Source organism: Oncorhynchus keta, chromosome 11 (assembly GCF_023373465.1).
Source record: "Oncorhynchus keta strain PuntledgeMale-10-30-2019 chromosome 11, Oket_V2, whole genome shotgun sequence".
In the NCBI taxonomy this organism is placed as follows: domain Eukaryota; kingdom Metazoa; phylum Chordata; class Actinopteri; order Salmoniformes; family Salmonidae; genus Oncorhynchus; species Oncorhynchus keta.
In genome coordinates, this window is record NC_068431.1 from 50383415 (window position 1) to 50527593 (window position 144179).

General features: G+C 43.5%; 6 protein-coding genes across 21 annotated transcripts; 4 read left to right on the forward strand and 2 right to left on the reverse strand.

Annotated features, from left to right (window-relative positions):
- Positions 1–1605: 1605 nt before the first annotated feature.
- LOC118390522 (cationic amino acid transporter 3-like) lies at positions 1606–14842 on the forward strand. The gene is made up of 12 exons (XM_035781175.2): positions 1606–1771; positions 7925–8374; positions 8532–8693; positions 8825–9008; positions 9187–9305; positions 9520–9742; positions 9891–10030; positions 10339–10441; positions 10626–10855; positions 10979–11145; positions 11244–11352; positions 11631–14842. The coding sequence occupies exons 2-12, from the start codon at positions 8008–8010 to the stop codon at positions 11777–11779; spliced, it is 1953 nt and encodes a 650-aa protein (XP_035637068.1). The 5' UTR covers positions 1606–1771; positions 7925–8007; the 3' UTR covers positions 11780–14842.
- An 8748-nt stretch (positions 14843–23590) lies between these two features.
- Positions 23591–26460, reverse strand: LOC118390525 (ras-related protein Rab-39B). Its single transcript, XM_035781179.2, has 3 exons — positions 26148–26460; positions 24933–25159; positions 23591–24622 (listed from the first exon to the last, which is right to left on the reverse strand). The coding sequence occupies exons 2-3, from the start codon at positions 25145–25147 to the stop codon at positions 24196–24198; spliced, it is 642 nt and encodes a 213-aa protein (XP_035637072.1). The 5' UTR covers positions 25148–25159; positions 26148–26460; the 3' UTR covers positions 23591–24195.
- Positions 26461–26805: 345 nt separating this feature from the next.
- Positions 26806–30168, forward strand: LOC118390526 (ras-related protein Rab-38-like). Its single transcript, XM_035781180.2, has 3 exons — positions 26806–27403; positions 27968–28236; positions 29435–30168. The coding sequence occupies exons 1-3, from the start codon at positions 27211–27213 to the stop codon at positions 29594–29596; spliced, it is 624 nt and encodes a 207-aa protein (XP_035637073.1). The 5' UTR covers positions 26806–27210; the 3' UTR covers positions 29597–30168.
- A 722-nt stretch (positions 30169–30890) lies between these two features.
- On the forward strand, positions 30891–46906 carry LOC118390524 (phosphatidylinositol-binding clathrin assembly protein-like). Of its 16 annotated transcripts, XM_052457421.1 has the most exons (20): positions 30895–31151; positions 31560–31677; positions 33544–33686; positions 33974–34049; positions 34259–34361; positions 34620–34713; positions 34837–34948; positions 35093–35199; positions 36168–36209; positions 38108–38193; positions 38604–38697; positions 38841–38974; positions 39303–39403; positions 41796–41927; positions 42061–42091; positions 42237–42375; positions 42736–42759; positions 42870–42924; positions 43239–43363; positions 43672–46906. In XM_052457421.1, exons 2-20 carry the CDS (start codon positions 31596–31598, stop codon positions 43702–43704), a joined length of 1713 nt encoding a protein of 570 aa, XP_052313381.1. In that variant the 5' UTR covers positions 30895–31151; positions 31560–31595; the 3' UTR covers positions 43705–46906. The 16 variants fall into 16 exon arrangements, with proteins under 16 accessions (XP_052313382.1, XP_052313370.1, XP_052313374.1 ...); XM_052457410.1 differs by having other exon boundaries at positions 30893–31677; positions 41811–41927; XM_052457414.1 differs by having other exon boundaries at positions 30893–31677; positions 38622–38697.
- A 208-nt stretch (positions 46907–47114) lies between these two features.
- Positions 47115–71051, reverse strand: LOC118390523 (phosphorylase b kinase regulatory subunit alpha, skeletal muscle isoform-like). The gene is made up of 32 exons (XM_035781178.2): positions 70870–71051; positions 69568–69726; positions 69171–69218; positions 68711–68879; positions 63841–63923; positions 63614–63694; positions 63238–63336; positions 62955–63101; positions 62614–62667; positions 62344–62466; positions 62127–62222; positions 61925–62032; positions 59095–59173; positions 58663–58797; positions 58353–58462; positions 58117–58261; positions 57929–58007; positions 56381–56451; positions 55652–55816; positions 55353–55429; positions 55103–55248; positions 54817–54970; positions 54428–54507; positions 54208–54286; positions 53937–54066; positions 53599–53700; positions 53321–53424; positions 53101–53145; positions 48556–48717; positions 48359–48412; positions 47976–48176; positions 47115–47722 (listed from the first exon to the last, which is right to left on the reverse strand). Exons 1-32 carry the CDS (start codon positions 70945–70947, stop codon positions 47549–47551), a joined length of 3537 nt encoding a protein of 1178 aa, XP_035637071.1. The 5' UTR covers positions 70948–71051; the 3' UTR covers positions 47115–47548.
- A 9284-nt stretch (positions 71052–80335) lies between these two features.
- On the forward strand, positions 80336–98774 carry LOC118390527 (H(+)/Cl(-) exchange transporter 5). Its single transcript, XM_052457424.1, has 13 exons — positions 80336–80475; positions 80882–81016; positions 81173–81321; positions 90698–90797; positions 90926–91113; positions 91201–91323; positions 91422–91628; positions 92106–92186; positions 92331–92873; positions 93024–93210; positions 93856–94254; positions 94956–95172; positions 96112–98774. The coding sequence occupies exons 2-13, from the start codon at positions 80890–80892 to the stop codon at positions 96200–96202; spliced, it is 2412 nt and encodes an 803-aa protein (XP_052313384.1). The 5' UTR covers positions 80336–80475; positions 80882–80889; the 3' UTR covers positions 96203–98774.
- Positions 98775–144179: the final 45405 nt, after the last annotated feature.

Below are 144179 nucleotides of genomic sequence, written 5' to 3' on the forward strand. Positions count from 1 at the left end.
AAAAAAAATGCAGACAGATCATTTTTTAGTTCGACATGATGGGATCTTTTTGGATCGGTAAAATAAATTATGCGAGAAATGGCAGTGGAAGCACCTTTTATGTGCAAATATTTCTATAATAACCATATCGAAGTAAACTTGGAGTCACGTGACTCGGGAAAAGATGCAGCTTATCAGGCTACAGATAAAATAACTTGAACTTCACAGGGTTGTGAAAGTGCACGTTAATCTTGATGCGGGGCGGCAGGGTAGCCTAGTGGTTAGAGCGTTGGACTAGTAACTGGAAGGTTGCAAGTTCAACCCCCCCGAGCTGACAAGGTACAAATCTGTCGTTCTGGACAGGCAGTTAACCCTAGGCCGTCATTGAAAATAAGAATTGGTTTTTAACTGACTTGCCAAGTTAAATAAAGGTAAAATAAAAAAATGCTCCTTTCCAATAAATATCTATCAATGCTTGACTGACGTTTGATAAATACAAATATTCTCGTTTTTAGGCTACCCATAATAATCTCATCATGTAGATTAGTCTACCTGCACTGTTTGGCTAGAGCACAAATGCCAAGGTACGTTTGCTATTTAACGCAACAATTTTCGTGACAAAACTATCCGTGGAGTTAAAAATGTGATTGAAACACATTGATCTTTAGATTATTATTTGGAACATGAGCAAAAAAATACATTTTGTGTGAACTAAATCATAATGCAGTGAAGTCCGTTTGGTGGAAACACCACCAAATATTTTCTTTAGGAATGTAGTTCATTAAAAATAGTAAAAAATAGAAATAGTAAAGTACAGATACCCCAAAAAACTACTTAAGTAGTACTTTCAAATATTTTTACTAAGGTACTTTACACCACTGGTAGACGCTGATATTGTGATGGGGAGATAATGAAAATGAGTTTGAAAAGTATTAGAGTTGACCTTTCAACTCAAAATATTACAGTAGAAAGAATAATTGTGTTTTCTTCTTTCCTATCATGGTCTGATTGGTGGGAGTAATATACCTCTCCTGTTGTGGAGTTTGCATGCCAGTGAGATTTCAGGACTGGGAAGGGCATATGTCATACCATTAGTATAGCCTCATTAAACATGTGGTCATTGCACATCTAACACTCCAGACAATGGCATTGAGTGCAGAGATGAAGAAGAACAATTTCCCCCCCTTCTATTAATCCGGTTGACAAAGCTACAGCGGATATAGTGAAAAGCCCTTGGAGCTAGCTCAGTTGCTGGAGTGAAAGATCTTGAAAGGGGAATGACATGCACTCACACGCACAACACAACGGGCTTGAAAGGGCATAATGACTGCACACCTTTCCTGGATTTGTAGTAGAATTTCTCTGAATTCTGCTTTTAAAAAACAAAGTAAAGATCAAAGTGTGGGTCTATCTCAATCATTTTCAAAAAAACTTACTCTCCCTGTTGCATTTCCTTCATTTGAACCGACGCGAAAGGAGTCGAGAAATTTATGCGTAATTGCATTTCGCCTCGTATGTTTTAAGATCAGTGCAATTGGTGGCGGGGAAGCGAATCGAGGAAGCCACTGTAGTACATTGGAGATGCACCCTGGAATACATGAATGGTTTGCGCCACCCGACATAGGCGAGGGTTGTTTATACTACGAACATCTACGTCACTGTATCCGCCCTGTTAACCAAAAAAAACGACACACAAGAACTAACGAACGCGGGTTGTTTCATCAGCGAACGTGAAGTCAACTGTATTTGGTCGTGTTGTCGAGCCTTCAAACATTCCAAAGTCAACCCAGAGGTAAAGTAACAAACACCACACATTTTTTAAATTGTACTGAAAAGTATGTGCTTACGTTTCGATGTGGTGGTCCATGTGTAGAGACTCCGTAGTCTTTTACTCGCGCTCATTCTGACGTAATCATACCCTCGTGTGTTGTCAGAAACACTTAACTTTAGCAAACTATTATAACGATATTCCCTTTTAAAACCGTACATTACTAGTTACGTATTTTAGGGGTTAGAATAGTCATTAGGCTGTTTATTTTGAAATAAGTAGATGGGTACCTAAGGTTTTCCAACAAACGTTTAGTTACCAATACCATTGCTCGCGAGGCGGTTGTTTTTAGCGGGGAACGTTAATTTAGCCAGTTAGCATATTGGCTATTAACGGTAGCTAGCTAGGTAACGTTATAATCGAAGATGTGCTGTGTAAACTACTAGTTCGTTGCAGCAACGTGGATTTATATTGTCGGGTGTAAAAACTGCCGCGTGCAATCATTCATTGTTTTACTTGCTGGCTATCAAACAAAGTCCTCGGTCAACTAGTTCAATTTACTTTGCTAGCTAACGTTAGTTAGATAATGTTATCTAGCTATAACTATCGTCAGGTAGAAATGTACACACCAGCGAACTGTAGGCATGCATGTGTGCAACCTGTAAACTTTATCTTAACAGTGGTAAAGGAACGGGTTTGTTAACTAATCACAAACAACGTTCATAATATACCAGTCTAGCTAGACAATAGACGGGTCCTTGGCTTGACTACTGCAGCTAACCGCATTATTTTTTAAACATGTTGCATCAGCTATTGCATCAGCTTGAGTACGCTAGCTAGCAGGATTTTATAGTTGCTGCTGTTAACTAGCCACAACTAGCAAAAATGTGTTACACGTCACATTCACCCTCAGGACTCCTGGTCTCTGTGTTGAAAGTTGTTCGCCCTCAGTCTCATGTCAGACGGTTGTTCATGGATCGCCAGCCCAATATGTACTCACTCTTAAGGAACAAACTTTACCGCCTTACTTAGTAATTGTTTCATGTGCAGATTGGTCGTCATGCAGAGGAACATTTTTGTTTTATTGTAAGGGGGATTGAAGGCATTTATTTGGTCACCCTAGTATTCTAAGCTGATGGATGGAAATACAAATTTGCTGGGACATTTTCTGAAATGTTCAGGGGCAAATTTGCCCCAAGCTCTGTGTAGACTGGTCATGGCAGAGGCATTGTACATTAAGGAAGAAGGAAGGGATCCTGTTGGCTCTGTTCCAGTGGCTTGAAGTTCACTCATAGCAGTAGTCCTTTTTTGACTAGAAAACGGATTGCACCATAGCGTCAAACAGCTAGACAACCATTGACTCTCTGTGATGCATGAAGTGTGCCGCCCATCACATCGCTCCAAGGGTGACCTCGCCCACTGAGGCGAGAATGCTGAAAGGGCACTCTGCACCAGCCTATTAAAGTATCCACTCCCCCAATGAACATCTGAAAAAGCATATAAAAGGGGCAAGAAACCCCATGTGTAGGTGTTAAAATAATTTCCTTGTCTGCTTAACGTTTAATATATGGTAATTGTACCCACAAATTGCATGGTGAGCCAGTTTGTCAAATGATTCCACCTGGTCATGAAGTCAGCAGTCATTAGTTGAACATAAAATGCAGGGCTGGAGTAAAGCTGTCATTATTTTGAGGCATTTTCAAATCTGGTTATGTTATACAGTGCACTCATTAATTGATATGCTTGTTACAGTGAACATTGTTGAAGATTATAGCAGTGGTGCCTGGACTTGGCAAACTGTCTTGCAAGCCTGTCGAGGACAAGTGACAGGCAGAACCACCTGTATCACTCACGTTCTCTGTCACACACTCCAGGACTACTGAGAGGTGCAAGAACGCTCTTTTTAGGAACCAGTAAAATGTGGCGTGATTTCGGCGTAGGGCATCTTTAAAATATTTGGACTCAAAACACGAGGAGACGGTGAAATAACTTATTTATTGAATAACATCTCATTAGTCTATTGCACTTTACTAAAGCACTGCAAATTACTTTACAAGAATATACATGTTTTTTTCTATTGCATGCCACCAACTGAGGAACTTAGTGGCACCCGTCTAAATAATGTCAAGGGTCTGGGTTGGATTGGATATGATTGTTATCTCTGGTATGTATTACTTTAACTGACTTGTCCGGAAGGGCCTGTACAGATCTGAACACGATAATTTTTGCTGCTGCTCTTTCTTTTCATGAGTGGGGTGTGGAACGTGTAGTTTGTTGTTGGCCAATCATAAGTCATCAAAGTGGCAATAGTCTACAGTCATAGAGCCTCCATGTGTGGCCAAAGTAAGGAGATATCTAATCAATGGAAGATGGAATGAAAAATTAAAGGAGAAGGATATGCTGAGAGCGAACAGGCTGCTACTTAATGTTTTGAATGGAGTTATTTGTAATTGTAGGATGACAGCGCACAATTTTAAAATATATATATTTTTAAACTTTGGGGGAGAATACTTTCTTGCCATAGCCCTGACTGGCTTTAAACATGCGCTTGTCTGAGGTGTCGGACTAGACAACAGTTGCTATCAGATTTGTGGTTGGTCGCTCAAAATTATGGGATGGGGCTTAGCATAGGGTACATTTTGGGGAGGTGCTACCTAAATCGCTCAAATCTCAATTTAAGATACTGACTTTATGACAAATTTAGCTATTTACACTTTGTAGTAAATTCTTACACTGTTTTTGACTATCAATGTAACATCGGTCGTTTTGAAGCAGAGAAGTAGGTTTTTGAGGTCAGCTGCCTTTTAATAAATCTAATCTTAATTGTGTGTAATTATTTGTCTAAATTTGGTCCATATCCATGTATTTCAGTGTCTATTGCTAGGTTTCCATCCAATTTGGCAACATAATTTTTATTCAAATGGTCTCAAACAAGTGCTGTGTTCCCACCAAATGGACTTATTGCAGATACAAATCAGTGGGTGATTACAGTGCACACAATATACCTTTTCACTTAAGTTTTTATGTACCGAATAAACATCTATAGTTCAATGTGTTTCCATCGCATTTTCAACTCTCGATAGTTTTGTCACAAAACTGTTGCGCCAAATAGCAAATGTGTCTACTCTGGTCTTGGCACATGTGCTCTAGCCACCAGCTTGCATTGTGGGTAGGCAAGTCTACATGATGACATCATCAGTTTGGATGAGTGAGAATGTTTTTATTTGTCAAGCATCACTTGTCAAGTCGCCAGATTCAGACCCTCAATATTTATTGGAAAGGAGCATCAAGATCACCATGCACTTTCCTGTGAACTTCCTCATAAGTTATTTAATCTCTAGCCTAATAAACTGCATGGTTTTCTAAGTCGCTCTGGGAGGACCACACACACCATATCATTGCGTGACTCTACGACCATTTCTTTCATGATTCAATTGTACAGACAAAGATCCCACCATGTCGAATGAACACATTGTACCAAAACAACATCCTATTTCAGTCATAGCTGTTGTGATTTATTATTTTATAAGGTTTGACATAACTGGATGGAAACTGCCACAAGGGAATAAAAATAAACGTGATCCTAACTACCAGTGAGCAGGAACACTAACCAATAAGGGAATCCACTCTTTCCACTTTATAGAGTATCATAAGTTAGCTAACGATGAGGGCCTAGGTCTTAACTTTTGTTTATTTCATATGCTATCATAAAGCCTAGGAAGCTTAGGACACCCTGATAACAAACTAGGCTAATCATAATACCGTATCGTGATGGCAGAGTTGAGGCTAGACAGTGAGTAAAAAAAAGAAAAGTACTTTGTGTGGAGTGAGCAACAGTCTGTAATGAGATTCAGAGCTAAGATAATCCTCTTAGTCTGTTGCAGCATGTGCTTTGGAAAAGCTCAGTGAGGCAAATAATATACAGTATCTGCGGAAGCTTCCGCTGGGTGGTTACTTGTGTGCTGGAAGTCCTAGTTAAAAGCCTTATAACATACACCTAAATCTAATCTTTATGGTATTAGTTAGCAATACCATGGCTCTCTTGTCCCCCTGCGGCAGAGGTGAGCAATATTTGGAACATCGAATCGCAATCAAATTACAGTATCGAATCTCGATACATTTCGTATCGGCAATTCCCAGCCCAAGTATTAGGCAATTAGACTAGGCCTAGTTTTTAATGCTTTTTAAGTGGTTGAAGTACTCCTACCCATTGTATACTATAGCCTACCTATTACAGTAAAGAGTCCCATTAAACCCTTTGGCCTGGAGGCTCCAACGAGCATGCCTGATTTGAGCATCCAGGTGGTAAATTAGAGGAGCTGCGTGTTGGTGTCTTCACAACCTGGTCTGAAGCTGCCGCTGTTTCACAGAGGCCAGCCACCCCTCGTGAAGACCACAAGGAAAAGATTAGCCTAGTTGGTCTAGGTGACGCAGGGTGGCCTACCTCCAGAGCTTACTGTGTGGGCAGAACAGACTAAACCTCTCAGGCGCCGCACATTAATCGCAGGCAGGGGGACTCCCAGAAGTGAACCTTTCCCAAGGCCGGAGATGATGCCTGCCCTGCCCGCCGGCCTCCTAAAACAGCTAATGCAACTCTTTAGGAGAGCAGACCCTGTATGCGGTTTCAGTCTTGCGTAACTATTCTGTTGTTCAATCATAATCCCTGGAGAGCACAGCCATGGTGTGTTTTTTTTTAATGTATTTTTTTAAACACTGGTTTAAGTTACAAGGTGGATATGCCAAGCCCATGCAGACTTCAGTAAGGAAGCCATGCAGGATGGAATATAGTTGGTTGCACCATTGTGATCCAATCACGGACGCTAGCGTAGGCTGACTGCCCGATCAAACCAGCGTTGACTATTTTCCCTGTAGACAGTTTGACAGTGACAACAATGCCTGATACATGAAAGTTATTTTTGAACAGTTTTAATTTCCTGTTACCTTCAGAGACCAGGGGATATGTTTATTTTATACTGACATTCCTCCTTTTTTTGTTCTGTGTTTGCAAATTGTTTTCTCAATAACCTTCCGGTGATTGTGCACAGTGTCCTATGGATAACAACGTAGAATGGGCCGAAAACGTTTATTATTATAGGTGTTAGAGGCTAAGCTACACCTTCAAGTCACCAACCTTTTTGTGGAGTGTTTGGTGTGCTGCTGAAGATGCAGTGTCTCAGATATCTCGAATAAGCAGTAGCCATGATGACCTTACGGTTGGTCGTCTGGTCCCTGTCCCGTTCTGTGCAACGTGCTTAATGTCAACATGGAGCTGTGTGGACAGCTGCCGCCAGTTAGACAAGGTCATGTGACCAGAGCCTCCGATGCTTATGAGGTGGTTGTGTGTGAGTGTCCCTGCAGTCTGGCACCTGCACAGATAGCGATGCTGTCTGTCCTTGAGCTGAAGGGGGCTGGGGTTTGTTGTAACTGGTGCTATCAGTATTAGTCAGCGATGCCCCTAGTGATGCCAAAACGCTACGTTGTTGTCGTTAACACGAGATTGCTGAGCAAAAGTTTTGCTTGAAATGTTGCGCTGTTGTCACTTCTTTTTTTTTTGTGGGACTTGCTAGATGTAATAGAATGTGGGATACCAATTTGAAGACTTGTTATAACACTTGAGTTGTGTTCTGCTAGTAAGTTTGCAAAAGTTGTTAAACTTTTGGTTCGGCATACATTTTTAAAGTGAAGAATCTGAGTCATTGGGAATTTCCCATGTCTTTTAAAATTGTACTCCTCCAGTAAGGTTATTAGTGAATAGCGAGGCACAGAGAGATTGGTATTCACTATCGTGTCTGCTTATCGAAGCTCTCTACCGGTCAGGTCATGTTTAGAAACATTTTTTACAAAGCACTATTGAAGGTGGAGAAATGTCATTCTGGGAAGACTCATAATAGCAGCATGCTGTTCCTTAGAAGAATGTGGTTTGCTTGTCTGGAAACCTGCAGGAGGGGAATTAAAACATTACTGGAATTACCCGAGTAGGAGGAACCAATATGAGTGTGGCACCATACAGAAATGTAACGTATCAACTTGACTAAATACGCACATGAGAGCTAATCAGTCAGTTCGATATCCCAGAGACGGTTGGTTTGCAAACAAGGGATCCGCACGAAACAAAGTAAAGCAACAACAGCTAGCTTAAACTTTCGCCTAATCTGCTTCCCTTCTGTTTGATCATAGGATCTCTCCTGCTCCGTCTTAACTCTTCGCCGCTCTGCTCAGTCAACCCCTTCAGCTTTGCAGCTCCCTCCGCAGACGCGAACATGGTAGACAAGATGGCCTCCTTTGGCCGGATCTTGTTGCGACGCAGGGTACTGGACTGCTCCGATGAGGGGAGCCGATTCGCCCGCTGCCTCTCCACACTGGACCTGGTGGCTCTGGGGGTGGGCTCTACGCTAGGGGCAGGGGTGTACGTCCTAGCTGGTGAGGTAGCCAGGGAGAAGGCTGGTCCTGCCATCGTGCTCTGCTTCCTCATCGCTGCGCTCTCCTCCATGCTGGCCGGACTCTGTTACGCCGAGTTTGGCGCCCGCGTACCCAAGACTGGTTCGGCGTACCTGTACAGCTATGTGACGGTTGGCGAGATCTGGGCTTTTATCACGGGGTGGAACCTCATCCTCTCCTATGTCCTCGGTGAGTTTGTAGATTGGAAATTGCTTCCGTTTTGAAATGCTTTTGCGTTGAGCCACAATGTTCACTGTGGTTAGTCTCTAGTCTGCCTTATCCTCTTGAGTTTGGTTGACGGTTTCCATGACGTTAACTTCTTCTTCTCCATGGTCCTTTTTTTTAGGTACAGCCAGTGTGGCCCGAGCCTGGAGCTCTAATTTCGATAGCCTGGTGGAGCAGAGGATATCAGACTTCTTCAGGTCGTCCATGGCCATGAGCGCCCCGGGGGGGGTGCTGGCTGAATACCCGGACCTGTTTGCGCTCATCCTCGTACTCTTATTAACCGGTGAGGACTTCAGTCAACTAAAATGTATAGTGCTGGGGAGGCAACACATAAGTTATAGCCTCATTGTAAAAGCTTGCATGTAATGTACATGTACCTCATGCGACTTGATGTCATACTGTTGCATCTTCCAGGGCTGCTGGCATTTGGAGTGAGTGAGTCGGCTCTGGTGAATAAGATCTTCACAGGGGTCAACCTGGTGGTGCTGGGCTTCGTCATCATCTCAGGCTTTGTGAAGGGAGACACAGTTAACTGGAACCTTACTTTGGAGGACTTTAACAACGCCAGTAACACCAACATGTCCAGTTTATCCAAAGAGTGAGTCTTCCAATACAGATTAATACCGGCTGAGATTTAGCCAGAGATTCCATTATAGGGCACTACCATTGACTAAATCATGCTTTCATGTGTCTAGCTGTGTTTTAATCTCTGCATTTTGCTTCAGAAATAAAACCATATAGTTGACGCGTCTCCATGCCGCCTCTATGTCCCTCAGGGTTGTGGATAAGACGTTTGGCACTGGTGGTTTTGCTCCTTTTGGCATCCGTGGCATTCTGTCTGGTGCTGCCACGTGTTTCTATGCCTTTGTGGGGTTTGACTGCATCGCCACTACAAGTGAGTTATTTACTGTGCTCCAAAGCTAAACATTAGATAGGACCACGTTGTTTGTTCTCAGTAGATTGAGCGCTCACTTACATGCCACTTAATCCAAATGTAGCTTTTTTTTAATATGGTGGCCAATTTTCGCTAAATAGTTGGAATGTATAGTTGGTTGTTACTCTCTCATAGTTCCAGACAAATAAATGTTGTGCCTTGCCGCGCCCCCCAGGCGAAGAGGCTAAGAACCCAACTCGCTCCATCCCTGTGGGCATTGTGGCCTCTCTGCTCATCTGTTTCTTCGCCTACTTCGGGGTGTCTGCAGCCCTCACACTCATGATGCCCTACTACCTGCTGGACACCAAGAGCCCCCTGCCAAAGGCCTTCATCCACGTAGGCTGGCCTGCTGCTCACTACATCGTGGCTGTGGGCTCCCTCTGTGCTCTCTCCACCAGGTCAGTTAGGCTGATAGACCGCACTATGGCTACTGTTCTGTAGCTCCCTTGTCTTCTACACTCCTCAGTACTTGGTGTTCTTGTCAAGCTATCAAATGCACTCCCTTTGTTATGTGTGTATATAATGTTGGTTTTGTTGTCCTCCTAGCCTGCTTGGGTCCATGTTCCCCATGCCGAGGGTTATCTACGCCATGGCAGAGGATGGGCTCCTGTTCCGTGGCCTGTCCCGCATGAACACGCGTACCAAGACGCCCCTGATGGCCACCATCGTCTCTGGCTGTGTGGCATGTGAGTTCAGCCCTCCACCCTCTGTTCATTCATCTGGTTCTGCTCTACTACCTCTGGGTTCCACTGTAGTCAACTCCTGCTGTTATGTTTTTGTTTATGTATGAAACTATGAATGTGCAGCAGGAGGGAAGCCTGTCGAAATAGACCCTTTGATCAGTGGAATGCTTTTTAAAAGTGTTTTTCTTTTCTCTTTTCTTCATTGTTTTTGAATGCCGGAATAACTAGAGTAAATAACCAACCGAGGGGATGTGGATTGTGTTTTCTATAGTATTTATGATGGTAATGCTCATTGTCCCCTCTCCCTGTAGCTCTGATGGCCTTCCTCTTTGACCTGGCTGCCCTGGTTGACCTCATGTCCATAGGGACACTGCTGGCCTACTCACTAGTGGCCATCTGTGTGCTCATCCTCAGGTGGGTGACGACTTGTACCGCTTTTTCTTTTAAATATACTATAATGCCTAACACTGCATTTTTTTTTTTGTTATTGAAATTATGATTTGTCTCCAATTATGAGATTTGCTAATGGTGTTTGACATTCTCAGTGCGATTACCTCTCATGGTCCAGGAAACTGACCTGTTCTTCCCTCCTGTCCAGGTACCAGCCGGGCACCCTGAGCTCGTCCAGTCAGAGTGAGAAGCTGGTGGAGCTGGTGGGAGGGGAGAAGGTGGCCGTGTCTGGGCGAGACAGCGGTGACGAGGACGGCCTGGATCTGGAGGACCGACCCCTCCGGGAGAAGTTCACCCCCCGCCGCCTCCTCTTCCCCAGCGGGAATCTACCCACTAAGATCTCTGGGAACATTGTCTATGCCACCACGGCCATTATCTGTGAGTGACGCCTCTTCTCTTTCTCTCTCACTTATGGCGTTGTAATGCAGTTGACCACGGGTTGTTTTCAAAGCGGCTCTTTTTAGAGAAAGCACATTTTGATTCTCTCTTCGCCCTCTCTAGCGGTGCTCATCACTGTGCTGTGTGTGGTGTTGGCGGGGAAGCTGGATGAGTTGATCGAGGTTCAGCCTGTGTGGGTCACGGTGTGTGTAGTACTGGCCTTGCTCTGTGCCCTTTGTGTCGTCATCATCTGGAGGCAACCCGAGAGCAAGGAAGCTCTCACCTTCAAGGTTAGTTTCTGGATACTTCAGTGTTTGTTCACAGCTTATAACCAATTCATAATACAACTTGTACGCATTAAAACAACTCACGTGTTTCACCCCCCCAGGTGCCCTTGTTGCCTTGGCTGCCTCTGTTCAGTGTCTTCGTCAACATCTACCTCATGATGCAGCTGGACCTGGCTACGTGGTGCCGCTTTGCTGTTTGGATGGGCATTGGTAAGTTAGATTACATTATACAGAGTAGGAAATGTTTCTAAATTCACTATCGAATCACATGTTAATCATGGAATCTGCTGTAGTGGAAACCGTCTGCCCCATGGTCAATGTAATTGCAGTACATATTCTGCTTTTCTATCGCACGTGCAATGATGCCGGGGGGCTGTTTGTTTGCAGTAACTTTGTAATATCACAAACCGACGTGGCAGATTCACAATTTTAAACATTCCCTCTTTAATTCAGTCAACTTAATTCCTCTCTCTTTCTCCTTCCCTCAGGATTTGCAATCTACTTCTGCTACGGGATCTGGCACAGCAGCGAAGCAGTCAACAGCACCCCCCGGAAATACGAGCCAGCCCTCCAGACCAAGAAGAAGCCCATCTACCTGGGGAGAGACGAGAGTGAGGCGGAGGGGATGAGCCCCTGAACGGCTAGGGGCTGGAGGAAACCCCACACGTTATACCACTGAAGGGAAGGCAGACAATTCAACTGACACTGCAATGTGTGTCTCTAGATTGGTTACCTTTCATTTTTGGGAGATCTGTCTTACACTTTATTGGACAGTTGATGAGTAATACTTTCAACACTTAAAGTTGCTATTAACATTACTAGTGATTTTTTAAAATGTATTTATTAACCGTTAGTCTCTTGCTAGTTGGTGGCCGTGCCTCCAATCGTTAGCCCCCAGGGCCTCCAGCAGCAATATGCTGTACAGGATCTGTTGGTTAGGGCCATATGTATTACTGGGTACCAGTGTGTCTGTGGGGTTTACAGTCGTGGTCAGGGCCTCCGTAGACTTGTTAACCGTGCCGAGGCCCAATGTGGGCATTTTGTTTTTGGGATGACTGTCGTAGACGAGCTGTCCTCCACCTGCCAAAGAGCAACCAATTTAACAATAGTACCTTGTGCACCTAGTTGCAGAAACGAGAATTTTTGTTGTTGGTGTCAGCTTCTTCAGTAAGCTGCATGAGATAGAAATATCACCACAGAGACCTCAAACTACATATCCTATAATGTTAAAGGCATTTATGAACAATCTGTTGCCGGTGATTCTTTCTGTCGTACATTTTGTCTTCGAACGTATGGTAAAAATAGTCAAAGTAATGATGTATGTTATCATTTTCATGGTGATGTAAGTCCCTGTGTTACTTGCCTCAGGTCCATCCAAAGAATTGACTGAGGTAAAAATCAACCTTTTGGAGGGTGATAACGCATCCCAGCACCTCTGCACTGTCTGCTGAATAATCTATAATTTCGGTATCATCATTGGGGCTGTTCTGTACTCTTGTAAACCCCTTTTATATGCATTTCTATTTATCTCTGGAGTTTTGATTGACACATTTGAGCTACCCTTTTTATATGTAAATACTTGAGTTTGAGATCTCTGCCTCGATTGCTTGAGCTGTCTACAAACGTAGATTTAACTGTCAAACAAAGAAATGACCCGCGTGATCTAGACGATGCGCTGTATTGAGTCTTTTTTTTAAACGCAGTGAATTTAATCCTGGTCAGCTATTACCACTAATATTACTTTAGTTGTAGCTTCTTGTGAACCTATTTTCACAAACATTTTTAGTTTCCATTGAAACTTGTTCTTGGCAGCTTGGCTGTCGAGTTTGCATCATTTTAGTCATCTATTTTCCTGCTCTGCCCTTCAACTGACTTTAATCGAGTAATGTGCTTTTTATAGATGTTTTGTGTTCTTTACATGTACTCTTGATTACCCCCTTGCTTTTAATGTGTTACTGTATATAGCAAAACTTGCTTCACCAAATAATTGACAGGTCTACTCGTGAATCTATTTGTTAATAGTCACTAGTTGTGGTGCTGCTTGACCAAATTACATTTAGCTTTGGAGACACTGGTTCAAGAACATGAGTATGACCAGCAAAAACTGGTCTCTAAATTTGAACTTTATTTGCTCATCTCCAAAGACCCTGGAGATGGCGAGGATAATTGATAAATATGGTATTGTAGTACAGTAATAACTGTAGATAATCACTGTAGATGTACAGTGTGTATAGCTGTATTTTTATTAGTAGAATGCTGTATATTATACAAATGGATATGTTTTATAGTTGTGCTTCTTGGCATTACTTTTAACATCATTTCTTGAGGGTTTGTTAGACATCTCCAAAAGAAACCGTTTCCTAAAAATGCCTACCACCTCAAAGATCCCAATGGCTGGTAAACCAAGACACAGGTTTTATCTTCGGTTTTATATAATGTAAATACACTGCATGACCAAAAGTATGTGGACACCTGCTCGTCAATCATCTCTGTCCACAATCATGGGCATTAATATGTAGATGGCCCCCCACCCCCCTCCTTTGCTGATATAAAAGCCTCTACTCTTCTGGGAAGGGTTTCCACCAGATGTTAGAACATAGCTGTGGGGATTTGCTTCTATTCAGCCATGAGCATTAGTGAGATCAGGCACTGATGTTTGGCAATTAGGCCTTGCTCGCAGTTGGCGTTCCAATTCATCCCAAAGGTGTTCGATGGGGTTTAGGGCAGGCCTCTTTGCAGGCCAGTCAAGTTCTTCCACACCGATCTCGACAAACCATTTCTGTATGGAACTCGCTTTATGCACGGGTGCATTGTCATGCTGAAACAGGAAAGGGCCTTCCCCAAACTTGCCACAGTTGGACGCACAGAACCGTCTAGTGTCATTGTATTCTGTAGCATTGATTTCCCTTCACTGGAACTAAGGGGCCTGGCCCAAACCAGAAAAAATGCCCCCGACCAGTATTCCTCATCCACCAAACTTTACAGTTGGCACTATGCATTCAGGCAGGTAGCCTTCTCCTGGCGTCCAGATTTGTTTGTCGGACTGCCAGATGGTGACGGGTGATTCATCACTCCAGAGAACGCTTTTCTACTGCTCTAGGGTCCAATGGTGGCGAGCTTTACACCGCTCCAGCTGACGCATGGCATTGTGCGTGGTGATCTTAGGCTTTTGTGCGGCTGCTCGGGAATTGAAATCTATTTCATAATGCTCCTGACAGTTACTGTGCTGACGTTGCTTTCAGAGGCAGTTTGTAACCCTGTAGTGAGTGCAATCGAGAACAGACTATTTTTACGGGCTTCAGCACTCACCGGTCCCGTTCTATAAGCTTTTGTTGCCTACCACTTCACGGCTGAGGTGTTCCTGTAGATGATTCCACTTCACAATAACAACACTTACAGTGGACCGGGGCAGCTCTAATGGCAGAAATTTGACAAACTGACTTGTTGGACAGGTGGCATCCTATTACGGTGCCATGTTGAAAGTCACTGAGCTCTTCAGTAAGGCCATTCTACTGCCAATCTTTTGTCCATAGAGAGTGCATGGCTGTGTGCTTGATGTTATACACCTGTCAGCATGGGAGTGGCTATAATAGACAAAGCCACTATTTTTGAAGGGGTGTCCACATACTTTTGTGTAATTGCCTGTACAAATGAGCTGTATTTTCATTGTTCTTTTCTAAATAAAATGGTTAATTATCAATTCTATGCCTTTTTGATTCTCAAGAATAAATGGAATTGTTTTAGAAAATTAATAATCCTATCAAGCGGGGGAGGGAATACATCCATAAAACGAATTGCCCTCATCTACAGATCCACAACTTTTGAATGTTGCATGTACAGGTAACTTCCAGAAGAGTTTCAATGTGCCATGAAGGGAAACAATGTACATGTACATTGTTTTTAAACATTTATTGATGGTCCCTAAATAGCCCCATTGAGATATCAAAAGTGAAACCAAATGTACCATGGTCAGTGCTTCAAATGAATGATTACTTGGGTGCTGCCAGATGTGGGCAGGATTGAAATAACCCACGGAAAATGTACGTACCCTTCCTTCTGTTACATACCCTTATTTCGTAATAATCTTGCAAATTACGTTTTGAAAGAGACTGACTTTGACTCAAGTTATCCTATTTCCACTTCGTAGTCAATTTTGACACTAGAATAACCAGAATAAACTCCTATAGATGCCACAGGCCATTTTCAAACTTTTTTTTTTTTGTTCAGTCGCTCTTAATTTGGTTCATGTGATGAATATGATGTGTTCAGATTCTCCTGGCCTTGGTCTGTGCCCTTTTGTGTCATCTGGAGGCAACCGGAAAGCAAGGAAGCTCTCACCTCCAGGGTTTGTTTCTGAATACTTATTGAAGGTGTAAACAACAGGTGCAGTGTTTATTCATTGGTTTTCAACCTTGTCACAGTTTTTTATAATTCAGCTAGATATGCAGTAAAATGATGACTTGTTTTCTCTCTCCTTTCTAGGTGCCCCCTGCTGCCTTGGCTTCCTCTGTTTAGTGTCTTTGTCAAAATCTACCTTATGACGCAGCCAGTGGTGTAAAGTACTTAAGTTAAAATACTTTAAAGTGAAAACAGCAGCTACTCGGCCTCCGACCACAAGGCACTACAGAGGGTAATGTTTACAGCCCAGTGCATCACTGGGGCCGAGCTTCCTGCCATCCAGAACTAGGCGGTGTCAGAGGAAGGCCCTACAAATTGTCAGACTCCAGCCACCCTAATCAGACTGTTCTCTGCTAATAATGTACTTTTTACTCCATACAGTTTCCCTGACACCCAAAAGTACTTGTTACATTCTGAATGCTTAGCAGGACAAAAATATCCCTGGTCATCCCAACTGCCTCTGATCTGGCGGACACACCAAACACATTCTTCATTTGAAAATGTCTGAGTTTTGGAGCGTGCCCCTGGCTATCCGTAAATTTAATAACTTGAAAATGGTGCGGTCTGGTTTGCTTAAATCAAGAGATCTGAATACTTTCCAAAGGTACTGTAAAAGTATAAATAATTTCTAATTCCTTATACTTTTACAGTACCTTTGGAAAGTATTCAGACCTCTTGATTCCCCCCCACACACATTTTGATATGTTATAGCTGTATTCTAAAATGTATTAAATATTTTTTCCTCAGAAATCTATACACACTACCCCATAATGACAAAGCGAGGGAAAAAAGGGTTTTATACATTTTTGTGAATTTATTCAACTTAAAAAAACAGAAACCGTATTTAAGTATTCAGACCCTTTGCTATGAGACTCGAAATTGAGCTCAGGTGCATCCTGTTTCCATGGATTATCCTTGAGTTGTTTCTACAACTTGATTGGAGTCCACTGGTGGTAAATTCAAATGATTGGACATGATTTGGAAAGGCATACACCTGTCTATTTAAGGTCCCACAGTTGTCAGAGCAAAAAGCAAGCTATGAGGTCGACGGAATTGTCCGTAGAGCTCCGAGACAGGATTGTGTCAAGGCACAGATGTGGGGAAGGGTACCAGAAGGACAACCATCTCTGTAGCACTCTGCACCAAACAGGCATTTATGGTAGAGTGGCCAGACAGATGCCACTCCTCAGTAAAAGGCAAATGACAGCTTGCTTGGAGTTTGCCAAAAGAAACCTAGACTCTCAGACCATGAGAAACAAGATTCTCTGGTCTGATGAAACCAAGATTGAACTCTTTATCATGAATGCCAAGTGTCATGTCTGGAGGAAACCTGGCACCATCTCTACGGTGAAGCATGGTGGTGGCAGAATCATGCTGTGGGGATGTTTTTCAGTGGCAGGGACTGGGAGACTAGTCAGGATTGAGGGAAAGATGAACAGAGCAATATGCAGAGAGATCCTTGATGAAAACCTGCTCCAGAGCACTGAGGACCTCAGACTGGGGCGAAGGTTTTACCTTCCAACATGACAACGACCCTAAGCACACAGCCATGACAACGCAGCAGTGGCTTCGGGAAAGTCTGAATGTCCTTGAGTAGCCCAGCCAGAGCCCGGACTTGAACCCAATCTAACATCCTTGGAGAGATCTGAAAATACCTGTGCAGCGATCCTCCCCATCCAACCTTACAGAGCTTGAGAGGATCTGCAGAGAACAATTGGAGAAACTCCCCAAATAGGTGTACCAAGCTTGTAGTGTCATACCCAAGAAGACTCAAGGCTGTAATCGCTGCCAACGGTGCTTCAACAAAGTGCTGTGTAAAGGGTCTGAATACTTGTGTAAATTTAATATTTCCCATGTTTATTCTTAATACATTTGCAAAAATGTATTAAACTGTTTTTGCTTTTTCATTATGGGGTATTGTGTAGAGTGATCTATTTAAAAAAAAAAATCAATTTCAGAATAAGGCTGTGATAAAATATGGAAAAAGTCAAGGGGTCTGAATACTTTTCCCGAACACACTGTACTTTTGATACCTAATTATATTTTAGCAATTACATTTACTTTTGACACTTAAGTATATCTAAAACCACTTTTTCTATTAGACCTTTACTCAAGTAGTATTTTACTGGGTGACTCACTTTTACTTGAGTAATTTTCCATCTTTAATTTTACAATTGGGTACTTTTTCCACCGCTGAATGCAGCTGGACATGGCTACATGGTGCTGTTTCGCTGTGTGCATGGGCGATGATGATTAAGATTACATTATATACACATTCAATAGGAATTCTTTCTAGATCCACAGTAGAATCCCGTGTTTTTGTCACCCTGTATTTGAACCATATGTGTCTTTAACTTTTAATGTTGCGCCTTGTGATTGTTACCGTCTAACCATTTACAAGGCCAACTCTTTCGTGTGTGCTGCCCTCTTGTGTTTGTACATGGCATTGCAGCATTACACTAATGGAGACTACAAACGGATGTTTTCGTATCAAGTGTTCACAATTTAATAGGGAGTTAGTTCATAGTATCTTTGTGGTACAAATAGATACATCACCGACATTACATTAATTTAGTCTCCATGTGTCTGACCTGCTTGTATATCCAGCTTCACTTATGGAATATCAAATTCTTTCAACTGCTTGTTGACTAAACAGTATGTTTTTTCCAGGCTGGGGGAATATCTAAGTCATTGGGGTTATAAGTGTGCATGCAGAGGTAACTAACACTGAACACATGTATTTTGGATGGGCATCATAGAGCATTGGTAATATTGACCGTGCCTTTGCTGAGATTAAATGTTTATTCCTTACAAGCATGAGACATCAAACCTGCCCCTTCTATGCACCCCAAACCTATACAACGCTAAAGGAACATGGCTTTATGTTTGTTTCAAATAACATTTACAAGTCACATGAAATGAATTGGAAATCCATCTTTGCTTTGACTAGAGATATATGTCGCCATTTCAAACGGCCACATGACGTTGTGCAGGTAAACTGCGTCATCCAGAGCCTCCGGTGTCTAGCAGAGATCATGAACTACGGAGAGCTGTCTGTCTGAATGTTCTCTCGACATAACCCTATATTACAGTCAGTCAGTGGTTTAGAAAGAAACACAACGGTTGTTTGGCGCCAGTGCTGTGATTGTAAAATGAGCAGCTGATCTGGTACCTGGCTTAAGCAGAGAATGGAGACAGGAGTCCATTCAACAACAGACTGCAATGTCTCTGGCACATGTAGGCTCAATAAGCATGTAGGGTATTTAGGTTCCGGATGACAATATGAAGGTTGCGGACGTTCATTTCTCATATATCTCCTTTCATATGATACATGAGTACGACTTCAGTGAAAGTGGGGGAAACCAAAACTCTCTTAATACCCGGAACAGAGCAACACCCATTTCAAAGCCTTCTCCCTTTCCACTCCAGTTACTGTATGATACATCCTACAAATATTGAAACATATGGCATTTTCTCCCCATATTGTGAGAAAGTAAAACTGGAATTCTATCACGCCAATATTACCCTTCATGTTCTAGAAATAAATACACCCAGTACACCCTGGCTATTTACAATATGCTATATCAGAAATCCATTAAGACACTTGTAATTCTTTGGAAAATCAAATGTAAAATGGGTGAAATGCAACTATACACGTGCGGCAATGAACAACCCTCTTGTTCAACACATTGTGAGGGTTTGTAGGACAGTAAAAATGAATGAATGCATGTTGTAGCGTTCCTTTAGAGCAAATGGTTAGTTTCTCGGTGCATAGATACTTTGAACCCAGGAGGCTCCTGATTATTGCTCTCAGACATGGTCTGCTTGCAGAAATATGGACATGGGGGGCCCTTGAAGCAAAGGGTTGTATAGCTTACCGAAAAGTTTTAATAAGGTGGGTGGAAACTGGCATTGAGGAAGAAAACTGCTTAAGAGGTACTAAGGGTTGAGGTTGGAAGTCTTAATGGTTAGATAAAGCACATGGCTGAGTCTAATACATTGTAAAAATAAATTTAAAAAAAAGGTGGGAAGATGCTGTTGTTCTGCAGTGCATTTACTGATTGGAATGATAACAAATTACACTTTGGTTCATTCAACCTATTCTATAAAATTTCCCTGAAATCAAATAACAGATTTGACAATCAAAAAAATTCTTGAATAAAAGTTCTAAATTGCTTTCAACACCTCGTGAGCGAGCGCATGTGCATTGAATAGCGGTGGGGCAATGTAGCGGCGGCAGCCTATCAAAAGCGCTGGAGGTATAGCTTATTGGGGGGCGTGGCTTTCAGTTAGTTATTTTTGCCCACCTGTGAGAGTAAATGCCGTTCCTGTTAATGTGGTCTATTGTATCTGTTATTCAAACTCAAACTTGTACACTGACAGCATCTGTAATGATACTTACATGAGTGCATATGGTACTAAAGAGCCTGTTAAGGTTTCTATGTTAAGGTAGCTAATTCTTGGTTATGATATTGTGGCTACTAAATGTATAAAGAATATGTTTGGAAACATTATTTCAAGTTATCGAACCAACTTAATTTCTTGATTTACAGGGAATTGATTTCATTGGATTTGGATAGGTAATTAAAAATTAAATTAAAAAGTGAACTTGGAACAATATGAAACAAATTGGTTACAATTTACATGAAATATGAGTTTGTATTTGTTATTTATTAGGTTTAACCGAAAGGGGGAAAGTAAGTTGAGTAAAAAAAAAAATACATTGCAACTTCAAATATAGGTTTGGTAATAATGAAATAAAACTGTCGTCATTGAATCATATACAGTCGTATGAAAACGTTTGGGCACCCCTCTGAGGCTGCATAATAATTTACTCTGTCGTCACAGAAAATGCTCACAGTGGCATGCCATTCATTTTCTAATAAAAGCTGAGTACTGGGGTATTGTCCAGACAAAGATTTTTAGTGTAGCAATAATGTGGGCACCCTTGTCATTCTGTTGATTTGAATATCTGTAACTACTTAGCACTGATTAATTGGAACACACCATTGGTTTGGTGAGCTCATTAAGCCTTGAATTTCATAGACAAGTGCATCCAATCATGAGAAAAGGTATTTAAGTTGGCCAATTGCAAGTTGTTGTTCTCTTTGACTCTCCTCTGAAGAGTGGCAACATGGGGGCCTCAAAACAACTCTCAAATGACCTGAAAACAAAGATTGTTCAACATTATGGTTTAGAGGAAGGCAACAAAAAAAAAGCTATCGCAGAGATTTAAGCTGTCAGTGTCCACTGTGAGGAACATAGTGAGGTGAGGAAATGGAAGAACACAGGCACAGTTCTTGTTCAGGCCAGAAGTGGCAGGCCAAGTAAAATATCAGAGAGGCGGAGGCGAAGGATGGTGAGAACGGTCAAAAACATCCCACAGACCACCTCCAAAGACCTACAACATCATCTTGCTGCAGATGGTGTCACTGAGCATCGTTCAACAATTCAGCGCACTTTGCACAAGGAGAAGCTGTATGGGAGAGTGATGCGGAACAAGCCTTTTCTGCACACACGCCACAAACAGAGTCTCGTGAGGTATGCAAACGCACATTTGGACAAGCCAGCTTCCTTTTGGAATAAGGTGCTGTGGACTGATGAAACAAAGATTGATTTATTTGGTCATAACAAGGGACGTTATGCATGGCGGCAAACGAACACAGCGTTCCAAGAAAAACACTTGCCACCCACAGTAAAAAATTTGGTGGTGGTTCCATCATGCTGTGGGGCTGTGTGGCCAGTGCCGGTACTGGGAATCTTGTTAAAGTTGAGGGTCGCATGGATTCCACTCTGCTAAATGGCATATATATATACGGCCCGTTAGGCTTTTAATCCGGCCCGCCGAACTTGTCCAAATTATAGTAAAAACCTCCTTTTTTTCCCCTTTCCCTGCAATATATATATATATATTCCACTCAATATCAGCAGATTGTTGGGAATAATATTGAAGAATCAGTCACAAAGTTGAAGTTACGCCGGGACTGGATATTTCAACAAGACAACGACCCAAAACACTACTCAAAATCTACCAGGGCATTTATGCAGAGGAACAAGTACAATGTTCTGGAATGGCCATCCCAGTCCCCAGACCTGAATATCATTGAGAATCTGTGGGATGATTTGAAGCGGGCTGTCCATGCTCGGCAACCATCAAACATAACTGAACTGGAGATGTTTTGTAAGGAGGAATGGTCCATAATACCTTCATCCAGAACCCATACACTCATTATAGGCTATGGGAAGCGTCTAGAGGCTGTTATTTTAGAAAAAGGAGGCTCTACTAATATGAATGGGATTTTTCTATTGGGGTGCCCAGATTTATGCACCTGTCTAATTTTGTTTTGATGCATATTGCACGTTTTCTGTTAATCCAATAAACCTCATTTCACTACTGAAATATTACTGTGTCCATCAGTTATTTGATAGATCAAAATGAAATTGCTGATCCTAACACCCAATTATTTATAAATGGAAATTGTCAGGGGTGCCCAAACTTTTTCATACGACTGTATTTGGTTTCAACAAATGTGTTGTTTTTCAATTGAGAAACCCTAACTTAGTTACTTGTAACCAATTGGAATAAAAAAAAATGTAGTTTTTTTTTTTTTTTTTTTTTTTTTTACAGTGTAGGGCGGGAAGAAATATCGGACATGTTGCGTTATGCAGAATGTTGCTTATAATCGTGTTAAAACTACAAGCATACGACCATACGGTATGGAGGTCTTAAGACACTAAAGGCAAACAACCCTAGTGCAGCCGACCCCATTTAAAGCTTCAGTGTTCATCAGGAGGCATATGGGTAGATGTCAATGTTTAAGGGTTGCGCGTACAGTTTAAGCCAACCGAGTACATAAAATGGCTTTCTCATGAGACACATTCTCTGTAATGATTATGATCGATGGACAGGGTAGCTAAAAGGGGTGATATGTTGTACATCGACCTTCTGTCACCAACTGTGCATTTAATATGAGCAACGAGGACGCAAACCGCAATAAAAACATTGATGTTAGGCATTTCACAGTGCATACCCACACTCAACCGTACAAATTCCCTGTGGATACTCATATAGAAACACAGTTGGCAACTGAATCGGCACACATAAACTTTGGTTCCATCTTATCTATGATCAAAGGGATGATGGCAATGATGTGTTCTCAAGTTGTTCATTTGTCTGGTGGTGCCATCGGTCTCACAAACTAAAGCAGAGGAGGCATTGCACACTGCAGTGTGCCATTCCCCGCATGCTCACGCAGTGCTAATACAACATATGTGAATTGGATCTTTCCATAGAGAGGGTTTAAAGAGAAGAGCTAGATTTGGTGTCCCCTTGTATTGCACACACCAGCCAGAAACAGACTGGAGAGGTTAGGTGTCCTCCCCGAAAGTTGTGTGAGCGCTCCAGACTCCAGGACAGACTTGTAAAAGTTTGCGGTGTGTTCCACCCGTAAGGGCATAACTACAGAGAGGAAAATCTCACCATAAAGCAGGGCATTTCTTTTCTTTCAAGTGCATCTAACAGGTAAGACAGAGGCGAGGAAGGTTACTTTGGCAATTGGGTCGTTTCACCATTTCGGTGCCTTTTGAGAAGTGTAACTTGGTACATTTTTAGAGGGGGGTTCACCTAATTTTAACATTCTGTCATAATGTGACAGCACATGTTCAACTTCATAAAAAAAAATAGTTTTCCCATTACTATAGCAATGGCCTATTAAGTGCCAAATAGGGTTGACCATAACAGGGTTGACCATAACAGGGTTGATGATTTCATCTGAAATGAAAGGGGCAATGGAAGCTTGTTGTGTGCACAGGGATTGGCAATTGAATGCGAGCTTCACTACGACCCTGCCTCCAAAAAAAAAAATATATATATATTTCTAGCCTGTCTATCTATGTGACAGGGTTGATGTACCTTCCACTTTAAGGAATACCAATCCTTCTCCCCTTAAAAGATTTAGATGCACTATTGTAAAGTGCTGTTCCACTGGATGTCATAAGGCTCTGAAGCGTCTGTGTGCCTGTGCCATTAAACCCTACAACTCTCACCCGCTCAGTTTTCCACCACAAAACACCAGAAAATGGCCCAAAATTGTAGAACCAGCTCACCTGCTTTTACTCTATGATTTCACTATTAGGATGTTCAATGTTTCTTTAAAAGAAATATATATATTAAAAGGAATAGCTTCACCAGGAGTTCAGTTGACCTTAAAATGAGGGACGGACATAAACACTAATCACATGAAATGAATAATAATCTTCAGAAATAACTTTGGCAAAGTAACAAAAAAAAGGTTACTTTGAGAAATGTCGGGATTAAGTGGGTTAAAATCCTCCTAGAAGAGACACGGGGTTGAGAGAAGGACATGTCAAAATGCAACAAGCTATTCAAATTCAATATTGGGGCACAATTTCTACTTAGAAATATCCAAGGGACACAAAAGGCACTCTTTTCATGGAACGACCCAAATCGCTTTGTCCATTTTTGCTCCAGTGGTAGACTAGAGCTGATATGGCCTTCCAGTATTCAGGATAGGAGTGAGAGAGCCAAATAAATGCCAGGTGATAAGACAGGGAGCTAATGGGTCATAATGTTACAGGAATACATGAGCTGAGCTGAGGGGAGGGGGGGTAAAGCCGACTAGACAGACAGGACATTCAGCAGAGGCACCGGCGGTCACTCTTGGTGACCTCTTCTGAGGAGTGCACCACATTTGGCACAAAGCCACTCTTCACCCCCTCCCAACCCTCCTGGATGTTGATGTCACCGCTCTTCACGAGCTCAAAGATGTCCTGCGTTAGCTCAGTGAAGGCCTTTTCCACGTTGATGGCGTCGCGAGCCGATGTCTCCACATAGCGCATGCCATAGGCACCTGCCAGCTTCTCAGCCTCCTGCTGGCTCACCTGCCTCTGGGACTCCAGGTCACACTTGTGACCCACCAACAGGAAGACGATACTGTGAGGTTGGACATGACTGCGGGCCTCCTCCAGCCACTCATGCACATTCTGGAAGGAGCGACGGTTGGTGATGTCAAACAGCAGTAGCCCACCAACAGAGTTGCGGTAGTAGGCCCTGGTAATAGACCTAGAGAGGGTTGAGGGGGTTAAGCAAAGAAGAGAGAGAGAATTGAAAGAAATTGTAAATATACTTATTGAGAAGTGGGGGAATGTAAAAACAAAGGATGTGTCAGGGAAGTGGTGAGGTTCAAACATCAAGACAAGGAAAGGCTCCGAGATGAATAATACAGAGATCAAAATACTATATTGTTATAACAATAATATTGACAGATGACTATCAACAACAACAACAAAAAAACGTGATTTATTGAAAGAGAAATGATTTCGTCTTTACAATGGAAGATTTTAAAAAGTAAAATACAATCTAAAAACGTAACCTGAATCGCTCTTGTCCAGCAGTGTCCCAGATTTGAAGTTTAATGCGTTTCCCTGGCTCTATCTCCACTAGCCTTGAGAAGAAGTCTACACCGACTGTGGGGTCGGACACCTGCGCAAAGCGTCCCTCGGTGAATCGCCGGATCAGGCACGACTTTCCTACTGTCGAGTCTCCAATGACGATGAGTCGAAACTGGTACAGCCATATTGCTTCCATATCTCACAGAATCTATGGCACAAAAAAAAACGAATAGTAAATGGCCTATAATCAAGTAGACTAGCTTAAATCTAGACTCCTTCGTATCTACAGTACATTCATTAATGATCGCCTATATACCCATTGATTCTTGAATAATATCACTTAAACAGTATATTTCTCATGAGCTTAGTTCAACTGGTGTAAGCTTCCACTGGGCACAGACGTCAATTCAACGTATATTCGTTGAAATGACGTGGAAACAACATTGATTCACCAATGTGTGTCCAGTGGGTTGTTTTACTCCAATGTTTTGTTTGACTCCAATTTTTGTATACATTGTTTACAAAGTGTTATCCTTATCGGCCTATTTCTTTAATGTAGTTCTGTGATGGGCCTGACAATTTTTTCGCGGCCTATTCGTGATGATGTGTGCGCAACATCCAAAATCGACATGAGTGGTGCTAAGAACTATTAAATGTAGAATTTCAATAGCCTACTGCGGACGGACTAATTGCGTATTCTTGAAAAACAGTAGTCTGCCTGCCCTAGCCTACATTACAAGGAGGGAGAGGCCGCTCCTCTTTCCAGTGTAAATGCACAGACAGCTCTTGCAAAAGAACACTTGTGTATTCAGCTCCCATAGAAACACCGTTGGTTCTTAACTCGTATATTCAGCTCTCATAGAAACACCTTTGGTGCAAAGCCAATCAAGTGCAATAACATAGATGTTTTAATTACAAACTAAATTAAAAGGGCAGTTATGCACATTTTTATAGACAAACAATAGGCTACATATTGAATACTCATTTCACCCGTGTCAAAATTTGGAAACGAGTTCGGTCTGGGCTACATAAGTCTGACATTTTACAATAAGCCATCTTAATTTAAAACACATTCAACTGATCTTCTTTCCGTCCTTCATAGATTGAGTTACAACGATCTTCTCTATGGCAATGCCATATTAATCCATAATAAACACAACATCGGCATGTAGGTCTACAAACTTATGTTAAATTACCTTGTTGGATGGGCGATCAACGCCTGGCAATAGCAAACCCCATGATCTTGAGAAATATTTTCTCTCGAAGATGATCTCTAAAACAGTGATCCCAGGCGGCCTAGTCAAACACCAAGGAGTAATCCGCAAATAGGCCTTGTCCTAGGCTATCATTTTATTTCATTCTACACTGAGATTTGTTACTATACTGCCGAGTTTCATGTGAAATAGGCTAATGGCCGTCTTTAAAACTTGTCGATGGTTTCATTTTATGGTAATTTCATGTTTAAAGATGGAGAGATATTTTTTGAAAATCCGCTGATGAAATGGCAGTAACAACAGCATCACATAGCGCGACTCATCCCTCATCAGCACCATTACCGTAAGAACCCAGACAGCAACGCAGCAAAAATGTCTCCGCAATTACGCGCTGCTCTCAATAGAGGGTGCTACACCGGGTGCTATAAAGGGACATTTAAATGTAGGTATTTTTTTCGTAGATTAGATTCGGGTTATCTTTGTGGGCTACTGTGTAACCTACTGTCCCCAAATGATTAAATAGCTTGTGCGCAAATCCTGCTCTGAAGTAGACCTACAGTAGGCTATTGCAGGGTAGAACATAATGGGTGTGGCTGAGTCTTGGCAGCTTTCAAATGTTTTGGTATCATGACATCATGTAGCAAACTGGTCTTGAAGCGACTGGAGGGAGAGAAACTCATTGCTGGGGTGTTAGAGCTATGGAGTAGACTTTCTTTTGAGGAGAAAGTTGGCCTATGCTGAAAATATTATAAGATTAAAAGTTAACATTTCGTGTTGGCTACGGTGGATGGAATCAAATTGGATTACATCATTTGCTTGACTTCATCCTTTGGATATGAAGGCATAATTCCGTATGGGTGCACGGTGACATAAGCCTACAGTCAACATTCAATGTTCTATATGGAAACACTTGAAAGAATGTAGGCTGTAGTTGGAACGGAATTAGTATTAAATCATAATCTGTCTTTTAGAAAGCCATCCTCACTGGCAAATAGTGAATCCTGTGGTGGTGCGTTTTGAATGGGCTGTTGTACAAAGTCAGACCATGCCGCATGAGCATTTGTTCAAAGTTCTCGTTATAGGCGACCTTGGGGTCGGGAAAACGTCAATCATCAAGCGTTATGTCCATCAGATCTTTTCTCAACATTATCGCGCAACTATTGGTGTCGATTTTGCGCTCAAAGTTCTGCACTGGGACAGTGACAAAGTTATACGACTACAGCTTTGGGATATTGCCGGTATGTCTTAACCAGTCCATTTGACTTTGATATTTTACTTTGATATTTGACGTTATATATCCATTCATTGTAATACCAGTGGTTTGGACGATTCGTCAGACTTTATTCATGTTTAGCATTTTGGGTAAAATCACATTGATGTTTTCAACAACTCAACAGGCTTATCAATGAATTAACACACTTTTATGAGACTTATATTTGGTTTTATCCATAGATAGCCAATGTTACATTAATCATCCTAATGAATAGTGTATAGTATTTCTCCCTATGGTATTTTATGTGCACTGTGGAGGAATGTTGTCTTGTGTTGGGCTCAGCTGGTGTCATGCTCATATTAGAGAGTCACATGAGCACTGCAGTTATTGCCAGAAGTCTCTCTCTCTCTCTCTCTCTCTCTCTCTCTCTCTCTCTGTAATATGAAAAACCTGACCAGTTTTTGGATTGTGCCAAGTCATAATGCAATATAATTAGATAGTTAAATACACATCGTTCAAGTATAGATAGACCAGTGCTGTGTGTCTCTGACTCTGATGTGTGCTGTTCTTGTATTTGTTTGTCCCACAGGACAAGAACGCTATGGAAATATGACTCGTGTGTATTATCGGGAGGCCGTGGGAGCTCTGGTGGTGTTCGACGTGACCCGCGCCTCCACATTTGATGCCGTGCTCAAGTGGAAGGACGATCTGGACTCTAAGGTCACCCTGAGTCATGGCAAACCTGTCCCGGCTGTGCTGCTGGCCAACAAGTCCGATCAAGTCTGCTCCCAGCAGCCCAGACTGGACACATTCTGCCGGGAAAATGGATTTGTGGGATGGTTTGAGACCTCAGCCAAGGTGAGGAAGAAAGATGCTGAAGCTACTGTACTGTAGTCATAGCTTCTCCCAACTGACACATGTGGGCTGCTTCATGGCTGGCTAGAGAGTCTAGGGTTGCCCTAAAAGACATCATGTCTGATCACTTGGAGTGTGTGTGCGCATGTGACAGAGAAGCATCACAATCTCAATGATTCTAAATACATTCCACTGACTCCTGCTGGGTATTTTTTTGGCTGCTAACATTTGACAGTCGTGCCCCTATGGAAGATCACTATGTAGTATGGTATCTCTCATTTTTGGGGCTCCCGAGTGTCGCAGCAGTCTAGGGCACTGCATCTCAGTGCAAGAGGTGTCACTACAGTCCCTGGTTTGAATCCAGGTTGCATCATATCCGGCCGTGACTGGGCGGTGCACAATTGGCCCAGCGTCGTCTGGGTTTGGCAGGGGTAGGCCGTGATTGTAAATAAGAACTTGTTCCTAACTGACTTGCCTAGTTAAATAAAGGTTAAATAATTTAAAAAACAAATGAAATTATAAAGAGCATACGTTTAACAACAGCCTTTGATTGTCAGCTTGGGTTACTTTAAAGTGTTCAATGAAATGCAATCACACTCGGCTGAATAATACATGAGATCAGTTGGAATGAAATGTTAGCATACCCTAGAGTATAAGGACTAATTAGCCGAGGGGAATGTGAACAGGAACGTGTGAAATGGTCCAGAAGGCTGTGAAAGGTGTGTTCCCTTCTCACAGACTGAACCTGAGAGGAAGGGGACACTCACAGCCACTCTCTAATGAGTTACTCAGTTGGGTGTGAAGGCTGATTGGGTGAATATGTCACTGGGGCCTACCCAACTGGTAGCTTACATTCATTTATTTTTTATTATTTTACCTTTATTTATTTAGGCAAGTCAGGTAAGAACAAATGCTCATTTTCAATGACAACCTAGGAACAGGGGCAGAACGACAGATTTGTAACTTGTCAGCTCGGGGGTTTGTACTTGCAACCTTCCGCTTACTATTCCAACGCTCTAACCACTAGGCTACCCTGCCACCCCATAATAATAATAGAAGATTAGCAACATCCTTCTGCCTGAGGTAAGAGGATTTTGAATCCTGAGCCGATCTGGCCAGGGAATACTTCCCATCTGAGATCATTCTAAGATCTATTTGTCATTTAGCTGTACATGATTGTGTCTTCTGTTTCATCTTGTAGGAGAGCACCAACATTGAAGCGGCAACGAGATGTCTGGTTGAACATATCCTGGCCAATGAAGAGAGTACAGTCTTGGATTCAGACCCAGATGTGCAGGTTCTGCCTGGGTTCAACAGCAGTGTTAAAGAAAGAGTTCGCTGTGGATCATGTAACAAATTCTGACCCATCAAAGAGAATGGAGAAAGAGGAAGATCTTCAAGGGTCTGTACGTGTCTCTCTGTAGTCTGTCGGACCGGTCCAATTAAAGAACATCTTCAAAAGAAGCTGAGAGGGGCCATGGGAGAAAATATGTTATGAGAGAGATGTGGTGTATTTCTCTATGTGGATTTATGATCATGTTTGTGTGAGAAATTGTAAAATAATAATATAATGAGTGGAACATGTATCTTTTCACAAGAAATACATTGTTGTAACTTCTTGGTGTGAACCACCTCTCTACATTGTGAAAGCAGGGCTCCAACTCATTTCAGTCCCCCTCAGACAACAAAATGACAAAGCTGAGAATATCAGCAACGAGATGACACACATTATGACGTCTACGGTTGTATAACCAAGGATGTATGACTGTGTGATATAAAGATGTCGTTTGATCGACATCAGTCTGATACAAAAGGTTTTTTTTCTGTTTACAGGAGAGGGACAACACTGCCACAGTGCCTTGGTGTACCTATAATGTACATGCAGTGTAGGCCTATAGCTTTAACTTCATTAAAATGGCTTTGATGTGGGGTTCAGCAGAGTTGTCTTGTACATTTTTGTAGCCTATTTTGACCATGTCAGTTGTCCAACATAGCATGTTAATGCAACATTGTTACTATGTCATTATATTATTCCTACAAAGGTATAAAAGGATAGCATTGATGTCAGTTTTCCTCTCATCCTAATCTGCATCCTCCACCATGAGTTGATCCCAGGACCAGGCTGGACCAGAAAGGGGGGAGAACCAGTGAATTTCAAACCTTTTCATACAGTCGGTAGCCTATAAAAAGGCATATACATCCTGTACAGCATTTGTAAAATGGAGGAAGACATCTCAATGCCAAATCTGACTCATATTAGGGATTTTATCTCACTTGCAGGCCGAGTATAGTCACATTTGGGACAATATGCCTAAACATTACATGTACTGTATGTCCTACATTCCTATAGAGAGCTGCAGGAAACTAAGAAGCTGGTGCTTTGTGAAAGGTTGTTGTTATAGTCCAATGACAATGGTATTAACATCAATAGCATACTAACCCAGGGGGTTGTCTTCAGATGTGTCTGGATCTGATTGGACAGTACTGCAGAGTCGGACAGATTCCATCCACTTCAAATCAAGAAGCAGCTGTCTCATATTCAGTTGCGGTGTTCTGCTTTAAGATGCCCTCCCCGGACCCTTTCTGTGTTGCCCAATCAACCCCTTTCTAAGTCACCTGATTCATAGGCTACACTGCCATTTTACACATGAAGTTTAAGTGAAAAAAATAATGAATAATCGACTACCTAACAAAAAAAAAACATTTGTAAAAAGATTAAATGCATTCAGAATAAACCATATGGAGCACGTCAATTAAAGGACATGGAAAAACGAGGAGTCACTGCTACAAGAACTCGACACGAACAGAGGGGAGCTTGAGAGAAAATACATTCATATGCTATTTTGTAACGTCTTCAAAATTAGTCTAGCCCCAATCATAACCAGAGAGAACGTCGCGTGATCACCGGCCGAGGATTGGTAGGCTAACTAATCAATGATTGTCTCTCTCCTGATGCTCAATTGTATTCATGCAGGCTACTGTTGCGGCTGTACACTCTAACCGGAATCACCATTGGAAAGCTATTACGCGGATATATTGTAGCATCTCGACCTCCGAACGAATCATTCTGAGCTGATATTGGTGTGGGTCGTTTGGTTTAGGTTTTTGTATTTGTATTTGTGAGGACAATTGGATTGCCATTTCCTTGACTGAATGTAGCCGTCAATTTTATTTGGCCGCCGTATGAATTCTCCCATCGGATTCGCGTCAGTGTACGTTTTTGTTTTCAGACGGGCAGTTTGTTTAGAGGGCACCCTCTCTATCATAACTGAAGACGATTTGATTTCTGATTCCCCAATCACTGCTTTTGGAATATGTCTGGACAGTCTATCACGGATCGGATCGCTGCGGCTCAGCACAGCATGACCGGATCCGCTATAAGCAAAGCCGTCTGCAAGGCCACGACGCATGAAGTCAGCGGACCCAAGAAGAAACACCTTGACTGTAGGTTAAGTACACCACCAGTGCACCGCCGTTGCTACATATTAGCGGCAAAGGCATTGGTTACATTGGATATTCAAGACGACCTTTATTTGTCGTTATGTACATCATGTTTGGTATGGCCAAGGGTTTATCGAAATGATTCTATTCGGCTATGAATAATTGCGCATCATAGGCTTCAACAGCTCAGTAGTCAATCATTATCATACAGTGTCATTACCCTACGGTAGTCGATCGTGTTGTAGCCTGAACACGATGAGACAAATATATTATTATTACTGAGTGTCATACAAGAAAATCAATCAATCAAATGTATTTATAAAGCCCTTTTTACATCAGCAGATGTCAGAAAGTGCTGTACAGAGAGAGACTCATCCTAAAACCCCAAACAGCAAGCAAATCAGATGCAAATGCCCACATAGCCTACTACACTTTGTTCATCATTGTATGCAGTAATACTTTTGTAAATGTCCCTTTTTACAGGCTATGAAAATGTTAATGGCAGTGTAGGTTTAAAGAAGCACAATTGGAGTCAGTCTACCTATTGCAAACCATTTCTTAATTTCCTACTGAGTTCTAGATTAAAATGTGTCTAATTTAGGATTAATACCTTTTAGTATATTGTGGTGTATGTAGCCTTTGAGTTTTCTCAGCCACTTCAGTTTGTGATGAGCTGGTGTCCATGGGTCATTCATATTTATTCAGTGGCAGCAGTGTCATAGACCATCTTGAGCTCAACGTGTGTGTTGATCTGTGTGAGGGAATGTGGAACTGGAGCAATTCTTGGGTTGAAAGTGTATTCTCCAAGTTTAACTACTGATGGTTAGGTGGCTTTATACCCAAATGATGACATGACACAGTCAACATTGTGCCCAAGTCAATCAATTAAGATCAATCAGTCTGGTTCTGGGCTGCAACAAATGCCATAGACCCAGAGGAATGTTTTAATTGTACAATTCTTTGCCCAACCTTTATCCAAAGTAATCCAATTGTGAACATTTTAGTCACCTTAGAGTCACGCAGAGTGGAATGACATAAGCTAAAATCTTGTAGTCATATAAAACTGCCATTTCTCTGAGTGGCATTTGGGAAGACTTTCAAATGTGATTTAAAAATGTGGTACCCGACTGCAATTTAGTTATTTAAAGAGTGTAATTCCACTGGATTATCCCGGACGCCTTGATATTCCGCTTATGTTTCCTTTTATGTTCCTTTTAAGGTTTAGCATAAGCTTACACTCCTCCTACAGTGACATGTCTTGAAGGACTGACGACACAATCATATGAGGTTAATTTTGTTTGACTGTCTTATTTACAATCAGATTTCCAATTTGAAATGTTAATTGCAGGCTTAGTCGCTGTAATTTAAGGCATAATAAATTAGAGTTAATTCACTAGTAAAAGAATGTCTCTCTTTGAAGGGTGTGAGGGGGCCGAGCAGAGATTCCAACTGCTGCTAGGAATTTTCAGCATGACAATATGTTTTCACTAACACTTGTATTCAGCCTCGACACGCCAGCTTTGCCCTTGTGTGGGTGCAAGCAAGCTGGGTAGTGCTAGGTATCAGCAGCCTATCCAGCAGGGGGGGTCCTAGCTCATCGACGTCGCAGAGTGTTTGCATGAAGTTCAGCTTCCCCGACTCTGGTCCCAACCCTGTTCACGTCTGTCGCCCAGCAGGCTCGCGTCGTCAAAATGGGCCTCCGCCCACTTCGCTTCCATTGGGAATGAATGGTTTCCCGTAGTTTCATCGCCCACGTCGTCTTCAGTGAAGAGGGAACTGTGTGCGAGTTGATCAGCCTCAGTGTAGAGTACAGCACTTCTTAAGCACTGTCACATTTTCTCCAATGTCACCATTCTGTGTCGTCGGCAGACCTGATCCACTGCACCAACGAGCTGAACGTGAGTGTGCCCCACCTGGCTGACACGTTGTTTGAGAGGACGGCCAACAACAGCTGGGTGGTGGTGTTCAAGGCCCTCGTCACCACGCACCACCTCATGATGTACGGCAACGAGGTGAGTCACCCGCTGACAGACTGGCTTCACTGTTAAAAGTGGTCCTCTTGTCGCTCAGCTAGCAGAGCATGGCGCTCGTAGCGCCAGAACAGTGGGTTCAATTCACGGGACCACCCGTACAAAGAAAATGTATGCACGCACGACTGTAAATCACTTTGGATAAAATAATCTGTTAAATGGGTTGCAGTGTATTATTAGATGTTATTCACTGATTTTAATCTTTCTTCTTACTGTTTATGACCACGCTGCCTCTCTCTCTCTCTCTCTCTCTCTCTTTGTTTCACCAGCGATTAATCCAGTATCTGGCGTCCAGAAACACACTTTTTAACCTGAACAACTTCTTGGATAAGGGAGCATTACAAGGTACTGTTGGGAACTTGTCCGTGGGAAGCAATTCCACGCCACACTGTACATAAGTCACAGGTACAAAACAACCTATAGAAACGTGCAATGCATGAACAAAAAATGCCCCAGTTCAAACCGTCGTTCTGAATGCGTTGCAGAGGTTTGGCTCTGTAAGCCACCAGCTAGAACTTACACGCATAGTAATACAAGTGCTCCCTCTCTGCTAGGTTATGACATGTCAACGTTCATCAGACGCTACAGCAGGTATCTGAATGAGAAGGCCATGTCCTACAGGCTGGTGGCTGTGGACTTCACCAAGATGAAGAGAGGGTAAGATGTCCTGTTTGTGGCTAGTGTGGAACACCTCCCCTGTGTCACACTAAGATCAAGCTACATCAGTGGAGGCGGGTCTTAAATAGAGTCACGGTAACTCCGCTCAACTGGCCAACTCATTTCAGCAGACACTTTGGAAATGGTGTGCCTTTTATATTGAGTTTCAGCATGATTGACACGGGAGATGCTTTATCTGTTCGTGTTTTGTCCGTTGCTTGCCCTGTTAAAGCGGTCCTCCGTGCCTCTTGTCGACAGGGTCGACGGTGTGATGCGCACCATGACGGTTGAGAAGCTGATCAAGACTCTACCGATTATTCAGAATCAGCTGGATGCACTGCTGGATTTTCAGGTAGGCTGCAGGGGTCCATGGTTTTGGCGTTGGTGGTCCTTAAATGAACACGGGCAACGTGATGACCGTGAGCTGTCTGCATGAACTCTCAATGTGTGGTCTCTCGATCTGTTGTTTTCCCAGGCTAACTCTAACGAACTGACCAATGGCGTCATCAACAGCGCCTTCATGCTGCTCTTCAAAGACTCCATCCGCCTCTTTGCCGCGTACAATGAAGGAGTCATCAACATGCTGGGTAAGTACACTCTATATCTGTTAGATAACTATGGTGCCATTATGCTGTTTCTAAGTGTATGCTATATACAATAAATAGCCCAAGTCTTTTTTTTTTTTCTTTTTTTCAGTTAACCTATCTTCTTTTTTTTTTTGTACCCTAAAGAGAAATATTTTGATATGAAGAAGAACCAATGCAAAGACGCCCTGGAGATTTATAAGACGTTTCTGAACAGAATGACCAAGCTGTCAGAGTTTCTCAAAGTTGCAGAGGTAATGTTTTCCCTTTTCCACTTGTTTTGAGGAAAGGAAGGTGTCAGATAGATCCAGCAAGAAGGTGGGGCTCTTCTCCCGGACCTCTGCTCCTCTCCCCCTTTCTCTCTCTCGCTCTCTGTTGCCGTGTGGTGGAGGCTAATGCTGGTCATGAATGCAGAGGTTAGCCTATTAGTGAGCCTGAAAAGCTCAAGGTGAAGGCCCCTCCATGTGCTGCCTGCTCTGATGCCTGCGTTGCATGTCTTAGCAAGAGGTTCCCCCCTTACTCTTTCCTTCCCTTTCTCTCTTTTCTAATGATGAATGTCTGCTGTTATCCACGTAAAGTACTACTCGCAATTCACAAGGCCCTATTGCAAAGATAATCCGTATCTCTCTGTAGTTTTCTCATTTCTCGTGCATTCTTTTATTGAAAGGCGTTCTTGCTGTCTTTACTGATTTGGTAACTATTTGGAGGAAGGTTTGGGGTGATGGGGGTGTGTTTCTATCCAAAAACGGACTAACGTTGACTTTAAGGGCCCATTTCATTTACTCGTCTAACAATGTGTTTGTCATTTGTTCCCCAGCCTTTTTGTTGTTGTTGTTCAAAGTCAACATTAGTTGTGTGTTGCTGTTGTTTTGGATGTTTCTCACCTTGCAGTCACATGAGTATTACAGCCCAATGTACCCGGCACACCTGTCAGTGGCATTTCAGTGTGTAAACATTCATTTCAAACCCAAGTCTTCAGATCCTGTGCGTGAGTACGTATGTGTGTGAGTACGTGTGTGGGCATGCCAATTCCCCTGCCTGTTGTCTTTTTGTTGTTTTGTTTCTAGTCACTGCATGGAGTAATGGATTCTTTGGTTTGATTCTTCTTTCTCCCTCCTCCACACACCTCCCCCTCCCCCTTTTGTTATTCTGTGGTTGTGTTTGTTTGTTTATTATGTTTGGTTTTTGTTTGCCCCCCTCCTTTTTTTTTTTTGTGACACAGCAAGTTGGAATTGATCAGGGTGACATCCCCGATCTCACACAGGTCAGTGGTGCATTTCATCTCAATATCTCCCATGTAGCTCCATTCTGAACGCTCCCATTCCCTACTCACCCTACAGGCTTCCAACCGCCCCCTCCTTTTCTACCTGATTTTACCTCCCTCTCTCTGAGCTCTAGGGTAGAGAGGGCCTACTTCCAAAAAATGGGTTCCTAATATGTGAACCTTTGATTCTGCTGCCCCATATTTAGTTTCCTCATTTTGGAGATTGTGCAAAACACCGTTTTATGTCTTTCGGCAGATTTTTAGGTAGACCGATCCTTTATGTCTTTACTTAGACTTGAGTCTTTTGTATAGTTGAGTCGCTTGTGTAGTTGAATCGCAGTTTTCGAAAGTTAACCCACAAAAAAACATTTTTTTTGTTTGTTTGATTTTGAAATGGCGCTGAAGTCAGGCACCTCTTCAGCCTCTGTCCTAACGAATATGGGCGTATGGTGCTTGTGTCAGGCCCATATAAGCCTTTTGTACGTTAAGGGATGACATCTCTTGATAGAGTTCAAGCTCTTGATTTCTCTCGCAGTTTAACTTTGCGTTGCTTCAAAATGAACACTATTTGTATCTCTTTTTTTCCCCGGAAAAGATGTCCCATCAAAATAGCTGTGGGGAGAGCAGTGAATGGTTTCTACCAAATAGGTTTCTGCAAATATTACTTGAATGGTATACATAATGCAATCCTAAGCACTTGCGTAACATCTGACGTGATGCTACAAACACTGGTTGAAGCTTTCTTCAATGACACTAATGGTGTTTCCCTCCACAATAAACACGAACAAATGTTTCTGTCAATTATGTCATGTTTGCAGTGCTTATGAAGATCTTCTGTATCCCTGTTCAACTAAATAGTAACCCATGTCTTTACTGAGCTGTAGATTTTTTTTTCTTTCTGCTTATTTGAAACTTTTTAGTATATTCTAGATTTCTCAGAAGAAGGATATCCAGAATTCTCATTATTCTCTCTTATTCCCCCCAAAATAAGTATATGGAAATTCTTATTTTTGCAAGTTACTGCACGTGTTAAGATTGCATTCTGTAATGAAACGCAAATGTTGTGTTGAAACATGGGTATCACGTGTGGGGAATTGAATTCACTGATCCTTGGTTTATTTAAACATCATTTTGTATGTCTTTATAAAATACAAAGTTCATTTCCCAAGTGCGTGTACCTCATTTTCATCAGACGTTTTGCCTTTCTGTGAGTTAACTCGTTTCGGCTTCCAAACCTTTTTGAACTAGACACTAAAGCTAATGACCAAATTTGACCGTCTGCTAGTAGAATTTCTACGCTAACCTGTAAAATACATTTATGAAATTTGATATTCATGAATGAATAGTTACCCAAATGATTATAGGAAATGGAATCCAGTGGTTAACTCACAATTTATGCACTGGGATGTGTGTGTGTGTGTGAGAGCATTTATACACACCTGTGAATGGGCTTCTAAGCTCCTTTCCATATGCCAACAGACGATGTGATGTGTTCTGAACCCCACAGGAGCCGACACACTGTACAAGTAACCTCCCAGGCCTGTGTACTTGCTTGCATGAGAGAGGACTGATCTGTGCATGTCTGGCTTGGAGCCAAACCTAATTATACCAGATGTATTGTCTTACATAAAATACCTGCAAATATGGAGACTAGACTGAACATGAATAAAGCTTAGGACAATGTGCCACTTGGCCGCTGTGTGTGTGTGTGTGTGTGTGCGGGCGTGTGTGTCTGCGCGGGCTTGTGTCTGTGCGCTTGCGCCGGTGCCAAATGTCTGTGTGCCTGTACGCGAGTGTATGCAAATGCAGTGTGTGTGTGTGCGCACGCGTGATTGTTTTCCCAATTGTTCTACACAGTGCTATCCTCACTTGGTGCATTAATGTTTCCCCCCCTCCAGGCCCCTAGCAGCCTCCTGGAAGCTTTGGAGCAGCATTTGGCCTCTCTGGAGGGGAGGAAAATCAAGGAGCTCTCCACAGCCACCAGGTAACCAACAAACAGACACACACGCGCACACAAAGATGCTGATGTTTCAGGCTTTGTGTCTGAAAGAGGCATTTAGACTGAAGCAGGCATTTCAGAACATTTGTCACTCAGTAAAGCTTTGATGGGTATGAGGACGAATGTGCAAATGATGCTGTGCCAGTGTTCCACCCTTAGCTAGTATGTCATCTGGACTACAACGGCAATGCGGCCTCATTTATCCTGGATTTGGGAGTGTTTTAATGTGTTTGTGTCAGACCTGTCTACTATATGACAATTCCGGCACGCAAGAGTCAGAAACGTTCGGCAAAAAAAGAAAAATAATTATTCATCAGTGGTCAGTCCCAGAATGGCCTTGTGTGACAGTGAAGTGTACGTGGTGGTCACTGATAAGCGCTGTGTGGTCTCTCCAGAGCTAACACCTTGTCCAGTGCTGTGTCGTCACTGTCCAGCACTGGAATCTCCCTCAGCCGCATGGACGAGAAGGAGGACGAGAACAGGCTCAAGGTCAGACAGGGTCACTGTACAGCAACTTCTCATTACAATGTCGATGCGCTACTGTATGAATGAGTCTGAATATATATTATTTTCTCAACCCTGTTGTACTGTCACTTTTTTGCGGCTTGACTTGATGTGTTTGTCCCGGGCAGGACGAGGGAGCCAAGGTGATTGACGTGCAGACGCCGACCGTCTCTCCCAGCTCCCAGTCAGTGGGCAGTGCCAACGGCAGCAGTGGGGTCACAGACCTCTTCTCCAACTCATCTGTTGTATCCGTTACAAATAAGTAAGGCAGACCCTACGGTCTGATAATCCTTGTGCTTGAGTTAATACCTGTGGGTATATTTCACACAGGTTGTTCAGTTTGTATAATATAACCTGTATGTATCTGATTTTAAAATTGCAGGTGGTTAAATCACTTCACAGTATATTAGTTGGGTTATTAGTGGAAAGGATCTGTGAGCCACGTTAAAATGGATGGCTGAATGGCAGTATTCCAAGTGGTTGGTCCTGGCCGCTGTAACTCTCTTCCTCTCTGCCCTGTGGCCTGAAGGGGTCTGCTCTGCTATGATTTTTTTTTTTATCTCTGTCTCTCTCTGCTCTTGTTTCCCCAGCGTGCCAAATCTCACCAGTGACTTGTTCAACCTCCAGCCCACCTTCAACCCGAATATCCAGACCACACACACTGTGCCGTCTAACAACAACGCCTGGGGAGGTGAGGGACACACACACACACACACAGTATACTCTTGAAGACTAGTATTGTATTTCAAACGAAGGCAGATACATTGAGCATATTGTGATGGACAGAAATCAGTCACTGCAGGACATAAATAAGATATTAATTGATGTCAACCCCAACCTTTATTAGAAGAAATTAAATGTCCAGTTGTGTCCCAATGCAATTTTTTCTCCTCCTCTTCCCTGCTACGATACCTATCCCTGCTGGATGCCCTCTCTCTCTCTCTCTGATTGGTGAGTCAATATGGCTTGTAATCACTCTACTGGACAGCTGACAGGACTGAAATAGCATTACAATATGCCTGGGGCTAGGGTTATTGCCTGTAGCCTGATTCTCTCTCTCCCTGTGTAACCTGCAGCCTGTTTCTCTGTGACCTGAGACTGACTTTGACTCACTCTCTCTGTGTGACCCAGGGAGTGCTGAGTGATTAACCATTTTTGTTTGTTAGGGTTATTAACCAGACCTGCCAACATGCAAGCATTTAGCGTACCAACTAAGCAAATCTCTGTCCATGAGATCGGAGTGAAAAGTATGCAGAAATGAATATGGCCTGATTTAAAATAATATATATTTGAATAAAAACATAAATCCACTGAGTAAATCTAACATCCCGATTCTCGAGCTGCAACACACATGTACAGAGTTTGTGTCAACGGACATGGAGATTAATACATCCTTATTCGTCATAGCTACCCCGTGTCTGCCTCTCCTGTTTGTTGTGATGCTGAGTTTGCCGACTGTCAGCTGTAGGTAAACACATGGCCAAATCCCTTTTCGATTCCGTGTGTTGTGGAAAGGTAAACACTGATTGTTTCAAGCTAAAGTTAGCGAATGGTGGACATTCAGTGGGCTCTAAAGTGCCAGCAGTTCACTCGCATTTGCTAGTGAAAGAAAATCAATACAAATACGACAAAATACCTGGTCGCATTTGTGCGAGTGTGATATACATTTTAATTCTGCGTCCCGTTAGTTGCATTTTCCACAACATTACGAGGATAGACTAATTATGATCCACGTTACAAAATGCATTATAAAAGTATAATCAAAAATAAATTAAATGGAATCGGAAGTTTAGAAGACTGCGAGATGATGCCTACCCAATGAGTGTCCGGTATTAGCTATAGGGGCAATGCTTTTAAAAATGCACTTGCACTAGAATTACAAGTTGAATCTCCAATTTGCCGCACGCGTCTGGTACTCTAAAAAGTTACACAGGGTTGGCAGGTCTGTTAAACAACTAATTGACCGATGTCAGTACTATTACTTGAATTCCATTGAGTTGCGTTTTATTTGTGAGGCCAGTGTGCGGTTTCTCTAGAGAGAAATCAAATCATTCCCGAGAGAAATAATGTCAAGAACTACGTGCGGCGCTGGGATGAAGGGAGTTGTAGTTTTCACGAAGCAAATATTCAATTTATTTCAGCGTCAAAGTGTGGTAATTAACGACAATTGCCATAATCCATCGCGCTTGTCGTTTCCGGCTCAGACAGAGACTGATACACTTTTCCGCCTGGTAAATTAGGATTCACACAGACCGCATGAGAGAGGAACGAACACAACGACAGCGAGGAATAGAGACAGTTCGTGAAAGTATGCGTTATCTACCTTGAATAACTAGTCAAATTATTTAGTCAGACAGCTCTGCAGCATACTTAGGCAGGCTAGCCTAGCTAAATACCCCACATCCGATGATGCAACCTTAAAATCGATACATTTAGATTTTGAAATCAACAAATGACCTTCAATCAATTAAATTTTATCGTCAAAAGAAAATAAAACCAATCAAGACATTTACTCAATACAATTGTATATCTCAAATGATCTTCCTCAAACATTTGTATATCGTCCCATACAATAATCTGTACTCTTAATTTTTTGTTCCTAATTTTGGCTACCCCACTGCAGTTGGGGTCGTGACCCCTACTTTGAATACCACTGTGTTAGATGGGCTGGCTGGCTGCTACTTCCTAAACCGAGATGATGTTCTGAATAAAAAATATTAGTCATGAAAATGAAGTAATATACAGAACGGAAATATTGTATTATTTCATAGCAACTTTTCTATTGATGCCTACCCAATGTGGACATGCCAGAGACTATGGAATATTTTCAATGTTTTGGCAATTGATTGTTCACTATTTTGGGGTTTGGAATTTCCAGTAAAAAGCTCTACAATAATTTGTTATTTAATTTCCTTGATTCCTTTTTTAAATAATCAAACCGAAACTGAACCGACCTCAAAAAGCACTAATCACTCCGCATTAGCCAGACCTGACTCTCGCTCCCTGTGAGACCCGGAGCCTGACTCTCGCTCCCTGTGAGACCCGGAGCCTGACTCTCGCTCCCTGTATGTCTCTGTCCTCAGGTTTGGGGCTCCCAGGGGACCTGTTGAAGCCAGCTCAGCCCACACACATCCACAGCCCTGGGATACCACTGCAATCTGGGGGGAAGATGATGCCCACTGACCTGGACTCCTCCTTAGCCAACCTTGTTGGCAGTGAGTCTCCCCCCCCCTATTTTACATGTAGCTTTGCATATTATAACATTTTTCAGTAGTCATATGGTCATACATAGTAATGCTCTGTAACCGCATCTGAACATGTAACATATCTTAATCGCTCATATTCCAGACTTGCAGTTCGGAGGAACACCAGCCAAAAAGTGAGTATATGATATTTTAAAAGGAGCTGAGAGCACCTACAGTAATATATTTGGATGTAGCTATTCATCCGAGTATTTATGAATCCTGATCTAATCTGTCTTGCTCTAATGCTGTGGCTGTATTTGAACCCTGTTTGTCCATCAGGCCAGAGCCCCAGTGGGCCCAGCTGGTAGAGAAGAAGCCCACAGGAGGGACTCACTGGCAGTCCAAAACCATGTGCACCAGCCCCAACTGGAACCATCATGCCCCCATGGCTCCTCAACCTATGCCCATACCACAAATGGTGAGACATACACGCCTGGTCACGCTCACCAAATATAATACCGAGAACAAGCCAGCAATGCAGAAGGTAGTGTACTTTTTCCTTGTGAAATCTAGTAGCACACATTAGAAAACTCCATGATCGTCTGAAAATCACATCTTCGAAAAATGGAAGTGGTTATTGCGGCTCTTCCACAGGCGCTGGTGATTCTCATTTGCCCTCTTGTCTATTTGAATTCGTTTGCACTCTAATTATTTGTCTCTCCTCTTCTCATTTCGCGTTTCATCTGTCTCCTCTTGTAAAATTCCCACTGAATTATCCACCATCTATCCACCATCCATTCCTATCTCCATTTGCCTCGTTTCTTCAACCCTGCTGCAGAATGGAATGATCTATACTGGCTATGTAAGTACGTGACTCTCTGTAGAGAGAGTCGCTGCATTCTTCCACAAGTCCATTTCTCAGTGTGCTCTACTGGTCTTTCATTTTTCCGTTCCGCCCTCTCTCTCCGTAAGGCTCCGGCTCCAGTGGCTTTTCCTATGACGACACCTCAAGTGCCTGTTTATGGAATGGTAAGGAATGATCTGCACCCGTGGTACAGTACCCAGGTCTAACAGTCAAATCAAATTGTATTTGTCGTCACGCGTCAAATACAACAGGCGTAGTAGACCTTGCCCTGAAATGCTTACTTACACGCCCTGAAGCCCTAAACCAAGAAATAGAGTTAAGAAAACATTTACTGAAAAAACTCAAGGAAGAAATCGAATAAAACGTCAAACAATATAAAATAACAATTCCAATATAAGGTCGGGTCTAAGAGGGGGGATCTGTACACCAAGACCATTGATACCCAGTTTACATTTCATCTCTCTCTCTCTCCCTGTTGGAGATGCCTCCTCATCAGATGGGGCAGATGGGTGGAGTCCCTATGATGGCACCACAGCATATGATGTACAACCAACCTGTCCTTCGGCACACCAATCCATTCGCTCCCATGCCAGGAGCCCAGGTAATCCCACTGTCCACTCCCCAACCACTTCTGGCATGTGAATCATGAGTTAAGGCGTCAGTTCCTAAGTATGTTAATCCTAATTGTAATGCTGTCTTTGCTGCTTTATAATGTTAACTGTTTGATACTTAATTTGTCAATGCTAACTACTGTTTGTTTACCACTAGGTTCTGGAATTATTTAAGATCTTGTTACTATGAAACCTTTGGTATTACAGTACCCGTTTTTTATTTTTTATTTTACTGCGATATTTATAATCCAGTCTCGAGCCTTTTTAAAACTAGACGGATATTATTAAACCGTAACAGGCTTATTTTCCTATGCAGATGCACTTCATGTAGGACTGGGAGCATCTTACCATGACAGTAAAAGCAGAGAGACGAACCAATCCAGAACCAAATGCAACGCGAGGTGGAAGAGAGAAAGGAGCAGAAGACGGTGGTGGAGACGGACCGGTGATGTGTTGGTGTCGGTGCTCTTTCAGTGGCCTCCCTGTGGGATGGAACCTCTGTTACATTCTGCATCATGGCTGATATATAAGAGTCCCATCCAAGTCCTTTGACAAGTCCCCGCTCACATTCATTCTGTATTTGATTTGCTCATTTGAATGGGTATCGTTCCGACCTGTTTGAACCCATGCTATGACGACAGACCCCCCCATCCGTCAGTGTCAATGGACATCTCTTTCTCTGATAGTTTGCACGCACTTTAATCAAATGTGAACTTTGCCACGGGTGTACATACGCATTGTCCAATTAGGATCTCATACAAACCACTACAACACTCCTACGTCTTTTCTCCCCAATGTTCATGTCAGAGTTGCGGTAGCTACCGTTTTCATGCGTTTCAATCGATGTTCACCAAACATTTTGGAGTCTACTCCGTATTCGTTCCATTTTTTTTGTTTTTGTTTCACAACCAGTTATAGTATTGGATAAATGGCTTGGAGACACATGGTTTGTGTACGCGTGTGTGTGTGCATGTACAGTATATCTGTCAGTGTGTTCATTTGCGTTGCACTCTGATCTAAATGTACAACCGCTATTGTTGTCATGTTTTCTTCGGTTCCTGTGAAAGCCATGATCTGCGTGGCGAGGGCTGCCCACTGTACTCTTGTTTTTAAACGGTGTGCTCCATGCCAACATAGACCTACGGTGTACTCCTGTGAAAGAAGTGAAGGCGGCCCACTCATTTCATACGGAACCGTCGTAGGTCATGACACGTTCTGCCTCTGCCGTGCCACCCGTTGTTCGCTCTGCTCGGTGCTATTTGAGTTTAAATACGTGATCCATGTTCCTTTAGCTACCACAACGGAGCATGGAACTTCCCGCCATTGCGTTTCGATTCTGCTCTTTGAAACAGATACACTGTCCTTGTAACGGTCCTACCAGTCTTGCACCCCCCCCCCATGTCAATGAGTAAACGTTGGGAGAGTGTTCTTCGTGTTTCTTCTCGTATCGCTCCAGGTCGATGCCCAATGAGTTGTCGCATGTGTCATTGTTGTGTTTCTGAGTGGCAGTGTGTTTGCGGTGCAGCTCCCCACCAACCCCTGGAGAATGTTGTTGAGGAGCTCGTTTCTGAGAGACTGCTTCGCGAGACAGTGAAACTGACAATCGCTCCAGTAAGTCAGCAACTATCTGCCACGCTCCAACTCCAGCCCCAGAGAGAGCCCTAGCTTGCTGTCCTGGACAATTATTATTATTTATTTTTTTTGCCCGGAGGGCAGAGGACAAGCGAAGAGGAAAGTAGAGAAATCTGTAAATGTGATCGAGGGTCATGTCTGTCCAGAAACTCCCAGGTGTGCGTAACTGTGACAGACAGATGACATATATAGCACAAACCCTGGAGGGGGGTGAGCGTTTTACTGCACAAAACTAAAACCATTGCTGGGATGTACAGTCAAAGGGGCTGGGGGAAATCCTTGTTTTTCTATTTATTGTGTTTCTATATTTCCATGCCCTTCCCGGTGAGATAAACAGGGTAGTGTTCCTCAACGAGGCCTCCCAGCTTCTGGTCCTCCGAGGTCAGTGGGGGTCACTGAAGCCATCCAGGCCATCTGGTAGTGTCTATTTAGCCATGAGTAGTCGAGTGTCGTAACGTGTCTCAATACAAGTCGGTCGTCTGTTAGATTTGCTATAGAGCCTCTCATTCTGCTAATCATGGGCTCTGTCAAGACTACCGCATTCCGATGCCCTGTGACCGGCTTACATTTTGTAGATGTTCTTTGAAACGTAATTCTGTCTCAATGTCACCTGTGTCAATTGAATGCTTTTATGCAAGTTCACGCTGTCCCATAGACCAATTCTGACTGTTACGCTGTCCTCTGTATGTAACCTTGTATGTTTTTTGACATGTGCTCTCTCTGTAAGTGATAGCCCCATTGGGAGACGGGGGTTGTTTATTGCCGTGTCTGTGGTGCGGGTCATTGTGCTTGGCGGTGTCATGGGGTGTACGTCTGTGGTGTTTGTGTATATCTTGATGGGGTGGGGGGTGTGTGTGTTAGGTTCAACAGTATCACAACTGGTCTACCAAGAGTGTCTTCATTGTGGCAGTGGACACTGTCCTCTCCGTAACAGGAACATTTTGCACCAAAGTCATCAAGCGCAGCTTTTTCTCCGCGGTCACATTGCTGATATCCAATTTGGAGGAATTTGATTTCAGCGACAAGTCTCCTTGCATGATTAGTGTTGTCTTTTTCTATTGACTTGTGTGCCCGGTAAAGAGCATGATCATATGTGAAATTTCACTTACCGGTGTGTTTGCAAATGTTTAGGAATTTCTCCATGAGATTTTGACTTGCCTCTTTTACATTAGCGTTCATAAATGTGTGTGTCCCACCAGATATAACCGTCTTTTTTTTGTTTTTTTTTGCATTTGAAATGCAATTCAAAGCTCCTATCAAATACCTATTCAGTTACGAGACCACACATTTTGTGAAACATGAATATAAATGCTATGCATCACCTAGCTAGCTAGACATTCAGGTCTTGTAAACCCCTCCTTGTTAAAACGTTGCTATTTTCAATACATTTTGTTGAGCGCATGCTCTTTTTCCTTCCGAGTTTTTAGGATTTCTCCAAGTATGTTCAGTCTTGTCCCTCTTCCATTGGATCACATCATTCTCTGACAATATTGGTCATCTTCCTTTGCGCTTGCAGTGGAAAATCTGGCTCCCTGATCTTTTAGCCACTGAAGGATGTCAAACGTGCATTGTCACTTTTTGCCCGATGTACTCTGGCGATGTATAATGTACATTTATGCATATTTAACAATGAGCACAGTATACTTATCTGTTGGTTACTGTGTTCTACTCCATATTGCCCACCTGAACCCCCCTTTGTGATGAAACGAAGCATTGTCCAGGATGTCCTGTTTTTGGAAGTGAGGCTCCATACCTCTTTGTTGTTGAGTACATCAAATGGATTGATAACACAATACACTGTATTGTCAATGCTAAATTACATTGTTATAAACAATTGGTTTTTCTTTTTAAATGCAGAGGTTGTTGTTTTTGGAAGACAATTGAATAAAATGTCATATGTTGCTCAGGTTATGTCGTTATTCTGCAGCGGTCCTCATCGTATCCTTTTGTACCTTTCATCACTATTGGATATATACAGGTAATCACCTTGACAGCGAATATCGGCAGGTTAAAGCATCGTTCATACTCGTGAATAATTGTCAGATTGCATCATGCCAGTTGGCTATGAGAGGGCCTTGAAGCACTGTCACTCACAAAGTGTACAAGATGAAGATTGCCACTATGCTGTATTAATCAAAGATCCATACAGTACACATGTCACATCACAATAGGAAAATTATCATTTTCAAAAGCAGCACTACCACTAGTGTTGCGACAACCGCTCACTCTTGACATAGAATCACTGCACCATCTTTATGGTAAGAAATATCTACCTGCTGTAGATAACAAGTCTGGAAACCTAGCTTCATTAATTTTTCTGAGAATAATCTGCCATATCAGAGGAAGTTAGTATTTAAAATACTGGGACCCCTCACAGCGATTTGTTCATGTCAGGCACAGGCTTGCTGGGATATATCAAAATAAATTAAACTCCATGATGAAAAGATCAGGTGACTAGATAAAAATCAGCCTTTCTCAGGTTCTGAGCCCTACTACAGTATGTGTTGCTGTTAGCTAATTGGAGGGCACAGACGAATAGAAGCTCATTGGATGGCACATGCACCGCTTGGCAAGAAGTCCTGGGCGTAGGTGCACACAGCTTTGCAGAGGTAGGTCATAGTGCCGTAGCGGCCACTAGGGGCGCTGTCATACAGCAGCCTGCAGATCCCATTGGAGGGATCTTTCTCCAGAAGGGTGTCGTCAGCCCCCAGCACTTTCTGCAGAAGAGGGGAATATGGACACAATGTAAGGATGACATTGCAAAGACAATGTGCTATTTAATGTCATTTAACATGTGGTTTACAGGAAATGTAACTGAATAGTAGTAAATACATGAATAGTAAATGTAACTGAATAACAAGCACAATAAACAATGTAAAATAAACATGTTCCACTGTGAAAATCAATGCTGAAAGAACAGCGGTCTGTTTCGCCAGCAGAGGTGAGACTACCGTATGGCCACTGACTGACCTGGTCGTGGTAGAACATTTCACTGGCCATGTGGACTATCTTATCTACATGGACGACACTGCCGATGCTCTCCAGCTCCACCTCGGCCAACAGGGTGAGCACCAGTATGGCCTCCACCAGCAGCTGGCGGTACTCTGGCCGGGGCACGCGATTCAGCACAGTCTCCACGTGCACCGCAAACTTGATCTCACCGGGGGTCATCTGTGATCAACAACCCCCCCAGGGGAGGTGGATAGGAAATAGTGCATCATGTAGTGTGATATTGAACAAATCTGGTTCAGAGGTGAGCATGTGCTTGAATGAGTACAGGAAGGTGAAATTATTTAGATGAAGGAGTAACGTGAAGTTGATGTGGCTCAGCCTGGAGATCTTTTAGGGCGTACCTCTCTTGTGGTTGACGCTGGGAGAATGCACCCCACAATAGATAGACCGTCACACTGAAAGATAAAGTAGGGCAATTACATCTATGAACCAGGTAGAAACAAGTTTCACGGATGCTAATTATACATGTGCCAGCTAGAACAAAGTGTTTGGACTACTGTGCAAAGAGTACCAGCACCTGTCGCCCACAGCATCTCACCTTCTGGAGGATGGACCAGACCTTCTGGTAAAAGCCAACAGGGACTCTGTTGAGGGCTCCATCTAGACGTCTCCTACGTAACCACTGGCCATGGCGGCTGTCTCTCGCCGCCATCTTTTCTGTAGCGCTCTGCAACGACTCGATGGATGGGAGTCTGTACCGCTGGAGCACACCAGGGGAAAACAAACACTTATAGTTAAGCTTTCTCTTCCTTGTTAGATAGTATAAAACCTCTTGAGTTTATCACATAATACATATTTGTGGTGTGGTATTGTATTCCCAGAAGTTATGTACAAGTACCAGTCAAAAGTTTGGACACACCTACTCAATCAAGTTTTTAATTATATATATATATATTTTTTTGTTTTACTATTTTCTACATTGTAGAATAATTGTGAAGACATTAAAGCTATGAATTAACACATATGGAATCATGTAGTAACCTATAATATTTTTCAAAGTAACCACACTTTGCTTTGATGACAGCTTTGCACACTTTTCTCTTGATGACAGCTTTGCATTCTCTCAAGCAGCTCCATGAGGAATGCTTTTCCAACAGTTTTCAAGGGGTTCCCACATGTGCTGAGCACTTGTTGGCTGCTTTTCCTTCACTCTGCGGTCCAACTCATTCCAAACCATCTCAATTGGGTTGATGTCGGGTGATTCTGCAGGCCAGGTCATCTGATGCAGCACTCCCATCACTCACCTTCTTGTTCAAAAAGCCCTAAACACAGCCTGGAGGTGTTTAGGGCTTTTGGACTCGTCAGACCAAAGGACAGATTTCCACTGGTCTAATGTCCATTGTATTACATCATAGGTTTGATGTCCTCACTATTATTCTGCAATGTAAAAATAAAGAAAAACCCTTGAATTTTCACGACTCCCGCCGAAGTCGGCCCCTCTCCTTGTACGGGTGCGCGACGTCACCGGCTTTCTAGCCATCTCCACTCCATTTTTCATTTATCCATTTGTTTTGTCTTGTTCCCTGCACACCTGCACACTTTTCATTCCCCAATCACACAACATGTATTTATTCCTCTGGTCCCCCTCATGTCTTTGTGCGCGATTGTTTTGTGTTACGTGTCTATGTTGACGCGCTTTACTGGTATGCGTTTATTCCGTGTTCTATTTCACGAGGTATGTCATTGTGTTTATACAGTATTACTGTGACTGTTTGCGCGTTTTCACTTTTGCATTGGCTGGAGGTTTCGACGCAGTGACGTCCGTCTGTTGGTTTCTCCTGCCTCAATAAAGTGTGCGCCTGTTCACAACTCTCTGCTCTCCTACACCTGACTCCGCTCCCAGTACACACGCCATTGCCATGAATGAGAAGGTGTGTCCAAACCTTTGACTGAGAACGGAAGGATCAAATGCTTTATTATTGAAATATTTAAAAAATACAGACAGAAAAAGACAAACGGCATGATTTGAAGTACTGTACATATTCATATATACAGTAAGGTACAAAATATTGGAACCCTTGATAAAGATGAGCAAAAAACACAGAATACAATAAATAATACAAATACTGAGCTATATTGCTGGTAAAAAAAAAGGGAAATTATATTATTTTATACTAACATAATTGCTCAGAGAAAGAGATTCTGTTCAACAGGTAATTTAAAAAATGGGTCCAAATTATTGGCACCCCTGTTTTGAGTATTATAGAATGAACCCGCTTCGTGAGGATAAAGACACAAAGTATTTTTCTAAAATGTTTTATGAGATTGGAGAACACATTGGGAGGGATCTCAGACCGTTCCTCCATTTAGAATCTTTCCAGATCCTTGACGTCCTTCGACCACAAAAATCAACATTTTGCAATTGCCATCTGTCTCCGGACTTGAAGCCCATTGAAAACCTCTGGTTTACATTAAGAGAATGGAAGGGTCAAATGCTTTATTATTAAAATATAGAAAAAAATAGACAGAAAAAGACAAACAACATGATCTGAAGTTAGATGGGGCAGAGTATTACAAGCATTAGAAACATCAGGCTTCCTGTTAAGGCAAGGGCTGATTTCAAGGTTTTACTGCTAACCTACAAAGCATTACATGGGCTTGCTCCTACCCATCTTTCTGATTTGGTCCTGCCGTACATACCTACACGTACGCTACGGTCACAAGACGCAGGCCTCCTAATTGTCCCTAGAATTTCTAAGAAAACAGCTGGAGGCAGGGCTTTCTCCTATAGAGCTCCATTTCTATGGAATGGTCTGCCTACCCATGTGAGAGACGCAGACTCGGTCTCAACCTTTAAATCTTTACTGAAGACTCATCTCTTCAGTGGGTCATATGGTTGAGTGTAGTCTGGCCCAGGAGTTTGAAGGTGAACAGAAAGGCTCTGGAGCAACGAACCGCCTTTGCTGTCTCTGCCTGGCCGGTTCCCCTCTTTCCACTGGGATTCTCTGCCTCTAACCCTATTACAGGGGCTGAGTCACTGGCTTACTGGTGCTCTTTCATGCTGTCTCTATCAGGGGTGCATCACTTGAGTGGGTTGAGTAACTAACGTGATCTTCCTGTCTGGGTTGGCGCCCCCCTTGGGTTGTGCCGTGGCGGAGATCTTTGTGGGCTATACTCGGCCTTGTCTTAGGATGGTAAGTTGGTGGTTGAAGATATCCCTCTAGTGTTGTGGGGGCTGTGCTTTGGCAAAGTGGGTGGGGTTATAATCCTTCCTGTTTGGCCCTGTTGGGGCGGCAGGGTAGCCTAGTGGTTAGAGCGTTGGACTAGTAAACGGAAGGTTGCAAGTTCAAACCCCCGAGCTGACAAGGTACAAATCTGTCGTTCTGCTCCTGAACAGGCAGTTAACCCACTGTTCCTAGGCCGTCATTGAAAATAAGAATTTGTTTTTAACTGACTTGCCTAGTTAAATAAAGGTAAAATGTTTCAAAAATTAAATCATCATTGGATGTGGCCTCAGTGTCTCCTGACCTCTTCTGTCTCAGCCTCCAGTATTTATGCTGCAGTAGTTTGTGTTCGGGGGGCTAGGGTCAGTTTGTTATATCTGGAGTACTTCTCCTGTCTTATCCGGTGTCCTGTGTGAATTTAAGTATGCTCTTTCTAATTCTCTCTCTCTCGGAGGACCTGAGCCCTAGGACCATGCCTCAGGACTACCTGGCATGATGACTCCTTGCTGTCCCCAGTCCACCTGGCCGTGCTGCTGCTCCAGTTTCAACTGTTCTGCCTGCGGCTATGGAACCCTGACCTGTTCACCGGACAGGTAGCACACCTGTCGCAGACCTGCTGTTTTCAACTCTCTAGAGATAGCAGGAGCGGTAGAGATACTCTTAATGATCGGCTATGAAAAGCCAACTGACATTTATTCCTGAGGTGCTGACTTGCTGCACCCTTGACAACTACTGTGATTATTATTATTTGACCATGCTGGTCATTTATGACCATTTGAACATCCTGGCCATGTTCTGTTATAATCTCCACCCGACACAGCCAGAAGAGGACTGGCCACCCCTCATAGCCTGGTTCCTCTCTAGGTTTCGGCCTTTGTAGGGGGTTTTTCCTAGCCACCGTGTTTCTACACCTGCATTGCTTGCTGTTTGGGGTTTTAGGCTGGGTTTCTGTACAGCACTTTGAGATATCAGCTGATGTAAGAAGGGCTATATAAATACATTTGATGATCATTGGGTGTGGATACTGTCGGAAGATTAGGAATACCTAGGATAGGATAAGTAATAGTAGTAATAGTAGTAATAGTAGGATAAGTAACCCTTCTCACCCCCCTTTAAGATTTAGATGCACTATTGTAAAGTGACTATTCTACTGGATGTCATTTTGTAAGTCGCTCTGGATAAGAGCGTCTGCTAAATGACTTAAATGTAATGTAAAATGTAAATGTAAGATGTGGGTCTGAGCAAGTGTGATGTCATCAATGTATGTAAATGTTAAGTTGTCTTTTGCTTTGGCTTATGTAAAAAATTCAACCCTGTGATTTGACTCGAAGAGGGCAAGTCCATAAGTGCCGGCGAAGGATATCAAGGATCTGGAAAGATTCTGTATGGAGGAATAATCCAAGATCCCTCCCAACGTGTTCTATAATCTCATAGAACATTTTAGAAAAAGGCTCAGTGCCATCATCCTCGCAAAGTATTGAAAACAAAATCTCTTTCCCTGAGCAATTGTATTAGTATAAAATAATATATATGATTTTTTACGTACAATATAGCTCAGTATTTGCATTGTATAATTTACAGTCTTTTTTTGCGCATCTTTATAAAAGGGTGGCAATCATTTTAGACCTGGCATCTACTGCCATACCCCGTTCAAAGGCACTTAAACATTTTGTCTTGCCCATTCACCCTCTGAATGGCACACGTGCACAATTCATGGTCTCACGGCATCTACACTGATTTGAAGTGGATTGAACAGGTGACATCAGTAAGGGATGACAGCTTTCACCTGGACTCGCCTGGTCAGTCTGTCACGGAAAGAGCAGGTGTTCCTAATGTTTTGTACACTCCGTGTATATGCACACGTGTACATGTGCATGCTCAATCTCTACTTTCTGTACTCACTGACCCAAGCCACTCACCCCTGATTCAATGTTCTCGATGTCAAGGGAATGCACGGATAAGGACTGCAAAAAAACACAAGGTAAAAAAAGGCAAATCGATCAGCGGGCACATTAGTACGTCCTCAATGGTATGTCTGTATTGATTACGTAGATCACCATGCAGTTGGAGGCTGTTGGATCTCTGTCATGTTTACCGTTTCTGTATGCATTCATACATAACACAGTATAGTGTCCTCACCAGCTTCCTCACTTTACTCTGGTGTTTGCTTCCGCCCACACGCTTAGAGTTAGGCGAAATATCCTGGATGGCAATGGAGTCTGTACCTGTTGCACCCGGACGCACTGCAAATATACAGTGGGAAACGATGATCCACTTAAAATAAAGAACACCACAGACAAAATGGCTACTTGACAAAATACAAGTAGGATGAAACGGAGAAAACGTACGTGCTGGTTTTTGAGCAGCTCTCCGGTAAGCTACTAATATCAACGATGATCGAAGCCATTGTCACTCACCACTCTTCATCAGGCCAAACTCTTTCCCACTGAGAATGTGGTGCAGGAGGTTCTTTAGCTCTGAAGGGCTCATGTTCATCAGGCACTCCGTGGCCTCCTCGCCTGGAACACGCACAGAGAACACACACTTATTTCTACATGTTCCCTCCTCTGACCTTACATCTCGAAGACACACATCACCTATAAATGATAGAAATGGTTGCTTTAAAAATGTGTCCGACTGTCTGCAAACGTCTAATGCAGTGATGCCATCGTATAACATAATGGAAGGAACCATCACTAAGATCAATCTGAAGGTTGTAACATCTGACCCTAGCATTAGTGCTATGTCAGCGCACCAGAGCAGTTGAGAGACTGGGCCAGCTCAGTAGCCATGACCTGGATGATCAGTCCGATCCTGAGACGGAACATCTCACTGAAGAGTTTTGGCTGGGTGCGGATACACATTGCCAGGAACACCATAATCTCCTGCAGGGGGAACACAAACACCAGCTTACAGCACGCTGAGGCACAAATCAATACTCAACATACCGCTGGGACTAGTAGTAACCATTACATTCAGAATTATAATTTGAATATCTGAGCCACGGGCGTTCATATCGTCCTTACCTGAGTGAGAATGGCGATGGTCAGATTATTTTCACTGGCCACATCAATTAGCTTTGCCAGCTTGTCAGGGGGCATGGGGCTATGTGGATATAATGACAACATCACTCACAAAGCAGAGCTTGTTTCTGTCTTGTCTCCATTTGGTCTCTTTCTAAAAATATATGCTGAATACTGTCATGAGGGTGCCGGGTGTGTGAAGGATTGAGGACGGTGAGCTCACGCTGAAATGGTCTTCTCCCTTGGCTCAGGGGGGAGACCCACTGTCAGGTGCTTCTGGTGGGCCAGTAGATCTGAACAGGCCTGTCAACAAAGCAAAAAAAAAACACCTAAAGTTCAGAGGTCAAAAAGACATTGGAGTGGTATATCTGATCACCTGAGACGTGGCACTACCTTCCTGTCATTTAAGAACTTTGGATTTGATCAACCATGCATGTTGGCTCACCTAAATAACAGTGCATGAATCAACATGAGTAAGGAGGATAAACCGTTATGAATGGATTTGAAATGTGTCTGTGGTTCTGCGGCTAATTTCCGACACCAAGTTCAAGTGTAACCAGTCCTATCAATGGTGTGGTGTGACAGTGAGATGGGCAGTGAGTGGATAGATACCTCATCCAGCTCCTCCACTTTCTTCCGGAGCATGCCAGAGATCATGCGGACGAGGCCCCAGTGTTTCAGGTTCCCAGCCTTGTCGTACAGACTGCTCAGCAGCCGTCTAACAGTGGAGCCTTTACCGTGCAGCTTAGTGTCCCAGTCCATACCCCTGACACACACACGCACACACAGACAAACACAAAATCAGCCCTCCTCTACAAAATCTACCTAGCTAGTATGAACCAGCAAAACCAACCACTCATTGGGTATAGGGAATTTGTGGTTTAGAATGGGTCCTTACTTGTCTTTGAAGAAAATGTAAAGGATGTCGGCCTGATCCTGAAGGTTCTGGGTCTGCTTTAGCACCTGCACCAAGGACTGGTAGTCTATAGCTCCAGTCGTGTCCCTGGGCAGATTCATCTGGGCTGGAGGTGTGGCATTGGAGCCCTGAGAGAGACAGAGACACGGTGCACAACTCAGTGTTGTGTGGATACAACATCACACTGGTTAACAATCCGCAGACATGACATTCACAAGGTACAATGCCATACCCTGCCATCCACATCCACCAGGTGGAGGTTTGGCTGACGGGAGCGAAACAGTTTAGTTGGGAGGTACATGTGCACGTCTGTGGAGGGAGAGGTCAGAGGAACATTGTCATGATACCCAGATGGTGACCGTGTGTGTGTGTGTGTGTGTGTGTGTGTGTGTGTGTGTGTGTGTGTGTGTGTGTGTGTGTGTGTGTGTGTGTGTGTGTGTGGTTTATCTGAAATACATTTCAAGAAAATAACAACAAAAAAAGTCCTCCACAAAACGACAGATAGTATAGAGTAGAAGGCACGTGGCTCACTGTGGATGTCGAGCTCCCGTGCTTTGTGCACCAGTGAGACCATCTCACGGGTCTTTCTGGCCAACGCCCGGAAGCGGTTCAGACCGCCTTTATGGGAGCTGATCTTTTCGCTGTGTTTCGGTATGGACAGCAACTGGTCCAGATACTGAGCCAGGTCATCCACCTCTGAAAAGAGTGGGACACACGCGCACGCACGCACACACGCACAGGTAAATGACCTTTCAAGGAATCTATAAGCATGCTTCCAAAATGAGCGACACGTGCAGCCAGCCAGTACACTGTCAGTTAGCTGACTTGTTATCAGTCAGCTACGAAGACTCCAGTAATATACAGAAGAAATGTCAAATGTAAGAAAAAAAGGTCACAGACAACCAGGAACTCAGTTTCCTTTACGAGATGGTAGGGAGATTTTAAGATGGTTAGTTGTGTGGGAATTGACAACAGGGTAAGGAAGTAACAATCAAAACAGGCGTTGTTGTTGTATTGACAAGGGTTTACGGCAATGTGAAAATAGGTAAACCTATTTTCTTCTGACATTTTTTTTGCTAGAGATGAACTTAAGGATCTTGTGATGTTTTGCCTGAGACAAAAGTCATTTTCCTAGGCTTTACCCACTCTAGCCCATCTCCCTAACATCATTACACTATCAGGCCATGCACAGCTTCAACAGCATTGTAACCACACAGACACCGTTGTCATGGTGACCACTGTAGTCACCACCCTGCTCACCATCATCCATGAAGGACAGTTGAGAGCAACAGGAAGTATTCATGAACTTGGACAGTTTCCCTGTCTGAACCCTGCATGAGGAGGGGAAGAGCAACCAACGTCATTAGGTGTGCTTGCTGAAAGCAAGAACAACTTTGAAAATCCGACAATTACTCGTATTATTATTTGCTTTCCGCTGCCACGTGTAGTGCCAAAACTGTAAAAGCTACCAACGCCAAAACAACATTAAAGTGTGCAGGCTGACTGTCTTCAGTGTGCTTGAAAACAACTTTTTGATGCTACTTAACAGTTCACACGACAACCATATTTGCATAGCTCCCAATGGATTTCAATGTTCATTGGTTAGAATCGTAAAAATTCCGGTCATAACTGGTCTTTAACCGTTTAAGCTACAAACGCCATTCAAACCTGAAAACTAGAATAGGGTGCTTGTATTCAGCTTTGTATGTATACTTTCAGAACTATAACCATTTTACATTTGCATAACAGCTCCATAGGCTTCAATGGAACATATTTTGATTTGCAGGCGTCGTGTCCACATTTACCATTGAAGTCTATGGAGCTTTTATGCAAATGTAAAATGGCTATAGTTCCAAAAGTATACATACCGTAGTATCAACACACTTTTGACAAGCAATGTAAGTTGTGTATGTCTGCATATTTTAGAATTGGTTTCGTGTTTTTAACCATCAACCGTTCAAGAACAATGTTTAAATGTGCTGAATTAATCACAATTGATTGCTTTGTCAAAATTATTTTTATACCGATTATACTTTTTCAACTACAACCATTTTATATTAGTATAAACTCTCCATAGGCTACAATAGGATGGATTTGGATTTTCCCCCGCTCTTGAACCATTTATGCTGCATACTCCAAACCAACATATTGACCCAATTTATAAAGTATTATTGATATTATTTGTGCTTTTTAAACTATATCCATTCAACACTTGCGTAAAAGCTCCGTAGACTTCAACGGTAGATGTTAGATTCGCCACTGCTCTTGATCCGTTTCAACGACAAACACCAACCCAACGTTGAAATGTGCAGAGACCGACTCAACTTAGATTGCTCCACTACAGCTTTTTGCTTTAACTCACACTTCATAACCTATAAAGCGCGTTGCGTCGCCATTTATTTCAATGGCGGAATAAAGGCTTCAACATTCTAAACTGAAATCATGTCCACAGAACAATCAGAACGTTCAAACTATAAAACATTGTTCAGAGCTTAAGTACTCACTCTAGCCGACTATACTAGCTCACTATAACAACTCCACACTTTACCAACCACCCTAAAATAACTCACTATAACATACACATAGCCTACGAAAGCCCTATTACTACAAATCCCTACACCACTACTTTCTGCCGTCACTAACAATGTTTCACAACCATTAAATACCTCCAGACCACACAGACACACATTTCCCTTTAGGAAATGTCCTTTTCTGGTTTTGACACTGACGTTGATCATTCTAATAGGCCAGTCGGTGGAACTCAATCCCACGATCTAATTAGCCATTCTTCTATCAGGAACACCTCACCTTGCTCCGCCGTAGTAACCATCCTGCAGTTTTCTCAGAACGGCTAGTACTGCAGGGTCCAGCTCTTTCTGGTCATCAGCTGAAATAGAGTTCCAGAGAGTGGATTGCCAGGAGGACGTTACGTACGGTATACTATTTGATTAGGCTGCAGAGTCATGATGGGGCGGTGGTCAGGTCAAGTGACTTACTGAGCATATTGGATGAGATGGGGAAGGAGACCGTGGGACAGCCGGTAATTCTCCAGCGGGAAGCCAGGTAGGAAAGGTCATTGCGCAGCATCTCCAATATCATGTGGTTGTCCAACGCCAAGTAGAATTCCTGATGATCAATGAACTGGACAAAACAAGAGAGACAGGGAGATGTCCGTGTTGAGTGTAATCAACAGCTGGTAGCTAACACACAACATGACAGGGCTTCATCTCACCTGAGGGGTGAAGGAGAAGACAGTGTCACGGATGATGTAGAATTTTGATGTCCCCAGAGTGCCAATGCGTCTGTATGGTCTCCCAGTGAGGCCTAGTCTCTGGTTGCGACCTGCATGGCCAACACGATGAATCGTTTTTGGGACAATCATGGCATACATTATATTTCTAAACCTGGCGTACACATCACAGAAATGGGCTCTTAAAGCCAAGGAGTTAAATTAACATCATAAACAACAAAAGCTATTAGCACAAGCATTAGGCTGTATCTTTATCCTTTTAATTAATCTCTAGGTGTAGTGTTCAGTTCACCTAGCCTTGCATAGATGTGGCTCAACACCCTGGAGGGTTGGACTCTGATAGGATGGATGTCCTCCAAGGTATCAGCATCTATCCCTTGTTTCATCAACAGATGTTTGATGTGGTCCGTCTCAGCTAAGATGGACACTGAAAGCAAATCAGACAAGAACACTTCAATTTTGTCTAGTTTGAAGGAACCTCAAGAGCTAAAGGAGTCTCTCGTTTATTATAGTCATTTAAAACAATTAACACCAAGAGAATGCATTATTTCAATCACTGTAGTAGATTTATGAGACTCAGTTAGGCACAATCTCTTCCAAATGGCATCTTTTGTACTGCAATTTATCACAGTCACCTACTGTACACATGAATACAAATATGTGTATTCTCCTACTGAGGTCAATATCTTTTCTTCTTCCAGACTGCCTGATGTAATCATCTTACCTTGAACCACAACATCAGGTTTGGATACAGTGGAAAACCGTCTGTTCAGAGGATCAATCTCTCCTGGGGCTAAAAAACCCTAAAAAATAAGGACATGGAAATCAATTGAGAATTTGTCAGTTTCCGTTGTATACATTTATCCGAAATAACCAAATACTCTCCCTTCTGGCTATTGGGGAAAAATCCATAGTGCCATTTCAAAATGTATGTAGCAAGGTAAGCGAGCCTGAATAAAATTAACAAACTTGCAAACAAGGTAAGACATAGGACTATCCGTACCAAACTTGAACGTGTATTTCCAGGCACTAGCATTTCACCCCAATCAAAATGACATGCTCATACTCCAATATTTTACAATAAGACCTGGTTGGCGCCCCCCTTGGGTTTGTGCCGTGGGGAAGATCTTCGTGGGCTATACTCCGCCTTGTCTCAGGATGGTAAGTTGGTGGTTGAAGATATCTCTCTAGTGGTGTGGGGGCTGTGCTTTGGCAAAGTGGGTGGGCTTATATCCTGCCTGGTTGGCCCTGTCTGGGTATAGTCAGACGGCGTCACAGTGTCTCCTGACCCCTCATGTCTCAGACGCCAATAATTATGCTGCAATAGTTTGTGTCGGGGGGCTAGGGTCAGTCTTCTATCTGGAGTATTTCTCCTGTCTTATCCGGTGTCCTGTGTGAATTTAAGTGGGCTCCCTCTAATTCTCTCTCTTTCTCTCGGAGGACCTGAGCCCTTGGACCATGCCTCGGGACTACCTGGCCCGACTCCTTGAGGTCCCCAGTCCACCTGGTTGTGCTGCTGCTCCATTTACAACTGTACCCCCCCCCCCAGTGGACCAAATGCGGAATATGTACCCTTGCTGATATCATGGACAGTAATGGCTTGAGAAAATTCCAAGATTTGAAAAACACATACACATTACCAGGCAACTTCTTTTTCCTGTATTTACAATTTAGATCAGCTATGCTGGGCTATGGAGTCCCTTGGGAAACCCAACTACCGAATAGGCTTTATAAATAAATTATCAAAAAATACATTAACATTTGTTCACAGACTGTATTTAACAGCAAGGAAACATTTTACGATGAGATTGGCCCCAACTGTTCACTTTGTCCCCTAAATAAGGTAGGCACATTCCTCCATATGACGTGGGAGTGACCTGCAGTCGAATGCTTCTGGGGCAAAGTTACTAAATTAATTTTGAAGTGTATGAATATAAATATTCAATGCTTTGCATCTATTATGTTGCTTAACGATGATAGCTTCTTGAATCTCTCAGTCAATCAGAGACGATTACTGCTGGTAGGCAGCACAGCTGTGAAAAACGTTGGCTCTTAGATGGTAATCACATCACTCTCTCCCAAGTCACCAGTGGATACAGTTACTATTAGAAGCTCTAACATCAGAATTATCAACAGAGCAAATGAATGGTGCTCGTCAAGGAACAACTGAGGCCTGGACAAATATACTTGACTCTGTAAATAATCATCTCAGCTAAATCCCAACCCATACAAAGAAACAATTCACAAAGGCCAACACATAAGTACAAACAACATTCTGTATAGACACCGAGTGTACAAAACATTAAAAATACCTGCTCTTTCCATCACATAGACTGACCAGGTGAATCCAGGTGAAAGCTGTGACCCCTTATTGATGTCACTTGTTTAATCTACTTCAAATCAGTGTAGATGAAAGGGAGGAGACGGGTTAAGAAAGATTGTTAAGCCTTGAGACAATTGAGAATGTGTACCATTCACCTTCTGACTGACAAGGAATCCTAGGGAGGTGGGAAAGGGTGCGAAACATGGTTTCCGGGAGTGGGAGGTGGGGGTTGGATGGAGACACATTGGCTGGGTGGGGTTCGGGGAATGGGACACTGAATTTAGTATTAGTATCTGTATATATTTCTTAAAAACACTTTTTTCATTTTTTTTGGCAGACTACGGGTACAGGTTTTTATAAACTTTGAATTTTAAATGGACCATTAACCCCTCCAACACAAAAATAACTAAACAAATTAAACTTTGGTCTCAAAGAAAGGAAATAACCGCTGAGAGTCACAAGGGCATTACGTACAATATAACGCAACAATAATCATGTTGATCATAGTAGTTCATGGCATTAAGATTTCCATGCACTCTACATTTTGTTTGGGTACTTGTAAACACCTCATCCATTCAAGGAGAAATAATGATACATTTTCAACAATAATGAACATTCTTGACTAACCCTGTGTAGTGTAATTCAAAGGAAAGCCTTTATTAGTCTAGTCTAGTCTAGTCTAGTCTAGTCTAGTCTAGTCTAGTCTGTAGATGCTCTACAGATGGACATACTGCCAACCAACTTGACAAGCAACTGCTTGCTAAGGTTACAGTTAGGGTTGGGCTTAGAATAAGGGTTAAGGTTCAGACTAGGGTTTGGGTGAGGGTTAAGTTTAAGCTTAGAATAAGGGTTAAGGTTCGGACTAGGGTTTGGGTGAGGGTTAAGTTTAAGCTTAGAATAAGGGTTAAGGTTCAGACTAGGGTTTGGGTGAGGGTTAAGTTTAAGCTTAGAATAAGGGTTAAGGTTCAGACTAGGGTTTGGGTGAGGGTTAAGTTTAAGCATAGAATAAGGGTTAAGGTTCGGACTAGGGTTTGGGTGAGGGTTAAGTTTAAGCATAGAATAAGGGTTAAGGTTCGGACTAGGGTTTGGGTGAGGGTTAATTTTAAGCTTTACAATAAGGGTTAAGGTTATGGTTAGGGTTAGAGCTAGGGTTAGTAGATAGTCTGTAGAGCATCTACAGATGGACTATCCCAATAAAGTGTTACCGAAAGCAGTGAATAGATTGACTTACATCAGCCATCAGGTTTCCCAGTATGTACAGAGACTGTCCCCACATCAGAGGTAACTTGCCCATGGGAACTCTCTCTACAGAATGGGGATTCTCATACTCCTCGTGTACCTGTATAAAAACACACAGTACTAATTTTACCTGCTGTATATTCTAAGTGGACTCAGTTATTATGATAATGAATGTAGATGGGGGTGGCCCTCACCTTGTCTGCAGGGACACTATAGAGCTCAGGCACCAGGCTAAGGCCATCCTCCTGTTTGATCATAATAGCCTCCAGGGCATCTCTGTATTCTTGCACCTGATGACACAGGGCAAACTCTTGATCACAATAGAACCCACACACGAGACCGAATGGACGCGGTCTCCGAATGGAGCCATTACCCGCTGGCCATTGTATGTCCGCATCCCCCCTGACTGACCTGCTCAGGGCTGTTGATGAAGATCCCATCCAGAATGAGGTAAGTCCAGAAAAGTGGCCACTCACATTCAATATTCTCAAAGAGCTTCAGCTCAGATGACTCATAATATATGCGACTGGGGTCCTGGAGTTCACATGAACATGTACAGAATATATCAAAATTACACAAAGGAATCCGTTCATCAGTTGACGGTGGAATAAGGCTGTGGGGGTAGATATCTTGGCCAGTCAAAAAAAGAGGCTAAACATAAATATGCAATATCATTTTCACCTCTTTGGGGGTTTTGTGTCCATCTCTGAGGAACCTGCAGCATCCATATCTCCCCTAAGAGGAAAGATAGAGAGACAGCTAGTGACACATCGACCATATGGGCTGTGCTCTCATGCTACAGTCGTCATTACAGTGTTCTGCTCTAACAGACAGAGAATGTCGGCACACCGCACTGACCGGCCCTGTCATCACCTTCCTATTCCAATACACCACACGTTTCACCACACTCTCCTCGGCAGTTAATACCAGACTATTAAAAGGCTAATATTTAACAGAAAATGTTTAATAGATCAACTCCAAACAAGGACAGCACTGAATGTAACAGTAGAGGACAACCTCACCTGCAACTTGGAAATTATTTCCTCCTTTGTCATATTAACGATGTCAATGTCTTCCACAGCGAACGCTGGATAGGAGATAATGGACAGAACCCCGGCATCCACCTCTTTGGATGTGGAAGCTCTTGGCAACATGGAACTAAGGATAGACTGGCCATATAAAAAAGGGAGAGAGAAAGGGGAGGGAGAGAGTAATGTCTTCTTCAAAGACTTGAGAAAGTGAGTGTGAACATGTCGCTGGGAGCTTGGGCTCCTGTCCTCGCTCTATGGCCATCCTAAGGCTTACCGTGCAGCGCTGAATATCGTCAGCTAACGCATGGACTACGGATTCATGACCCCCCTTGGCGCCAAACAGATTGAGGCCATCCAGGGCCTCAAGTGCAGCCTACAGACACACATGGGAAAATAGAAGGCTGTTGTCAATATGACAATCCCTTTGTCAGTGTGCACACATTACTATGACACTTAAATAATACCCATTGGTATCACCCACAGTAAAAGGTTGCATTTATTATAAGTTGCTAGTTGATGAAAAGACGGAAGGGAAAACATAATTGACTGAGTGTTATTGGCGTCCGTGATTTGTGCTATCAACAAGCGTTCCATTAGTATAAGTCAACAGACATTGATATTCAGTACATGTGGCGTAAAAGACAACTTACTTTTGCCATGCCGATTGAGCTGACGTTGATCTCCGGAATCCCCTGGTTTGTCTTGTCCCCACGTTCCCACATGCCAAAATCCTGGGAAAATCAACACAAATCAAACTGATAAACAAGTGGATCATACTTCTAGATCAAAGACACGTGGCTACCGTAGCACTCTGCAAATACACTGAACGTCAACATCATGTCCAATTTTCTTTTTAAATATATATTTTTTTACATACTGCCACTTTATACGCAGCCTCGATGTAGAACATAAGATTCTGGATGATGTCCACCTCATCCCGAGTGTAGACGATGTGAAGGCCTGCCAATGACAGCAGACAGGATTGAAAAACAACTTTTGAATGTTTATTTTCAGTTCACATATCATTTGAAAATATGCATTCAGGTCTTAGTAATGTAATATACTTGTCAAAAACAAAATGTAGAGGGCTCTCTATGGTCAGGGCCTGACACTGTTTATGTCTATGTACTGTATATTGTATTCCAGGTTCCTGCTGAACTTACAGTGCCTTCTGAAAGTTTTCACAACCCCTTTCCCACATTTTGTTGTGTTACAAAGTGGGATTAAAATTGATTTAGTTGTCATTTTTGGTCAACCATCTACACAAAATCCTCTGTAATGTCAAAGTGGGAGAAAAAACTATAACATTTATAAATAAATAAAGCATCTATATATCTTGATTAGATAAGTATTCACCTGTAGCGATTGTTGTTGCCTTGTTGCAGACAGGATGCAAGTTTTGGAATATTTGTATTCTATACAGACTTCCTTCTTTTCACTCTGTCATTTATTGTGGAGTAGCTAGAATGTTGTTGATTCTCAGTTTTCTCATATCACAACCATTAAACTCTGTAACTGTTTTAAAATCACCATTGGCCTTGGTGAACTCCCTGAGCAGATTCCTTCCTCTCTGGAAACTGAGTTAGGAAGGACCAATAGCTTCATCTCTCAGAGCAGTCATCCCTCAGGGCCTCTATGCTGCCACTTATTGATATGTCATCTCAGTGCATCTCAGGAAAAGTGGGGGTTTTGAGATGAGTTGGCTTTCAAAAGGAACCATATAAGGAGAAGTGGGCATTTTAATTAAAAGTAGTCTTTTAACACTAGAAGCTCTGAAATTACATAACTACTAGAACCGCCATGACTAGATATTTCAATTATTATTATTTCAAATTTTCAATAATAAATAATATAATACATTGTGTATAATACAATGTGTATAATAAATACACATAATACATTGTACAATTAATTCATTTTTAATAAGTTAATGTAGCTAACGTAAGCTAGCAACAATGAAAACAAACAACATCTTGAGTGGCACCTTTTGAAACCCATACTTCTCCTTATATGGTTCTTCTCGAAACCCCCACGTTTCCTGAGAGATTACATATCAGTGGGTGGCAGCGTAGAGACCCGAAGGGTTCTGAGAGATTACATATCAGTGGGTGGCAGCGTAGAGACCCGAAGGGTTCTGAGAGATTACATATCAGTGGGTGGCAGCGTAGAGACCCGAAGGGTTCTGAGAGATTACATATCAGTGGGTGGCAGCGTAGAGACCCGAAGGGTTCTGAGAGATTACATATCAGTGGGTGGCAGCGTAGAGACCCGAAGGGTTCTGAGAGATTACATATCAGTGGGTGGCAGCGTAGAGACCCGAAGGGTTCTGAGAGATTACATATCAGTGGGTGGCAGCGTAGAGACCCGAAGGGTTCTGAGAGATTACATATCAGTGGGTGGCAGCGTAGAGACCCGAAGGGTTCTGAGAGATTACATATCAGTGGGTGGCAGCGTAGAGACCCGAAGGGTTCTGAGAGATTACATATCAGTGGGTGGCAGCGTAGAGACCCGAAGGGTTCTGAGAGATTACATATCAGTGGGTGGCAGCGTAGAGACCCGAAGGGTTCTGAGAGATGATGCTGCAGCTGGACCCCTCTCGGAAGGACGCCTGTATCTTTCTAGTGACTAGGTGTATTGATACACCGTCCAAATGAATAACTTCATCATGCTCAAAGGGACATTCAGCATCTGCTTTTTTACATTTATTTACAGAACCACCAATCATTGCCTTTCTTTGCAAGGCATTGGAAAACATCCCTGATCTTTGTGCTTGAAGCTGTGCTTGAAATTCACTACTCGATTCAGGCACCTTACAGATAATTGTATGCGTGTGGTAGAGATGGGGTGGTCATAAAAATGTCAACCACTATTATTGTTCACAGAATGAGTCCATGGAATTTATTATGTGATTTGTTAAAGGGATACTTTGGGACTTTGTCAGAGAGATGAACTTGTGGATACCATTTTTATGTCTGTGTCCAGTATGAATGAAGCTAAGAGGTAGTTTCGCAAGCTAATGCTAACTAGCGTATCTGCTAACAATAGTTTTTGGAGATTGAGAGCTTTTCAGTGTTATTTGTTGGGTCCAATCAAAATCATGCTTGACTTAGTAAGGCTTTCTCATTGCAATGTTGCAATGGGGTAGAAAATCAATACCATGCCCAGGGCAAGGTTCCCCAAAACCATTGTAGCATTGCAACCTGGTCTCAGAGCAGGAGCACGAAAATCATCTTTCGTCTATTTAGTTTCAATGGAATTAAGATGATCATAGTGCTCATAACGCTTTTGAGAAACCCAGCACAGGTCATTCACCAGTCACCTCTCTGTCCTCCAATTGTTTCCCAATCTGGCAGCAACCTGGTGGCACAAACTCCCGGTAGAAAAATGGGCTACGTTCGGAGCCACTTTGCTTATTGTGTTGATTCAAACAAGACCAAATGTCACGTTTCTACGGGAGAAACGTTGACAGGGAAAAAAATACTATCAACCTCAAGAGACACCTGAAAGCGCATCATTCCAACATATACGCTCAGGTAATAACAGATTGATAAGACTACTTAGTTAGCTTGCTGCAACCTATCAGACCACTACTTACGACAGAACTTTGATTACAATAGCTATAGTATGTCAAGGGGCAGGGCTCCAGTCTGCGATCATTTACTCCCATTTAGTTAGCTTTTGACTTGGCTGTGAGTCAAATTTCCCATTGGTCGCATTAGTGCGAGCTGAACATCCATTACATGGTGACCTCGCTCAAAACGTCCTATTTTTTTTTCAGAGGGGGGCTGCTAAAAACCATGATTTGGCAAACAGTAAACTACATTATCATCATGAGTCCTGTAATGAACGTGTCTGCCCTGGCCCTGGGCCTGTTTCGCTGCTGCTGTGATGAGCGCTCCGGGAGAGAAAAAAGGCTTCTGATTCTCGAACATTTCAAAAGCAATTGGGAGAAATCCATAGCTTTTGAAGAAACTTCTTGAATCATTTGTAATGATAATTGACAGTGGCTTACAGTCCTTACAAAAGCTCCACAGCACACGACAGCTCGAGGAGAGAATACTACAACGCGCGCAAGCTCATATTTATTTAAAGAGAAACAAATGTGAGCTAATTAGTTGTTGAGAGGAAAGGAACATGTTTGATTTAATATTGAGCTTAATGGCAACTATTTTACAACTGGGATTTGTTATATGGCTTTTAGACAGGAAATGCGCAATTGCGCATCAGCCATTGCAAGTACATATAGAGTTGCAGGGTACAACTGCATCGTTTGTTTTTAGGACATTGCATTTACTGTTAGATTAATACATGACTACTAGCAGTGGGTAATATATATTTAGTGTTAGAGATCTAGCTAATGTGTTTTGAGTTACCCCCCCCCCTCTCTCACTCCCCCTTTCTTTATGAGATATGTTATGCAGACAAATATGCTGGTAGGATAAGGCTATGTATGTTTGTGCACATGTAAGTCAGTGATGTATGCTTACTATAGGTTAATGAGGCAATACAAATGTAACGTGACTAAAAACAAAAGGGCACTTCATTGACTAAAATGGCCCACTGTTTTCGAAATGTTGACAATAACTACACTAAATCATTATTCAACTGACAAAAATGTGACTAAGACTAAACTAAATCTACAAAATGAACACTGGAACATTGACCAACAGAGCATCTTTGAATAGCCCTCTTGGTGTACACCTAATAACAACAAACAAGTGTTTTTTAAAAATGTTTTAATCTTCTGTATATAAAGTGTAATATTGGGATGTAAACCCAAACTTAAACACATTTAACTCAATATCTGACATGGGGCAGGTGTCTTCTTCAATTTGAACCAAATCCATGTGTGTGTGGTGTATACTTTTGATACCATGAAGATTTGTAAGACTACCAAAAAACACCCTGTGTGACCCTGTTTTAGCCCATTGTGACGCAGGGGGTGGACACTATTTGCCAGCTTACACTATTTGGCATGACAGGAACCTGACATTTTCAATATCTTTGGGTGCAAATCAGGGGAGAATGACTGCCCCCTGTATTGAAACCACAGAAGTTCAAGGCCGACCGTGGTACTGCAGGCATCGTTAGCCGAAAACAGGATACACAATTATAGTGAATGGAAAAATGGCAATCTTTGTGCAGTCCATTCTGTTTTTCAGAAGAAGAAACTGAAGAAACTAACACTTTAAAAGTGTGAAAATGTTATGTGATATGTAATGGTTGCTGGTTGAAAATGCAATCTACACAGGACTTTCGCATCAACAGGTTTTCCATGAGTGAAATTTTGGCTTGCCAGGTGACATCACCAGGTGGTATAAGTTAATAGACCAATAACAAAGAGCGTTCGAAACCTCTCTGCCAATAACAGCTAATTTCCAGGTTACATATCCCTCCCATTAGGCCCCAATATGTTGGTGGATTGATCCACATTGTGGTTAATGCACTGCTTTGGCGCCCTACCCCTCCCCACTCAGATCAGTCCCAGACAGTCTTGCAAAATTACTGCTTGAATTCGTTTTTGGAACTTTTTGACAATTTTAATGCGAAACTATGACAGCAAGGTACTTAATCGTTACCCAGAAACAATTTGATATTGATATTTCTTTGTTTATTTCTGCACTGGGCCTTTAAATGCAGAAAATGCCGGAGGGGGGGAGACCCCCAGACCCTGTGCTGAAATGCGTCCACGCCATTGCTAAAATCATGCCGATGCCACTGGGGCACACAGTGGAGTATGAGTTTACCTGATGCAGTCATCTGGGCCAGGAAGAGCAGGAATATGGAGGTGGCATCCACCTGCAGGTGACCCCACTCATCGTCTCCCACCACCGTGGCAGTTGTCTGGGAATCATACTTGGCGTGCAGGCAGTCAGATTTGTTCTTGCTGTATTTAAACTTCTCCACTTTGTCAATCTGAGAAAAATGGAACAACCACAAACACCAGGACTTAAGACCAGTTCATTTGAGGTCAATAAAATAAAATAAAAGCAGTTTATAATCTTAAAAGAGAAGCCACAGGTCATATTCTGTCATCTGTGTACAGTATGTTGATCTATTGACATGTTTATTTCAAACAGTGACCTTTCCTTTGATTTCCTTTGCTCGATTAGAAATGAACCACCACAGCATGCAAGCTGAAGTGTGATTAAACTCTTTCCATGACCCACATTACAACTGTGAATGGCACAATCCTTGCCTGCATACCTGCCTCATCATACACTGCAGCAGGCTCCTCATGAGTTTAACGACATTCTGTGGAGAGATAGAGGGAGAGATAGTCAGCACCCAGTCTCAACCATGACCTTCAACCTCCCCCATCAGCCAGCAGAATCAGAGTAACCTGAAACCCGTCCCAAGCGTAATGGCCTGCCCCCTGGCATTTCCATGTGGGAACAGACACACACACTGACCTACCATGGGCCGGACCAATTTAGGTCTATTTACAGCTGCTAAATCCCTATGCCAAGGACAGACGTGAAGATAATTATAGGGGTTACTGTCAGCCAGGTATTAGAATATATATACTTGCGTTACTCCCATTCAAACTTTTTTTAAACAATACTGGTTTGAGACAGACAGGTAACTGGAAGGGCCCTCCCACCTGTTCCAGCTCGTAGGCCTTCGCCTTGTCCTCATCTCGGTCAGCATTCTTGCGGTAGGCCAGGCTGAGGGCCCACACAGACAGGATGCCATAAACATTGTCCCGGACCCAGGCATGGTGGTTCTCCGGGTCCCCTGGGAGAAGCCCCGTCACCGGATCCTGGTCATAAGAGGAACATAGCATCATATTCAGTAACACTGGACATACACAGATACATGGTGATTACATACATACATACATACATACATACATACATACATACATACATACATACATACATACATACATACATAACATGAATGTTTACACACAATATCACCCATGTGTAAGCATTCACATGCAATTATAATAATAATCAAACTAATAGTAATCATTGGCATTTTATTTCTTCCTATAATTTCAATTGATTGTAAATCAAAATCCACTATCATTTACACACAATCAGCCAGTCATAGTGAATTAATTCTAACCACCGTTTATGTTGACTGATGTGACAAATTATGAATTGTTCCAACAGGCAAGCAGTGCAGTTTAAAATACAAATTAGATTTGTAAATTGTTATTTCAGTTTCTGTTTGGTAGTTAGTAATTAGGCCTAGCGGGGCCTCAGATTTCCGTCACATGGATTCTGGAGAGGTCGTGTTTTAGATCAGTGTAGAACCTCAATAAAAATTCATTTTGGAGTTGGAGTCCTTTTAAAAAGTCCCTAGAACTGAGCCTCTCATTCCGTCTACATAGAAATGATCCCAGGGAATACCCCAGACCCACTAAGCAAGGGGACTGGAATTGGTCAAACTCGCAATTTAATATACTTACAAAATCTTCTTTCCCTAAAAGCATGATGGTCATTACTTTTTTATATGAAAAGGGGAGGTTAACTTGGCCCCAGGCAATCGATCGGAGATTGACTTAAAGACAGCTCTACTCAAATACTATATATATATACATTTTTTCATTAGTCCATTGTTGATACAGTCCCAAAATGTTTTGCATGTCAGCAGTCAAGTTTTCAAGATATTGGACTTTCTAGAAGCAAAGTGTCATCGATCACATCCTCATGAGGCCAATATTTAGAAAACTTGACTGCTGTCATGCAAACACATTTTGGGACTGTATCAACAGTTGACTAATGAAAAACAAGACCAAAATATAGTTTTTTAGAGGAGTTTCCCTTTAAGTGTCAGTCATGGGATTATTATTTTTTGCTTTACATGATCTGAACATGGGTAAATAAGTAGGCTACTACACATACAGCACATCAAGGGTAACCTATTGTCATAAATAGGCCCACAGTGCACTCACCTGGTGACGTAGTATTGTTTTCGTAACCATCCGCGCATAATTGTCGAGTTTCACCCCAGAGTTACTACGGCTCCTCATGATGTTGCTTGATGTTTTGCTTGAATTTCAGCCCTCAAACCTCGCTGACATTCTCTTTAATACAGCTTGTTATGTAGTTGCACCATCGGATGAGAACATGAGAGGGAAGCAAATGTCAAAGTCTAGGAGGGTGCGTTCTGCTCACAGTATCTGTTACACTGCCCATGGCTGCTCACAGACCAGTTGGTCTGTATTTTCTGTGTGCAGTAGGCCTATACCCAGTGTACAGTTGACTAGCATCTTCTAAAGAACAACGTAACAATGTCAATAGATGGAGTTGTCATAAACTATAACATCAAGTTAAATATAAAGTTATTAATGCTAAGTTATAAAGTTTTGAAAGTGTATATATATATATATATATATATATATATATATATATATATATATATATATATATATATATATATATATATATATAAATGTATATACACAAATAAAGCTATAACCAAAAAGTCTACAAAATGTGGAAATATATATTCCATCAATATGAGCAGTCAATGTGTCACGTCTGCTCCTCCCCTCCGGCAGACAACGCCAGAGTACTAACCACCGGTCCTGGGATTCATCATTACGCACACCTGGAACTCATCATTACGCGCACCTGTGAATCATTATGATTCACACCTGGACTTCATTACCTTCATCTTTTCCTCCCCTTTATATGTCACTCTCCCAGGTTCACTTACCAGATGGTATTGTTCTTGTGTATCGGTGGTCTGCATTATGTTAGTGGCGTGTTCTTGGTTTTGTTGTTTTATTAAAACATTTCACCTGCTTCTGACTTCACTGCCGCATCATTACAGAATACCAACTAAAAATATGGAAGCAGCAGGACAACCGGACATCTCCCAGACGATCAATGAACAAGGCAACCTTCTTTGTCAACACCATGATCAACTGGGGATGGCCATGGAAGAGATTCTCCGCAGTCTACAACATCTCAACAGTGGAGGTTATTCTAGAGCCAGTCTACCCAACGAGTCAGGCCATTCAGCAACCCGCTCAGGTGGGAGCTCCCACCACCGAGAGGTCTAAGGTTGCCACGGTTATTTCTCTGCTGACTGGGCGGGCATTGGAATGGCCTACGGCCGTCTAGGACAGGGGTAGCTTGAGTCTTATGAGGGGTTCATGGCTCTGTTCTAATTGTATTTTCGATCATCCAGCGGCGGGCGGAGAGGGAGGTGAGCTTCTGCTTCAGCTCCAGCAGGGGAATCAGACGGCTGCTGAGTATGCGTTTACCTTCTGGACAGTAGCAGCTTCCGGTGGATGGAATGAGCCGGCACTCAGCACTTTATTTAGAAGAGGTCTGCGAGAGGAGGTCCAGACGGAACTGGCCTGCCGAGATGACAACCTCACACTAACCGTCTGGTTAACCTCCTCCGGGAGCGTTGGCATCTACATCGCTTCGCTCCCTCCTTTGGCGAGTGTCTGGGCTCAGAGCCTGAACTCATGGCGGTAGGGGTCACACGTCTTCCCACGGCGGAACGACGCAGCAGGGGCTCTGTCTGTACTGTGGCCAGGGAGGGCACAAGCGCCAGCGTTGTCCATTACTTCAGAATCTGGGATCCACTAGAGCAGAGGGATGGTCATGTGATGTTACATCACCTGGACCAGGAGTGAGTATTCCATCTACTGCTCTTCCTGTTCGACTCTTTTAGGTACCCATCACTCTGGCTGACTGTCCCTCATGCCCTGTGTCTACAGCTTTAGTGGATTCCGGCGCCACAGAACTTTATGGATCAGACCCTTGCCTCTCTCAATATTACTACCCACCTGCTCTCCTCTCAATCAAATGTATTTATAAAGCCCTTCTTACATCAGCTGATGTCAAAGTGCTGAACAGAAACCCAGCCTAAAACCCCAAACAGCAAGCAATGCAGATGTAAAAGCACGGTGGCTAGGAGAAACTCCCTAGAAAGTCCAGAACCTAGGAACCTAAGAAACCTAGCGAAGAACCAGGCTCTCCTTTTCCGGTTCAAGGTCTAGACTGTTGGCCTCTAGGATTCGGAACCAACACACACATCTCCCAACCACTCACCCTCACTGTGGAGCCCAATCACCTGGAAAACATCCCCTTCATCACCAGTTTACAAGATCATTCTCAGCCTACCTTGGCTTCAACGCCATAACCCTACCATCTCACGGTCGAGGATGAGAATCACCGACTGGTCACCTGAATGTCGGAAGAATTGCTTTCCTGTCCCTTGTGGTTCCACGTTGGTTGAGAGTCCTGTGGTTGTCCTCTAGCCCAACGGATCCTGCTACATCGCCGGGAAAAGGCAGGTATTCTCCAAGACCCGCGCTACCTGTCTTCCTCCTCATTGCTCCTGGGACTGTGCCATTTGACCTGTTTTCTGGTGCTACAACCGCCGCGCAAACATATCTACCCTCTGTCAGTGGCTGAGATCCAGGCTATGGAGGACTACATTCAAGAGGTGCTCCAACAGGGTTTAATCTGCAGGTCCACGTCCCCTGCGCCGGCTGGCTTCTTATTCATTGCCAAGGAGGAAGGATTACGCCCTTATTATGATTGCTGTGGACTCATTGACATCCCCACGAAGTATCGGTACCCTCTCCTGCTGGTGCCCTCAAGCAGCTCTGCGGGGCCCAGTTCTTCACCAAACTGGACCTGCGGAGTGCCTACAATCTCATTCGTATCCGGGAGGGGGATGAGAGGGATATGGCGTTCGGCACGATGTCTGGTCACTATGAGTACTTGGTTATGCCCTTTGGCTTAGCCAATGCTCCATCAGTGTTCCAGGCATTCGTCAACAAGGTGTTCAGGGACAGGCTCTGACGTCAGGTGACTGTGTCCATCGACGACATCCTGATCTTCTCAACCAACCTGGAGGATCACATCACTCCTGTTCGAGCAGTCCTGAAACGCCTCTTGTCTAACCACCTGTTCGTCAAGGCGGAGAAGTGCCAATTACATCAGAGGGCTGTCTCCTTGGGCTACCAAATCAGCCCGCAGGGAGTGAGGATGGAGGACAAGGTAGGTACGGTAAGATCATGGCCAGGCCCAACCACCAAGGGGTTACAACGGTTTCTGGGGTTTGCCAACTTTTACTGCCGCTTCATCAGGAATTTCAGTACCGTCGCTGCCCCTCTCACCTAGGTTGCTTTGCTTTCCAGCAGCCGACAAGGCCTTTCGTCTCCTCAAGGGGCGTTTCACCTCCGCCCGCCTGCTAAAACACCCGGATCCCACACTACCTTTTGTGGTTGAGGTAGACTCATCGGAGGTGGGTGTGGAGGCAGTTTTGTCAAAGACAGGGGGACACATTAAAATTTGTATCCAAGAAACTGTCCCCCGCAGAGAGGAAGTACAATGGCCATCGTGAGCTCTTGGTGGTGAAGTTGGCATCAGGAGTGTTGACACTGGCTGGAGGGTACCAAGGAACCATTTGTCATCCTCACGACCATTGGAACTTTGAGTACATACGGACAGGGAGGAGAACGAATAGGCGCCAGGCCAGGTGGGCCCTCTTCACCAGGTTCGACTTCCCGCTAACCTATCGCCCATGTTCTAAGAATATCAAAGCACCCATAATCTCCTCCTCCCGAGCCGTGAGTCCAGTGGTTTGGGACGTAGATGTGGACATCCGCCAGGCTCTAGCGGGAGCCTGCACCCCGGAATTGTCCTTCCGTGCACAGCTACGTTCCCACAGGGATAAGGGATCGGCTGCTGACCTGGGCACACAGCTGTCGTCTCTGGACATCCAGGTATTTCTTGCCCCATCCATTCCATCACTGAGAAATACTTGTGGCCCACCTTGGTGCAAGATGTTATGCGGTATGTCAACTCCTGTTCTGTGTGTGCTCAAACCAAGTCCCCCTGGAATCTCCTGCCGCTTCCCGTGCCTCAGCGACCTTGGTCCCATCTGTCATTGACTTTGTTACTGATCTTCCCCCTTCTGATGGTTTCACCACCATTCTGGTGGTTGAGTGATTCTCCAAGTCATGTAGTTTAATCCCTCTTCCTGGTTTTCCCACTGCTCTCCAGGTCACTGAGGCACTCTTCTAGCAGGTCTTACGGCATTATGGCCTTCTAGAGGACATTGTCTCAGACCGTGGCCCACAATTCACATCCCGAGTATGGCGGACCTTCTTGGAGAAGCTCGGGATCACGGTTAGCCTCATATCCATGTATCGGCCTCAGTCTAACAGGCAGGTGGCGAGGATGAATCAGGAGCTGGGGAGGTTTCTGAGGAGTCACTGTCAGGACTGGCAGGGTGAGTGGGCACGTTTCCTTCCTAGAACTCTCTACGTCACTCCACTTGGTTGACCCCCTTCAAGTGTGTTGGGTTTCCAGCCGGACCTGGACCCCGGGCCAGACCATGGCTCCTGCGGTAGATGAATGGTTCCGGTGCCCGGAGGAGGTGTGGAACAATGTGCATGTGAGATTCCAGCGCGCTGTCAATTGTAAGGAGCAGGCAGACCGTCACCGCAGTGAGACCCCTGTGTTCCATCCTGGGGATTGCGTCTGGCTCTCTACCAGGAACCTCTCACTCCGTCTGCCCTGCAAGAAACTGAGCCCCCGGTTTGTGGGTCCATTCAAGGTTCTCCGGAGGGTCAATGAGTGACATACAGGTTACAATTACCCAGTCAATACCATATCTCACCCTCTTTTCATGTCTCCCTTCTCAGGCCGGTGGTTCCTGGTCCCCTAGCTGACGCTGTCCCCCACGAACCCCCCGGACATCGAGGGGAGCCCGCTGTACTCTCAGATCCTTACTGGACTCCCAACGTTGTGGGGTGGGGGTCGGCTCCAGTATCTGGTGGACCGGGAGGGGTATGGCCCAGAAGAGCGGTGTTTGCGGTGTTTGGAGGACATTCTGGACCCCAACATCTGTGATTTCCACTTACGCCGACCGACCCGCTCCTCATCCTTGGGGTCATTCCCCTGGTCAGGGGGGGGTACTGTCACATCTGATCCTGCTCCTCCCCTCCATTGGGACGGCATAGCCAGAGTACTAACCACCGGTCCTGGGATTCACCATTGCCTTCATCTTTTCCTCCCCTTTATGTCACTCTCCCAGGTTCACTTGTGTACCTGCGTTCTGCCTTATGTTAGTGTCTTTCTTGGTTTTGTTTTATTAAAACGTTTCACCTGCTTCCAACTCACCACCCCAACACAATGAATAAACAACAAGATCAAAATTAGCAGAAGCTTTTTATTTTTGGAGCTTTTAGTTTGTCTTCTCTCGTTTAACAAGGTGGGCAGGCCGAGTACATTGACTTCTCTACACTCTCCTCCTATGAAAATATTTCACCATTGCTTTAATTTGTGAGCAAATCTTTGGTGTGCTATTTAAATTAAATAAAAGTGTATTTTGCCTCTTGATAATAGCATTTCTTGCTTACACCCTTTTCAGTTAACATACTACATATTACAAGTAAACACTATAGGATGTTATACTGTACATGGACATTTATGCAATGTTGACTGGTGATCATTGTTTCAGGCTCTTGATGTAGTATTATACAACACATACAAATGTAAGTTAAAGTGCTTTTGATGTACATGTGAGTTGACTATACCTTAAACCGAGAACCACTCCATTGACTGTTTAAATCCCTGGCCTACATTAAAACAGTTTGCACTCTAAGCTTCACCATGTCTTTGAAGTTTCCCAAAAGGTTTGAATGTATGAAGGCATTAGTAAGTCTTCTCTGATTGGGGAGAAATTTCGGGCTCCACTTCTAAGCATAGCTAATGTATAAACCAAGCCAGTTAAAAAAAAAATGAAACCTTTAACTACGCAAGTCAAGAACAAATTCTATTTTACAATGACTGCTTACCCCAGCACTGGGCCAATTGTGCTACAATTGTGATACAGCCTGGAATCGAACCAGGGTCTGTAGTGAAGCCTCTAGTGCTGAAATGCAGTGCCTTAGACCACTGCACCACTCATGAGCCCAGTAATGTCTGCAAAAACAACTTTAAACAAATATAATTAATACAGTATCAAAATGTGCATGTGCCTTGCCCATTCTCCTCCCCTGTATCCCAATTTGTGCCACCCATGTGTGAGAAACCTCAAGTACAGACCATATATTGTGTTCCCTTCAGGTTATAGAAGGAGCAGAATCTCTAAGCTATCCGTTTAGACCTCAGTCCTACCTACCTACAGGTTATGGAAAATGTTATATTTTAGTATTTCTCCAGTATGATTCTGTAAAGAGAAAGCCTTGACTTCTATGTCAAAGATAATAAAACAAAAACACTATAGTACGTACTACGGTAATGTCCACAAAAACACTGCAGTTAATACTACAGATGTATTTTCATCTATGTGTTGACTTTCTTATCCAGTCTTTGATTTCCATTAGTAGGTTACGATTTACATGCACAGCATTCTTCCTATTACTTTCAAGTAGATAATTGGAGATCACTTCAAACTGGCACATGTCCAAGATATGACGGCATGCAAGATACAACATTAGGTGTGTATTACACATCAAACGGAGATTGATGTCTGCCCTTGGTCTTTGGTCAGTTCTTTGTTCTGTATGCGAACTTAGCACATCCCACAGTCAGTACTTCGACATGGTTCTCTCTCCAACTATTATCTAACACACCTGGAGATTTTGCTCTCTTCTATCCCAATATTTTTTATAATTTTTTATTTCACCTTTATTTAACCAGTTAGGCTAGTTGAGAACAAGTTCTTATTTACAACTGTGACCTGGCCAAGATAAAGCATGGCAGTGTGAACAGACAACAACACAGAGTTACACATGGAGTAAACAATAAACAAGTCAATAACACAGTAGAAAAAAAAAAAGAAAAAAGAAAAAAAAGAGTCTATATACATTGTGTGCAAAAGGCATGAGGAGGTAGGCGAATAATTACAATTTAGCAGATTAACAATGGAGTGATACATGATCATATGGTCATGTGCAGGTAGAGATGATGATGTTGATGTGGATTCACTGTCAATGTCTTCATTTTCACTGTTAATCTATACATTTTCAGACGATGCAAGTCAGAGCAACAATCTTTTGGATCCTTTCAGCTTCTTGTGGATAGCAAAGCAGAGACCTATCTGCTGCTAAAGAAGTAACAGTAGCAGTAGTGTGTTTAAGGTTGAACCGGCATGCTGACAATGAGTCTGTAGATGCTACAAAGTCAGTCTTGGGGTTATTTGAAACCTTACCGTGTGCTTTGAAATATGAGTAGTGTTAAGAATACAATTTCTTTACATTAATTTAAACATATAAAGTAAATATCTCAAAAGCACCCTTTTTGGTTTTGCTCATTTTTAAACATTGTTTTAAACAATATACTCGACAAGTACATCACATTTCCAGAGTGGGCTCTCTGCTACTTTTGAAGTTATTTTTCATTTTATGAGCACCACCAACAGAGTGAATCAGAAAATGGATTCAAAGGGAACTTCCTCTGCTGGTGGTTGATTAATGACCTATAATGCCAAATGATATGTATATCATGGGTCATATCTTCAAATGTACCACAGAGCCCACTCTGGAAATTGTATGTACTTATAGAGTATATTGTTAAACACATGTCTAAAAATGAACAACATCAAAAATGGTACTTTTGAGATATTTACATGTATATGGTTAATTATCCCTAAATGTATGTAAAAAGAATTTGATTATTAGTATAAACACTCATATTTCAGAGCACATGGTAAGGTTTCAAATGTCACCCAGACTGGCTTCATCTACAGACTCATCATTGTAGTGTCTTAAAGAAGGTCCGGGTAAAGCCAAAATGTCACACATTTTCCAACTTTAATGAATTATTTCTCCATTTATTTAAAGGACCTTTCAATGTATTTTATTTCAGGAAGATCCAAAACATCATACATATCTTTGGGCCATCCTGGCATGGAATAACCCATGAGTCCAAATCACTTGAGTGTTCCTTTTTCTTTTGGCCCCTAATATGAAAAGTTCAATCAAAGTAGATCTTGCGTCAGCAGAATCATGCATTTAACACAAAAAAAAACACAAAAATATAAACAGCTACCACATATTGTGTTCCTAAATTTAGCTGTAAATCCCCACTGGGCACAGACGCCAATTCAACGTCTATTCCACATTGGTTCAACATAATTTCATTGAAATGACGTGGATACAACGTTGATTCAACCAGTGTGTGCCCAGTGGGACTTCACATAGCTTAATCTTTGGTGGAGCAGTGGCAGGGGAAAGAGAGATTTACGTGTTAAGAACTGGGATTATGAGTTGTGGCATGCAGCTTCCACTCATTATTCAGAATTAGTCATAAATATTCATAATAGCCCCAGGACCAGAAACAATGAAGCCTTAGGGAATAAAAATATCCACAGGGTGACTTAGAGGATGCAATTCATGACCCGTGTTGTGACATGTTTGGATGTTTTGTCATACTAATAAATAACACAATCATTTTGGGAAGTTTTTAGGTCTCCATGCACAGACTTTTATACCAGGTTTGATTATTTTTAAAAATCAAATAGAATTTCATGGGTCTCCTACATATTTTGCAGATGCTAATGCAAGTGCAGCGAAATGCTTATGTTTCTAGCTCCAACAGTGTAGTAATACCTAACAATACAACACACACAAATGCTAAAAATGTAAATCAACAAATATTATAACAAGCATGTCAGAGTCTGGAACAGAAACACATACAGGGGGTCGGCTGGTGGTGACTCCATTTTTAACAGTCTGATGGCCTGGTGACAGAAGCTGTTTTTCTGTCTCTTGGTCCCAGCTTTGATGGACCTGTACTGACTCATACCCCAGACTAATTCTGTAGACCAGCCTACATGTCAATTGACAAAATTTCGCTACACTCGCATTAACATCTGCTAACCATGTGTATGTCACCAATAACATTTTATTTGAATTGGCTATCTACCATCTTGCATTCCAGTCATTGATTGTCGTGAAAGTACTGAACTGGTGAAGGTGATTTACTTATCATATTGTTTTCACTTAATCCTATGTCCAAATATTGGTGCAGATGAAGCAGAGATGGCAAGGAAAGGTCACTAGGCTACATATGCACTGTGGACAAAGTCTGATTTATTCAACCGAGGGTACACTAGGATACTAACTCTCACCATTGTCTGTGCTGTGTTTATTTTCTAGAAAACAATGAGGTTGACAGTTTTGAGGAGTCATTGAACCTTCTACAATGCATGCTTGAAGAAATAGTGCTTGATTTCAATAATGAACCTACACCCAAATACTTAATGCTGTTAACTTTGTCATCTGCATACATGCAAATATACAGGTCTGTGTGTGACGCCCAGGGAATCATCATTGGCAATATATATATGAGTTTGGGGACTAGGCATAATGTGATCCCTGTTTGCTGTACTGGTGGGTTCAATAGTCAAATAAAATCTACTCTATTTCCATTGTGAAGGAATAATCCATCAACGATAAACTGATCAGTATTATCATCTGGGATCCGCTCTCAATGTCTGTTGTGGCAGGAAGTTGTTGGAATTCGGTTAAAATCCGATAGGATAACAACAGAGCGGAGTTATTCCAGCCAACGAAGTAATAATAACGAGTTGTTTTATTTTAGTAATATGATGTCAATAGTATGTGCTTGCACAGGAACCTCTGTGCTTACTATTGCTTTCAAGGTTTATGAGTGTGTGGCTGATGCTACCGCGCAAGTTAACTTAGCTTTAGTTAGCTGTCCAGCCACCTATCTAACGTTAGCGTTAGATAAATAGCTAGCTCGGTTCCATGCCGGTTGATGTCAGTCAGTATTTAGCTAGAAGCTAACCACAACAGCCAGTCGAACACAATAAATTAAAACAGACGGAGCTAACTAGCCAACGTTAGCTAGCTCACGTCTCACCCCCAGATGTAGCTAATTTAGCGAATGTAGTTAGGTGGAGGATTCATTTGAACTCTGCTTTTGGACCCTGACCTTATGCTGTGTGTATTCCGTTAGGATTCTCGATGGATAAAACCGGATATTGCAACGATAGCAGCACAAGTGACGAGGACATGGTGGAGATAGCAGGGGCGACGTTAGACTTTTCTAATACAGAGGATGTACCACCCTTGGACCGAGACAAATGTTCTGGTAAGACCAACGCCTGTCTGTGTTGTATTGATTTTACACACATCTTTTGTGCCAAAACAAGTCATGGGTATTGCAAATGTGTTATTTTATTTGTATTATTTCACACCAGAATATGTGACACTTTTTAAATCCTCACGTCTCTCCCTTCTCGTCCAGGGGATAACCCAGGTATGGAGGAGGTGAACGGGGTGCCTAAACTGATGGACCTGCTGGATGATCCGGTGCCAGGGGTGGGCACCTATGAGGACTTTAACACCATAGACTGGGTGCGGGAGAAGTCCAAAGACCGCGACCGCCACAGAGAGGTGACCTACAACTATTTACTTCCTTGTTCTTTTAACTCTTAACTAGGGTTGTTGCAGTGACCGTATTACAGCCACAACGGCGGTCATGAGTCATGAGTCAATTTGTAAGTCGCTCTGGATAAGAGCGTCTGCTAAATGACTTAAATGTAAATGTAATGAAGGCAGTCAAATTCCACGGTCATGGTAATTAGGCTTCTTCATGCTCTGATGCTGCTCATGGTCATTCATAGCCTACCAAACTTGGTAATTCGTAGCCTAACTACCTGGTACTCAGCACTCTATTGTCCCTCTAATCACACTGACATGAATGCAAATGTATTTGAAAATCTAATCAAAACACTCCACGAGAGTCCATGAGCTCATGTTGCGCAACATTTCAATAGACTATGCAATTGCGTGAGAAAATAGAGAGTGATGGCCTCTACTAAAAAGAGGAGGATCAGCTTTCTATAGACTAGGCCTACTATATTTATTTCTCAACTTTCCTAATATTAAGAACTTTGCTTATATTTACTACAGGGGTATAGCTTACCTGGCTGACATGAAAACAAACCACAGGGAAAAGTGTCCTCTATTTGCTATTTAAGTGCATAGATTACATTTTTTCACGCTGCCCCTGTTTCGAAGCAGGTGCATTCTAAATCATGGTCCATTCTAAATCGGAAACAAATTTCAGAAATATATTATTTATTATATGTAAATAATGTTAAATCAAGACTAGTCTAATGGGTGATAATATTAGCCTATCACTTGTGAATGATATATTATCACTTGTGAATGATGCCCAGCATAAGAAACAATGCCTTTTTTGTGTGACATTTTCGAAACATAGTCGCACACCTCATGTAGCCTAGCCCATAGGCCTATATGTTGTAATAAGGTTTGTATCACAACTAAAGTGGCCAAATAACTTCTTAAAATTAAGCACATTAATCCACTTTACAAGGGTTGTAGAGCCTAACTGGCATATTTTTTTATTTAACCTTTATTTAACCAGGTAGGCTAGTTGAAAACAAGTTCTCCTTTACAACTGCGACCTGGCCAAGATAAAAGCACAGCAGTTCGACACATACAACAACACAGAGTTACACGTGGAGTAAAAAAACATACAGGGTAAAACAATGGTTACACGGGACAGGAGGAGACAAGACAAAAACACACATCCGACTGCTACGCCATCTTGGATCAACATTGGTAACATTGATAATCAACATATATAAGCAGCGCGTGAGTTTCAAGTTTGGGCAAGATCATTTTCACCATAAAAATGCACCTTTATAATAAAAGCATTACAAGCATAATTGCATTTGCGGTCACTTTTGATAATGGTGTTTTCCGCTAATGGAACGTTCGCACTTATAGCCTACTACCATGTGCGCATTGCTGCGCTTATAATGTGAAGAAATAGCCTAATAGTTTATCAACATTTTAAGATAAACGTTCTGATCTGTTTAATTTGGGATCTATCGCATCCCACAACTGTCCCAGTCTATGTTTGGAATATTTATTTCTCGAACAGAATAGGTCAACCTTTGCACTATTGGGGATAGTAGATTGACATAGGCTAGTGCTTTTGCTGTTCGTTAGGCCTACTCGTCTTGTTGGCTGATGAAAAGTAAATGTGGACAGTTCTTCCAATATCTTCAACATGCATCTTGGAATTGGATAAGGACGCGTGCAGTTGCATCCCCGATGTGTCTGTCTTCACTTGTAGCCTGTGAGAAAGACCTGGTCATGTGATGGAGCTCGCAGCACTCAGGAAGAAGGGCACTACGGCCACTGGCTGTGAATTGCATGGATTCTTTTAGGGTGAATTAAGGACACACAAAGGGGATGCCCCTGTGAAATTCTAGGCATTATCAAGTGCTTGTCAAATTGTGACTGATGTAGTGTGCAGCTTGCGCAAAAAAAACAAAGCAGAGCTCATGCCTTTCAAGTGACCTTTTTTCAAATCATCATTAGTCACATTATGCCGTACAATGTATTCAAAATCCAAACAGCCCAACGTTTGTAGAACAACCAAAGTTACATTAATAACTCTAAATTAAGTATATAGGAATACTTATTTCTTAACGCTCAGCACAGACTAGCTGCATGTGCACACTCCCTCAAATTGTTTGAAGAAAATATTCTTTCCATTTTATTCAGCTTTGTTCAATTGTATTCTTCATACTCTAGGTAAAAAGAGCCAGCTTAATGAACAAAGTTAATAGGAAACGCCATTTTTGTTAATTTCCAAATAAAACCAGAAGGGGGCAGCAGACCTTCAGGGTGTGTATCTGCTACAGCTAGTGGGAGAGGGCTTCTGCATGGGGGATGTTTGTATAATGACTTTGAACATCCATAGTTATAAGTATATCATTACATTCAACTTGGACATTTTCAAGGGTCTTTCGCACATCAGTGGTGTCTGTATTGAATGCTGGGAGGGAAGGAACCAACTTTTTAATGAAAAAAAATAGACAAATTGGGATAGGAGTTCTGTGAGACGATCGTTACCAGAGACTATAGGCCTCAGAGGAGGATCAGGTAGTTTCTTGTGGATCTTAGGTAGGCCATAGTAAGCTGAACATACTGGGTGAGAGGTGATGAGGAAATCCCTCTCCTTTTCAGTAATCCAACCTTGGTCTAAAGCACTGTTATTAATGTAGGCATCAATTTCACTCTTTAAAACAAATAGGTAGATCAGCTTTAATAGTGCAATTATATTGTGGCTTCTAACAATGTAATTGTCTGCATCATTTCCAGTCACCCATTTATATATTTTTGTCAATAATATATATATATATAATATTAACATTTAAAAAATATATATATTTTCCTTATTATTTTCCCCTAACCCTAGCACCCCTCCCATAATTGGAGTAAACTAATGGACAACAACACTTTTAATTCCAGCTCATGGATACTATATACATTTTTACCAACTTATCAATTGACTATGACTTCCCAAATCAACCAGCAGTGCTATTTTAAGAGTTAGCTCCAAGTAAATGCACATTTTCAGCCCTTCCTGAACCTGTGACCAACATCAAGCTACATATGGGGAGTACCAAAACAAGTAATCTAATGATTGTCTCTTCACAGCAAAATCTGCAGAGCTGGGATGGTTGTATCCCCCATTTATATAACATTCTATTGTTTGCAAGAATTTTGTATAACAATTTAAAATGGAAAATAAGTTTTGAATCCAGCGTTGGTTTATGAACTGATACACAAAACATGTGCCATGGAATCGGTACATCAAAAATCTCCCAACTATTTGCGACCTGTAAATTGTTTGGTCCTTAACCTCTTAAATGTAATATAAAATGTAGATTTCTGCCAAAATAGACGAGTAACTGCCATTCATGTGTAATTTACATGATTATGACATGCCAAAACTTGGTATATTTGGAAAGAAAACATCTGGAAGATTATGAGGAAACAATCAGAAGATAGGAGTTACATAGTTCAGAATACACAAGATCAAGCACACACAAAATAACAATAAAAAAAAAATATATATATATATATTTTGAAAGTAATCTTTCATTGACAAGCTATAAGTGAATTATTGATTCCCACAGCTGGAAACGCATCAGATGGCTTCCACAACATGTGAACAACATCAGGAAAAAAATGGTATCGATAGACATACAGTTGAAGTGGGAAGTTTACATACACTTAGGTTGGAGTCATTAAAACTGTTTTTTCAACCACTCCACACATTTCTTGTTAACAAACTATATTCAGTCGGTTAGGACATCTACTTTGTGCATGATACAAGTCATTTTTCCAACAATAGTTTACAGACAGATGATTTCACTTATAATTCACTGGATCACAATTCCAGTGGGTCAGAAGTTTACATACACTAAGTTGACTGTGCCTTTAAACAGCTTGGAAAATTCCAGAAAATTATGTCATGGCTTTTTAAGCTTCCGATCAGCTAATTGACAAAATTTGAGTCAATTGGAGGTGTACCTGTGGGTGTATTTCAAGGCCTACCTTCAAACTCACTGTTTCTTTGCTTGACATCATGGGAAAATCAAAAGAAATCAGCCAAGACCTCAGAAAAAAAATTGGTAGACCTCCACAAGTCTGGTAAGTAAACTTCCCACTTCAACTGTAACAACTACAAATGGGCAGATGTTTTAGTTAGTGGTGTCAAATGTGGTCACAGGATATTTTTCAAGTGTCCCTAAACCTCTCTAAACTGGCATATGTCTCTAAATTAGATAATTCCAGTGCTATTACATATTTGCAATTCCTAAATGCTATTTGTTCAGTATAAAAACACAATTTCTACCATATCAACCTCACTCAAACATTGTGCTGGTACTATGGGGTATCCAGGGTACGTTCAAGTGTCCCTTCAACCTGTCCAAAGAGTTTGAATGTGGTAATTGCACTGTTTTTGTACACTGGATGTGCCTAAAAGTTATTGTTCACTATAAAACTCAATTTCTACAACACCAACCTCTCTCAAACATTGTGTGGGTGTCGGGGGACATACAGGGGATATCAAAGTGTTTTTTCAACCTCTACAAAGTAGCTGAACGTTTAGCCTAGGCATATCCAATGTATTGGTCCCACATACAAATGAACTGTTTACAAAAACAATACAAAAGCCACAGATATACATTAAAAGTCTTATCAAACTCAAACTTGGTTAGACACGTGTCCTTCACTTAAAAAAAAGGTGCAAAAATATAAATTAGCTGATCTATTTAAAATGGCATTCTTCTTCGTTTTAAATCCCAGGTAAAGATGATGAGGTTTCACTTTCACCGTAGCTTGTGCATGTTGTGATTAGCCTTTGAAGCAGTCCCTCACTGCCAGGAAACGCAAAGGGAACTGGCATTTCAGACAGAAAATCTGGCATTTCACCCTTCCCCTGCTGTGCTTTGTGCGATGCTTGCGGTTCTTCCTTTTGTCTTTTGGCATGTGTGTTGGGTAGTGGCGCTCAGCTGCAGACTGTGAATGTGTTGTCTTTCATTTTGTAGATTTCTTAACCATTTGTAATAGTGATGCACTGATTTTAGCGGCCTTTTAAGCATTCTAGTACAGTTAAATAGTTAACACACACATGGACACAGTGGTCTAAGGCACTGCATCTTAGTGCAAGAGGCATCACTACAGTCCCTGGTTCGAATCCAGGCTGTATCACATCTGGCCGTGATTGGGAGACCCATAGGCCGTCATTGTTAATAAGAATTTGTTCATAACTGACTTGCCTAGTTAAATAAAGGTATAATAAAAATAAATTAGTTCACCCACGACAGAGATCGGTCGATTGTTAAGGGCAATTAATTCCATTATCATGGCGTTAATGGCCTTCACCTTTGAGTTGTCTCGCTGAAATGTTCTTACTCTTTCAACTGCTCAGTCCACACAGCAGACATTGTGGGCTATGTTAGGAATGCTGTGCTGCACTTGAAGCGCAGCATTTGACGTGGCTATATAGGTGGCTGGATTATATAGGTATGCACATCGCTGTTAAACTAGACATCGGGCCGATGCCAACATCTGTTGGCGCAATTATTAGAAAATGGAAGAAGTTCAAGATGACGGTCAATCACCCTCGGTCTGGGGCTCCATGCAAGATCTCACCTCGTGGGGCATCAATGATCATGAGGAAGGTGCGGGATCAGCCCAGAACTACATGGCAGGACCTGGTCAATGACCTGAAGAGAGCTGGGACCACAGTCTCAAAGAAAACCATTAGTAACGCACTACGCCGTCATGAATTAAAATCCTGAAAGTCCATATTGCCCAGCGACAGCCCCGAAACCTGAAGGATCCGGAGAAGGTCTGGCCCACTCTCTGGAGGAGAGGGACAAAATCCCAGCTGCAGTGTGTGCAAACCTGGTCAAGAACTACAGGAAACGTATGATCTCTGTAATTGCAAACAAAGGTTTCTGTACCAAATATTAAGTTCTGCTTTTCTGATGTATCAAATACTTATGTCATGCAATAAAATGCAAATTAATTACTTAAAAATCATACAATGTGATTTTCTGGATTTTTGTTTTAGGTTCCGTCTCTCACAGTTGAAGTGTACATATGATAAAAAATTATAGACCTCCACATGCTTTGTAAGTAGGAAAACCTGCAAAATCGGCAGTGTATCAAATACTTGTTCTCCCGACTGTATGTTAATTCTTCACAAAGGGGTTTTATGCACTCTGGAAAAAGGGGCGTTCCATGACATTTGGCATAATGTCTCTGCTCACGTGGGCGTGCTCACTGACAGGTTAAGACATCATATGAAAAACAATTATCTAATTTAGAAGGCTAACATCACATTACGTCTTCTCACAAATAGTTTCATATTTAATAATTTTAACTTCCACAACATCTCGATGTGAATCTGATCACTGGGGAATATACACATTCAGAGGTAGTGATGTTGTTCCACTGTCCTTAGTTACATCACAAATTAGTAATGAATTCGACATTATTGTTCTTTAAGTACCCACGGACCCTTCCAACTGTTTGGATTACAGAAATATTGTTTCATTATTCAAACTTTTGATGTTACCGCACTGCAACATTTCTCTGTGGTAACACAGTGATTTAACTTCCATTTCTGAAAGAGTGGGAGAGAGAGTTTTCCTGCAGGTATTTACAACTGTCATAAAACTGTGGGGGTCCTGAGCTCTCTGGAGCAGGTTTCATCAATAATCTCTCTGTAAGGAGGCCTACAAACCTGACTCAGTTAAACCAGCTCTGTCAGGAGGAATGGGCCAAAATTCACCCAACTTATTGTGGGAAGCTTGTGGAAGGCTACCCGAAATGTTTGAACCAAGTTAACCAATTTAAAGGCAATGTTACCAAATACTAATTGAGTGTATGTAAACTTCTGACCCACTGGGAATGTGATGAAAGAAATAAAAGCTGAAATAAATCATTCACTCTACTATTATTCTGAAATGTCACATTCTTAAAATAAAGTTGTGATCCTAACTGACCTAGACAGGGAATTTTTACTCTGATTAAATGTCTGGAATTGTGAAAACGGAGTTTAAATGTAATTGGCTATGGTGTATGTAAACTTCCGACTTCATCTGTATATACAGCAACACCGCCCCCATAAGCATTTCTGTCTCGTCTATAGATGTTATATCCTTTTATTGCTACTGCTGTATCATCAAATGAATTATCTAAGTGAGTCTCAGAAATGGCTAATATATCTATATTATCTGATGTTAGCAAGTTTGTGATTTTATTTACCTTATTTCTAAGGCTACATATAGTAATATGGGCTATTTTCAGCCCTTTCCTGGGTGGATTATCAGAGATAGACATAATACAGAAAAGAGCAAACTAAGCAAGCTGATATAAGTGGGTGTGTGTGCGCTGCAGGGTTGAAGCTATGAACACGTTGGCTTGGCTCTCTCATCCCTTCCAGGCTTTTGGGACAATTGAGCCTGTCATAGCAGATGTAAGTAATGTCCCCACTCACTCTGGCAGCTTTCATGACTGGGATAAGTTCTTTCCTCTTCTGGCGCAGAGCTTCAGGATAGTCCTCGTTAAGGAAGATGTACCTTCCGATCATGTTCTTGGCTCTTTCTAGAACAGCTACCTTGTCCTTGAACCTCAGGAACTTGACCACTTTCGGCCTGAGCCAGTGATGGGTTTCCTGTGGGCATGCTCCACCTCAATCTTCCTGTGATCCGTCTTTAGATTCTCCGAGATCATTTCCCTCACTTTGTCCTCTGACTCCGTCCAGATCTCATGTGGAGATTCCGCAATTCCGTCCACAACAGTGTTGTTCTGCCTTGATTTTCCCTCGAGAGTCTGATTTCTCTGTCATTGTCATCATGGATTCACATACAGAACTGATGTTCTCTCGCAATGGCTTACAGATTGCAGTCATCTTCCCGTTCTCATGTTTAAACTCATCAAGCTGACCCTGGGAGAACTGCAAATTGTTCTTCAGGTCCTGAACCTCTCTGGTCAGGTCTTCTATTCTTTTATTAGTTGACTCCATCAGTATTTGGCCAAAAACCTGAAGCAATTTTGTTGTTGTAACAACTGCTGGTAGAACTCCTTTCTGTTCATTTTAAATATCCTTCACCTGTGATAGACACCATTATCCTCAGTGGTACTCCTGCTGGCTTTGGTCTTTGTCATGGTAGCAATGTAGGTTAAACTGTCACGCCTCGCAGTTCCAGACAGGGCAGATCACAGGGTAGATTGAACACAACAACAAACAGCAGGGATCTAGCCAGTCACAAGCCCAGTAAAATCCGCAGCTCCAGCCACAATGGCTAACCGCGTTACAGGCTTAGTTCAAGCCCTCAAGAAAACCCTGCTAGCTTGATAGGCAGCTAGCTAGCAACTGGGCTACTTTCTACGCCAAGCAGCTCCTCAGACCCGGCCTTGGTCGGTAGGATCACAGGACAGATAGTAGTGGTTTCAGCAACTGATGCCAACCGTGTCACGGGATCCAAACTCAAAAGGTAGCTAGCTATTAACCAAACTTTTCCAATAGATTTTCAAAACTTTCCAAAACATCAAATAGAGCTCTCCCTCGTTCTGCGTTAAACAGGAAGTGACGTGAGCACTCTGTAGTAGGGCTCCCGAGTGGCGCAGTTGTCTAAGGCACTGCATCACAGTGCTAGCTTTGCCACTAGAGATTCTGGGTTCTGTGTCGCGACCTAGAGACCCATGGGGCGGCACACAATTGGCCCAGCGTTGTCCAGGTTTGGGCAGGGTTTGGCCGGCAGGAATGTCCTTGTCCTATCGCACACTAGCGATTCCTGCTGTTGGCCGGGCGCAGTGCACGCTGACACGGTCGCCAGGTGCACGCTGACATGGTCACCAGTGTTTCCTCCGACACATTGGTGCAGCTGGCTTCCGGGTTAAGTGGGCATTGTGTCAAGAAGTGGTGCGGCTTGGTTGGGTTGTGTTTCGGGGGACGCACGGCTCTCGACCTTCGCCTCTCCCGAGGCCGTGATGAGACAAGACTGTAACTACCAATTGGATACCACGAAATTGGGGAGCAAAAAGGGTTTTTAAAAAATCACTCTGTAGTAGCACTCTGTCACATTATCTCTATCTCTGCTTTAGTCTTTGCAATGACAAGCAACATGAGAATCTAGAGAGCATTTGTTCAAAATATTGTCCTGTCTCTGCATTAAATGTCTGTCTTCTAAGACAAAAGCAGGGAGAATTGTTAATTCTAGTCCCCTGAGAGATACTCCAATAGAATGCCATAATTGTCCAGTCTCTTTCTTTACTCTTCCAATTCTCTGTTTAATTTGTCAATGTCAGTATTGGGTTCGATTGGCTCGACGAGATCTTGGAAGAGTGAATGTGAACAATGGAAAAAGGGTATACCGAATCGCACTTCAGCCCAGCTGAATATTTACGTCTTTCTCTGTAGATTACCAGTAAAAGCAAAGAGTCCACATGGGCGCTGGTGAAGAGTGTCAGTGATGCCTTCTCTGGATGGCTGCTCATGCTGCTGATCGGACTCATGTCAGGTCAGTCTAAACGGATACAGATGTTTATCATTAGACTTTTTCATTTGATTCCTTCTACTAAACCCCTCACAGCAACACCCTGGAAACCATTGACAGTGTTAGTCATTTTACCTTGTGGTCTATTCCAGGTGCTTTGGCAGGTGGGATCGACATATCAGCCCACTGGATGACAGACCTGAAGGAAGGGGTTTGTCTGAACGGGTTCTGGTTCAACCATGAGCACTGCTGTTGGACCTCCAACGAGACCACCTTCCAGGAGAGGGACAAGTGTCCCCAGTGGAAAAGCTGGGCCGAGCTCATCATTGGCACGACAGAGGTGGGTTAAAATTGTACTACTCGAGCCATTGTTTTTGTTTTACGTGATTTATTTTGGTCAGTCTTATTGTGAAATTTCTCTCTGCAGGGTCCCTTTGCGTACATTACGAACTACCTAATGTACGTGTGCTGGGCTCTACTATTCGCCTTCCTGGCTGTGACACTGGTCAGGGCCTTCGCCCCCTATGCCTGTGGCTCTGGGATCCCAGAGGTACGACTACTTTATGCCTCTTGCCTTGTTTGATATGTCTTTTGAAAGAGGACAAATGATGTGGTTCATTTACCCGTGATATTTATTTTCTCTCCCAGATCAAAACCATATTGAGTGGGTTCATCATCCGAGGGTACCTGGGGAAGTGGACCCTGATCATCAAGACCATCACCCTGGTCCTGGCTGTGTCGTCGGGGCTCAGCCTGGGGAAGGAGGGGCCCCTGGTCCACGTGGCCTGCTGCTGTGGCAACATCCTATGCCACCTGTTCACCAAGTACCGTAAGAACGAGGCCAAGCGCAGAGAGGTGAGGAACAATAGCAGTGGGCTATTCACAAACATTTGCACATTTTATATGGATGGACAGGTTAACCTTTGACAGTCTTTTTCATGGAGCTGACACAAATTCCAAAAACTAGGAACACTGATGTTGTTTTGCGTTGACACCGTGTCAAAAGAATTTGAGAGAGCCTCAAGTCAGACTCCGCACGGGAAACCCCCGTGAAATTATAAATAGCCTGTAGATGGTCTTGTGGGTTTACGATTTCAATAAACATATACCCCAGGGTGATGCTTGTTCTCCCCTGCCACAGCGAGCTAGTATGAATGGAAGTGCAGTGCCAGCAATTATCGTTCTCAATTCTGTTAGCACTGCGCCTGAGATATTTGCCGTTGATTCACAGCATTATATGAGCTGTTACTCAGCTTTGTTGCCGTGCTGTGTTATAAAGTCTTAGCGTAAGGACACACTGATCACCACCTTCTCCTTGGTTGTTTGTGTCAGGTTCTGTCTGCTGCTGCTGCCGTTGGTGTGTCTGTGGCTTTTGGTGCCCCCATAGGAGGAGTGCTCTTCAGTCTGGAAGAGGTGAGAAATGCCTTAGATTTGCATAAGAAGAAGAAGACGTGCTTTCTGATTCAAGTTGAACTACTCTTCAAGTTAAATTGAACATTCAATTCAAATGTTGACATTTGTCTATGGTAACCGTCCTGCTCCTCATGATCCTTTCAGGTGAGCTACTACTTCCCTCTGAAGACCCTGTGGCGGTCGTTCTTCGCGGCCCTGGTGGCAGCCTTCACCCTGCGCTCCATCAACCCGTTTGGCAACAGCCGCCTGGTGCTGTTCTACGTGGAGTTCCACACCCCCTGGCACCTCCTGGAGCTCATACCCTTCGTCCTCCTTGGCATCTTCGGCGGCATCTGGGGCGCCTTCTTCATCCGAGCCAACATCGCGTGGTGCCGGCGGCGTAAGACCACGTGGCTGGGCCACTACCCGGTTCTGGAGGTGCTGGTTGTCACCGCAGTCACGGCGGTGGTGGCTTTCCCTAACAGCTACACCCGCACCAGCACCAGCGAGCTCATCTCTGAGCTCTTCAACGACTGTGGCCTGCTGGACTCCTCCAAGCTGTGTAACTATGACAACGCCAACGTCACCAAGAGCAGCAACGAGCTGCCGGACCGTCCAGCTGGAGATGACGTCTACACGGCCATGTGGCAGCTGTCCCTGGCCCTTGTCTTTAAGATGCTCATCACCGTGGTTACCTTCGGCATGAAGGTATGAGAGGACCTTGTTTCTTCTACCGTAGCCTGTCTGTATGGCACAACATCTGTCTAGAGATGTCACCGCTTACTTGTATGATTTCAATGCGAGCTCTTCCATGGGATTTGAGTCTTTTCTATAAATCATGTCTTTCCGTTCCTCCAGGTTCCTTCCGGGCTGTTCATTCCTAGTATGGCGGTGGGGGCGATTGCAGGCAGGCTGCTGGGTATAGGCATGGAGCAGCTGGCCTACTACCACCATGACTGGGCGATCTTCAGGGGCTGGTGTTCTCCTGGTGCTGACTGCATCACCCCAGGCCTCTACGCCATGGTGGGGGCTGCTGCTTGCTTAGGTAAGGCTTGCTGCTTGCTTAGGTAAGGCCTGCTGATTGCTTAGGTAAGGCCTGCTGATTGCTTAGGTAAGGCCTGCTGCTTGCTTAGGTAAGGCCTGCTGCTTGCTTAGGTAAGGCCTGCTGCTTGCTTAGGTAAGGCCTGCTGCTTGCTTAGGTAAGGCCTGCTGATTGCTTAGGTAAGGCCTGCTGCTTGCTTAGGTAAGGCCTGCTGCTTGCTTAGGTAAGGCCTGCTGCTTGCTTAGGTAAGGCCTGCTGCTTGCTTAGGTAAGGCCTGCTGATTGCTTAGGTAAGGCCTGCTGATTGCTTAGGTAAGGCCTGCTGATTGCTTAGGTAAGGCCTGCTGATTGCTTAGGTAAGGCCTGCTGATTGCTTAGGTAAGGCCTGCTGATTGCTTAGGTAAGGCCTGCTGATTGCTTCGGTAAGGCCTGCTGATTGCTTAGGTAAGGCCTGCTGATTGCTTAGGTAAGGCCTGCTGATTGCTTCGGTAAGGCCTGCAAGAGTGCTGTATGTTGACACCTTGCATGTCTACGAGTGTTTTCTTCACTTGGTTTTGTCTTTACTCTGAACTCCTTTGTTCCTGGTTAAATGTCGACATGAGGCATAGCCTCGAGACTTCTGCCTCCAGCCCTCTCTCTGTGCCCACAGGTGGGGTGACCCGCATGACCGTATCCCTGGTGGTCATCATGTTCGAGCTGACCGGAGGGCTGGAGTACATCGTGCCCCTGATGGCCGCGGCCATGACCAGCAAGTGGGTGGCGGACGCCATCGGGCGCGAGGGCATCTACGAGGCGCACATCCGCCTCAACGGTTACCCCTTCCTGGAGGCCAAGGAGGAGTTTGGCCATAAGACCCTCGCCATGGACGTGATGCGGCCGCGTCGCAGTGACCCGCCGCTCTCCGTACTGACCCAGGACGGCATGACGGTAGAGGACGTGGAGACCATGATCACAGAGACCACCTACAGCGGTTTCCCCGTGGTGGTCTCCCATGAGTCCCAGCGCCTGGTGGGCTTCGTGCTGCGCAGGGACCTCACCATCTCCATAGGTATGGATGATGGGTCATCGTCCTGTGTCGTGCTAGGTGCTGGCTTTTGACCAACACGTTCATTGTCATCATAACTGAGTGTGGTTACATGGACACAATAAGGCAATTATCGTGGATAGTCAGGTGAATATGATGGTTTGATTCAAACGTTTACGTGCTTTGCAAGAAGAACGATTTCCCTAATTGTCTTGTTTGCACGGACACATTCTGAAATCAGGCTACCTGGTGGCACTGATCAATGCCGAAAAAATGGGCAAATCAAAATAAACTTTTGTTTCCACAGCGGACTTGTTATTTTTGGAAGGCATATTTGAGTCGGGGCATACAAACTTTGTGTGTTCAAACCATTTCTAAGATGCGTACATTCAGTTGTTCTGAGCTCAACTTCACTCGCACTAGAGAGGGAGGCTGGCTCAGCTGGTGCTAGCACATCCGTAGATCAAATATACCGCTGGAACGCTGATTAAGGTGTTTACATGTCCTAATATTTCAAAAGATTTGAAAAAAAAGAAAAGAAAAACGGGTGTTTTAATTTTAAGATAAGCGGAGTAAGTTGTTAACGTGACTAATGTAATCTGCCTTCTGCCGTAATCAGTTTAATATCTAATTATTACTCGTTATTATGTAAATGTTCTCAATGTCATTAGCAGTGTATTTGTCTCTGCCACTCCTCTGTAAAAACCCTCTCTCCCCTCTCTCAGATAACGCCAGACAGCGTCAGGATGGGATAGTGAGCACCTCGAGGATCTTCTTCACGGAGTACACGCCCCCTCAGCCCCCCAGCAGCCCCCCTCCTCTGAAGCTTCGAGGCATCATGGACCTTAGTCCCTTCACTGTCACAGACCACACCGCCATGGACATTGTGGTGGACATCTTCAGGAAGCTGGGCCTGCGCCAATGCCTCATCACACACAATGGGTAAAGTTGCTACTGAGAACTAGCTATGTAGCTAGGAACCACTACTTCTATACACTGCCGTTCAAAAGTCTGGGGTCACTTAGAAATGTTCTTGTTTTTGAAAGAAAAGCACATTTTTTTGGTCCTTTAAAATAACATCAAATTGATCAGAAATACAGTGCAGACATTGTTAATGTTGTAAATGACTATTGTAGCTGGAAACGGCTGCTTTTTAATGGAATATCTACATAGACGTACAGAGGCCCATGATCAGCAACCATCACTCCTGTGTTCCAATGGCACGTTGTGTCAGCTAATCCAAGTTTATAATTTTAAGACTAATTGATCATTAGAAAACCCTTTTGCAATTATGTTAGCACAGCTGAAAACTGTTGTCCTGATTAAAGAAGCAATAAAACTGGACTTCTTTAGACTAGTTGAGTATCTGGGGAATCAGCATTTGTGGGTTCGATTACAGGCTCAAAATGGCCAGAAACAAATTACTTTCTTCTGAAACTCTTCAGTCTATTCTTGTTCTGAGAAATGAAGGCTATTGCATGCGAGAAATTGCAAAGAAACTGAATATCTCGTACAACGCTATGTACTACTCATTAACCATTATGCTGATAATGGGCCTCTGTACGCCTATGTAGATATTCCATTAAAAATCAGCCGTTTCCAACTACAATAGTCATTTACAACCTTAACAATGTCTACACTGTTTTTCTGATCAATTTGATGTTATTTTAATGGTATATTTTTTTTGTGTGCTTTTCTTCAAAAAACAAGGACATTTCTAAGTGACCCCAGACTTTTGAATGGTAGTGTACATTCATGAGTAGAACTGAACAGAAACCCCAAGACAGACTAAAAAAAAGTGACAGAACTTATTTATGTAAAAGAGTTTGTATATGTTAAGAAGTCCAGACCTCTGACATTTTGTCCCTGTCTATCTTGCAGTCGTTTGCTGGGGATTATCACAAAGAAGGACATTCTGAAGCACGTGGCCCAGATAGCCAACCGGGACCCAGACTCGATCCTCTTCAACTGATGCTTCAGTACCAACTGCAGAACCTTTGGCCAGACACCACTGTGGAACCACAGCTTTTACCCAGGCCGGTCTCCAGGCCAACTCCATTGCACTATGTTCATGTCTAACTAGTGGATTTCCTCCCACTTTTGAAAGCATTGCAGTGACAACTGACCGCTTCATTAGAACTATAGAGGCAGAGAATTCATTGCACTTCAACAGCAAGCTGGCTTTCCAGGATTGACCCAAACGATGAACTGGATTTAGGAAAAAGTCTATGGCTTATTAAATGACCGTCGGTAACTGGGAGAAACATTTTTTCCCCCTTGACCGTGTAGGCAGGAGTGGTCTTCCTCGTCAGCTGTTCAGGTATAGCATGTGTCTCCTAGAGCTACCAAAAATCCTAAAGGAGCTGAGACCAAGTCTGGAATCCTGAGGTACAAGCCAAACCACTGCCATTTGAAAACTTAACCGCCATACAATCACTAAGCTAGGAGTGGAAATAATCAGCTTCAACCTATCAATCACAGTTGAAAGTGTGAAGTTACTGTCTGCCTGACATATTAATGTCGGTGTTAAAGTATTTTTCCCGGGTGTAATAGCGAAACACTTTAGCTCCAAAGAAATGTATGTTTCTTTGGCATTGTCTTTTTGTTGTTGTCATGTAATGGGTGGTGGTTTTGACACAGACCAGGAGATGACTTACAGACTAAAATAACCTTCCTCGGAAACATGCGTGCTGTGGTTATCCTCTTTGACCACAGGGAGGCACTACTGTGCGCTAACCAGCACTAACTGGCTCAGTCTCTCCAGAATTCTGCTATCGATTCTTCTTTTTTTGCTAAGTCAATTTGGCATATTATGCGATGGCTTGCACATTTGACCAATCACCGCACAATTTCCACGTGAAACAGTCTAATTATTGCGTTAAACTGACCCATCACCGCAGGGCAAACAGTGAATTTCAGCCAATCACTGCACATTTACCGCGTAATGTGGTTCAATCAAGCCACACGTCAACAAAATGCTTCCCTCATCAGCACATGCAAAATGTCAGAATTGCCGCAGCGAAGTCAAGGTTTTTGTCCTGCAAATATCACCAAAAAGCCCGGTGCAATCCAGGAGGGACTGATTACTAAACTTTATCAACTGATCAGTAACACTCAAAAGTGCAACCATGAAAATATGCATTACTCATTTTGAAGACGCACCCCTATATTTCTGAGCTTCATGACCTTTTCAGTGACGAGTATTTATTACACCGATCACTTTATCCAGCACACTACACAATCATCAAGTCAGTGATGATCAGTCTTAACAGGCAGTCTGAGGTCATGGACAAGATCAGTGTTGGTGTATTATGGAGTGATCGAGAGGAGGAAGAGGTCTCCAGTATGTCACATCTCATATCGTCTTCCTGTTATCTCCTCGTCTGTCCATGGTCTGAGAGGGGCACACGTGTCCAGTGTTCTTGTTGCGCTCACTTCCTTGTCTTCTTGCTAAAGCCCCAGGCAAGGGCTGGCGGATCTAGAGAGAGGACTGGCCTGTCAACACTAGTGAAGAACTCTGGATCTCTTTCTTTCTCCCTCTTAACTCATTCTCTTACCGTCTCACGAGACCCTCGTGTCGTACGACGTCAAAGTCCACACTAAGAATGAGCGACTGAAGTGTAGCGTACGCTCTTAAACGCGAACCGAGCTGAGGAACCTGCCCTGCGAGGAATGCTCAAATCTCACTTTTACCTTGAGCAGGTTGATGGTGGCCATTCTTAAGCTAGGTTTATGGATTCGTTGACACCCTGTTTTATCCATAAGTGTGTCTCCATTGTTGTATTACTTGTATACCGTAGTTCATTTTAACTGTAGGGTCTCATATTTCATTTTTAATGCACTTTATTTACAAATAAAGTACTTATCAGGTTTTTTGTTGGGGGGGGGGTGTAGCTAGAGTTACATTATTAAACTGTGTGTCTGTTTGTATTAGTATTTATGCTATCTGCAATGGTTTTGTATCACTACCATCTGCAATGGTTTTGTATCACTACCATCTGCAATGGTTTTGTATCACTACCATCTGCAATGGTTTTGTATCACTACCATCTGCAATGGTTTTGTATCACTACCATCTGCAATGGTTTTGTATCACTACCATCTGCAATGGTTTTGTATCACTACCATCTGCAATGGTTTTGTATCACTACCATCTGCAATGGTTTTGTATCACCACCATCTGCAATGGTTTTGTATCACTACCATCTGCAATGGTTTTGTATCACTACCATCTGCAATGGTTTTGTATCACTACCATCTGCAATGGTTTTGTATCACTACCATCTGCAATGGTTTTGTATCACTACCATCTGCAATGGTTTTGTATCACTACCATCTGCAATGGTTTTGTATCACTACCATCTGCAATGGTTTTGTATCACTACCATCTGCAATGGTTTTGTATCACTACCATCTGCAATGGTTTTGTATCACTACCATCTCATGTAAAGAGGTGCAACTGAGATTCAAAAATGTGAAAGATGAATAATTTATTCCCCCTGTCATTTCAACTTTGCTATGAATTAAAACCATGTTAACTTTCACATGAATAGATATGTGCTCTATTCATGTACAAGTACAGTACACGAGTTTGGAGTCATTCTCACTCCCAACATCATGAACCCGTTAAGTCTATCCCTGAGGGTCTAACCCGAGTATGACTCATTGCTGTCGGTGAACGGCCTGGGTGGCCTTCCATGCCCATCATGAGAAAGTGAAGATGTCTTGACAGTAAATCTTGTTTATTGTTTCAAGCAATAGTCAGATACACAGTCAAAGAAAAGTCACTTTTTTTTTACATTGCCGTCAATAACACATTTTAGGATATGAGTCTACGTAGTGTTCTACTGTCCACCTCGGGATTCTTTGTATGACTAAAGAATAGTACAACTATGGTTAACCGCGGTAATCCGTAATACCTCCACCCACAGTGAAGAGCAACACAAAAGTACCCCCCCCCCTCAGTAATTACTGCAGTTCATTTCTAAGCAGAAGAAATAGCAGAATTCTCAGTATAAAGAAGGTCTCCCAAGAGGGCCATTACCAAAATCCCTTGTAGCCTTACTGACACCCCTTAAAGATTTTGTACAAATGAAAAGATAATGGCAGGATCAACAAGAAGTTAATTGTTCCTTGTTTTTACCCCTCAAGAGCCCATTGTTTGTTTCTTATCCATAATTAACTAGAGTTATGAAACCACATCCACCACAAAAGCTTGTAATGCTATTGTCAATAGGTACATTCAACACTAAAAGAACCCTCCTGCTGAATGAATTCTTGTTTATCAGAAAGGACGAGTGGTTCCTTATGGACACCAGGGCTTTAGTTGCCTTGGGTAGCTGATAGTGCTGTATACCTCTACATTACAGTGTTTGGGGAGAATTCACACATCCTTTGTCTTTCTAATGGCCTCTTCCCTCAGTGCTGGTGATACTTATTAGTGATTGTGCTTCAGTACCAAAGTGTGATGCCAATTAGCCCACACCCCTCCATTCTAATGTAGAGTTGTTGATGCCAAGCCACCTGTGAGCCAGTTGTATAAATGGCCTGTGCACAAGTCTGTGGCTGGCTATTTCATAACCATGGATGATTTGAAGTCTGTCCACAGACTTGTCAGGAAAATGTGTAATCTATACTGAACAAAAATATAAATGTAACATGCAACAATTTCAAAGATGTCACTGAGTTACAGCTCATATGAGGAAATCAGTCAACTGAAATAAATTCATTAGGTCGTAATCTATAGATTTCACATGACTGGGAATACAGATATGCATCTGTTGGTCACAGATACCTTCGAAAAAAGGTAGGGGCGTTAATCGGAAAACCAGTCAGTATCTGGTGTGACCACCATTTGCTCCATACAGTGCAACACATCTCCTTCACATAGAGTTGATCAGGCTGTTGATTGTGACCTGTTGAATATAGTTCCACTCCTCTTCAATGGCTGTGTGAAGTTGCTGGATATCGGCGGGAACTGGAACACACTGTCGTATACGACGATCCAGAGCATCCCAAACATGTTCAATGGGTGACATGTCTGGTAAGTATGCAGGCAATGGAAGAACTGGGACATGTTCAGCTTCCAGGAATTGTGTACAGATCCTTGCGACATGGGGCCGTGCGTTATCATGCTGAAACATGAGGGCACGACAATGGGCCTCAGGATCTCATCACGGTATCTCTGTGCATTCAAATTGCCATCAATAAAATGCAATTGTGTTCATTGTCCGTGGCTTATGCCTGCCAATACCATAACCCCACCGCCACCATGGGGCACTCAGTTCACAACGTTGACATCAGCAAACCGCTCGCCCACATGTTCTGCGGTTGTGAGGCTGGTTGGACGTACTGCCAAATTCTCTAAAACAATGTTGGAGGAGGCTTATGATAGAGAAATGAACATTCAATTCTCTAGCAACAGCTTTAATGGACATTCCTGCAGTAAGCATGCCATTTGCACGCTCCCTAAAAACTCGAGACATCTGTGGCATTGTGTTGCATTTAGATCACAGTTTTATTATCCCCAGCACAAGGTGCACCTGTGTAATGATCATGCTGTTTAATCAGCTTCTTGATATGCCACACCTGTCAGGTGGATGGATTATCTTGGCAAAGGAGAAGTGCTCAATAACAGGGTTGTAAACAAGTTTGTGTGAGAAATCTGAGATAAATCAAATTTTTGTGCCTATGGAACAGTTATGATGTTTTATTTCAGCTCATGAAACATGGGACCTACGCTTTACATGTTGCCTTTATATTTTTGTTCAGTCTATGTCCATGCTTAGTGTTCTCTTGTGTGATATAACTTTTTCCCCCTCCATGGTCATTGGTCAAACCGGAACGCCCCAAAATAGCTGGATTAGTCCTCTGTGTGCACAGCTGTAGGTGACAACACAGAGACAAAGATCTCATCTCCGGTGTGCAGCTCAAAACAGGCCTCCCTGGTAGACAGAGTGGAGGACATACTCAGTGTCAGGCACCCAGCACTTGGTGCCCACCCCCTTCAGAAGCTGAATGGGCCTGGTGTATGATGTCTTGTAAACACACTGGACCAGCTGGTAGCTGGAGTTGCCCCCATGGTGGTCACCCCCTTCGTGGGTGAGGTGAGGGGTAGCGGAAGTAAACCTGGGCATACAGGTAATAGCGTCCAGACTGGGGGATACGGAGGCGTCCGTGAGACAGGGTCATGTTGTAGACATGGGTGCGGAAGCTCTGGTTTCCCCAGAACCGGACCGGGTGGAAGCAGGTTTTCCTCTAACTTTTTATTTGGGCTTTGCTCCTTCAATATTTCTATTTACTCCTCAGTCCCTGCCGGTGAGAAGCATACCCACAACATGATGTTGTGTTGTATTGGATGTGACCCCAGCCTGTAGTTTTTTTTATTTAGGCCAAAAAGTGAATTCATTTGCCCTGGTTGTTTTGCAGTGTTGCTTAACAGCCTTATTGCAAACAGAATGGAGGATGTGGAGCAGATTTGTCAAAAACACAGGCTTCATTCTTTTTGACTTGGTCATACAGGCCTGTACTGTAGAGTGAAAGCAATGTTGTCGATCCTCTGTATTTTCAAGTATTGTCATGTTATGGGTATGCTTGCAACCGGCAGGGATTGGAGTGCCAGGATAAATAGAAATATGAAAGGAGCAAAGCCCAGGTAAAATGTTAGAGGGAACCCTGCCTCAGTCTTCTGAATACCAAACCCTGGGATAGAGTTTTGTTTTTCAGTGGGACAATTGTACACATTTTAATGCCAAATATACACCAGAATGGCTTTGCAATAGCTGTTGAGTGTTCCTGAATACTCCAGTCTCATTCCTGACTTAAATCTGCTTGTCCACCAATGACTCCCAACCAAATTGACTGAGCTTGAGCAATTTTGACAAAAACTATGAATGTTCAATATAAACTCATTTTCAGGACCCTGTCTTTCAAAGTTAATTTGTAAAAATCCAAATAACTTCACAGATCTTCATTGTAAAGTATTTAAACACAGTTGCCCATGCTTGTTCAATGAACCATAAACAATTAATGAACATGCACCTGTGGAATGGTTGTTAAGACACTAACAGCTTACAGGTGGTAGACAATTAAGGTCACAGTTATGACAACTTAGGACACTAAAGAGACACTAAAGAGGCCTTTCTACTGACTCTGAAAAACACCAAAATGTTACACATGTTAGGTTTGATGAAAATAAACACAGTTGACTGTGAGAGGATGTTTCTTTTTTTGCTGAGTTTATATACAAAAGTATGTGGACACCCCTTCAAATTAGTGGATTCAGCTATTTCAGCCACACCCATTTCTGACAGGTGTATAAAATCTAGCACATTGCCATGCAGTTTCCATAGACATACAATGCATTCGGAAAGTATTCAGACCGTTTGACTTTTTCCACATTTTGTTACATTACAGCCTTATTCTAAAATTGATAATTGTTAAAAAATAAAAATCAATCAATCTACACACAATACCCCATAATGACAAAGCAAAAACAGGTTTTTAGAAATGTTTCCAAATGTACAAAATATAAAAAACTGAAATATCACATTTACATAAGTATTCAGACCCTTTACTCAGTACTTTGAAGCACCTTTGGCAGCGAATACAGCCTTGAGTCTTGGGTATGACGCTACAAGCTTGGCACACCTGTATTTGGGGGTCTCTCCAAGAGATGTTTGATCGGGTTCAAGTCAGGGCTCTAGCTGGGCCACTTATGGACATTCAGAGACTTGTCCCCAAAGCCAATCCTGCATTGTGTTGGCTGTGTGCTTACTGTAGGGTCGCTGTCCTGTTGGAAGGTGAACCTTCGCCCCTGTCAGAGGTCCTGAGCGCTCTGGAGAAGGTTTTCATCAATGATCTCTCCATATTTTCCTCCGTTCATCTTTCCCTTGATCCTGACCAGTCTCCCAGTCCCTGCCTCTGAAAAACATCCCTACGGCATGATGCTGCCACCACCATGCTTCACTGTAGGGATGGTGCCAGGTTTCCTCCATACTTGACACTTGGAAATCAGGCCAAAGAGTTCAATCTTGTTTCATCAGACCAGAGGATCTTGTTTTCAAACCGAATACTTTCCGAATACCTCTCCAAATCATGCCCAATCAATTGAATTTACCACCGGTGGACTCCAAATTGTAGAAACATCTCAAGGATGATCAATGGAAACAGGATGCACCTGAGCTCAATTTCGAGTCTCATAGCGAAGGGTCTGAATACTTATGTAAATAAGGTATTTATGTTTTTTATATTTAATACATTTGCAAAAATCTCTAAAAAACAGTTTTTGCTTTGTCATATGGGGTATTGTGTGTAGGTTGATGAAAATGAATTTCAATTCAATTTAGAATAAGGGTGTAATGTAACAATATGTGAAAAAATTCAAGGGGTCTGAGTACTTTCCGAATGCACTGTACATTGGCAGTAAAATGCCCTTACTGAAGAGCTCAGGGACTTTCAACGTGGCACCGTCATAGGATGCCATCTTTCCAACAAGTCAGTTTGTCAAATTCATGCCTTGCTAGAGCAGTTCCGGTCAACTGTAAGTGCTGTTATTGTGAAGTGGAAACATCGTGGGGCAACAACGGCTCATCCGCAAAGTGGTAGACCACACAAGCTCACAGAATGGGACCGCCAAGTGCTGAAGCGCATAGCACGTAAAAATCGTCTGTCCTCGGTTTGTCGAGATTGGTGTGGAAGAACTTCACGGGACTGCACAGAGCCCTGACCTCAACCCAATCGAACACCTTTGGCATGAATTGGGACGCCGAGTGCGAGCCAGGCCTAATCACCCAACATCAGTGCACAACCTCACTTATACTCTTGTGGCTGAATGGAAGCAAATCCTCACAGCAATGTTGCATAATCTAGTGGGAAGCCTTCCCAGAAGAGGGGAATCTGTTATAGTAGCGAAGGGGGGACCAACTCCATTTAATGCCCATGCCTGTGGAATGAGATGTTCGACGAGCAGGCGTCCATATACTTCTGGTCATGTAGTGGATGTTGCAATAAGAGTTGTTCAAAGTTGGTAGAATCTTATTCATAATGTTTCACAGCTGTAATGGCTGCCCAATGTGCTTCCACTAAATATTTACTCTGGGCTGTAAAGACATATGCAATCAAGACATCTGCGTATTACATTTTTTATTCATTTGGATTTTTTTGTATCATTTTTCTTTCACTTTGGAAATGTGGAGATAATTGTGTACATCAGTGTGAAATAAAAAAATTCTATACATTTTTTAAATTTAATTTTAAGGCAACAAAATGTGAAGACTGTGCAAGGGGTGTGGAGACTTTTACTAGCCACTGCTACATACAGTATGGTTAGATTCCTTTAACAATAGTTTCTTTAACTTTGGCTAAATGAGTGCAGCAGGGAAAGAGCAGTAAGGAGGATTGGATGGGAGAAAGAGGCAAGCAAAACTTCCAGGAAAGAAGCAAATCAGTGTCAGCTGTTCTGACGTATTCATTCACAGTGATATCAGTGCGTTCTTGGCTGTATGATCAGACAGATCGCAGGTGGTGATATATGAAAACGGCGCCTCTTGTCTTTGAGGTCTGGGGTTTATGGGAGATCATGCCGCAGTTTGAGAGAATTGGATATGGAGATAGATGAGCGATGCCACACCTTTATTTGCTCAGATGGTCTTTGTAGACGCTTAATTTTGCCAGGGTTTGGGGAGTAAACGGGTTACATGTAATCCGTTAGATGTAAGGGATTACAAAAAAAAAACTGCAACTGTAATCCGTTACGTTACGAGCAAAAAATATTGTAATCAGATTACAGATACTGTTGAAAATCGAGATGATTACTTCGAGGATTACTTTTAAATTCAGAAAGGATGTTTGCAAAAAACAATCTTTGACACCTCGCTGTTTTCTCAATGACATTCAAATCAGCATTGAAAACGCTGCAAATTTAAATTTGTCCAACGTGAGCGAGTCTGACCATAAATCAGAGACCACTATGATGACACACCAAATGTGTTTGATGGATCGTGGGAAAATAGCAGAAACTGTCTTTTGTAGGCAACTGTTCAAGGTATGTCTTCCAATGGTGCGACTGCTATCGGCCTCCAAAGATTATTCAACTTGAATAAACGCTTGGAGGTAAGGATGACAGCAGTGGTGTAGTCTACGGCAATACGGATATCACTCATTATTGATATCTACGTAGCGCATTGATGTGAATCACACTGCAGCTCTCTCATTTAGCTATTTGCGCCTTACGGATTGTGGTTGTTGTGGATGGCTGTTCACAAATCTAAATGTGTATTTGAACCCAATAAATGGTTGAATTCAAGAAGTTTAAGCTGCCTATCAATCAACCATTGTTTTTGAAACCAGTCGACAGCCAGTGAAAAATGGGCTCTTGCCACAGCTGCATAGTGCGGATCCCAGCCTATGGAATAAAAGTGGGGCTTTTATTGCTCAATCTAATTTATGCTGATAAAAAATCTATAGGCCTAATGGACACAAACTCGCACACTTTTGACCGACTTCAATTTTTGAACTTGTAAATTATATACAGATGAAGTCGGGAAGTTTACATACACCTTAGCCAAATACATTAAAACTCAGTTGTTCACAATTCCTGACATTTAATCCTAGTAAAAATTCCCTGTCTTAGGTCAGTTAGGATCACCACTTTATTTTAAGAATGTGAAATTTCAGAAACATAGTAGAGAGTGATTTATTTCAGCTTTAATTTCTTTCATCACATTCCCAGTGGGTCAGAAGTTCACATACACTGAATTAGTATTTTGTAGCATTGCCTTTAAATTGTTTAACTTGGGTCAAACGTTTCAGTCAGCATTCTACAAGCTTCCCACAATAAGTTGGGTGAATTTTGGCCCATTCCTCCTGACAGAGCTGGTGTAACTGAGTCAGGTTTGTAGGCCTCCTTGCTCGCACACGCTTTTTCTGTTCTGCCCACAGATTTTCTATAGGATTGAGGTCAGGGCTTTGTGATGACCCTATTTTGTGAAGTACACCAGTCCCTCCTGCAGCAAAGCACCCCCACAACATGATGCTGCCACCCCCGTGCTTCACGGTTGGGATGGTGTTCTTCGGCTTGCAAGCCTCCCCCTTTTTCCTCCAAACATAACGATGGTCATGATGGCTAAACAGTTATATTTTTGTTTCATCAGACCAGAGGACATTTCTCCAAAAAGTACGATCTTTGTCACCATGTGCAGTTGCAAATCGTAGTCTGGCTTTTTTATGGGGGTTTTGGAGCAGTGGCTTCTTCCTTGCTGAGCGGCCTTTCCGGTTATGTCAATATAGGACTCGTTTTAGAGTGGATATTGTCACGGCTTTCTTCCTGGGAAGGAGAGGCGGACCAAAATGCAGCGTGGTTATAGTTCATGGTTCTTTAATAAGAAAACTCAAACATGAACAAACTACAAAACAATAAACGTGAAAACCATAACAGTCCTAACTGGTGCATAAAATACAAAGACAGGAAACAACCACCCACAAAACCCAATACAAAACAGGCTACCTAAATATGGTTCCCAATCAGAGACAATGACTAACACCTGCCTCTGATTGAGAACCATATCAGGCCCAACATAGAAATAGACAAACCAGACACACAACATAGAATGCCCACCCAGCTCACATCCTGACCAACACTAAAACAAGGAAAACACAAAAGAACGATGGTCAGAACGTGACAGATACTTTTGTACCTGTTTCCTCCAGCATCTTCACAAGGTCCTTTGCTGTTGTTCTGGGATTGATTTGCACTTTTCACACCAAAGTACATTAATCTCTAGGAGACAGAACAAGTCTTCTTCCTGAGCGATATGACGGCTGCGTGATCCCATGGTGTTTATACTTGCGTACTATTGTTTGTACAGATGAACGTGGTACCTTCAGGCGTTTGGAAATTGTTCCCAAGGATGAACCAGACTTGTGGAGGTCTACAATTATTTTTCTGAGGTCTTGGCTGATTTCTTTTGATTTTCTCATGATGTCAAACAAAGTGGCACTGAGTGATGTTTTGAGGCTGTTGCTGGGCAACACGGACTTTCAACTCCCTCCAAAGATTTTCTATGGGGTTGAGATCTGGAGACTGGCTAGGCCACTCCAGGACCTTGAAATGCTTCTTACGAAACCACTCCTTCGTTGCCCGGGCGGTGTGTTTGGGATCATCGTCATGCTGAAAGACCCAGCCACGTTTCATCTTCAATGCCCTTGCTGATGGAAGGAGGTTTTCACTCAAAAGCTCACGATACATGGCCCCATTCATTCTTTCCTTTACACGGATCAGTCGTCCTGGTCCCTTTGCAGAATAACAGCCCCAAAGCATGATGTTTCCACCCCCATACTTCACAGTAGGTATGGTGTTCTTTGGATGCAACTCAGCATTCTTTGTCCTCCAAACACGACGAGTTGAGTTTTTACCAAAAAGTTATATTTTGGTTTCATCTGACCATATGACATTCTCCCAATCTTCTTCTGGATCATCCAAATGCGCTCTAGCAAACTTCAGACGGGCCTGGACATGTACTGGCTTAAGCAGGGGGACACGTCTGGCACTGTAGGATTTGAGTCCCTGGCGGCGTAGTGTGTTACTGATGGTAGGCTTTGTTACTTTGGTCCCAGCTCTATGCAGGTCATTCACTAGGTCCCCCTGTGTGGTTCTGGGATTTTTCTTGTGATCATTTTGACCCCACGGGGTGAGATCTTGCGTGGAGCCCCAGATCGAGGGAGATTATCAGTGGTCTTGTATGTCTTCCATTTCCTAATAATTGCTCCCACAGTTGTTTTCTTCAAACCAAGCTGCTTACCTATTGCAGATTTAGTCTTCCCAGCCTGGTGCAGGTTTACAATTTTGTTTCTGGTGTCCTTTGACAGCTCTTTGTTCTTGGCCATAGTGGAGTTTGGAGTGTGACTGTTTGAGGTTGTGGACAGGTGTCTTTTATACTGATAACAACTTCAAACAGGTGCCATTAATACAGGTAACGAGTGGAGGACAGAGGAGCCCCTCTGTGAGAGCCAGAAATCTTGCTTGTTTGTAGGTGACCAAATACTTATTTTCCACCATAATTTGCAAAGAAATTCATAAAAAATCCTACAATGTGATTTTCTGGATTTTTTTTCTCATTTTGTCTGTCATAGTTGAAGTGTACCTATGATGACAATTACAGGCCTCTCTCATCTTTTTAAGTGGGAGAACTTGCACAATTGGGGGCTGACTAAATACTTTTTTGCCCCACTGTATAAGTGAAATAATCTGTCTGTAAACTATTTTTGGAAAAAATGACAAAGTAGATGTCCTTTCCGACTTGCCAAAACTATAGTTTGTTATCAAGAAACTTGTGGAGTGGTTGAAAAACGAGTTTTAATGACTCCAACCTAAGTGTATGTAAACTTCCGATTTCAACTGTATATTTTTCCATTGATTCTTGAAGAATATAGCTTATAAATGCCTCATGAGCTTAGTTCAACTGTCACACTCCATGAGAACCCAAAATATAAGCTTGTTTTTCTGGAATGTTTACATTGTAAATGTAAACAAACACTATATAGCCTCATAACATGGTTAAAACAATACATTTTATATCAATAATGGTCAGTCATTGCATCCATAGATCTGTCTGTTAATCTGAGAGTGGTTACAATTCTCCAGGCCCATCCCTCAGCTTTTGACCAAAACAGAGGCGGTGCAGCCGATTTGTGTTGTTTCAACTGTGGATTTGCCCTTTATACAGCTGCATATTATCAAGATATCAAAGTGTACCCAACAAAAAGGTAAATAATAGGCCTCTAGCAATTGCAGCACATGGCATTCATTTTTTACATGTAAATAGCACTTTCAGTAGTGCTCAAAGCATGCCATTCCATGAGTGCAGCATTTATTTCTCAACTCGAATCAATGAATGCAATCAGTCCTCCATAACAACAAAATCCTAAACAACAGAGTAGGGCTGGCTAATAAGTCCTTAGTTTGGGGTTTATGCTCAGGTAAAACAATTTGTCTAATCTATACTTCAACATCTCCAAATTCTATTCTTGAAGATCAAGGGGTATAACATTTATTGGATTGACTGGAATTCTGATATTGTTTTTAATGTAAAGATATAATTTCATCGTATTATTGTCACGTTCGTCGTATACATAATGAGCGGACCAAGGTGCAGCGTGTGTAGAGTTCCACATTTATTAAAGTGAACCTTCAAAAAACAACAAAGAATAAACAAACGTGAAGTTCGTAGCACACATAGCACTAAACCAAAACAAAACAATATCCCACAAACGCAGGTGGGAAAAGGACCACACTAAGTATGATCCCCAATTGGAGGCAACGATCATCAGCTGCCTCCAATTGGGAAACATACTCACACCAACATAGAAATGAAAGACTAGAACACACCCTAGTCACGCTCTGACCTATTGCACCATAGAACCCCGAGGGCTCTCCATGGTCAGGGCATGAAAGTACCCCAAAGGTGCGGACTCCGACCGCAAAACCTGAAACTAGATGGGGAGGGTTAGGACTGGGCACCGGCGCAGAGGAAGGCTCCGGCCATGGAGCGGGACTGGACACCGTGCCCGGACTGGCCACCGGTGCAGAGAAAGGGCAGTGGAAGTCTCCGGCCATGGAGCGGCACTGGACGCCGTGCCCGGACTGGCCACCGGCGCAGAGGAAGGCTCCGGCCATGGAGCGGGACTGGACGCTGTGCCCGGACTGGCCACCGGCGCAGAGGAAGGCTCCGGCCATGGAGCGGGATTGGACGCCGTGCCTGGACTGGGCACAGGCACAGAGGAAGGCACCGGCCATGGCACCGGCGCAGGAAGCTCAGGGCCTTTGACCATCGCTGGATGCTCCGGACCGTGAACCGTAGCTGGAAGCTCCGGATCGTGGACCATCGCTGGAAGCTCCGGACCGTGGACCATCGCTGAAAGCTCCGGACCGTGGACCATCGCTGGAAGCTCCGGACCGTGGACCATCGCTGGAAGCTCCGGACCGTGGACCATCGCTGGAAGCTCCGGACCGTGGACCATCGCTGGAAGCTCCGGACCGTGGACCATCGCTGGAAGCTCCGGACCGTGGACCGTCGCTGGAAGCTCCGGACCGTGAACTGTCGCTGGAAGCTACGGACTGAACTGTCGCTGGAGGCTCCGGACTGTACACACGCACTGTTCGGACGAGTGCGGGGAACCGGCACATGATGTACCGGGCTGGGCAGACGCACTGGAGGCCTGGTGCGTGGAGCCGGCACAGGTGACTCCGGACTGATGACACGCTCTTCAGGGCGAGTGCGGGGAGCCGGCACAGGACGTACCGAGCTGGGGAGGCGCACTGGAGGCCTGGTGCGTGGAGCCGGCACAGGTGACACTGGACTGATGACACGCTCTTCAGGGCGAGTGCGGGGAGCCAGCACAGGACGTACCGGGCTGGGGAGGCACACTGGAGGCCTGGTGCGTGGAGCCGGCACAGGTGGCACTGGACTGATGACACACTCTTCAGGGCGAGTGCAGGGAGCCGGCACAGGATGTACCAGGCTGGGGAAGCGCACTGGTGCGTGGAGCCGGCACAGGTGGGACTGGACTGATGACACGCTCTTCAGGGCGAGTACGAGGAACTGGCACAGGATGTACCGGGCTGGGGAGGCACACTGGAGGCCTGGTGTGTGGAGCCAGCACAGGTTTCACCGGACTGATGACACACTCTTCAGGACAAGTGCAAGGAACCGGCACATGACGTACTGGGCTGGGAAGACACTCTTCAGGGCGAATGCGCTGCTGAGTACACCTAACCATCATCTCTCTACAATCTCCATCCTCAAACAACTCCATCGACTCCCTGACAGTCTCTGGTTCTCTCCTCGGCTCGACCGACAGCCCCTTGTCCCCCCCCCCCAAAAAAAATCTTGGGTTTTCTGTGGCCGCGGAAATGCGGTCACTCTCCATCTCCACCCCTGAGGTAGAAATGCGGTATCCTAAGAAAGAGTTGGACTGCTGGAAGAACAGGCATTTCTCAGCCTTGACATACAGGTCATGCTCCAACAGTCGACCAAGCACCTTGCGCACCAAGGCAGGTGAAGTGGAGGACCGAATGTACCTCTGACGCAGAGATTTCGGAGACACATGTCTCCATAGCCGCCGTCTCCGCCTGTGACGGGATACAAGTGACTCCTGGGAAGTGCAGCGTCTACCTGGAGGTTTATCGCACAATCCCCCCGACGATGGGGTGGTAATTGAGTCGCCTTCTTCTTGGAGAAGGCGAGAGCCAATGCGGAGCCAATGCGGAAAACACACGGTGGAGACCTGGTCTAGACTTTCCACCATAGTAGCACTAACGGAAACCCCTAAACACCTCCCCTAGCACTCTCATGACCACCCCGTGAGAGCTCTCCGTTGCCACGAAACAGTGGGGTCATAACAGGCTAACCAGGGTAGGCCTAGCACCACGGGAAATGCAGGAGAGTCAATGAGGAAGAGACTGATTCTCTCCCTGTGACCCCCCTGCGTCACCATGCCCAGGAGAGCAGTTGCCTCCCTAATTAACCCTGACCCTATTAGTCGACTGTCTAAGGCGTGAACTGGGAAGGGCTTAGCCACTGGATCAATGGGGATCCCTAAACTATGGGCAAATGATCTGTCTATGAAATTCCCAGCCGCGCCTGAATTGATGAGCAACTTATGCTGGGAATGCAGGGAACACTCAGGAAAGTTAACTTGCAAGACCAGGTGGGCAACAGAGGGCCCTGGATGAGAATGGTGCAGGCTCACCTGGGGTGACGCCAGAGTGCCCTGCCTGCTGCCTCGACCCCCAGAGGAACCAATCCGACACTGATCGGCAGTGTGCCCTCTGCGGCCACAGATGATGCACGTGAAGGACCCTCCTCCAGCCTCCCTGAGCGCAGTACCTCCCAGCTCCATAGGCCCCGGAGAGGTGGTGCTAGGAGATGGAACCGACAGAACTACGTCTAAAAGGTCCGCGGGTGGCAAGCAGGTTGTCCAGCCGGATGGACAGGTCCACCAGCTGATCAAACGTGAGGATTGTGCCCCTGCAGGCCAACTCCCGATGGACATCCTCACGCAGGCTGCAGTGATAGTGGTCGATCAGGGCCCTGTCGTTCCATCCCGCTCCTGCGGCCAGGGTCCGAAAGTCCAAGGCGAAGTCCTGGGCGCTCCTCATCCCCTGCCTCAGGTGGAATAGACGTTCACCCGCCGCTCTACTCTCGAGCGGGTGGTCGAAGACTGCCGCATCTCCTTCTACCCACACAGCGTTGGCCCACTCCAGGGCTTTCCCCGAGAAGCACGAGACAAGGGCGGACACCCTCTCACGTCTTGAAGGAGCCGGGTAGACGGTAGTCAGATACAGTTCCAGCTGCAGCAGGAACCCCTGGCAGTGTGTTTTTCCGTCCCATCAAACTCCCCGGGAAGGGCGAGACGAATCCCACGGGGACCGGGTACAGGAGAGGCGAGTAGTGGAGACCCCTGTTGTGCTGGGGAGGGCGCTGGAGGGACTCCCTGTCTCTCCCAGTGGGCCATTGTTTGGACGACGCAGTCCATGATGGCGCCCAAAGTACACAAACAGTACAATAAACAAAACACACAGGTAAAACACATACCCGGCGCAAACCAGCCTGATGCGAACCACACGTATCAAACAAACAATTCCACACACAGACATGGGGGAACAGAGGGTAAAATACGTTTAGTCAGATGAGGGAATGTGAACCAGGTGTGCGGAAAACCAAGACAAAATAAATGGAAAATGAAAGGTGGAGCGGCGATAGCTAGAAGACCGGCGACGTCGACCGCCGAACATCGCCAGAACAAGGAGAAGGACCGACTTCGGAGGAAGTTGTGACAGATTAGTAGTGAATTACAAGCTCAATTGTGTAAATGTTTAGGCCGTTCTCCATGGGTGCAATCGAAACAACAACACACCATTCCCTGCCCCCTTGCCGACACCTCCTCACATAACCTTGCTGACTCTAAACTTGTCAGCTTTCGTAACTTTGTACAATTGTTAGACAGACCTAGTTTTATTAGTCTTGAGTTGCAGTGGCCTAAAAATCCAACTTTCCATCTCAACTAGTATTTGCCTGGTGAGTGGTGATTCATAGAATAAGTAAAAGACTCAATCACTGCTACCCATTACCAGTTTCATTGTCATGACCAATGTCTGTGGTTAACTTCAAGTTTCAAGTTTTAATGTCACGTGCGCAAGTACAGTGAAATGCCTTTCGTGCAAGACCTAACAGTTCAGTAATCAATATCAACGTAATAGAATGTATTTCTCAGGGATGTGGTTAGTTTCTTCGACCGTATGGTCGTATTTGTGACTCACAGGGTCTTTGCTAACAGGCTTTGTAGTCATTGTAACAAACCCGGGACTGGAGCCAAACCATGGGATCCCATGCCAGACTACAGAGAGAAAAGAATCTGACCAATGACACTGATCAAACCTGACCAGCCTTAGTCTACTTTGATTATCACAGTCATTCATCTCCATGCAGTAACAAAGTCTTCAGTGTATGCTGATACTTTATGCAGGCATAATTCACGTTTAATCAGCAGGTAAAATCTAAATGGTTATTAAGTCAATTGGAGAAGTATGCTGCAAATTATATTTCTGATCAAGGGGTGAAGAATAATGTAAGACTTTGTATTCAGGACATACATTTCATTTTTTGCACCGATATTCCATATCTGCTTTTAATTTTAATTTAAAAAAAAGAAGTTTTTGTTGTTGTTGCCATTAGAAATAGGTGCCCTTAATTGTGAGGCATTGGAAAACCTCCCTGGTCTTTGTGTTTGAATCTGTGTTTGAAATTCACTGTTGGACCAAGGGAACTTACTTACTTGTAAGTTAATCTGTAAGACAATTTTATGTGGGGTACAGAGATGAGGTAGTTGTTCAAAAATCATGTTAAATACTATGATTGCAAACAAAGTGAGTTCATGCTGACTCTATGGGGGAGGGTCCGGGTGGGCATCTAGCCTCGGTGGTGGCTCTGGTTTGGGACGTAGACCCCGCTCCGCTCGCGGATCGCTCCGCTCGCGGATCCCTCCGCTTCCGTGGAACCGGACCGTAGATCGTCGCCGGAGGCTCTGGACCGTGGATCATCGCCGGAAGTACCGGACCGTAGATCGTCTCTAGAGGCTCCGGGCCATGGATCATCACTGGTGGCTCTGGGCCATGGATCATCACTGGAGGCTCCGGGCCATGGATCATCACTGGAGGCTCCGGGCCATGGATCATCACTGGAGGCTCCGGGCCATGGATCATCACTGGAGGCTTCGACCATGGATCATCACTTGAGGCTCCGGGCCATGGATCATCACTGGAGGCTCCGGGCCATGGATCATCCCTGGAGGCTTCGGGCCATGGATCATCACTGGATATACTGGACCGTGGAGGCGCACTAGAGGTCTGGAGCGTAGAGATGGCACAACGCTTCCTGGACAAAGGACCACCTTCACATGGTAAGTGCGGTGAGCTGGCACAGGACGCACTGGGCTGTGAATGTGCACCGGAGATACAGCGCGTAGACCTGCGCAGGATATCCTGGACCGAGGAGGCGCACTGGAGACCAGGCGCGCTGAGCCGTCACTACTGTCCTGGACAGATGCCCACTTTCGCACGGCAAGTGCGGGGAGCTGGCACAGCACGCACTGGGCTGTGGATGCGCACTGGAGACACCGTGCGTATCACCGCAAAACATGGTGCCTGCCCGGTCACAGGCTCACGGTGAGTACGGGGAGTTGGCTCTGGTTCAAACCCTGACTCCGCCAACCACCCCGTGTGCCCTCCTAAAAAATGTTTTGGGGCTGCCTCTCGGGCTTCCGTTGTGGTCGCGAACCCCGGTATTGTCGTTGTTCCTCCCTCGCTGCCTCCGTCTGCTCCCATGGAAGGCGATCCTTTCCGGACAGGATCTCCTCCCATGTCCAGGATCCCTTACCGTCCAAGATGTCCTCCCATGTCCAGGATGTCTGCTCCTCCTGGCCACGCTGCTTGGTCCGTTTGTGGTGGGATCTTTTGTTATGTTCGTTGAAAGATTGGACCAAGGTGAAGCGTGGTAGGTGTACATTTTACTTTTATTAAAATGACACCGAAAAAACAACAAAATATAAAAACTAACGTAAAGCTACATGCAGTGCAGAAAGCAACTACACACAAACAAGATCCCACCAACTACAGGTGGGAAAAGCGGCCTAAGTATGATCCCCAATCAGATACAACGGTAGACAGCTGCCTCTGATTGGGAACCATACCCGGCCAACAAAGAAATAGAAAACATAGATTCCCCACCCTAGTCACACCCTGACCTAACCAAAATAGAGAATAAAAGGGCTCTCTAAGGTCAGGATGTGACAGTGACACAAAATCGGAATTGAATTCATTTTAAATTCAGGCTGTAACACAACAGAATGTGGAAAAAGTCAAGGGGTGTGAATACTTCCTTTAGGCACTGCAGTTCATATATTGTTAATTATTGGATAATATGTCATTTGTAAATCAGTAGACTAATAAACTGTTCTTCACTCACTTCCAATGTATCAGCTCAAAAGACTGTAGGATACCTCATACATCATGAAAGTTTTTTACCTGAGCAACCGACATGTTCAAGAAGACGAGGAGTCCAGTTATCGAAGCTACAGTACCCAGCAGTACGACCACAACAATAACGATCATTGTGACCCATACGTCGTGTCGGCTGTTTGATACAGCCATGAGGAATGTCTTTGTTCAATGACAGGTCTGAATTGATCTGAGTTGCTTTCCATAAAAGCCCAAAATAATGAGTGGAGGAGAAGGGTGAACACGACCCCGTCATCCATAACATTGTAAATACTTTCTCACTGGGAGTCTTTCAGTTGGAGGGCTGCGGGAGCTAAACTGTCAAAATTCAACAATGCCCCCAAATTGATGGCGCACACGGAGGCTCGCTTTTTTTCCTGAGCTCTTTTTTGTAACCTACAGCCTACTACAAGTGTTCCGTTTGGAAAACTTGAACAGTCACCTCACTGTTTAATTTGGCTCTAATGCTATATGTTTGGATCTTCTTTTTGCAAATACATAAGTATGCCTACATGGTTGGCTTATTGATCCTTGATTTGTATTAGGTGTAAAAATATCCAATATGTTCAGTAGGTTATTGATATTAAGCTTGACTTTACTCAAAGGCTCCCATTCCTGCATTATACAGATGTGTCTCAGAGTTAACAGAGTGAACAGAAGACACAGAATCTTCAATTGTGTCTGGCCACAAGCCAAACTGGTGCCCCCCAATTCCCTTATGCCCCCAAAAGGTACAGTATGTCACAGCTGACATGTGGGGTTGAAATGGCTTAACCTTAATCACAGCTTTGTGTACCTAGACATGATATAGACCTACTCAATCGTTGAACTTGTGCTGGCTGTTGAATGGGGACTTTACAACATAATACACTGCATTCAGAAAGTATTCAGACCTCTTCCCTTTTCCCACATTTTGTTACATTACAGCCTTATTCTAAAATTGATACAGTTATTGTTTTCCCACATCAATCTACACACCCCATATTGACAAAGCGAAAACAGGTTTTTAGAAATGTTTGCAAATGTATTCAAAATAAAAAAAAACGCAAATACCTTATTTGCGTAAGTATTCAGATCGTTTGCTATGAGACTTGAAATTGAGCTCAGGTGCATCCTGTTTCCATTGATCATCCTTGAGATGGTTCGACAACTTGATTGTAGTCCACCTGTTGTAAATTCAATTGATTGGACATGATTTGGAAAGGCACACACCTGTCTATATAAGGTCCCTTAGTTGACAGTGCATGTCAGAGCAAAAAGCAAGCTACGAGACAGGATTGTATCGAGGCACAGATCTGGGGAATGGTACCGAAAATATTCTGCAGCATTGAAGGTCCCCAAGAACACAGTGGCCTCCATCATTCTTAAATGGAAGAAGTTTGGAACCACCAAGACTCTTCCTATAACTGGCCGCCCGGCCAAACTGAGCAAACTGAGGAGAAGGGCCTTAGTCAGGGAGTTCCTCTGTGGAGATGGGAGAACCTTCCAGAAGGAGAACCATCTCTGCAGTACTCCACCAATCAGGCCTGTATGGTGGAGTGGCCAGACAGAAGCCACTCCTCAGTAAAAGGCCCATGACAGCCTGCTTGGAGTTTGCCAAAAGGCACCTAAAGGACTCTCAGACCATGAGAAACCAGATTTTCTGGTCTGATGAAACCAAGATTGAATTATTTGGACTGAATGCCAAGCGTCACGTCTGGAGGACACCTGGCACCATTCCTGCGGTGAAGCGTGGTGGTGGCAGCATCATGCTGTGGAGATGTTTTTCAGTGACAGGGACTGGGAGACTAGTCAGGATCTAGGGAAAGATGAACGGAGCAAAATACAGCGAGATCCTTGATGAAAACCTACTCCGGAGCGCCAGGGCCTCAGACTGGGGCCGAAGGTTCACCTTCCAACAGGACAATGACCGTAAGTACACAGCAAAGACAATGCAGGAATGGCTTCGGGACAAGTCTCTGAATGTCCTTGAGTGGCGCAGCCAGAGACCGGACTTGAACCCAATCTAACATCTCTGGAGAGACCTGAAAATAGCTGTCCAGCGATGCTCCCCATCAAAGCTGATAGAGCTTGAGAGAATCTGCAGAGAAGAATGGGAGAAACTGCCCAAATACAGGTGTGCCAAGCTTGTAGCGTCATACCCAAGAAGACTCAAGGCTGTAATCGCTGCCAAAGGTGCTTCAACAAAGTAAAGGGTCTGAATACTTATGTAAATGTGGTACAATATTGCTGTTTATTTACAATACATTTGCAAAAAATGTCTAATAAACCTGTTGCTTTGTCGTTATGGGATATGCGTACCATGTGTAGATTGATGAGGGAAAAAAACAATTGAATCCATTTTAGAATAAGGCTGAAACGTAACAACATTTAGAGGGATCTGAATGCTTTCCGAATGCACTGCATGCATTTTCACTCCATTCTCAGTCCCCCGCTGTGTCTTGACTGCTTTCCTTGGCACTGCCTATCCCATTCCATCACAGCTGGATCTTGTATATGCAGAGGCCTTATGGACCTTGCATCTGTGCTCCAGACTACACATTTAACACACATTCTACATTCCTGATGTTTTATGATTCCAGGGATTCAGGCCTATTTGTTCCAGATATAATGTCTCAAGCAGTCTTCTATTCCGTGACATTTTCATTGTTCTCTCTATCCAATGGCATGGACTAATTCGGCACATTCCAGGCTACTTAACAGCTGAAGCAGCAGTCAATGGTATGATGATTCAAATGCACATAGTGCCCTCTACTGTCAGAAACTGCCATTACATAACCTACTTCAACAACACTATGTTGCTGCTGGCTGGGGTGTTGGTTACCAGGGATAGTAGTAGCATGATGTAGAACAATAGCTGGCGCTAGATTGATTTTGGGTTCCAAGAGTCAGCATTTCTAAGCACCTTCACAGGGCTTATATAAACGCCTCACAAATCATTTATAAGTCGAGTTATGAAACATTTGGCAAAGCATAGGTGAATTAATGGTTGTACAGGTCTAGGTAATGTCACAGTACCAGAACCATAGAAATCGAATCTCAATCTAGTTCTGTGACCAGCACTCTGGTCCATCATTTTGGTGAAGAATAATGTTGTTGTCGTGGCAACACAACCCGACAATCCAGCTGTTGCACAAAATGTGTATTTCATTTCTTAGCCGCTTCTACTGAATATTTGGAGAAGAGCAAAACACAAATCTATCAGCAACCTATTGGCCAAAGTGACACCTCAGTCTAAATACTCAGCTGGAAATTGATAGATGTAATTTCTTGTCTTCATTTCAGATATATATTTTTTCCCCCCACCGACCTGAAAATCCAAAGAGGACAACAAACAACATCCTTGTGCTCTGAGTATGCCCTGATCGATCATCTGAGTATGCCCTGATCGATCATCTGAGTATGCCCTGATCGATCATCTGAGTATGCCCTGATCGATCATCTGAGTATGCCCTGATCGATCATCTGAGTATGCCCTGATCGATCATCTGAGTATGCCCTGATCGATCATCTGTATGCCCTGATCGATCATCTGTATGCCCTGATCGATCATCTGAGTATGATCGATCATCTGTATGCCCGATCATCTGAGTATGCCCTGATCGATCATCTGAGTATGCCCTGATCGATCATCTGAGTATGCCCTATGCGATCGATCTGATCGATCATCTGAGTATGCCCTGATCGATCATCTGTATGCCCTGATCGATCATCTGAGTATGCCCTGATCGATCATCTGAGTATGCCCTGATCGATCATCTGAGTATGCCCTGATCGATCATCTGAGTATGCCCTGATCGATCATCTGAGTATGCTCTGATCGATCATCTGAGTATGCCCTGATCGATCATCTGAGTATGCCCTGATCGATCATCTGAGTATGCCCTGATCGATCATCTGAGTATGCCCTGATCGATCATCTGAGTATGCCCTGATCGATCATCTGAGTATGCCCTGATCGATCATCTGTAGCCTAATCAAGTAGCCTATTTGGTTGGCTATTTTCTTAAACAATCTATCTAACTGTACTAATGTATTATCATGTCCCCTCTGTTACTAAATGTGATTAAATATGACTTTTTCTGTTTTACTGTATATCAATAATGGGGCTAGACAAGACTGGACTGGACTAGACTGGACTAGACTAGACTGGACTGAATATAATAGAAACCAGGTTTCCCTTTGTAATCCATGTTAGTTTGCAAGCCCTGCCACATCCGACGAGCGTCAGAGCTGGTGTAGTAGGATTTGATTTTCGACCTGTATTGACGCTTTGCCTGTTTGATGGTTCATCGGAGGGAGTAGCAGGATTTCTTATAAGCTTCAGGGTTAGCTCCTTGAAAGCAGCAGCTCTAGCCTTTCTTTAGCTCAGTGAGGATGTTGCCTGGTTGGAATATGTATGTACGGTCACTGTGGGGACGATGCACTTATTATTGAAGCCGGTACTGATGTGGTAAACTCCTCAAATCCATTGGATGAGTCTCGGAACATATTCCAGTCTGTGCTAGCGAAACAGTTCTGTAATTTAGCATCCATTTCATTGGACCACTTCTGTATTGTGCACGTCACTGGTACTTCCTGTTTGAGTTTTTTCTTGTAAGGAGGAATCCGGAGGATAGAGTTGTGGTCAGATTTGTCAAATGGCGGGTGAGGAAGAGCCTTGTATGTGTCCCTCTGTGTGGAGTAAAGGTTGTCTAGAGTTTTGTTGCCTGTAGTTAGTTGACACGATGGTAGAAATGAGGTAAAACCGATTTCAGTTTTCCTGCAATAAAATCACTGGCCACTGGGAGAACCTGTTGGACGTGAGACTGAACAAAGAAAGGACAAGAGACACCCTCATGAGATGAAGATCAGAGCAGTGGTGGATGAGAGGAAATAGTAAAATCGCTAGACTTATCAAGACTTATCAAGTCGTTGAAAAGACAGGTACAGATAATTCACTCATACCTTCTCGTAATGTTTCCTTACCTTGACGGTAATCTGAGACTGAGATCCACACCCTGGTTTGTATACTGAATAGAAATATAAGCTACAATAGTGCAAATAGCCAGAGCCATAGGAATATGACAATAATATTAGACAGGTACAGCCACGTTTCGCTAACATTAGCTTGTATATTGCCAGAGCCACTATTCAGTTGAGATTGAATGGACCACACGTAGCATATTCTTGTTTGTAGCCTATGCATAAACTAGCTCAAAATAGTGATGCTGTAACTGTAGAAATTACTTAACTGTTTCTTTCACTTTCAGATTCCCAGACTGGACAGCTACAAGGATTATTACATCCCCAACCTCATCAAAAGGGAATAGGATGAAGAGAGGAACACACACACACACACACATATACACACGATATCCATCCATGTGATTGATGTGGCATATCAAGAAGATGATTAAGCAGCATGATCATTACACAAGTACAGCTTGTGCTGGGGATGATAAAAGGCACATCAATGGCAATTTGAATGCACAGAGATACTGGGATGAGATCCCGAGGTCCATTGTCGTGCCGTTCATCCACCCCCATCCACATCATGTTTCAGCATGATAATGCACAGCCCCATGTTGCAAGGGTCTGTACACAATTCCTGGAAGCTGAAAATGTCCTAGTTCTTCCAAGGCCTGCATACTCACCAGAAATGCCACCCATTGAGCATGTTTGGGATGCTCTGGATCGACGTGTAGGACAGACAGCGTGTTATAGTTCCCGCCAATATCCAGCAACTTCACACAGCCATTGAAGAGGAGTGGAACTATATTCAACAGGTCACAATCAACAGCCTGATCAACTCTATGCGGAGGAGATGTGTCGGTCTACATGAGGCAAATGGTGGTCACACCAGATACTGACTGGTTTTCTGATCCATGTCCCTACCTTTTTTAAACAGATGATCAACAGATGCATATCTGTATTGCCAGTTATGTGAAATCAATAGACTTCAAATCCATAGACTTCAATCCTTATATGAACTGTAACTCAGTAAAATCTTTGAAATTGTTGCATGTTGCGTTCATATTTTTTTCTCAGAAACTACCTTTTCACGCACGATAGTGTCTAGGTTTTAACGAGAATGGTGCGACAAACAAAAACTATCCAGTCAGCAGCAGTCCTGTGGGAAAAAAACAGCTTGTTGATGAGAGAGGTTGAAGGAGAATGGCAAGAATTGTGCAAGCTGCAGGCACGTCACAAACAGACAAATACTAGCGCACTCAACAGTGGTGTGCAGAACAGCATCTCGGAACGCACTACTCGTCGATCCTTGTCATGGATGGGTTATTGCAGCAGACGACCACACCACACAATCATTTTCATTTTCAGGTCTTGACTTCTTGATTTTCTTCTTGATTTTCAAGAAGATTTCATTCAAAGCTGTAACTCGGCCACTCGGGACTTATTAGGACATTTCAGCTTTTCATTTTGTAGTAATTTGTAAAAATTTCTAAAATTTCACTTTTGACATTAATCTACACTACCGGCCAAAGGTTTTTCATTCAAGGGTTTTTCTTTATTTTTACTATTTTATACATTGTAGAAAAATAGTGAATACATCAGAACTATGAAATAACACATATGGAATCATGTAGTAACCAAAAAAGTGTTAAACAAATCAAAATCTATTTTATATTTGAGATTATTCAAATTGCCAGCCTTTGCCTTGATGACAGCTTTGCACACTCTTGGCATTCTCTCAACCAGCTTCATGAGGTAGTCACTTGGAATACATTTCAATTAACAGATGATCTCATATGTATTTCCCACCGTAAAGCATGGAGGAGGAGGTGTTATGGTGTGGGGGTGCTTTGCTGGTGACACTGTCTGTGATTTATTTAGAATGTATTTATTTATTTTAAATTTTACCCCCTTTTCTCCCCAATTGTTGTTAGTAATTACTATCTTGTCTCATTGCTACAACTCCCGTATGGGCTCGGGAGAGACGAAGTTCGAAAGCCATGCGTCCTCCGAAACACAACCCAACCAAGCCGCACCGGCCAACCCTCCCTAACCCAGACGACGCTAGGCCAATTGTGCGTAGCCCCATGGACCTCGAGAACACGAGAAAGTAAGAAGCTATATTCAGGGTCAGTTCCAATACCATATTTACAATGTGCAGGGATACTGGAGTGATAGAAGTAGGTATGTATAGTGGTAAAGTGACTAGGCTATACATTGAGTGTACAAAACATTAAGAAGACCTTCCTAATATTGAGTTGAATCCTGCCTCTTTTTTCCTTAGAACAACCTCAATGTGTCAGGCCATGGAGTCTACAAGGTGTTGAAAGCTTTCCATAGGGATGCTGGCCCATGTTGACTCCAATGCTTCCCACAGTTGTGTCAAGTTGGCTGGATGTCCTTTGGGTGGTGGACTATTCTTGATACACCCGGGAAACTATTGAGTGTGAAAACCCAGCTGCGTTGCAGTTCTTGACACAAACCGGTTCGCTGGCACCTACTACCCATCCCACTGGTTGATTCTGTGTGTTGAGGCTGTTAGATGATGTAGTTGTTGAGCAGCTTCCCTGCAAGTATATTGTATGTTTTAAATATTACAATAGAAATAGTTGGGAAAATGTACCACATCACTGTGAAGCTACAGTAGAACCAAAGTAATAATTTTTTTTACTGACTTAGACAACCAGGTGAGGGGAGTTCCTTACTAATTAGTGACCTTAATTCATAACTCTAGTACAAGCGTGGAGCGAATGTCACGTTCTGACCTTTATTTCCTTTGTTTTGTCGTTATTTAGTATGGTCAGGGCGTGAGTTGGGGTGGGCAGTCTATGTTTGTTTTTGTATGATTTTGGGATTTCTATGTTTCGGCCTAGTATGGTTCTCAATCAGAGGCAGGTGTCGTTAGTTGTCTCTGATTGAGAAACATACTTAGGTAGCCTGGGTTTCACTGTTTGTTTGTGGCTGTTTGTTTCCGTGTCTGTGTTTGTCGCCACACGGTACTGTTTTGGTATTCATAGTGGTCAGATTATGTTTTTAAATAAACAACCATGGACACTTACCACGCCGCATCTTGGTCCGATCCCTGCTACACCTTCAGACGAAGAGGAGGAAAACCCTTATAGCGAAAACCAGCAGACCCTCTGTGGAATGAGTTTGACACATGCCTTAGACCCACTACTATTTGCATACTGCCCCAAACAGATCCACGGACGACGCAATCGCACTGCACACTGCCCTATCCCACCTGGATAAGAGGAATACCTATGTACGAACACTGTTCATCGACTACAGCTCAGCCTTCAACACCGTAGTGCCATCCAAGCTCATCACTAAGCTGGGTCCTGTACTTCCTGACGGCCGACCCCCTAATTTGGACAATATCCCTTATTTATTGGTGGAGCTGGCTGCGTGGGTGGACTCCCTAATAGGTTACACACCCAGTGCATATGGATGGCTTGTACATTTTTCAAATGTCCGATCAATTTTTATCTTCCCACTAAATTTTCCTAACGGCAAAAAGTAAAAGGACAGTCCTTCAACTTAGTGGATTTGGCTATTTCAGCCAAACCCGTTGCTGAGAGGGGTATAAAATCAAGAACACAGCCATGCAATCTCCATAGACAAACATTGGTAGTAGAAGAGTGTACTGAAGAGCTCAGTGACTTTCAACGTGGCACCATCAAGCACAAGTCAGTTCGTAAAAATGTCTGCCCTGCCAGAGCTGCCCCGGTGAACTGTAAGTGCTGTTATTGTGAAGTGGAAACGTCTAAGAGCAACAATGGCTTAGCCGCGAAGTGGTAGGCCACACATGCTCACAGAACGCGAGTGCTGAAGCACGTAGTGCGTACAAATCGCTTATCCTCTGTTGCAACACTCACTACCAAGTTCCAAACTGCCACTGGAAGCAAGGTCAGCACAAAAACTGTTTGTTGGGAGCTTCATAACCTGTCAGCCAACAACAACATGTCTAGGACTGCTAGCGGAACCCCTCGCCAACAGCCAATGAAATTGCAGGGTGCCAAATACAAATCAACAGAAATCTCATAAATCAAATTTCTCAAACATACAAGTATTAGGCACCATTTTAAAGATACAATTCTCTTTAATTCAGCCACAGTGTCTGATTTCAAAAATGCTTTACAGCAAAAGCTCCACAAACGATTATGTTAGGTCACCACCAACTCACAGAAAACCCCAGCCATTTTTCCAGCCAAAGAGAGGAGTCACAAAAAGCACAAATAGAGATAAAATTCATCACTAACCTTTGATGATCCTCATCTGATGACACTCATAGGACTTCATGTTACACAATACATGTATCTTTTGTTCGGTAAGGTTCATATTTATATCCAAAAATCTCATTTTACATTGGCGTGTTATGTTCAGTAGTTCCAAAACATGCAGTGATATTGCAGAGAGCCACATGAATTCACAGAAATACTCATTATAAATGTTGAATTCAAGTGTTATGCATGGAACTTTAGATACACTTCTCCTTAATGCAACCGCTATGTTAGATTTTTTAAAAAACTTTACAGAAAAAGCATAATCTGAGAACGGCGCTCAGAGCCCAAACCAGCCAAAAGAAATATCTGCCATTTTGCGCAGTCAACATTAGTCATAAATAGCATTATAAATATTCACTTACCTTTGATGATCTTCAAAAGAATGCAGTTCCACATTAAACGTTTGTTTTGTTCGATAATGTCCATCATTTATGTCCATTCATGTCCAAATAGCTTCTTCTGTTAGGGCGTCAGGTAAACAAATCCAAAAGCGCGTTCTGGTCCAGTCAGAAGAAAAGTTCAAAAAGTTATATTACAGGTCGAAGAAACTTGACAAACTAAGTATAGAATCAATCTTTAGGATGTTTTTATCATAAATGTTCAATAATGTTCCAACCGGAGAATTCCATTGTCTGAAGAAAAGCAATGGAACGAGAGATACCTCTCATGTGAAATGCGCGTGACTGAGAACGAGGCTTCTGGCAGACCCCTTAGTCAAACAGCTCTCATCTGGTCCCCCTTCACAGGAGCAGCCGGAAACAACGTTCTAAAGACCGATGACATCTAGTGGAAGCATTAGGAAGTGCAAAATATCCCATATCCCACTGTGAATTCGATAGGGCCTGAGTTCAAAAACTCCAAACCTCTGATTTCCCACTTCCTGTTTGGATTTTTTCTCAGGTTTTTGCCTGCCGGAGTTCTGTTATACTCACAGACATCATTCAAACAGTTTTAGAAACTTCAGAGTGTTTTATATCCAATAATAATAATAATATGCATATATTAGCATCTGGGACTGAATAGGAGGCAGTTCACTCTGGGCACGCTATTCATCCAAAAGTGCAAATGCTGCCCCCTATCCCAAAGAAGATAAAATGGCTTTCCATGGCCGAGCAAGCCTAAGATCACCATGCGCAATGCCAAGTGTCGGCTGGAGTTGTGTAAAGCTCACCACCATTGGACTCTGGAGCAGTGGAAACAAATTCTTTGGAGTGATCCTCCTTCCGGGTTGGAGCGAGCGGTCACATCGCACTTCGGTCCGCAGGTTGTATAACTTTTTCATTACATTTCATTATAGTACAACGGTTGATTTGTCTAATCTTAGCAATTTCTTCTTAGCTAGCTACATAGCCGTCCTTGTATCAGAGATAATTGCATAATTATCGTATTTCGTCGCCCTAACGTAGCCTTACTGCTATTCGCCCAGGAGCTAGCAAACGCTAGCTAACGCCCACAGATTAGCATCACTGTAGTATATAGTGCTATTCACTCAACTGAACGACTTGATTAGTTTAGTGTTAGCTAGCTACATAGCTGTCTTTGTTTCCAAGATAATTGTGTAGTTTAGAGTGTGTAGTCTTGGAGTGATTATCTTAATTCACTGAGGTTCGCTAGCCAGCTATTTGTCATCCTTAATGTAGGAGACTCTGCTAGCTAGCCAACAGCTAACAGCTAACAGCTAGCCAACGTCACCACACACACGTCTACTGAATCGAATTCAACAACCCGGTCAGGTAGTATCACATTTTCATTTCATTTCATTACAGTACAACGGTTTGATTTGTTTGATCGTAGCTAGCTACATAGCTAGCTACATAGCCGTCTTTGTTTCAAAGATAATTGTGTAGTCTAGAGCGATTTCCTAGGTTAGCTAGCCAGCTATTGTCGTTCTTTTAACGCAACGTAACGTAAACAACACTGCTAGCTAGCCAGCTAGCCCCGAATAGTAGCACTGTAGAAACTATTACACTCAACGGAACGACTTGATTAGTGTAGTGTCAACAACGCAGCTACTGCCAGCTAGCCTACTTCAGCAGTACTGTATCATTTTAATCATTTTTAGTCAATAAGATTATTGCTACGTAAGCTTAACTTTCTGAACATTCGAGACGTGTAGTCCACTTGTCATTCCAATCCCCTTGCATTAGCGTAGCCTCTTCTGTAGCCTGTCAACTATGTGTCTGTCTATCCCTGTTCTCTCCTCTCTGCACAGACCATACAAACGCTCCACACCGCGTGGCCGCGGCCACCTAATCTGGTGGTCCCAGCGCGTACGACCCACGTGGAGTTCCAGGTCTCCGGTAGCCTCTGGAACTGCCGATCTGCGGCCAACAAGGCAGAGTTCATCTCAGCCTATGCCTCCCTCCAGTCCCTCGACTTCTTGGCACTGACGGAAACATGGATCACCACAGATAACACTGCTACTCCTACTGCTCTCTCCTCGTCCGCCCACGTGTTCTCGCACACCCGAGAGCTTCTGGTCAGCGGGGTGGTGGCACCGGGATCCTCATCTCTCCCAAGTGGTCTTTCTCTCTTTCTCCCCTTACCCATCTGTCTATCGCCTCCTTTGAATTCCATGCTGTCACAGTTACCAGCCCTTTCAAGCTTAACATCCTTATCATTTATCGCCCTCCAGGTTCCCTTGGAGAGTTCATCAATGAGCTTGATGCCTTGATAAGCTCCTTTCCTGAGGACGGCTCACCTCTCACAGTTCTGGGCGACTTTAACCTCCCCACGTCTACCTTTGACTCATTCCTCTCTGCCTCCTTCTTTCCACTCCTCTCCTCTTTTGACCTCACCCTCTCACCTTCCCCCTACTCACAAGGCAGGCAATACGCTTGACCTCATCTTTACTAGATGCTGTTCTTCCACTAACCTCATTGCAACTCCCCTCCAAGTCTCCGACCACTACCTTGTATCCTTTTCCCTCTCGCTCTCATCCAACACTTCCCACACTGCCCCTACTCGGATGGTATCGCGCCGTCCCAACCTTCGCTCTCTCTCCCCCGCTACTCTCTCCTCTTCCATCCTATCATCTCTTCCCTCTGCTCAAACTTTCTCCAACCTATCTCCTGATTCTGCCTCCTCAACCCTCCTCTCCTCCCTTTCTGCATCCTTTGACTCTCTATGTCCCCTATCCTCCAGGCCGGCTCGGTCCTCCCCTCCCGCTCCGTGGCTCGACGACTCATTGCGAGCTCACAGAACAGGGCTCCGGGCAGCCGAGCGGAAATGGAGGAAAACTCGCCTCCCTGCGGACCTGGCATCCTTTCACTCCCTCCTCTCTACATTTTCCTCCTCTGTCTCTGCTGCTAAAGCCACTTTCTACCATTCTAAATTCCAAGCATCTGCCTCTAACCCTAGGAAGCTCTTTGCCACCTTCTCCTCCCTCCTGAATCCCCCCTCCTCCCTCTCTGCAGATGACTTCGTCAACCATTTTGAAAAGAAGGTCGACGACATCCGATCCTCGTTTGCTAAGTCAAACGACACCGCTGGTTCTGCTCACACTGCCCTACCCTATGCTCTGACCTCTTTCTCCCCTCTCTCTCCAGATGAAATCTCGCGTCTTGTGACGGCCGGCCGCCCAACAACCTGCCCGCTTGACCCTATTCCCTCCTCTCTTCTCCAGACCATTTCCGGAGACCTTCTCCCTTACCTCACCTCGCTCATCAACTCATCCCTGACCGCTGGCTACGTCCCTTCCGTCTTCAAGAGAGCGAGAGTTGCACCCCTTCTGAAAAAACCTACACTCGATCCCTCCGATGTCAACAACTACAGACCAGTATCCCTTCTCTCTTTTCTCTCCAAAACTCTTGAGCGTGCCGTCCTTGGCCAGCTCTACCGCTATCTCTCTCAGAATGACCTTCTTGATCCAAATCAGTCAGGTTTCAAGACTAGTCATTCAACTGAGACTGCTCTTCTCTGTATCACGGAGGCGCTCCGCACTGCTAAAGCTAACTCTCTCTCCTCTGCTCTCATCCTTCTAGACCTATCGGCTGCCTTCGATACTGTGAACCATCAGATCCTCCTCTCCACCCTCTCCGAGTTGGGCATCTCCGGCGCGGCCCACGCTTGGATTGCGTCCTACCTGACAGGTCGCTCCTACCAGGTGGCGTGGCGAGAATCTGTCTCCTCACCACGCGCTCTCACCACTGGTGTCCCCAGGGCTCTGTTCTAGGCCCTCTCTTATTCTCGCTATACACCAAGTCACTTGGCTCTGTCATAACCTCACATGGTCTCTCCTATCATTGCTATGCAGACGACACACAATTAATCTTCTCCTTTCCCCCTTCTGATGACCAGGTGGCGAATCGCATCTCTGCATGTCTGGCAGACATATCAGTGTGGATGATGGATCACCACCTCAAGCTGAACCTCAGCAAGACGGAGCTCCTCTTCCTCCCGGGGAAGGACTGCCCGTTCCATGATCTCGCCATCACGGTTGACAACTCCATTGTGTCCTCCTCCCAGAGCGCTAAGAACCTTGGTGTGATCCTGGACAACACCCTGTCGTTCTCAACTAACATCAAGGCGGTGTCCCGTTCCTGTAGGTTCATGCTCTACAACATCCGCAGAGTACGACCCTGCCTCACACAGGAAGCGGCGCAGGTCCTAATCCAGGCACTTGTCATCTCCCGTCTTGATTACTGCAACTCGCTGTTGGCTGGGCTCCCTGCCTGTGCCATTAAACCCCTACAACTCATCCAGAACGCCGCAGCCCGTCTGGTGTTCAACCTTCCCAAGTTCTCTCACGTCACCCCGCTCCTCCGCTCTCTCCACTGGCTTCCAGTTGAAGCTCGCATCCGCTACAAGACCATGGTCCTTGCCTACGGAGCTGTGAGGGGAACGGCACCTCAGTACCTCCAGGCTCTGATCAGGCCCTACACCCAAACAAGGGCACTGCGTTCATCCACCTCTGGCCTGCTCGCCTCCCTACCACTGAGGAAGTACAGTTCCCGCTCAGCCCAGTCAAAACTGTTCGCTGCTCTGGCCCCCCAATGGTGGAACAAACTCCCTCACGACGCCAGGACAGCGGAGTCAATCACCACCTTCCGGAGACACCTGAAACCCCACCTCTTCAAGGAATACCTAGGATAGGGTGGCGAATCGCATCTCTGCATGTCTGGCAGACATATCAGTGTGGATGACGGATCACCACCTCAAGCTGAACCTCGGCAAGACGGAGCTGCTCTTCCTCCCGGGGAAGGACTGCCCGTTCCATGACCTCGCCATCACGGTTGACAACTCCATTGTGTCCTCCTCCCAGAGCGCTAAGAACCTTGGCGTGATCCTGGACAACACCCTGTCGTTCTCAACTAACATCAAGGCGGTGGCCCGTTCCTGTAGGTTCATGCTCTACAACATCCGCAGAGTACGACCCTGCCTCACACAGGAAGCGGCGCAGGTCCTAATCCAGGCACTTGTCATCTCCCGTCTGGATTACTGCAACTCGCTGTTGGCTGGGCTCCCTGCCTGTGCCATTAAACCCCTACAACTCATCCAGAACGCCGCAGCCCGTCTGGTGTTCAACCTTCCCAAGTTCTCTCACGTCACCCCGCTCCTCCGCTCTCTCCACTGGCTTCCAGTTGAAGCTCGCATCCGCTACAAGACCATGGTGCTTGCCTACGGAGCTGTGAGGGGAACGGCACCTCAGTACCTCCAGGCTCTGATCAGGCCCTACACCCAAACAAGGGCACTGCGTTCATCCACCTCTGGCCTGCTCGCCTCCCTACCACTGAGGAAGTACAGTTCCCGCTCAGCCCAGTCAAAACTGTTCGCTGCTCTGGCCCCCAATGGTGGAACAAACTCCTCACGACGCCAGGACAGCGGAGTCAATCACCACCTTCCGGAGACACCTGAAACCCCACCTCTTTAAGGAATACCTAGGATAGGATAAGTAATCCTTCTCACCCCCCTTTAAGAGTTAGATGCACTATTGTAAAGTGACTGTTCTACTGGATGTCATAAGGTGAATGCACCAATTTGTAAGTCGCTCTGGATAAGAGCGTCTGCTAAATGACTTAAATGTAATGTAAATGTAATGTAAATGATGAATCACACTTTACCATCTGGCAGTCTGACGGACAAATCTGGGTTTGGCGGATGCCAGGAGAACTCTATCTGACTGATTGCATAGTGCCAACTGTAAAGTTTGGTGGAGGAGGAATAATAGTCTGGGGCTGTTTTTCATCGTTCGGACTAGGCCCCTTAGTTCTAGTGAAGGGAAATCTTAACGTACAGCGTACAATGAAGAATAACTTGACTGGCCTGCACAGTGCCCTGACCTGAATTGGAATGCCGACTTCGAGCCAGGCCTAATCGCTCTTGTGGCTGAATGAAAGCAATCCCCGCAGCAATGTTCCAACATCTAGTGGAAAGCCTTCGCAGGAGAGTGGAGGCTGTAATAGCAGCAAAGGGGAGACCAACTCCATTTAAATGCCCATGATTTTGGAATGAGATGTTCGACAAGCCGGTGTCCACATACTTTTGTCTGTATAGTATAGGGTACAGTAGGGTACAAAATAAACTTCCCAGGGTCACTGATTCACCCAATGATGAAGATTAAGCATAGACTACTCACCAGTGATGGCCGATGCGGCTCGTGCCAGTATCTGAAGTTAAGCTACTTTTAAAAGAAAACAGTGCTGTTCGCTCAGAATGGCTCAAAAGTTGTTGAGAGGCGAACGAACAGCTGCAATCAACCATAGAAATATAATCCATAAATGGCAGTTCCCATTCAAGTCAGGACTGGCAGCTGTCCTCTGTAGTTAAATGATGCCCTCTATTAGTAGTAGTATTTTGTAGTAGTAGTATTTTGAATTAGTATTTAGTAGTAGTAGTATTTTGAATGATTTTATGTATGTGTGTTCAGACAGGAGTAATATCATTTTGGGGAGAATAATTATTTATAGCCTGATTTTGTCCAAATTATTTCAATTTATCAGGGGGTGCTGCAGCATCCCCAGCACGCCTACTTCCCGCGGCTATGGACGTGTACACTTATCCTTTTTTTAAACTGACTATTGTATTTCTTCATTAAATCTGACTTTTAAAAAATAATGATTAATCCAGGAATGTCACATGTCCGTAGACACTAGATAAATCGTTGAAACTTTGCTCAATTACTTCCGAACCCTCGTGTCCACAGAGCTCCTCTTAACCACTCTATTGTCTCTCTGTCATTTCAAATCCTGAGTCCAGACATGTCCGGGCCGTGCTGTTTGGGGATATATACGAGGTATTATTGAAAATTGGGTGGCACGGAGAGAATGGAGGAGAGAAACAGGGAGGTAGGCAGGGTGGAGACACAGCTGCAGCCTTGCTTCTCTTTTTCTCATTAGATGAGTTGCTTCTCTCAGAGGTCATCTTGGTCTGTATGGTCCACCTAGTTTAGTAGCACCAACACTTCCACCCTGGTCAGTGTCACTGAAGTCATGCAGAGACATATCTCTGGTGGGCTGTTACCAATACAGTGTTCGTAGGTGAATATTCAAACCGTGGAGTGTTTCAGGTGCACATTTACAGACTCATATTTTTTTATCCGGAGAGTAGGCCATATAGACTTCCTGTTAGGATTTTCATGATTAGAACATAGGGTTGATAGTCGAAATATAGCAAGATCTGTTGTCAAACTGCTTCAAGTGTGGTCAGGGGAATGCTAAGTAGCATGTGGGAGGCAACGTGGTCTCGATAATGTGTCTTGACAGATAAGTAACACAAAGGGGTTTGATTGCGTCACCAAAAAAGGGAAGTGCAGAAGCGAAAGGCATGCAGGGTGAGATATGTGGCTGTACAAGGGAGTTGACCAGTTTGGGTCTATTTCTGGGAAACCGCATTTCCTTGATAAGATTAGTCCCGTCTCGAATAAACATATTTTGTAGGAGGTACGCACTCAAAAAAGAAAGTGTAAAAATGATTTATGCTATTATATCATTGTGTCTCATCTCTAACCTAGCGGGTGCAGGTAGTAACCTGAGTGTTTCCCAGTGTCTCCAGCTGATTCTGGTCTCTGTCACGTCCCTACAGTGTTTGCTGAGATGTCCATGGGCTGACCATTGGGCCATATGTCAGACAGAGGGCCCTCATGATAAAGCAAAGTACTACCTCGCCGTCCTGGATATGTCATACCTGGTTATTCCCCCCTGGTCTGAGGGCCAGGGGGGCAGAAAATACAGATCTTTTTCTCTGCTTTGGCCATGTTGCTGAGCCATCAGCCATGTCAAGACTCTTTAGTGCCAACTGAGTGGCACAATGACGGCCTCCATCTACAGTAGCCCTCGGCTATACCTGTGATAACCAAAAAGGAAACAACACAGCATTTATTCATAGCCTACGTTGAAATGAGGACAGTTGGAAAATATTTAAAACACCATTGAGGGGGTTAGGGACATGAGTGCAAGACATAAAACATATATATTTTTACAATGTTATTGTTGGTATTGACAGTACAATGTGGTAGGCTGTTTAAAACGTTTAGTAGTAGCCTATAAGTTATTTCACAAATTGTGCAAGAAATTCACATTCAGTTGAAGAAAGAGAACCCTATCTAATAAAACACAATGTATTTTGCAAGAGGAAGGAAGCTTTCAAACAGACGACATTTGAAATCTTCTCTGAAGATGATGTGGAGATCTGCCTGGTTGAATAAATGTTGTTGTCCAATTGAACCAACGTGGAACAGACTTTGAATTGACATCTGTGCCGTGGGTGTGGGTATTTCCCAGTGAGCAAAATGACGTTGAAAATAAGTATTTTCCAGATGTTGAAATTAGGTTCATTTTCAGTTGTGAATGAAAGTTAAAAAGAGGTATTTTCCGGGAATTTGAAAAGACATAATTTACGGACAAATTCACTCATACGTTCACTTATATCTACATAAAAAAAGATCACAATATGTAATATGTATTATTCCTCCCATCTGTCATATGCATTTATGTTAGCTTTTTCAATAGTGTTAAAAAATGTTGTTCCCTACTCGGGGAGCTGGGCCGTCACCGACGCTCGTTTAATGTGAGCGGTTCAGAGACGTCTTTGAGCAGTCCCAGACATCCTAATATTTCCAACCATGTTTGATTTTAAAGGCACAAAATCTGCAATGCTCTTGTAGTTTGAGATGTGCAAGGACAAGTTTTGAGAACAGTGATCAGCAATAGCCAATGAGAGCTCGCCAGAGAAGAAGACAGTGAGATGATGACGTCTTATCACATTACCCAGAATGTGTAGACTCTCGAACAGGAGCGATGACTACTACTAGCCTACTAGTATGCATTTGTGTTTGCCTTTAACCAAAGCCAAAGTGTTAAATCATTACAGCTCTGAAGTTCGCAAGCAATGTTATACAATTCAAAATGAATTGGCAGTAGTTTAAGGTAGTACTTAAGTAAAAATACTTGAAAGTACTACTTAAGTCGTTTTTGGGGTATCTGTACTTTACTTTACTATTTCTATTTTTGACAACTTTTACTTTTATTTCACTACATTCCTAAAGAAAATTATGTACTTTTTACTCCATACATTTTACCTGACACCCAAAAGTACTTGGTACATTTTGAATGTTTAGCAGGACAGGAAATGGTCCAATTCACACACTTATCAAGAGAACATCCCTGGTCATCCCTACTGCCTCTGATCTGGCGGACTCACTAAACACATGCTTCGTTTGTAAATTATATCTGAGTGTGTCCCTGGCTCTCCGTAAATTTAAAAAACAAGAAAATGGTGCCGTCTGGTTTGCTTAATATAAGGAATTTGAAATGATTTATTTACTTTTGATACTTAAGTATATTTTAGCAATAACATGTACTTTTAATACTTAAGTATATTTAAAACCAAATACTTTTAGACGTCTCTCAAGTCGAGTCATTTTCTATGAAGGTGTTTTCACTTTTACTCAAGTACGACAATTGGATACTTTTTCCACCACTGTGAATAAGCTAGATCAGTGGTATTTAAACTATTTCTGCGAGGACCATATTTTTGCTGCAAGCATTTCTGGGATCCTATTTCGCAAGAATTTGTCTGAAAAGCAATCCATTTCGATTTTTACTTCAACAAATAACATTCAAATCATTACAATTAATATCTTATCAAAATGAAAAGAAACCATGAAATACATTTGTATATTGTCCCACACTTTGAATAACACTGAGCTAGATATTACAGTACACTTGTGAAACATAGACATCTATGATGGGTTCAGGTTTGGTCCAGTCCGGATGTATCTGTACATTGAAATCAAATCTGAGCCAATAGACGTCTATTATTGGTTCAGATATGGTTCAGTCCAAGGCCAAATGTCAATGTATTTTCAATGTCGAATGAACGTCGGCGCCGGACAGTGCTCACTGGGTGGGTTTGTTCTCGAGTTGAAGTCAGATGATACACGTTTTCAACTGTAACTGACGCAGATTATACACCGACAGATCTCATGAAAGGAAGCTGAAAAACATGGGGTTATGATGGAAAACACGTTTTTGAGGAAGTGAAAACGAAAAGGGTGTGCAGAACATCCGACAGTATCATCGGCGGTATGTAACTTCTCGCTTTTGAAATACAGTAGATGGGTTATCCTATGTAAAGACGTACAAGCGCTCTCCAAACACATAGGCTAGATGTTGTTTTTGTGAACTGTGAATTCATTTTCATCACTTTGCTCTTATACAGACAGAGTTTTAGTATTCTCAGTTCTAAATAGCCACTCTAAATAGCCACATTTCTATAAAGCCACAATCCTTAATTCGTTTTCAAATGAAAGCCCTGGACATTTGAATTTGATTAGCTATAGCCTAAAGCTGAGGGATGGGCTGAAAAAAATGTAAACATTCTCAAATTCATAGATAGAGCTCAGGATGCAAGGACGGACAGTGCATGAGATCAACATGAGTTTGTTTTATCAGGGAGTCATACTGAGACCAAGGTATCTTACAGATGAGCGCATCACTAGTCACTCAATTAGCCCATGTCAGCAAAACTAGGTTACATTTTCTTTACAGACAAATCGATATTGTTCATGTAAAAAGTACAGGACCCAGAATCTGTTTGTACGCCTTCCACACTTTGGGGATAGTGACAGATACAATAGTCAGGAAAAAAATATTGGTCAATGATTCAGCAATCCCCAGTAGATTTTTTGTATTGTTACATCAATATTTTTTATTTAATTTAATTAGACAAGTCAGTTAAAAATAAATGATTAATTACAATAACTGCCTACCAGGGAACAGTGGGTTAACTGCCTTGTTCAGGGGCAGAATGACAGATTTTTACCTTGTCAGATCAGGGATTCAAACCAGCAATCTTTCAGTTTCTGGCCCAACGCTCTAACCACTAGGCTACCTGCCACCCCTAGCACATCACAGATAGCAAATTGTTGAGATGAAAACAAAGATGCACTTGAAGTTGATGGGTTAACCGTCAAGTCAGCTAGAGGCTGGCAGAGGAAAGTGCAGTCAATTCACTAACCAGGGTCAATTAAACCACTATCTCTCAATTAAAAAGTCTACCGAGATAAAATGATGATTCAAATAATCACTTATTCCATTCTTAGTTAAGATGCCAGAGCCAGACAGAACTTGCTTAGGCAGGGAAGAAAATGAATTTGTACACTTCAGTGCGTTTACTGATCACCTGCCGAGTCAGAGATGAAAAAGTAGCTTTGATTTAGCTTTCTTAAATCGAGATAATACATCTGTTTCTCAATTGTCTGAAAGATTGCCAGTCCACTACAGTCAATTTGCCTTGCTTTGGCCCGGACCTGATTTCTCATCTGAATGAGCTCAGATAGCTCAGAAGTTTTAGATTTATCTTTGACTCTGAATTGTTTATCTGCCCAGAGGAATACATATGGAGGATACATTTTCTAGAGCCAGCTCAGGGTCAGTAATTACAGGAGATCATGGCTAAATCAGAGTAGAACATGTCCTGAAAAAAACCCTTTGAGGAAACTTTTTCAAATTAAACAAGGATTAGTATTTTGCTGTTTCGTAACTGTTATATATACTATGGGACAATGATACCTGAGATCATTTGCAAATACTCCAATAGACAAATATTTATGGGGAATTAAATCAATCAAATGAGGAGTAAACAGGGTTTTTCACATTTAGCAGTGTGGGTTTTGAGATCAATGGAGTCATATTAAAACCAATCCATATACTCTTAAATTGATCTGAGGCCGGATATAGCCAGTCTAAATTAAAATCCCCAAAATAATCAACCCCGAGGAGAGAAAAGGTGTTGAAGGTTGTTAAACACTCAGAGGTAGCACCAATAGCATCCGCCATGGCAGCAGGGGGGCGGTAAATCCCAGCAACAAATATATGTGTCTTCTGGTTTATGGACACATCTACAACCATGAGCTCAAATTTCATTATAATAATATACTTCGCTGTCTTTATCAGACACAGAACCATGTTTCCGAGAGACCCAGAATGTCAGGACACGAGTCCTGTCCTCAAACGTAAATTGTGTAATTAAAAAAAAAAATCATACTTCGCACACTTATTAGCATTAGCCCAACCCCCTTACGATATTTAAAGTCAGAGGGGGTATTCAGCTCATTCCCATAAGTGCCAACAGGCATAGGGTCATCTGCAGCTATTTGTTGAGAGAGCTGAGACTTTGCCACGGTCCCTGGCCAATCACGTGAGAGCAGAACAGACTGAGCATTTGACAGACCTCCCTCAAGTCGCTGGATGCAGAGCTGGAACTGGGAAAGCAGCGTTGCCAGATCTCAGTCGACACGGATGAAGGTCCCACCTAAAGAATTGAGCTGCTGCAGAGGACCGGAGTGGCTGCCAATGCTCCATCCTGGGTGTGCACAGGAGGTCTTGGTATTTGTATGTATTAAGGATCCCCATTAGATGCTGCCAAGGCATCAGCTACTCTTCCTGGGGTCCGGCAAAATTAAGTCAGTTATACATTTAAAAAAAACATTACAATACATTAATAACAGATTTCACAACATATTAAGTGTGTGCCCTCAGGCCTCTACTCTACTACCACATGTCTATAAACACAAAATCCATGTGTACATGTGTGTATAGTGCGTGTGTTATTGTGTGTTTGTATGCATGTGTCTATGTTTGTGTTCAAGTCAAATCAAATTTTATTGGTCGCATACACGTGATTAGCAGATGTTATTGCGGGTGTGGCGAAATGCTTGTACTTCTACATGTAGCTCAGACAGTGCAGTAATATCTAACAAGTAATATCTTACAAATTACACAACATATACCCAATACACACAAATCTAAGTAGGAATGAATTAAGACTATATACATATGGACGAGCAATGTCAGAGCAGAACAGACTAAGATACAGTAGAGTAGTATAGAATACATTATATACATATGAGATGAGTAATGCAAGATATGTAAACATTAAGTGACTAAGATACCATAGAATAGTATAGAATTCAGGTTGTTTTCCAGGCACCACACTCCCAAAGCCCACACCTCCTCTCTGTAGGCTGTCTCGTTATCATTGGTAATCAAGCCTACTACTGTTGTGTCGTCTGCAAGCTATCCCCTCAGAATACCATGACCTCCTGGAAGTGTTCAGTAAGGCAGGTGCTACTTCCCTTCCCCCGCACCGTCCTTATGATTGTGCCATTGATCTTCTCCCAGGCACTACACCACCTCGGGGTCTGTTGTATTCTCTGTCTGGACCAGAGACCAAAGCTATGGAGGATTACATAGAGGATTCTCTGGCCACTGGGGCCGTCCGTCCGTCTGCATCTCCTGCCGACGCAGGGTTTTTTTTTGTGGAAGAAGGACAACACCCTGCATCCGTGCATTGACTACCGGGGATTTAATGACGTTACTGTCAAGAATCGTTACCACCTACCTCTCCTCAGCGTTTGAACCTCTCCAGTGGGCCACCATATATTCCAAGTTGGACCTTCGAAATGCCTACCACCTGGTTTGGAGACGCGAGGGGGGATGAGTGGAAGACAGCCTTCAACACAGCCAGTGGACATTTTGAGTTCCAGGTCATGCTATTTGAACTCACCAACGCCAATGTTTTCTAGTCTTTGGTCAATGATGTGCTTCGGGACATGCTAAACCGGTATGTGTTCGTGTACCTTGACGACATCATGGTTTTTTCGCTATCTGCACAAGATCATGTTCTTCATGTCAGACAGGTCCTTCAGCGCCTCCTGGAGAACCAATTGTTTGTGAAAGCCGAGAAGTGTGAGTTCCACCGCTCTTCTATCACCTTTCTGGGATATGTCATTACTATGGGCAATGTTCAGATGGATCCTGGAAAGGTGAAAGCAGTGGTGGATTGGCCTCAACCAACGTCCAGGGTGCAGAGTTGCGATGGTTTCTTGGTTTTGCAAACTTCTACCACCGTTTCATTCGGGATTACAGCACCCTGGTGGCCCCCCCTCTCTGCACTCACCTCTCCAAAGGTACCGTTCAAATGGTCTCCAGCTGTCGACAAAGCCTTTGTGGACCTGAAGCATCGGTTCACAACAGCACCCATCCTCATCATCCGGACCCCTCGCATCAATTTGTGGTGGAAGTGGATGCTTCAGATGTTGGAGAGGGGGCCATCCTGTCCCAGCGATCTGCCCAGGACCAGAAGCTTCATCCCTGTCCCTTCCTGTCCCATCGTCTCAATCCTGCAGAGAGGAACTATGATGTTGGCAACTGTGTTCTCCTGGCAGGGAAGATGGCATTGGAATAGTGGAGACACTGACTGGAAGGAGCAGAACAGCCATTCCTGGACTGGACCGACCATAAAAACCTGGAAGATCTCCGTACATTCAAGCGCCTCAACTCCATACAAGACTCCACGGCAAGCACGGCAAGCTCCTTCTGGCCTCCTCCAGCCACTACCGGTTCCTCATTGTTCCTGGTCTCATATCTCTGGACTTTGTCACTGGGCTCCCTCCGTCTGATGGCAACACTGTCATTCTGATGGTACTCGACCGGTTCTCCATGGTTGCCCATTTCATCCCTCTTCCCAAACTACCCCAGATGACCCAGCTTATGGTGCAGCATGTCTTCCGGATCCATGGACTCCTGGCAGACATGGTCTCCAATCGGGGTTCTCGTCTCAGTTCTGGAAGGCATTCTGCACCCTTGTTGGGTGCAGAGCCATCCACTGGTCTGGAGCCATCCACTGGTCTGGGTGGAGTATGCCCGGAACACTTTTCCCAGTTCTGCCACGGGACACTCCCCTTTCGAGTGCTACATGGGGTATCAGCCTCCACTCTTCCCGGCACAAGAACAGGAGGTCATCGTACCCTCAGCCCAGTTGTTTGTCCGCCGCTGACGACGTACCTGAAGAAGAGCCAGGGTGGCTATTCTCAAGACCAACTTCAGGTAACGTTGACGAGCGGACTGTCGCCGGACCCCAGCTCCCCGCTACCGCATTGGGCAGAGGGTATGGCTGTCCACACGGGACCTGCCCCTTCAGGTAGAGTTCCGCAAACTGTCCCCTCATTTCATTGGTCCTTTTCCCATCTCCAGAGTCCTGAGTTCCACCATGTGTCTAAGATTAAGTCCTTGTCTCACTGTTCTTTGTCTTCTGTCTCCAGGCCCACCCCCCCTCCCCATGTTATTGATGGCCATCCAGCCTACACGGTAAAACGTCACCTGGATGTTCGACCACGGGGCAGAGGTTTCCAGTACCTGGTTGACTGGGAGGGTTATGGCCCGGAGGAGAGGTGCTGGGTTGCCGCTAGTGAAATCCTGGACATCCTGGAGACATCACCGACTTCTACTGCCGACACCCTGGTCAGCCAGGTATGCGCCCAGGTAGGACACCAGGTGGCATTCCTAGAGGGGGGGTACTGTCACACCCTGATCAGTTTCACCTGTCCTCGTTGTTGTCTCCACCTCCTCCAGGTGTCGCTTGTTTTCCCCAGTGTATTTATCCCTGTGTTTCCTGTCTCTCTGTGCCAGTTCGTCTTGTATGTTTAGTCAAGTCAACCAGCGCGTATTTCCTGTACTCCTTTTTCTATTCTCTTTTTGATAGTCCTCCCGGTTTTGACCCCTGCCTGACTCTGGACTACTTTCCCACCTGCCTGATCATCCTGCCTGGCCTGACCTTAATTCTGCCTGCCCTTCGGTACCTTTTGAACTCTGAACTGGTTTTGACCCTTTTGCCTGTCCTCAACCATTCTCTTGCCGTCCCCTATTGGATTAATAAATATTGTCAGACTCCAACCATCTGCCTCCTGTCTCTGCATCTGGGTCTCGCCTTGTGTCATGATACCTTCCCTGTTAGCGTCCTGAAAGTCTGTCAATTTGTTCACTGTAAAATAGCGTTGTATCTGGTTAAACACCATTTTTTCCAAATGTTTACTAAAGGTTGGTAACAGGCTGATTGGTCAGCTATTTGAGCCAGATAAAGGGGCTTTACTATTCTTAGGTAAAGGAATAACTTTTGCTTCCCTCCAGGCCTGAGGGCACACACTTTCTAGTAGGCTTAAATTGAAGATGTGGCAATATCGTCCTCTATTATCCTCAGTCATTTTCCATCCAAGTTTTCAGGCCTCGGTGGCTTTTCATTTGTTGATAGACAATAACAAAAAATCCACCTCTTCCACACTTACTTTACGGAATTCAAAATTACAATGCTTGTCTTTCGTAGTTTGGTCAGATATACTTGGTTGTGTACAGTAGTGTCAGCATGTGTTGCTGGCATGTCATGCCTAAATTGGCTAATTTTGCCAATGAAAAAATCGTTAAAGTAGTTGGCAATATCAGTGGGTTTTTGATGAATGTGCCATCTGATTCCATGAATGATGGAGTTTGCCTTTTTGCCCAAAATGTCATTTAAGGTGCTGCAAAGGTTTTTCTATCATTCTTTGTCATTTGTCTTTGTTTCATAGTGTAGTTTCTTATTTTTTTATTCAGTTTAGTGTCATGATTCCTCAATTTGAAGAATGTTTACCAACCGGTTGTACATCCAGACCTATTTGCCATCTCTTTAGATACATCTCATCTCTTTTTTTTTTCTTTGTAAGTCGCTCTGGATAAGAGCGTCTGCTAAATGACTTAAATGTAAATGTAATGTAAATGTAAACCATACATTTTTTCAATTCCTCATCAATCTACGGGGATTTATCAGTTTAGTAGTTTTCTTAATGGGTGCATGCTCATTAGTAACTGTGATAAGCAATTTCACATGTGTCTTGTGCAACGTCTGGTTGCTCGTCATTACACACCACAGACCAACAAATCAACAACATCGGAATCACTACACAACTTATTGTATGTCCTCCTTTGGAACTTTGGTTTTCCTATATATGGCTACTATATTGTGATCACTACATCCGATGGCTTTGAATACTGCTTTCAAACAAATTTCTGCAACATTCATAAAGATATGATCAATACATGTTCATTTAATTCCTGTACTGTTTGTAACTACCCTGGTAGATTGATAACCTGAACCAGGTTACAGGCACTAGTTACAGTTTGAAGCTTTAGCCAGTCAATATTTAAATCACCCAGAAAGTATACCTCTCTATTGATACGACATACATTATCAAGCATTTCACACATGTTATCCAGATACTGACTGGTAGCACTTGATGGTCTATAGCAGCTTCCCACCAGAAGGGGATTTAGGTGAGGCAGATGAAACTGTAGCCACATTACTTCAACAGTATGTGGAAGGACCACCAGAGGGCAGGCTGGGCTCATGGATAGTAGCCCAACAAGGCATGGGAGACAAGGTAACCAGAGGCAATTAAGCACAGCTGACGGTACTAATGACATACTCTCCTTCCCCTATAAGAGAGAGAATGGAACCAGCAGAGAAAGGGGGAAACTATCAGAGAGAGAGAGAGAGAGAGAGAGAGAGAGAGAGAGAGAGAGAGAGAGAGAGAGAGAGAGAGAGAGAGAGAGAGAGAGAGAGAGAGAGAGAGAGAGAGAGAGAGAGAGAGAGAGAGAGAGAGAGAGAGAGAGAGAGAGAGAGAGAGAGAGAGAGAGAGAGAGAGAGAGAGAGAGAGAGAGAGAGAGAGAGAGAGAGAGAGAGAGATAGCTAGTTCAGACACAGCTGACGTGCTCAGCGGGGGTGGGATGGACGCTGACCAACTTCTCTAACGTCCCAGAACTTTTTTCCCACTCTCTCCAACCTCATTCTGCCATTAACGCACCCCATTATTCCCATTGTGTCTGCTATATTTACAGACGGTTGGCATCTTTCCCGCAGAGAATAGGGGTGGGTGGTCAATTCTCAAAGAATTGAGAAAAAACACCACTAAGACGGTGACAATCCTGTGACTTTTTGTTGTAGTTTAAAGATAAGCCTATTGTGTTCCTGTTTCATCTGGAGAAGAAGATGTATGTTGTTCCTTGGAAGCTTTTCATTGATTATGTTGGAGTGTTTGTGTTGACCAAATGCCCTCAATAGAGAACTGTGTTCAAACAAGAAAACCTACTCCTGACTCGTTTATTCCACCTTCCCGCTTTAGAGTGACGCCCGATTACTTGGTCTGCTCACAAGTATTTAACATGAGATTCTCTCAAAGCTTTACAGAAATGAGGTTCTTAATATAGACCGCAACACTGCCCCCATCTGCATTTTATTTTCTGTAGATCTTATAACCATGTATTGCTACCACTGTATCATCAAAGGTATTATCTAAGTGAGTGTCAGAGATTGTCAGAATATGAATGTCATCTGTTTCTAGCAAATTATTTCTTAAGCTACATATGTTAACGTGGGCAATTTTTGACACTTTTCTGGGATTTTTTATGATTTTTCTTGATTTACTGGGAAGCTTAGCAGAGGTAGACATGCTCAGGTTATTTATATAAATATATATATATTGGTAAATTAGTCTAGCAAGCTATCAACAGTTGTAGTAGGCCTAATCGTGGCCGAATTACCGACCAGGCATGAAGGGTACGTGCCCAGGGCCCTGACCTCCAGTTGTGAAATCACAACATTTTCTCTATTTCTGCTTTTAGGCTACACAGTGTTGGTTAACATTTACAATGTTTACAGACATTGGAGTGAAACAAGTGTAGATTTTGGGTTTTGATGGGGTGCGACAGTTGAACTAAGCTTATGAGGAATTTATTTTCATTCAAGAATCAATGGGTGTGTATATATATATATATAGTCTGTATATACACTCCCCTCCATATGTAGCATTTAGTTGTTTATTAGCATCCCCATTAGGCAGTGCTAAA

Bases quoted from the DNA above. Each gene is read 5' to 3' on its own strand.
- LOC118390525 (XM_035781179.2), bottom strand. From the start codon at position 25,147: ATGGAAGCAATATGGCTGTACCAGTTTCGACTCATCGTCATTGGAGAC. The intron at 24,623-24,932 runs GTTACGTTTTTA...AACCCTCTCTAG, and splicing joins GCTGGACAAGAGCGATTCAG to GTCTATTACCAGGGCCTACT.
- LOC118390523 (XM_035781178.2), bottom strand. From the start codon at position 70,947: ATGAGGAGCCGTAGTAACTCTGGGGTGAAACTCGACAATTATGCGCGG. The intron at 69,219-69,567 runs GTGGGAGGGCCC...ATCTCTCCACAG, and splicing joins AGGCCTACGAGCTGGAACAG to AATGTCGTTAAACTCATGAG. The intron at 58,262-58,352 runs GTGAGATGAAGC...TGTTTTGTCCAG, and splicing joins TCTTCTCCTTCACCCCTCAG to TTCATTGATCATCAGGAATT.
- LOC118390527 (XM_052457424.1), top strand. From the start codon at position 80,890: ATGGATAAAACCGGATATTGCAACGATAGCAGCACAAGTGACGAGGAC. The intron at 93,211-93,855 runs GTAAGGCTTGCT...CTGTGCCCACAG, and splicing joins GGGGGCTGCTGCTTGCTTAG to GTGGGGTGACCCGCATGACC. The intron at 94,255-94,955 runs GTATGGATGATG...CCCCTCTCTCAG, and splicing joins GGACCTCACCATCTCCATAG to ATAACGCCAGACAGCGTCAG.
- LOC118390524 (XM_052457408.1), top strand. From the start codon at position 31,548: ATGTCTGGACAGTCTATCACGGATCGGATCGCTGCGGCTCAGCACAGC. The intron at 42,760-42,869 runs GTAAGTACGTGA...TCTCTCCGTAAG, and splicing joins GAATGATCTATACTGGCTAT to GCTCCGGCTCCAGTGGCTTT. The intron at 43,364-43,671 runs GTAATCCCACTG...AAACCGTAACAG, and splicing joins CTCCCATGCCAGGAGCCCAG to GCTTATTTTCCTATGCAGAT.
- LOC118390522 (XM_035781175.2), top strand. From the start codon at position 8,008: ATGGTAGACAAGATGGCCTCCTTTGGCCGGATCTTGTTGCGACGCAGG. The intron at 8,375-8,531 runs GTGAGTTTGTAG...CCTTTTTTTTAG, and splicing joins CATCCTCTCCTATGTCCTCG to GTACAGCCAGTGTGGCCCGA. The intron at 8,694-8,824 runs GTGAGGACTTCA...TGCATCTTCCAG, and splicing joins CCTCGTACTCTTATTAACCG to GGCTGCTGGCATTTGGAGTG.
- LOC118390526 (XM_035781180.2), top strand. From the start codon at position 27,211: ATGCCGCATGAGCATTTGTTCAAAGTTCTCGTTATAGGCGACCTTGGG. The intron at 27,404-27,967 runs GTATGTCTTAAC...TTTGTCCCACAG, and splicing joins ACAGCTTTGGGATATTGCCG to GACAAGAACGCTATGGAAAT. The intron at 28,237-29,434 runs GTGAGGAAGAAA...TTCATCTTGTAG, and splicing joins GGTTTGAGACCTCAGCCAAG to GAGAGCACCAACATTGAAGC.